A 144179-nucleotide genomic window follows, 5' to 3' on the forward strand; every position below is an offset into this window, starting at 1 on the left:
CCTTTTCACAATTGTCATCTTCATTTCCATCTTGGTCGTCATGTTCGGGCACCGATTGTAAATGCTGCTTTCTTACGGGACTCTCCATGTTTAGTACCGAGGGAGCTGCTCGAAGGAAGCAATGTCGCCGCTTTAACTCATCTTCCGATCCGCGAGATTGCACTTGTTGTCCGGAAAGTGGCAGCAGCGTTGGGAGGGATCGCGAACGGAGGGTGCAGCGACCTGGCTCACACACGGGGCTGAACTGCAGGGGGCGCCATTAACGTGTGTGCGGACCTCGCCTCTTAAGGATTAGCAAGGACAAACGTGTCCAAGAGCCGCGTCCTAAAGGCAGCAGCAGCAGCAGCAGCAGCAGCAGCAGCAGCAGCAGCAGCAGCAGCAGCAGCAGCAGCAGCAGCAGCAGCAGCAGCAACAACAGCAGCAACAACAACAACAACAACAACAACAACAACAACAACAACAACAACAACAACAACAACAACAACAACAACAACAACAACAACAACAACAACAACAACAACAACAACAACAACAACAACAACAACAACTTCCGATATTTCGTCACGTGCCTTGATGGAGCCAATAGCGAGACCCGTCATGGAGGCTCCTCGTTCATGACGAGAAAATCGTGTATTTACGAAATTACAAGACATTAAATGGAATAATCTTTAAATAGTAACGTGAACTTTTCGAAACTGTAAAGCAAATGTCCGAATATATTTAAAAGTTCATGATAGACGCTCTCAAAAGGCACCCTCAATGCGAGGATGTGTACAAGTGTTTAGTATTTAAGGAAATCCGGATCCTGTATACAAGAGCTGAGTCCTAAAGTTTTTGTCAGGAGGAGGAGGAGGAGGAGGAGGAGGAGGAGGAGGAGGAGGAGGAGGAGGAGGAGGAGGAGGAGGAGCAGCAGCAGCAGGAGCAGCAGCAGGAGCAGCAGGAGCAGCAGGAGCAGCAGCTCGGCTCTTGGCTCTCTTTGAGCCAGCATTTGCTATACCTGTACTTTTGGGATTTCAATATATTGTTGCGAATTCGCGCCCGCTGGCGTGCGAGCGGCCACGTAACTCGAATCGCGGCACGTCGCCCACCGGACGGACAATTCCGTCGTGACCCTCTCGGACTAACGCCGGGAACTAGTCACGGGTGGGCCTTTCGGCCTCACCACGATCGTGCCAATCACCCCCCCCCCCCCCCGCGTGGGATAGGGTTGCTCGCCAAATTCGACCTACCTAAGTACCCACACGGAGGGTAGACCGGGCGATCGCACCTCGCCGCAGGTCGACTTTGGACACGGGCCACTTTAAGCGACCCGTTCCGTACTATCGGGATAACCGAGTGGTGTTATCGTCAACCTCGACGGTTCCGATTAATTATTGGGCGTATTTAGCCCACGACCAACCCTTTACGTGAAGTAAGATGGAGATTCAATTAAAGAAAAGACGAAGCGAAACGGGAAAACAGTTCAACATAAAGCACATTTATTCCCCGGCAAACGGAAAGCACACATATACAATTACAACAATTATGCACCAAAAGCAAATGTAAAAGAGAAACACAATGCAGATCTACTACCGACTACGCGAGCACACGGCAACACTTACACAGTTTTACTTCACAGACGGCGCCGACAACACATATACTCCAAAGCAAAAGAAAAAGGGGCCACCCTCAATGACAAGGGGGCAGACGGGCCTGGGGCCGAGACCGCGTCGAGCCTACCCGTCTGGTGATGAGCCGCAAAATGGCGGCGGCGCCCCGACTCCGCGGGCCTCGCTGGCACTGCCTGGAATGGGGTGGGAACGGGGCCCCCTTCTCACACTATCTCAGCACGGGGGGAAACAGCACGGGGAGGGGGGGGGTTGTTGATGCTCGGGGGAAAGAGGATATCTGGCTTGCTTGGGTCCCGCGACGAGCGACTCCACTGCGACCTCGACCGCGTTCCCGGCCTCCCCTCTCCGCAGCTCCCCGACAGACTCCGAACCCCGTCTTGGCTGCTGCGCTGCTGCTGCCACGCTTCGCCGCCGCCACAACGCGCCCGAGCCCGAAACAGAAACTCTTCTCTCTGTCGCTGCCACACCTCTCCAACTCTCTGGACTCCAACACTCTGGAACTCAACTCTCCGGACCTCAACTCTCCGGACTCCAACACTTAACTCAACTGGACTCCAGGCTCCAAACTCAACTGGACTCCAGGCTCCAAACTCAACTCGCTTCTCGGCGTTTCAGCACGGCCTTTTATCGGGTTCGTGTGGGGGGGGAGTGCTTCCTCTTTCACCTTCGACCCTTCACCCCCGGCTGGCTCCGCCCCTCTCGCCGTTTTGATCTGTTTTGCAAGTCATTCTTGCACGCGGACGTGGTAGAAATCACCGGCCTCAAGCGGACGTGGTGGAGATCACCGGCTTCACGAGGACGTCGTGGAGATCACTGTAAAACGCGGCCGTGGGTTGTCGTTGTTGATTGTCGTGAAGCAGCGTTGCGGTTGGTGGTTGGTGGTTGTTGTGTGATGGCGGTTGAGACGTGGTTGGTTCAAAATAAAGATAGAACAGAAAAACGGCTATCTTGAAGGGTCGCAACCCGAATGAATGACATTTATTCCCTCTAAACAACGGGTTTGGGCTAACTACACATATACTTACAGAGATATCTCACCTATGGGACCTGGATGGTGGTTTGCGAATTTCCTCAACCACAACAATATATATATATATATATATATATATATATATATATATATATATATATATATATATATATATATATATATATATATATATATATATATATATATATATATACAGAAAGACCCATCCACAAGTTCCGAAACAAAGGTTGTGCACGTTCGGCTCCATCGGAAGGAGGAGTAGATTGGGACCAGACTCTGTGCAGAGCGTTGGTGCTGCCGAAGCAGTTTCCTTGACTCTTGGACACAATCCTGGGACCTGGACAGGTCGCCACTCCGACACAGTATACCAGCGTGCTGGCACTCATTTTTTCAACCTCGGAAGGATGACAGGCCGAGTTAACCCCACCTGGTATTAATTCAACAGCTGAGCAAGATTTCAACTCAGGACCCGAGGATCCAAAGCCCACCACCCTAACCCATTTTGCCAACACCAGGCATGCATCGCGAGGGTATTTGTTAATTGGTGGAAATCCTGTGAGACTCCAGAAATTCGGAATGATATCCTGGTCTTCCAGACATATGTGAAAAAGTAGGTCAAGCGTCTCTGAAAATATGTTTACAAAGTATCTAAAATCAGTTCTATCAGGTTGTTTTTTTTTAAATCTAAACATCAATTTTTCATCAGAATGGATACCGAAGGTACCAGTGGCCACAATTTCAGGGTGAAGACAAGGAGAGTTAGGACAGTATTTTTAAGGCAAAGGGTCTTACACTTTTGTCTAAGGCTTAGAGAGTAGATAATGCATGGGATGGTCTCCCTGGAAAGGTTGTGGTGGTAGAAAGGTTTAAGTTGGAATTGGATAGGTATCTGGATACATTAGAGGTCAAGAGGTATGGCGATGGCAGGACTTGTCAGAGCTAGCTTGTGTGGAGATGGGTGATTGGCACTGCGTTTGGTGCAGCAAAGGCAAATTGGGCCGAATGGCCTCTTCATGTGCCAATGTGTCTGTACAGTTTTTTTTTTTTTTAACTGACTGAAAACGCGAGCACAAGATGATTGGCCAACTGAAACCAATGACGACAATACTTTGAGAGAAAGAGAGATAGATGCAACAACCTGCCCCAAAGAGGGTTGGGTTGTGGGATGGGTTGATGAGGGTAGAAAGATCACATGTAGAAATGGGGTTTTACCGCTTGCTTTGAAGCCTTGGAAGGAAGAATGTGATTGAAGTAGATGAGGATGGCAGTTCCACACACGGCAAAGAATAGGTACAAAAGAGGTAAGGTGTGCACTCAGCCTGGATCTTGGAAGGTTAAATGAGTGAGTTATTGGAAGAATGTGGGCATCCTGGGGGAGCAGGGAAAGATTGGATTCTGAGAGAGCAGAGTTTGCTAGACTGGACTCGATTAGAAGAGAGGTTGTAAACACCAGAAAGGCCACTGACCTGTCTGCGAGGTGAGAGCAACAGAGCAATCTCATTGGGGAGATGCTAATAATGTTGAGGTCTTTGGATGCCACAGATTTTAGGAGAGACATATGAGAAGCAGGAGTGCCAGTCCATAGTGGAGAGCTACTGGATAAGGCTTTAAAACATTAACACAATATAAGGCTCGTTGTCGAGCCGTCATACACACATCTCACACACATGAACATACTGGAGACACAACACAGGACTGTTAGACGAGACAAACACAGCCACTGAGCTTGGTGAAAGAGTCGTCATTTTCCCGGGCACTCTGGGTTCTAGTGACATTGCAACAATGGTTCCGCCTTCCTCACAGATCTCATTGGGGAATTTCCTATGCAGAGGTCTCCTCTCCCCCATGGGATGCGAACAATTGGGGATTGTCCATGCTCTTATCCTTTGAAATGCTGAACGTAAAGCAAGGAAGCAGCATGTACCATTTCAAAAAGTCTTTGGTATGACTCGACTGGGGTTTGAACCACCGATCTCCTCGACCTGTTGCTATTTGTGTAATTGTAATCCTTCACCACAGTGGTGACTTCACATTGCTCACAACCTGTGCCATTGTTGTTGAGAACATGAGTTTTGATGTTGATAATCATTTTATTAAAAACAAAACTTGGCAGAAGAAACAGAGATAAAGCAAAAGGGCACTCGGTAGAGCGCATACCTCCGCCACGTAATGCCTGATCCTGGAGAACATATTTGGTCCAATACATTTTTGAAATATCATGCAATATATCGTTTTTGGCCCCAATCTCTCAATGGTGAATAATCATTTTAAAATTAAATAATTCTCGTATCCAGATCCGGATTTGTTTCTTCACCAACAATCGAATCGATTCTTCGTGGTCATACACCCAACCGGTTCATCAAGGTTCATCCAAATCCATCCACAACTTTTTGAGATATCATGCCATATATTGGTTTAGCCGATCTCTCAATGGTGAAGAATCATTTAAAAACTTATCAGATCCGGATCCGGATCCGGATCTTCACCAAAATTGAATCAAGTCTTCCTTGTCACACACCAAACATGTCCACCAAGTTTCATCTGAATCTGTCTGCAACTTTTTGAGATGTCGTACACACAAACAAACAGACAGAGAGGGGGTGAAAACATGACCTCTTCCACTTTCGGTGGTGGAGGTAAAGATGAAAATGTGAGACAAAAAGGTGGAAAATATTGATGAATTTTATATATTTATTTATTTAAAGGCATGTCATTCGTACTTGATTAGCTGGATGGAATGAGCAGATCGTTCAGAGGCGTCTACTTTGAGTTTGATTCCTGACCCAACCTTAAACCGCCACCCTGGTGATTTGCATGTCAATGGAAATTCAATCCTAGTTGTCCTATCTCAGAGCACTGGTGACTATCAAAGATCTGACGATGCCTTTTTGGAAACAATCGGTCATCGTGTGCTGGTACCCTTGCAAATATACAAGTTTTCTGCTTGGACTTCTGTTGTAAATTCAGGCGCACACCACCAAGCATTCTCGGCCGAATCCTCACCCACAAAACGTACTAGTAGCACAAACTCTCCTCTCCTCTGACAGAATTGCACTGAACACAGCAAACAAAAGGTTGTGATAGTTTTTAATACAAAGCTCTGCATAACAAAGTGTTTACAAAATCATTTAATAGCTTTTTCCATCCCAAGAAAAATACTAAAAACAAAACAAAAAAAGGCACCCATAATAACATTTAAAAAAATGAAGAAGGATCAAATTTACAGCACTGTTCACAAAATATATACATTCATCATTTGCAGCTTTGTATGTACATTGGATCATCATAACGCCCATACAGTATCGGGAAGTGTGCAGTTTGCGTTCCACTACCATTAGATGCTCACACCAAGGGTCGGTTGCCTTTGAGACATCATCGGTGAACAGACTTGCAGTGAAGCACAACCGAGTGAAATCAATGGGTGGGGGTTGAGGCACTAAAGTGGTGGTGAAATGGTCTTACTATGTCAGAGGTGCAGTGGGAATTTTGAGAGAAAATCCCCGATGGAAATGCACATACACGAATCGTTGTTGATTCATAATGCCAGCTGTTGCACAATAAGGGAATTGATAATGTACAAAAGTTTGATTTTTCTCAGTTCTGGTTTTCAACCACTGTTCAGTCAAATCTCCCAAACTTCCGAGATAGCACAATGACATTAGGATAATGTTGGCAATACATCGGCAAACGTCAGAACGGTCGCAAGCAAATTTCTAACATCGGTCCAACGTTGGCAATATGGTGTAAAATTACCTTGAGCCAACGTCGGTGTGCTGTCGATGTTGTGCAGGTTGTGGACCTTAATTTTGAAGCCATTCCTATGAGTGGTGATATGTCATGAGTCGTGATATATACAGCGGTGAAAGCTGTACTGTACTAACATCATCACAACGATGTATAGGCATTTCAGATATCTGATTTTAAAAATAATCCCTTTTTAAGAAAACCTTAAAAAAAAAAAGATGTGTCTGTAAAGTGAACAAAGTAACTGAAGAACTCAGGCTAAGAATCACATTCATATCTCACATCATCAACACCAACAACAATTGGAACCTTGTGCTCACCACCAAGCCACCTTAAGGAATGCAGTTATAAACATAACTGAAAGTGTGTCTGGCATTTCAATTTATGTCTTCCAGGCCGATTGTTCTGTTGGTTGCTTCATCTTTCCATCTCAGTGATCTGGTGATCTGTTGGATTTGACTTCCTTGTCCTGACAGCCAGCCTTGTCTGCTGTTGCTGCGATGTGGTTGACATTGATATAAAAAATACAAAATGGAATGTGTTGCAGAATTTTCAGGCCCAAAACTAGAGCTTCACCCAGTAGGGTACAGTATAGGGCAGTGTGCTTTGATTAGGCACAGGTGTAACAAAGTGCATTTTAACAAAGTACAATCCAGATATGGTTCAGCCAAGGAACGACAATGTAATTTGACAAGGCACAATGGGCTATAACCGATAAGTTGTTCAGCAGGGTAACGAAAATGTCACGGTGTTACCGTTACTGCATTTCTCAGCACGGTTGGGTGGGGAACAAAGCATTGGGTACACAGAAAGGCTTAATTGTGAATGATAGGCCTCTAGGTCTGGTGTCTCTTCATGTGCAGTGCAAGATGGTCAGAGCGAGAGAAGGCGCGGTTGCACACAGGACACTGGAATGGTTTGGCACCGGTATGTTTGCGATAATGGCGAGTGAGCTCATCAGATCGAGCAAAACGCCAGTCACAGCCCTCCCACAAACAATGATATGGCTTCTCTCCTGTAAGCACATGGATAAGAACAGGTTATTAAAGGTGGTTCTCTTTTTGTAATCCCACAACAAGGTTGTTCCTTCAGGAAAAAGCAGATAATTGAGACCAATTGACACTCAGCCTGGTGTTGGCTTAGTGGTTAAGGTAGGTGGCTTGGGACCTTAGGGTCCTGAGTTTGAGCCCTTGTTGACTGTTGAATTAACACCAGGTGGGGTTGACTCAGCCTGTCATCCTTCTGAGGTTGGTGAAATGAGTACCAGTGGACTGGGGTAATAACCATTTGGGGTAACCTGTGTTGGGGTGGTGATCTGTCAAGGACTGTACTCCTTGCCAATGAAACTGCTTTGGCAGCCCAATGTTCCTTTAAGGCATGAAAGGAATGGGATTATTATTATGATTAATTGACATTCAGGCTTTTGTTTGTGAAGAAAATATGAACGAATTTTTCAAAAAGCTGATGGTCAGGGCATCCTGAAGGAGAGCATATCCACAAATGCTCCAATTTGATAAATTGTGTTATGATGCACCAAAAGACCATCACTGATGGAATGGAGTTTCATAGTTGTAGATCTGTCAAAACAAAACTATTTAAGTGCAACTCAGGATTTGGCACAACAACAAAGAGCGTATTACTTTAATAGGGCTATTGAGACTCTTGTACAACAACCAGACAACTTTGATATATATATATATATATATATATATATATATATATATATATATATATATATATATATATATATATATATATATATATATATATATATATATATATATATATATGTTGTGTCGACTGACCCAAGTCTTTCATGAACTAGCTGACCAAGCACAATGTTCGACATGAGCTTGATGGGGTTGAAATGTGTAATTCGTTTTGTGGTGCTGGCATACTCGCCTACTTTTCACAAAAGACACCGTGGGATCTTTAAAGTCCACTCGGAAGGTGGTGGTCGGTGGTGTTGGGATTACTCTGAATGGCAGTTTTAGTGAATAATTTTGATCTATAAAAGAACCCAGGAGCATACAATTTAAGAGACAATGAATCTCAAAAAGTGATAATAAATCGGGTTTGGTCGTTTAACTTGGTGGATATAAACAACCCTTTGCAGGAAAAGCAGGAGCTGGCATATGGAAGCAAACCACAAAATAAAGGACAATTGCCTCGACTGTGTTGTCCTCTCGTCCAATCATTCAAGACCGCAGCCCACCACAATCTCAAGCGGTCTCCCTTGCCTGTTGGCAATCTCTTCCATCCTTGCTGATTTGTTTGTGCCATGTCATCCTTTACCACTCTGCTCTGTGTTTACTAAGTTTTCCCACCACATATTGATGTCCAGCTCTCACATGAGCCTTGGCATCTGTTCAAATTTATTTTGACCAAATGAGTTGAGAGAAAGAGGTTGAAGAAAAAAAAAGTAGCTTGTGATGTGAACAATAGGTTATGTAAACAATAGGTATCTTTCAGTCTTGCTTTTGCTTGAAAACCTTGTTTCTGAAAGCCACCAGGTGTCTTCCTTTACATCCACATTAGTCATGGTGCTGACTGAAAGTCTTGTGTCTAAAAGATAGTAAATTATAATCCACCTGTGACCCTGCAGACACAAAAGAAGATGCCTGGTATATTTCAGAGAATGTATTGTGTATTATTGCAGTGTGTTAATTTGTTTCATTCTAATTTATATTTTCTATTTGTATATGTTTTATTTTTTTCTTGTTTATTATGAGCTATCACTGGCACTCTGGCAATATTCCAAATTCTTGCCCTGACTTGCTATGTCGGGGTAGCGACCCATCCATGATTGTAACCCGTCCCAAGAAACTGCTTTGGCAGAACCGACGCTCTGTATCGGGAATGGTACATGATGCTATGGTAAATTTTATCATCTTTTGTATGAGGTTTGTGTATGAGGGAGAGGTGGTGGGTTTGTAGGGTATACTTTTTTTGTCTCTTGTATATTCTCGCTGGCTGGGGCACCTTTTGTGTGTGCTGGTGTGTCTCATTGGAGCAGTATTGTGATTAATGGGCTGACACGCTGGTGATGACATCCACGACCGATGATTCAGTCGGCAAGGTTTGCTTGGTATGAAATGTTTTTTTTTCTGTGTGGCAATGACTTTGAGCAAAACAATATCTATATTAAAACTTTTGCGAGATCTGGAAGTCCTCACTATCTTCTTTTTCTTCTTCTTCTTCTTCTTAAACGGCCACAATTATTCCGTTCTTGTGGGGTTGACTGGGGGATCTTTTTGGCCCAACTCCTTCACGAACCGGCTGGTTAGGCCGGACAATTGACAAAGTAGTTCGGGCAGGAACTTGTAATTTGATCAGGGTGCTAGCGAGAGCTCGTCTACTCTTTGCAAAGGACACTGTGGGGTCTTTAACATCCACCAACTAATGCAGGCAGACAGGAGCCTGTTTAATGTCCATCCGAGGGATGGAACACACATTGATGAATTACCTCGTCTGTGAAACACTGCGATAACAGTTTATAGCTGGGTCATGATTCAAACCCAGCCGAGATGGCTTAGAGGGAAGTGTGCATACCTCTAGGACATCCTGCCAGCCCTGCCGTCCTCATTCTATATGATGTAAAAATGACAAACTTTGCACGACACACTTGTATTCCATTACATGATACCTTCATATAGTAAGTATGCACATGCAGAGTTTTTTTTTCTTCCATAAAACTCTTCTTCACGACAATTATAATCACTAGTGGGCACTCCTGCCCAGGTGGGAGTACTTTTCCCAACCTACCTTCCTGTGGAAGTGCTGTGGTTCAGTCTTGGAAATGCACTTTATAATTTTTGTCATTTTCAAAAGAAATTTTATTAATCACAACATGTCTTCCAGAACATAAAATAAAGGAAGATTATTTGTAATACCGGCTACCACCAAATGTGGCGCCATTTCCACCACACGTCAATTTTTGAATTTTGGGTGACATCCATGTTTGCTCCATTCAGCCATGAGGGTAAAGATTTAATGAACAGGAACGGCTAATATAGTTGTACTTCTAAATTAAGAGCTTTAGTAGCTTGTTAGTGATTGACCAATTCTCTGACTGCCTGGCTCATCATCTGTGCCCCATTTTTCATCGAGGTTTTGACTTCCAGTCCAACACCTCTCCAAAGGGTGGGTCGTCAACAAACTCATTTGTGTCTCAACAACCAGTCAATCCAGCAATGTGTTGTTGTTATTATTTTTCCTCTCTACATATAGCTTACAGTTATACTTGTTGAAGTTTATTCTAATTTCTGAAGGCTTTCATTAATTGTCGTGCAGTACATATTATTTTTTATCATGTTATATTACAAAGCAACATATGTTACTGAACATTACAATTTGCACTCTACCCTCACATTACCAAGCACATACAATTTGGCTTACCACTGAGTGATACTCTTACTAACTGTATAATAACTAATTTATATGAACATTCCTGGTGCTATAAAGCACTTCTACAAACCAGTGGAATGTTTAAAAATGCTTTTTGAACAATTCATCAACTATATCGTATTTAGAAAATACTTACTCCACGGAAGGACTTGGTGCGAGCAGGGGTGCCAAAAAGGGACGGGGGGGGGGGCGTGGGCAGGCGGCGTAACTCCCCCGGTGCCCAGACCAAATAGGGGTCCGTAATTATTCCTACAATTTTTTGTTCATAAAATGATTGTTTGTGATGATTAACCAGCGGGGGCAGCTTTATTTTTATCTCCCTCGAAGCCACTCAGGGTGATTCCCCAGCATGCCATTGCATGAATTATATGAATTATTATTGTTGGCCAATTATTGATGCAAGACATTTCAGCATTTCATTTTTAATTAATTTGTAAAAATTTGTAAAAACACATTTTCAGTTTGTCATTGTGGGGCATTTTGTATAGATCGGTGACAACTTTGTTTTTATTTAATCCATTTTAAATTCAGGCTGTAACACAACAAAATGTGACAAAAGTGGAGGGGTGTGAATACTTTCTGAAGGCACTGTTTAATGTACGTGACCGATTGCTTAACCCCGCTTTTCGCTTCTGGAGCATGGGATGATTATGAGCACACACTTTCATCACCAACAGACCAAGACAAGTCATGATATATGATACAACATGAGTGTAGTATATGAATTATGCTTCAGGTATCTTGGACCATGCAGGTAAAATTTTACCTCCAGGTTTCAAAAAGATATATTGTTGCCATAAGTTAGGTGCACCATTTATGGCATCTGTGCCCATGTTTCCTTGTATATTTTATAACCTGTGCCAAATGAGAGGGTATTGCATTGGGGTCCGTTTGTTTGTTTGTCTGTCTGTTTATTTTGTTTGTCTGTTTGTTCACACAGAACTTTCATGTTTTTCTCTGTAACCGCTTGTCAGATTGAGACAACATTTTCACCATTGGTGCGACTACTCATGTAGAATGTTACAATGATAATTATGATGTCATAGGTCACGTGGTGTCGCAGCCATATTGGATTTACCCTAAAACATATAAAAAAAAATCTTCTTCTGCAGAACAGCGAGATAAACTTCACATAAATGGTTGTGCCTGGACAGGTTTGAGGAAAGAGGAATAGCAGCTGAAATGGGAATCCTATCCAGGTTCCTCCTCATAAGTTCATCTTTGCTTTTTGCTTGTTCAGGTTCCTTCTGATGACTCCAATGCAGGACTGTACCTATTTCGTCTTCCATTTGATCTGAATTGAACTTGTTTTAATCACATTCTGAATTCAATTGAATAATAATTTTAAACAAGCTCAAATGAGCTAAGATCCTCGTCCTCTTGATGACGTCATCAAAACGAATATGACATCATTGTGATGTATCAGGTTTGCGATAAATTATCTGTGCTAATGCCCGGCTTGATTCCCACAAACAAAATTCAAACAGTTTCGGAGATAATGGTATAGGCGATTTCCATTAGTGGTGATATTATGACGTCAACTTTTTTTCTAGGAAGAATTTCCAAAATCGGAGATGGTTACTGCCTGCGCATGGGCTTTCTGCATATACATGACAAGTTTCACGAAGATCCGCTGAAAACTCTGGGTTGTGAAACAAAAAATGTCTAAAAATTGATGATGTCATAGTGATGTATCATATGTGTGGTAATTCATCTCTGCTAATGCCCTGTTCGATTCCCGCAAACAGAATTCAAAAGGCTTGCCCAGTTTCGGAGATAATTTTTTAGGCGATTCCCATTAGCGGAGATATTTTGACGTCATAACTTTTTTTCTTGGAGGAATTTTCAAAATCGGAGATAGTTACTGTCTGCGCAGGGAATTTTTACATATATATGCCAAGTTTCAGGAAGTTTCGATGAAAACTGTAGGCTGTGAAACAAAAAAGTCCACAAGAAGAAGCAGAAGAACAACAACGCGAGTAAGACTTAGAGATCCTCCACGAGGATCTACAAACATCATGGATCAGGATCATGCGTCCGATGAAAGTGGAGTTGCATCAAAGCGGGACGTCTTGGTACCAGGTCATCACTGCCAACAGTTATAAAGTGGCAGTTCTAATTTTGTCTCTTATTAATTATGTAACACACCAGTAAATAAATGCCACACAAGATTGGAGGAGGAGGAGATTGGGACCATTCTCTGTGCCGAGCATTGGTGCTACTTAAGCAGTCTCCTTGGCTATTGGACACAATCCTGGATGGGTCGCTATTCCGACACAGTATACCAGCAAGCTGGCACTCATTTTGCCGACCTCGAAAGGATAACAGGCCAAGTTAACCCCACCTGGTATTAATTCAACAGCTGAGCAGGATTTGAACTGAGGACCCTAGGATCCAAAGCCCGCTACCCTAACCATAAAGCTTACACCAAGCATACACAAGATACACCACACAAAACTACACAAAACAAGTACTGGCGAGGGTCTGCAATCTCCAATTGCTCTTTTTCTTGTTCTGGTTTGGTTTGGGTAGAGATGTGAGAAACACTTATATAAAACCAATTGCCAAAATAAACGTAGCAATTACTATTTCACAAAACAAACATTTCAACATACTGCATATTGTTCTGTGATTAATGGAACAAATGTCCAGAGCTTTCAAAAGTTATTTCAGTTTTCAGGAGCATGGAATTGAATTGAGAAGGATTGATGACAGGAATTTTAAAAAAGTTTGCAAGAATATTGACAAAATGGCAGTATTTCTTACTTTTAGACATTTGTTCATCTTTGAAGTTTGAATGTCAAGTCATAAATCTTACATGTCACCTTGAATACTTTTATGATACCTCATGCAAGAAAAAAGGAAATGGTGCAATGCCTTCAGGGTGAAAGATTATAATTAAATAAAAATCGTAACCCAACATAAAATGCACAAACAGTTTTGGATTCATGCCTCATAATGCAAAGGCAATGGCTTTTAATTCCTCACTATCCTATAATTCACATAATACATGTACAAGACACTCCATTAATCAGAGTTAGGTGAAGTGGATTTTAAATCTGTTTCTGGTAACATGCATCTTGAGAATATAGGGTAGGAAGGTCAGGAAGTTTTTAATGGTATAGAATATATAAAGTACAATACCAGGGTGGTCCAAAATGATGTGCAACTTTTCAAACAGCTGTAATAATTTTATGAATGTGACCCTCTTTTTAAAAAAATTCGGGTCACCTAAAGAACAAGGTGTGGTATTGGGAGTTACGTGATTACAAATGAATGCATGATGAACCGGAAATGATGGTGGTGAACCAGTAGTGATGTGGAGAGAAGGGTTGGAGAAGAGATGTCATTAAACTGTTGAACTGAACTGCCTGCAATTGCTGCCCAATTATAAAACACAAGGTTTAAAGTTTTTTTTCCAGAGAAGTTTCAACCATGCCGAACAATTTATCTGTGCCACAGCAGAGGCTCATTTAGAAACTTTTTGCAATGAAGTCATATGTTTCTCCACAAAGTCAGTTTCATAGGGTCTATCCAAATGCAAGCATTCCACAATACAAACCATCAAATTGTTGAAAAGTTTATAGATACTGGAAGTGTGAAAGACCAAATTAAAGGACACAGTGGTCGAAAACCTTCAGAGAGAACACCCAACAAGATAGAGGCTGTAAGAGATGCTTTGCAGGTTTCTCCAAAAAGGTCGATATGCCGACTTGCACAGCTGATGGGAACCTCTCACACGACTGTTGGCAGAATCATACATGGTGATCTGAAACTATACAAGATTCAGTTAACTGCAGCACCAGACTGAAAGAAACAAGGACAAATGTGTCCAAGAGCCACGTCAAAGGTTTTGTCTTCACCAGAAGAAGAAGAAGAAGAAGAAGAACAAGAAGAAGAAGAACAACGCGGAGCTCTCTTAGAGCCAGCGTTCGCAATATGACACGGCTAATAAGAGGGAAAGGTTCAAATTCTGCACCACCATTGCCCAGTGGATTGAAGAAAAAACAGGATTTTCTTGACATCTTCTTCAGGGATGAAGCCCACTTCCATCTCAGCGGCCATGTGATCAAACAGAACATGAGATTTTGGGCAGAACACCAACCGCACAAACATATGGAACAACCAGTTTCTGTCGAAAAATTCAGTTTGGTGTGCTCTCAGATGTAGTGGTATAATGGCACATTTCTTCTTTGAGAATGAAGCCGGACAAATAGTGACAAACAACACAGATAGATATGTGGACAAGCTGCAGAGAAGATTCCTTCTGGCATTGAGAAGGAAGCAAGACATTACTATGAATTAGTCATCTTCCAGCAAGATCCGCGAACCCCCCCCCCCCTCCCGCGATAAGTGAAAATCCGCGATGAATGGATGCCTCCCCCAAAAATTGACTCGTCCGGTCTGGTCGGCTTGGCAGTGATCGGGTTCGAGGTCCCGGAGATCGACTCGTCTGGTCTGGTCGGCTTGGCAGTGATCGGGTTCGAGGTCCCGGAGATCGACTCGTCTGGTCTGGTCGGTTTGGCAGTGATCGTCCAACCGCAGCAAACCTTTTTCCTTCCCGAAGCATATCTAGCATCTTAACCTTCTCCTGGAGCATCAGGACCTTCCTTTGGCGCTTCGGTTCCTTGCCAGAAGCCTTAGAAGGTGCAGGGCGTTTGGGCAGCATCGTAGGGCTTGGAGAAAAAACGTAGAAAATATTCGAAGTTCACAAGCAAAACTTTGTCTCATGCGTTGTGTGACTGGTCGAGCGCCACGCGTTATAATTTATTGCTTAAATAATTTATATTTTATATATCATTACCGCGATATATCTAGGGGGAATCCTCATAAATAAATGGTTAGGTTCCAAGGGAAAACCCACGATGAACCGGGGGCGCGATAGGTGAACCGCGATATAGCGAGGGATGACTGCATACCTTTAAGAGGAACTGCCACAGTAAAACTATTATCTGCTTTTGTATCATCATATACATTCCTTTCCTTTGACTATATCCAGGGTCTGTGTTTGTCCCTGTTGACATATCAGGAATAAAACCTTCGACAGCCCCTTTCCCATTCTATCACTAAATGAATATAGTGTAAATTTCTTCATTTCAGATGTAGAAGAGACATAATCAACCGCTTCAACTTCTTATGTTCCAATATACAAACGAACACTATCAACCATTTTCCAGAAGAAATCATTTACGAGTGTAGCGTTTGTGTAAGTCGCAGCCTTAGTGAATGTAAATTTACACAACAAGAAGATTTCGGCTAGATTCAAATAAGTTTGTTGATTATTTATTTCAAAACTTTTTATTCCAGTCTGTTCCCTTTATTGCATTAACCTTGAAGTAGTCTTGTGTTTTAGTAGAGTTTGAGATGACAATGGTATCATCCAAATCATAGATACTATCAATTGCTTCCATACTTGTATTTATTTAGGAAAAAAAGATGTTAAAACTTTTGAAACCCTGACCCAAGTATTTGAATTATTTTCTGTCGTTCTTGGGGAGACAACTGAGTTTTGCCTTTCTTAATTGCTTTTATTGCTTGTAATTTATGAGATTCCTTTTGGGCATCTTTTATACTCTTTATAGCACCCGCTACATTTCCCACAGCACAAGCAGTTGAACCAATTAGGTCTTTATGTTTAAGAATAGTTGAACCTATACCCATTAGAATATCAATTATCCCATCTCCTTTTTTTCTAAATTGATGTCGGACACCCCTTTGTCTCTTAGGTTTATAGTATCCCCGACCAAGATACATACAGTACCTTCACCCTTGTAGTATGAGGAAAGGAACATCCCATCCCCTGTAATTATTTTATATTTTCCCCACTCGTGTTTCCTCACAATAGCCATCATATTTATTTATTGGAAAACTTCACGTAGGTGAATTCTGATGGATATAATTTCTCTATTTAAAGAAATCATGCGATTATCTTGGTCGGTTATCCTAAAATTTACTCTGTATATGGTTTTTCGTGACACCGGTAGATAAACCATATTTTTGGGTTACATATTGAATTTATAACCAATTGGGGTTGAGTATGCGCTGAATGAAAATATTGTATTTGTTGTTATTCCATCATTATAAGCACCATCAATGAAATCACAGTGAATAAATACCGAATTTATGCCTGAGGATATTTGAATGACATTATCACTGTAAAACGTCCCATTCGTTTCAATCTTTTTTGAGGAGAAACCCAATAACTCTCTAAATGAATTATCAATTGTGAAATCAACCCCATAGTTATTTTTAAGTTTAATCGTTGATTTTGAAATATGTTTTTGAATATCTATAACAATATTTTTTGGTTCATCACCCTGTTCTTTCATAAGACGAACAATTTCGGAAGATATTTGAGAAATCTCATATGCTCCGGGTGAAACTGTTATCGTTTTGTATCCACGACCCGGATTATAACTAAACTTGTCATTTTTCTCGGTGATATTAAATAAGGTATCATAAGTTTCCATAGACAATAAAGACGCCTCATATTCTTTTGTTGCGTCAAGTTGTAGTGGGTATGGGAATGCAGATGTGTGGTTGCTTGTTGTGAAATTAAAACTAAGGAGTGTGCTTCTCATCTTATTTAATACGAGATAAAATGTCTTTGTATTGACATTTATTAATTATTTTCATGTTCATCAACTGGTCTAAAATGGCTGATGCTTCATTAAAACAATTGTTATTTCCAGCCTTCTTGCTACCGAACAGCAATAACAATCTATTAACTAATTATGATGGGTCATTTGGAAGAAAACTAACACCTGAACCAAGCCTACTTAAAGCCTCAATAATGTTTTTCCTTTTAATTCTTCCTTCCTTTACCGGCAACAAACTCCCCATAATCAAGCGAGTTTAATAAATCAATATATACTATATCATCATTATTTTTCATATCCAATGGTTGATCAAAATACTGTTGCGGTTTTCGCGCCCGCCGGCGTGCGACGGCCACGTAACTCGAATCGCGGCACGTCGCCCACCGGACGGACAATCCAGTCGTGACCCTCTCGGACTAACGCCGGGAACCAGTCACGGGTGGACCTTTCGGTCTCACCGCGATCGAGCCAATCAGCCCCCCCGCGTGGGATAGGGTTGCTCGCCAAATTCGAACTACCTAAGTACCCACGCGGAGGGTAGACCGGGCGATCGCACCTCGCCGCAGGTCGACTTCGGACACGGGCCACTTAAGCGACCCGTTCCGTACTATCAGAATAACCGAGCGGTGTTATCGTCGACCTCGACGGTTCGATTAATTATCGGGCGTATTCAGCCCACTACCAACCCTTTACGTGAAGCAAGATGGGGATTCAATGGGGGAAAAGACGAAGCGAAGCGGGAGAACAGTTCAACAATAAAGCACATTTATTCTCGGCGAACGGAAAGCACACAAATACAATTCCACCAAATGCACACAAAAAAAAGAAAACACAATTCCATTTACACAAAAAGCAAACATAAAAGTGAAAACACAGTGCAGAGCTAATACCGACTACCGAGCACACGGCAACACTTATACAATTCTACTTCACAGACGGCGCCGACAACACATACCCAAAACCAAGGAAAAGAAATCCCCCAAGAATGGGGTAGGCCTGAGGCCGAGACCGGGTCGGGCCTACCCGTCTGGTGATGAGACGCGGAGCGGCGATGGCCCCGCAACCCGCGGGCCTCGTGGACAGTGCCTGGCTGGGGGTGGGAACGGGGCCCCCTTGGTCGCACTATCTCAGCGCGGGGGGAAACAGGAGGGGGTTGCTGATGCTCGGGGTATAGAGGATCTTTATTATGTGCGACGAGCGTCTCCACCTCGGCCAGGTCGCGCTGTCGGCCTCCCTCGGGTGCAGCTTCCTGCACGACGCGAGCACCCCCTCGTCTGGTGTCGCCGCCTTTCCACAGCTCCGTCCCCTCCGTTCCGACTCCAACGCACACGACGAGCAGCTCCACCGCCCGCGAAGTCTTGACCCTCTGCTTCCGACTCTCCTCTTCTTGACTCTCCGACCTCGTTCTGCTGACTCTCTCGTTCCGACTTTTTGGTGACTGACGAACACCGTCCTTTTATCCCCCCCGTAACTTCGCCTTTGACCCCCTCCCTTTGACCTTTCACCTCGCTCCCCATTGGCCCGAGAAAAAGTGGGCGTGAAGGCTTTTTGATCCACAAATTTGCATATATCGATCGTTCTGGAGGCGGGGCCAAATCGCCCCTCGCTCACCGATTGGACGGCAAAAAGTGGGCGTGTGTCGTTTTTGATCCGTTTTTGAAGCAGAAAATCCGTGATTTTGTACACGCTGTTCGACGCGCATTCTGCATGAGTCCAACACCGGTACCCACAGCGGGGCAAGAACGGTGGCGATGCTACGGTTGTGGTGAAGCGGTGGTTGTGGTCGGTGGTTGATGTTGTGGTTGTGATCATGGCGGTTGGTCCAAAATAAAGATAGTAAAAGAAAAACGGCTATCCTGAAGAGTCGCAGCACGTATAAATGACATGTATTCCCACTAGACAACGGGTTTGGGCCTAACTACACATGCACTTACCGAGATACCTCACCTAAGGGACCTGAATGGTGGTTTTGCGAATCTGGTAAACCACACTACCCCCTTCCCCTTTTTACAGACTCGTCCCGAGTCGTCAAATTTTCGTGTGCCATCATGTGTAGTTTTCCCCTAGTACACTTTACCTACGGATCCCTGAGTGCGACATTCATGGTATTCGTGTCCCAAAATAAATAACCTGAGGGCTGCGTAACTATCTAAACAAACTCACTCATACGGACGACTTCAATAAAATTGCCGGCGCTAAGACATACATGCCGGGGGCGCACTCATATTTACAGTACATCTTACCTTAACTTACAAATTTTACACTAAACCATGGCCCAGGATCATTGACTCTGCAAAGAAAGCAGTTAGCAGGGAGCCAGGCTGCCCGCATGCAGTCTCTGGCTCAAACAATGCAGGTGACAGGGAACGTGGCTGGCTGCTCACACGCAGTCCAAGGCCTTCCCTTTTGAACTGAACGCAGTGAACCACAACGGTGCTTGGGCTGCACAACGCAGTCTCCGTGCCAGCTCAAGTGGCACACGCAATGAACACAACGAATGGATGCATGAACGGTTTGAACTGAATGCAGTGAACCACAACGGTGCATGGGCTGCACAACGCAGTCTCCGTGCCAGCTCAAGTGGCACACGCAATGAGCACAACGAATGGATGGATGAATGGATGGACCGAATGCAGTGAACCACAACGGTGCATGGGCTGCACAAACGCAGTCTCCGTGCCAGCTCAAGTGGCACACACAATGAGCACAACGAATGGATGCATGGACACAAACACGGTGCACGGGCTGCCACTGCAGGCCCGTGTTGTAGCTGCCAACAGGGCAGTTCTCGCAGCTTGCAAACTGTTGCCTTGATCCTGGCGCACATGGAAATGAACAGGGGGGGGCAAAGCAAGAATTGAACGGGGCTGGTGAACGTGGGCAGTGGGCATGGCATGGCAAAGGTGAGCAGGCAAACACAGCCCGCAGAAGAAGGCCGCTGCAGGCAAACACAGCCCGCAGAAGAAGACCGTTGCAGGCAAACACAGCCGGCAGATGAACTGGCCGGCACAGGCCTCGAAGAAAAACAGCCAGCAGATGAACTGGCCGGCACAGGCCTTGCAGCACACAGCTGCCGATGAACTTGGCGGCCTCCGCCTTGAAGCAAAACACGGCCAGCCGATGAAGTGGCCAGCCTTTGCCGTTCAGTGGAGGTTGGTGGAGGGAGTGCGGTGGTGCTGGCCACTTGGAAGGCGGGCTCGGACCTACCTACCTGTCTCCCTCCCAACCTATCGCCTTTGCCTGTCACTGTACATACCCACTCCCTTAATTTGTCAAACCCCAATTTAGCCCCAACTTATTTTTTTGTTGTTGTTTTTTTATTTTTATTTTTACTTCCCCACTATAAATCGTCCCCTAACCCCCTTTATCGTCCTTGTTCGGCTAACCTATTCTGTCACCTAGCCTACTCCCAACCCCTACGTTCCCTTCCCGGAGGGGAACAAGGGAGAGCTAACGTCCTGTGTCGAGGCCCAACTCAAGCCTCAGAATGGCCTCCCCAGAGTTCGGCGATCTTAACACCAAGTGGGTCCAGCGGCCCACAACGACAGCGAGGGGATGGATGGTGCGGAGGGGTACATCTCCTAATCTACCCTAACCATTTAACTGTTAAACTACCCCGGGGCTTTCAACAAGCGCCTCTCGCTTAAACTATTGGTTCTAACAACCCACATTCCCCTCGCGTCTCTTGGTGTCCTTACAATTTCGGGCCCCGCCCCCAATTTTCTCTCCGTGCCCTCACACGGTCTCCTGGCTGGGACACGTGGCTCCCTTTGGCAGGCACGACCCTCTGCCGAATCTCCCGCTATGGCACCCCGGGCACTACACTGCCTCCGAGCCTACCAGCTCCCTAACACCAGGGAGTGCCCCCTATGGCACCTCCCCTGAAACGCACACGTGGCAGGCCGGCCTCCCGGGCCCCTTTCCGAGGGTCACCCGTGCCCACAACACTGCCCACGCGGCTAATGGCGCCCCGGGCCCCCGCACCAAGCAGGCGCACCCGTGCCCACTACGCTATCCCGGCCCCCATGGGCCGCCATGGCCTACCGCGGCCGACTAGCCTGGTGCCCGGGGTACCCACTCAGCGATACTCACCTTTCGCAGCCACGCTCCCAAGCCCGTCAACAGGGCTCCTGCACCCCTCCAAATGGGTCTCGAGCCTACTTTCCCACTAACAACAAAACGACCTCCATTTTTCAATTTGACTAACCCAGCTAACTCACTCTACACTGACCCCGGGGTCCCTTGGGCGGGAGTCACTCCTCCCCCCAATCACTCATCGCACCATGCATTCCCCATTCACTCCACTCACACAGACCCGCTGGCCTGACTCACTCAACAAGTACTCACCTCACAACTCACCAACTCTTCAACACACACACCGCTGAACTCTGCCATCCTTCTATCTACCTCCCCTAACTAACTCGTGCTCCCACGTCGTCCCTTACACTAGTAGCACGTTCCTTTTAACACTACGTAGCTAAGCTACGTCCCCTCTACACATCCACAAGTCTGTCACTGTCCTCCAAATAAATCATTTTATTTCCCAACCTAAATCTGGCTACAATCCCTCTAACTAATCCATTCCACGGACTCCATGAGGACTTACCCCTGCCCCATGAAGTCGGTCTAACTAAGCTAACCCTTCCCCCTAACTAGTTTCCCATCCTGTGCCCAGGTAAGGGGGTCTTCCACCCCTTTCCCAGGAATCCTTTGCACCCGAAAGTGAGGCTTGCTGTCTTCTTTTTTTTCATGCGCAGCACCTGCGCGGCAACTCAGAGCTCGCGCACTTTGCACCTGCCCGTGACGTCATGCAGCTGCACGTGTTCCTCGTCCCTCCTTGGACGGGACCATCCGGCAGAGATACCCCTCCTGCCGGATTCCAACCACACGTGCAGCCATGACGTCACCGTGCGCAAAAAAAAAACAAGCCCCACGTCTCGAGGGGTTTCCCACGCGAACACATGTGCTTTGCCCGTTGGAGCTTAACACACACGATCGCGTGGAGAACCCGTCCGGTCCAAATCCATTTACCTGCCTAAACTTTGTCCGTCCGCGGGATCGGCAAATCCACCGCGTGCGTTTCCGGACCGGGACTTCACTCTCGCAAGCGAGCACGTGGTGGTCTCGTGCGTTGCACAGCACGAACCGCGTGCTCACTGCTGGGCGAACCCGGCACGGTCCTCGAAACAACTACAGCCGCTACTCGGCTTTCTCTCCTCTGTCGCCGTCGTCGTCTCCATTCAACCCACGCACACCTGCGTGTTACGACGCACACAGTCCACTCCATCACATTCACACGGGGAGACGCGGCTGCGTGCTCCCGCATGCCGACCGACATCTCCCTCACATACCGCTCCCTCACACACACGGTCTCCCTGGCACACAGCGACCTTGTACACGGCCGTTCACTCACGCGTGCCTCACTACTCTCACACCGTGCCTCATCCACACACGCGGGGGCACTCACCCGCGGTACCTCATCCACACACCGTGCCTCACTCATACACGCGGGGGCACTAACCCGCGGTGCCTCACTCGCACTCCGTGCCTCATCCACACACGGTGTGCTGGGAAGCACGTACTCCGGCAACATCGCCACCACACCACTCACACGTGGTGCCTCATTCATACTGGCCGTTTCATCCACACACACGGCCTCTCTCACACACGGTGCCTCATCCACACACGGCGTGCTGGGAAGCACGTACTCTGGCACCATCGCCACCACACCACTCACACACGGGGTCGCTTCCACACACGGGGACGCACTCACACCTTGCACCACACACACAGGGACAACCACACTGGGGATTCGTGTCCCCACAAGGGTCTCCGGGGCCTCTATACCCCCCAAGCTCTCCGTGCACCCGTCCACAGCACTCGTCCCCTCAACCTCGCAAAACACGACCGAACTCACCTGGTCGTGACTCGCCTCAAGGGGGAATACTCCCTCCCCTCGTTCCTGGAGGAGGCCATCCCGCTGCTCGCACCGGGTCCCTACACGCTCCGCGAGCTCACCCCCATTGTCCTCCACTACCTCCGTGTGTGCGTGCGCGTCACTTACCCCGTCTTCATCGTGTAGTCTTCCCTCTATCGTTCCCATCTCCCGTGTCTCTGCCAACTCTTCACCCTTTACCTCCCTTGTCTCAACTATTATTTCTGTTGTCGTCGCCTCGTGTCTCGTCTCACACGTTTTGGTCTCCCCATTTAATTTTTCCCTTTCGGTCATCGTCACGACCCTCGCCCAACACGTTCCACGAATTATTTTTTCCTTACCCGCCTCCACCGCGGGCCTGTCAGCCGTTGCACCCCCACCCAGCTCGTTTGCTCCCACACGTGGAGTCGCCATTCCCAGCTCCCTGGTCACGGCCTTCATGCCCGCCTGCAGGCATCGGCCCATGTTCTGCGTCTCACCCCGGAACTTTTTCGTTTCTTCCTTCATGTTTGTTACCATTTTAGTTTTCATGCGTTTTATTTCGTTTGTGAATGTATCCATCTTTTCGTTCATGCCTTTCATTTCGTTTTTCATTTCATTTGCGTTTGCATCCATTTTTTCGATCATTTTCGCATTCATCTTTTCGTTCATTGCCGCCAGCATGGCGCATAGCTGGGCCATGTTGGATGCACTCAGCTGAGCCGTTTCGGCAAGGGTTGGGGAAGGGTCTTGGTGGAGAGGGGGGGGGGAGGTGTCATACACTGCGGCCGCTGCCGCACCCACCTCGGGCCCTGGGTTCAGTTGGGCGAGTCCGTGTTCCTGCACAATCAACATTTCCTGCTCAGGGATTCCATCCTGGACCATGGATCCTACACATTCTACATCCATTTCTAATACCCCCGGCTCCCGCTCGCCTTGAGACGCCATCTTGCTTCTCGTGAAGGGTTAATTTGCTCGCTCGTAATTTGGAGGGAATCGGGGGTCGCTTCTCTCACCCCTGGACCGATTCCCGTGAATTTCGCTGGAGACAGGAGAGCCTGTTGTCCCGCTCTCCAATACCAGTGCCGCGAGGAGGGCGATGAATTTGTATCGCACGACCTGACACCAGTGTTGCGGTTTTCGCGCCCGCCGGCGTGCGACGGCCACGTAACTCGAATCGCGGCACGTCGCCCACCGGACGGACAATCCAGTCGTGACCCTCTCGGACTAACGCCGGGAACCAGTCACGGGTGGACCTTCCGATCTCACCGCGATCGAGCCAATCAGCCCCCGCGTGGGATAGGGTTGCTCGCCAAATTCGAACTACCTAAGTACCCACGCGGAGGGTAGACCGGGCGATCGCACCTCGCCGCAGGTCGATTTCGGACACGGGCCCCGCAGCGACCCGTTCCGTACTATCAGAATAACCGAGCGGTGTTATCGTCGACCTCGACGGTTCGATTAATTATCGGGCGTATTCAGCCCACTACCAACCCTTTACGTGAAGCAAGATGGGGATTCAATGGGGGAAAAGACGAAGCGAAGCGGGAGAACAGTTCAACAATAAAGCACATTTATTCGCGGCACACGGGAAGCACACAAATACAATTCCACCAAATGCACACAAAAAAAGAAAACACAATTCCATTTACACAAAAAGCAAACATAAAAGTGAAAACACAGTGCAGAGCTAATACCGACTACCGAGCACACGGCAACACTTATACAATTCTACTTCACAGACGGCGCCGACAACACATACCCAAAACCAAGGAAAAGAAATCCCCCAAGAATGGGGTAGGCCTGAGGCCGAGACCGGGTCGGGCCTACCCGTCTGGTGATGAGACGCGGAGCGGCGATGGCCCCGCAACCCGCGGGCCTCGTGGACAGTGCCTGGCAGGGGGTGGGAACGGGGCCCCCTTGGTGGCACTATCTCAGCGCGGGGGGAAACAGGAGGGGGGGTTGCTGATGCTCGGGGTATAGAGGATCTTTATTATGTGCGCCGAGCGTCTCCACCTCGGCCAGGTCGCGCTGTCGGCCTCCCTCGGGTGCAGCTTCCTGCACGACGCGAGCACCCCCTCGTCTGGTGTCGCCGCCTTTCCACAGCTCCGTCCCCTCCGTTCCGACTCCAACGCACACGACGAGCAGCTCCACCGCCCGCGAAGTCTTGACCCTCTGCTTCCGACTCTCCTCTTCTTGACTCTCCGACCTCGTTCTGCTGACTCTCTCGTTCCGACTTTTTGGTGACTGACGAACACCGTCCTTTTATCCCCCCGTAACTTCGCCTTTGACCCCCTCCCTTTGACCTTTCACCTCGCTCCCCATTGGCCCGAGAAAAAGTGGGCGTGAAGGCTTTTTGATCCACAAATTTGCATATATCGATCGTTCTGGAGGCGGGGCCAAATCGCCCCTCGCTCACCGATTGGACGGCAAAAAGTGGGCGTGTGTCGTTTTTGATCCGTTTTTGAAGCAGAAAATCCGTGATTTTGTACACGCTGTTCGACGCGCATTCTGCATGAGTCCAACACCGGTAGCCACAGCGGGGCAAGAACGGTGGCGATGCTACGGTTGTGGTGAAGCGGTGGTTGTGGTCGGTGGTTGATGTTGTGGTTGTGATCATGGCGGTTGGTCCAAAATAAAGATAGTAAAAGAAAAACGGCTATCCTGAAGAGTCGCAGCACGTATAAATGACATGTATTCCCACTAGACAACGGGTTTGGGCCTAACTACACATGCACTTACCGAGATACCTCACCTAAGGGACCTGAATGGTGGTTTGCGAATCTGGTAACCACAACAATACTTTGATTCATCCCCCACAGTTGAACCTTGTCTTCCATCTTTTGTGAGAAGAAACATTAATCTCGGAGTGAGTTTAACAGGGGGTTGAGCAGAACTCAAGAACCTTAATTCATCATTAAATATCAATACCTTTTCTTGAACAAGATTGAATATTGCTGGTTGTTCCGTTGGAATGAGTCCTGCTTTGGTTTTTGAATCCGCTGAATATTCATTGTTTTGAAGAGCCTTCACAATATAATCAGGGGGTTGATTAATCTCTCCCAGTTGTTGAAATAATTATTTATCATCATATTCTAATTCTCCTATGTGCCCTAATTCTTCCTCCGTCATTTGACTGAAATCTTTTAACATTCGAAGTTTTTTTGGAGTATATTCTATTGTGGAAATTATGGAAGCATCTATAATTTTTCTTTGGAAAGTTTTTAAAAGTGGTTAAATTTTTTTATCTTGTTTGCTTTCAAATGCTTCTTCACCCGTTAGTTTCTATCTGCATTTCTTCTTTATGTCTTCCTGCTGTTTTACAACTTTTGAAACCAACTCTTGATGCTCCTTAAATCTTCTTGCTCTTTCTTTCGCATCCATTGATTTATTGGAAAATATTATTCACTGAATTATAAAGACCAACAGCGAATTTTGCCTTTTCTTCATCATTAAAGTAGATGTGTTCAAATAAATCTTTTTCTTTAAATATTTCATCAAATTCTTTATTAACATGAATACGAGTTCTAATTTCTTCTTCACTAATACTTGTACCTCTGCTTTTCATACGTTTGCGCTGAGTTTCTTTGTCAACATCAAAACCGAATGATAAAATCTTAACCCGATTACCACTCAGATGTTTTATAATTTGTCTCATTCCTTCTGGATTAGTTTCTAATATCCCAAGACCACCAGATTTTAGTTTCTTTAACTCACTCTTACAATGTGAATATTTTGTTGTACCAAGAGAAAAATCCTCAAATATTTGGCCTTCATTCCTCAATCGCATATGTTCCTCTACTGAAATATAGTAATAATGCACAGATTCACCTATTGATTAAACAAAATTTTCATCAAGAAATTTTTTATTTCAAGCAAAGTTTTGTTACATAAATATGGTGAATACAACGTACTGCGATGTTTGTAATCATGAATATAAATGTTCTAAAAAAAACACCTTCAAACCAACAAACACACATTCAATCTTTTCAGACAAATATCTCCACTTGACCAAGAAACAAAACATTGTGATAGATGTGATAATGATATTCTTAAATTTTTTTTTATAATAAACACCTTCAATCACGCAAACACAAGAACAATGAAGAAAGGGAAGTGCCACTAAATTCTCCATTGAAAACACTGATGGGGCATTTAAAGGACACTAGTGCATGCCCGTACATGCGTGGCCGTACGTGCAAAAAAAAAACAAAAAAAAACTTTCAAATCGCATGCCAGAAACAACAACCACACAGGCCGTTCCTTCGCTCTCGCATGCACGTATGTGCGTGGCCATATGTGCGTGGTCATACGTGCAAAAAAAACATATATAACTTTCAAACCGCGTGCCAGAAACAACAACCACACAGGCCATCCTTCGCTCTCGCATGCCAGTACATGTGTGGCCATACGTGCATGGCCGTACGTGCAAAAAAAAAAAAATTTCAAACCACGTGCCAGAAACAACAACCACACAGGCCATCCTTCGCTCTCGCATGCCAGTACGTGTGTGGCCGTACGTGCGTGGCCATACGTGCGTGGCCGTACGTGCAAAAAAAACTTTCAAACAACCACACAGGCCGTTCCTTTGCTCTCGTAAACGACAACTGGATTGGGGCATTGTGTTTATCTATAAATGCGCATAAGAAATCGAGAAATTATTACAATGCAGTAAGTCATCACTCTCCGGAAGTCCGTACGTTGTAATCCGTAATGGTGAACGCGGCTGAGGATCTCTTCCCCAACGGCCACGCCTACGCAGCAACGTGTCCTGTCATTGGTTTGGTAAATAAATGGCCATAACTTGGGAACCACTTGTCTGATTAATATCAAACCTTGAAAAGGCACATACTCAGGTCCTCCGCAATATACCTGGCAAGTTTCAATTAGATCGGACCAGTGGTTGTCGAGAAACAGCGGTCACAGACACACACACACAGAGATTGCTGGAATTATAGATAGATAGATATACAAATAAGATTGTTTCACTTTCAAGACCCTGGACCATCTTCAATCATTGAAGCTGTTGATATGGTTTAACAAAGTATTGAAATGATAATTAAAAACACATTAAGTGAAATAAAAACTTTAAAGTTTTATATGGAGTAAAATTGAATATGGTAAGAGAAGGTGATGAAACTACTCCCTACATGAGGACAAACCCTCACTTTATCTCATCATTTCAAGATTTTGTAAGATGTGATGTTTACGATGAACTCCAGAGACAAGAACAAGATGTTGATAACACTGTAGTCTGTAGTGGATTTGTTATTACAAAAATAATCTTTTTAGATATACACATCTTAAAATCAGATCCTCTTCAAGCTTCTTCTTATATTGATTTACCAAAAGAGATAAAACTTAAGAAAGCCATTGTTAATATTCAAAACAAAGACAATAAATGTTTTCTATGGTCTGTTCTTGCTCACTTACATCCTCCACAATGGAATCCTGAAAGGGTTGAACATTATAAGAAATATGAGAATACATTAAATGTTAAACATGTAAAGTTTCCAATGTCATTGAGAGATATTCCTAAATTTGAGAAAATGAATATAATCTATCTGTTAATGTGTATGGATTAACAGATACAAAGTTCAGATATTAAAAATTTCAAACAACTATAAAAATGACGAAACACACATTGACCTTCTCTACTTTACTTCAAAGGAAAAATCACATTATGCTTTCATCAAAAATTTATCAACATTAACCAAATCACAACTATATAAGAGAAAATGTAAAACGTATCCTTGAAAGAGATGTCTCAACTCTTTTCACACAAAAGAACGATTAAATCAACATTTGAAATATTGTTATCATAAATCAACCGTAATCAATTTACCAAAAGCAGGTTCAAACATATCATTCAAAGATTTTAACAAATCTATAAAACATCCGTTTGTGATATATGCTGATTTTGAAAGTATCCTTGAAAAGATAGAAACTGTTTCTCCAAATCCAAATAAATAATACACCAATAAATATCAAAAACATACTCCTTGTGGTTTCTGTTTATTATATCAAATCATCTGTTGGTGATGAATACAAGTTAGAACTTTATAGAGGAGAAGATGCCTCAGAGGAGTTTGTAAGATGATTGGAAAAAGACTGCATAAGACGAAGAGAAATAATGGTTAAAACCGATAAACCAATGTCATTAACAAAGGGAGAGAAAAAGGAATTTAGAAAGAACAGTATCTGTCATATTTGTGAGGAGAAAATTGAGGGAGAAGTCAAGGTTAGGGATCACTCTCATCTTATTGGTAAATATAGAGGTCCCGCTCATTCCCGTTGTAATCTTAATTACAAGCCGCCAAACTTTATTCCTGTCTTTCTTCACAACAACGCTCACTATGACACGCATCTATTTATAAATGAACTTTCAAAGACATCTGGAGATATTTCTGTCATTCCTAACACAGATCAAAAATATATCCCATTCACAAAAACAATTCATACATCCCCCATAACCCATATAATATTTCTTGACACATACAAGGTCATGGCAAGTGCATTATCAAACTTAGCATCAAATATTAAAAACTTACTGAATGTTAATTCATATTTCTCAAATCACAAAGACATTGATCTCTTATCACAAAAGGGAATATATCCGTATGACTATATGGATTCATTTTTTGAAGTTTAAAGAAACACAACTTCCTTCAAGGGAAAGTTTCTATGGCAAGTTGAATGAAACTCATATTTCCGATAGAGATTATAGACAAGCTAAAAAGGTTTGGGAGAAGTTTAATTGAAAGAATTTTGGAGAATATCATGATTTGTATCTTAAAACTGATGTATTGTTATTGGTTGATGTGTTTGAAACTTTTAGAACAGTCTGTCATAAGAACAATTCTTATGGATTAGACCCCGTTCACTATTACACAGCCCCGGGTTTGGCTTGGAGTGCTATGTCAAAAATGACAAAACAAAATTTGGAATTAATCGGTGATATAAATATGCTTTTAATGATAGAGAAGGCTAAACGAGGAGGAATATCTCAAGTATGTTCCGAGATATGCTAAAGCAAATAACAAATATCTTCCTGATTATAATAAGAATGAGAACAACTCTTTCCTGATGTATTATGATGCTAACAATTTGTATGGGTGGACTTTGTCTCAATCTTTACCTTATGGAAAACTTAAATGGGTTAAAGAAAAACATTATGAAAAAGTTTTACAAGACATTGTTGTCTCCTCTCAAAAATAATTGGATGAAGCTGAAGTTGGATATTATTTTGAGGTTGATTTAAAATATCCAGAAGAACTTCATCACAAACATAAAGACCTTCCTTATGCCCCTGATAAAGAAAGTCCAAGAAAAGAATGGTTAAGTGATTACCAACAGTCATTCAATATAAAAGTTAAATCTCCAGAAAAACTACTTTCTACATTAAATGATAAGAAAGTTGTGTTTTGCATCAAAGGAACTTGAGACATTATTTATCTGCTGGGTTGAGAGTGAGGAAAATTCATCGGATTTTGAAATTTAAACAGTCATTGGTTAAAGAAGTATATTGCCTTTAATATAAAAAGGAGAACAGAAGCAAAAACAGATTTTGAGAAGGACTTTTATAAATTAATGAATAATGCTGTATTTGGAAAGACTATGGAAAATGTTAGGAATCGACAAAACATAAGACTTGCTACATCTTGGAAACAGGCTTCAAAGTTAATTAATAGACCAAGTTTTGAATGAGCGGAGGTGATTTCAGAGAACTTTTGTGCTATTCATTTGAAAAAAGAGAGTATTGAAATGGATAAACCTATTTATATAGGATAATCAATTCTTGACTTGTCAAAGTCGTTAATGTATGACTATTACTATAATAATTTAAAATCAAAGTATAAGGATAATGTGTCATTGTTATATATGGATACAGATAGTTTTATATTAGAGATTAAGGCAAGTGATGTATATGAGGATATGATTGATAATATTGATATATATGATACAAGTAATTATAAGTCAGGTGATGTGTTGTTTTCATCAAAGAATAAAAAGGTTATCGGTAAGTTTAAAGATGAATTGGGTGGGAAGGTCATGAGTGAATTTATAGGATTGAGATCAAAGTCTTATGCTTTTATGTATATTGATAATAGTAATAATAACATTGAAAGGTGTGATAAGAAGCTAAAGGGAATAAAGAAATATATAATCAAGGAAACAATAAACTTTAAACATCATTACAACCGTTTTACCTTAAAGAAGGAAGAGTACAGAAAAATGAATACAATAAGAAGTTATAAACATCAATTATATGCAGAAGAGATAAATAAGAAAGCATTAGGAGTTTTTGATGATAAAAGATATATTTTTGAGAATGGAATCAATAGTCTCCCTTATTGTTATAAGTCTAAGTGTCAAGATATTGGGTTGGGAATTTTAACAGGCTACCGCCATCTTTTTACTGATTTATAAATGATAGAATCAAGCAATAACCAAACCAAAGAGTGGAGATGTAATCAGCCTTGGTATTTAAATGGAAAACATAAAGAATGTGAGAAATATCAAATAAGTCTTATTGAAGAAATAACCGGGGTAAAAGTAGATAAAACAAATAAGCGGATAAATTTAATTACAAATTAGTTGGAGGATGTAAAGAAAAAAATTAATATCCTTGAATGGACTGAAAACTTTGATGGTTATCAATTGAACAATGGAAAAACAATTTACTACAATCTCAAAATGATATGTGGCTCAGGAGGTGGTCAAATAAGAGCATTGAGAGAAGTTTATCATTTCATTTCTGCTCAACAAAGACATTTAAACCAAGAACTAAGTTCCAAAGTAATCTTTGTGAATATACTTGATAGTGATGAATGTAATAGGAAAATTAAGTTATTCCCCGAAGTAGAACATGGACAAATATTCATTGGTTCGCTCTTTGAGTGGAATGAAAATATGAAGGAAAAGAAGTGCTTTAATCAGTATGTCTAAATTTTACATTTGCTTGTATGGGAGAGGGAGGAAATCAGTCTCCTATTTTGGGCTTTTGGGGCTTGAGTCAGTCTCAATTTTACATTTGCTTGTATGGGAGGGAAGGGAATCAGTCTCAATTTTACATTTGCTGGTATGGGAGGGGGAGAAAATCAGTCTCCTATTTTGGGCTTTTGGGGCTTAAGTTAGAAAGTTTTTCCCTTTCCCCCCATTCATTTGAATGGCTGCCTCAGAAGCCCCATTTATCCTCTACTACTGTGAATAGTGACTGAAATAAATTGCAGAACATGGAAATGTATATATATATATATATATATATATATATATATATATATATATATATATATATATATATATATATATATATATATATATATATATAAATCACAAGGTTTGGATCGATCAATACTTACAAAAATGGCAAACAGTTCAAATGAATCATAATCAACTGGCCTGGATGACCAGGTCGCAAGCTGATTGAATTATTCAGGCATTTTGATCCTCTGTACAATTATTGTTATTGATTGGAGATTAGGTTCTGTTGAAGCAGTCTCACGGCATAGCATACACTTGGTGGTTTGCCATTGCATTTCCAGTGGCAGGAATTTGTAATTTAGCCAGAGGTATTTGCCCACATTGCTCAACTATTTTCGGAAGGATCCTATTCCATCAGCAATTGATACCAAGCCATCAACTTCTGAGCTACCTTGTCATCCTTTGCATTTATTACCATCTGTTGCAACAATGACCTGCAACAAAAGTGCTTTACAGATGTAAATTTTTACAATCACTCTCCATGACGCAGTTATTATTTTGTTAAACCCTCCTTAATGTACGGGGTAACAAAATAATAATTGCATCATGAAGAGGGATTGTAATTATATTTGAGCATTTTAGAAAGTGGGGCAACTGACTGCAAAATTAAACCTTTTCATTGTGGTGAAATAATGTTTTGCTTGATCTATCATAACTTCAGGGGTGGGAATCGCTTGTATTGTGTTCTCATGTCTTTTTGAAATTACGTAAGCACGGTTTCTGAAATGGTATAAATAACCTTAATTACAGGGTTCTCATTCACCCATAATGTGCCTTCAACATAATCACCTGAGAGCTGTTTCATGACAGAGTGGAATTAAATATTTTGGTCCCTTTCCCCATCAGATTAACAATGAATTCTGCACAGTATGGTTACTCCAGCTGAGGCCATTTGTTGCAGACGTTTGTGGCATGGTGTTTTTATAACTTGGAGTCACGTGCTTCTTGTGAATTGTCTGATTACACGTAAAAAATCACCACAAAAGATGTATAATCAAAGTTTATCAATGCAATGGGGCTTACAATTTACGGCATGGGTTTGCTCTCCATTTATATTGTGTGTTTAGTCACCAAATGGGTACATCAGTGGCCTAATGGTGAGGACACTGGTTTGTGTCTTCACTATTAGGCCACTGATGGAGTTATATTCATCATTCGGCCACTGATGGCATGCTGGAGGTATATTCAAATTCTGATGAAGATGACTGTATTAATGATTGGAATTCTCAGTGTATGAAAACTGAGCTCACATCAGGAGAATTTCTATGACACTGTTGCATTGTTGGTAAAAGCAAACAAACCCCAGCTGTCTTGTTGTTTGAACTTCAGAGAGGGGATAGTCTGCCTCCCATGCTGGATGTGGTTTGCATGTGGTTCCAGTCCACCTTTGTGATTCACTCTTAATGTTTTCAAGGTAACAACTTGGGATGGGCAATGAAACGCCTCTTGTGAAAATTATTAGAAGACAAAACTGCCAAGAAATCCCTTCAACTGAAAATAAAAAAAAGTTAATTTAAAAGTATATCATGAATTATAATTAACTTGGAAGAATACCCGTCCCCATTGACTGGAAAAGTTTAAGTTTATTCATCAATTTAAATTATTTCATTGACTTTAAAAAGGTTAATTGTGTTGTACTCTTTCACCCAGAGGTGAAATATGTTGGTGAAATTCACCCAGAGGCAAAGATTTGAGTCACGTATATCGCCAACCTGAAATGGCAGAGGTTCAATTTGTTGTAAAAGAGGGCAAAATATCCTGGTTGTGAAATAAAATTTGGCATTAACATAACTCGTGCCTGTTCTCCCGTTATTTCAAAAGTGAATGTTGAACTTTTCAAACGCAGTGTGGGAAGCTGCTGCGGTAAATGGGAACTGGAGACAGACGAACGCACTAACACACACCACGGTTGACAATATGTAATAGACGACTTCCCTTCCAAGGAACTTCAAAACAGAAAGAGACCATTCGGCCCATCAAGCCTGCACAATGGTTGCCAACCTATAACAATTTTTTTGATAGTCGAGGCTTGTTGAAGATATAGAACACTGAATGGATCATGTCACAACAGGACAAAAGGAACAGCAATGACGGGGGGGGGGGGGAGGACCCCAACAGTGGAGTTGAAGGACAATATACAGGGAGACTTGGACAAATAATGGGGTGGGGAGGAATGAGGTAGACAGAATGGATACAGAAGGAAACTTCTTCCCCCCACCTCCTCCCTGCCTCTTGCCTCTTCTCTCTTTTCTTCTTCTCTCTTCTCCTCTCTTCTCTTCTCTCCCCCCCCCTCTCTTCTCTCTCCCCCCTCCTCTCCTTGTATGTCCGTGCTCTACCCTTTTAGAACAGTGATTGTCAGGCAAGGAAGTAATACGCACCAAATTTTAAGTCTTTCGCAGAACTCATAACTTGGCCGGGGTTTGAAATGCCAAACTCATCGACTCTTAAATTATGTCATCGAGTTCGCTGAGAATTAAATTTCAGCTTATTTTAGGTCACAACGCTAAATGGAGGGAGTTTTTTTTCTTTAATTGAAAAACCGTATTGTACTGCAACCATTGTTCAAAGACTTTCAGTACAGGCTAATGTTATTAACAATGCCGATGACATGGTTTAACAATGACATTAATGGTTTGTTTAACAACAATGAGTCATTAACAATGACATGGTTTGTTCAACTTTGCAGTAATTTTCATCCTCTGTCACAGACGTTGGTGCTGCCGAAGCATTTTCTTGGCAAGGGTTATACTGGGTGGTTTGCCATTGCCTTCCCAGCAGTAGTTCAGGCAGGAACTTGTAATTTGTTCTCACCCATTCTTCGCAAAGGACACCATGGGGATCTCTAACATCCACCAATTAATGTCGGGAGAGGGGACGCCCAGTTTAATGTCCATCAGAGGGATGGCACACACATTGATGATTTACCCAGTCTGTGAGTCACCGGGATGACAGTTTATATCTTTGTCGGGATTCAAACCCATGCTAGACAGCTTCGAGGCGAGTGTGCCTCCTGGTCATGCACTGTTAATAAACAAACTGAGATTCAATGTTGCATTTATATGTTTAAAATGTATCTCATTTGGTAACATGCATTTCTTCTGGTTCAGTGTTGAGCTTTGCCTGCATGCGGAGCTTTATACAGCGCAGGAAGCAGGCACCAGAAACGGGAGACAGCCGAATGGGAAAACATACAAACACACGGAGAGACACCATGCTTTGCATTATATTAATAATAGATCCTAAAATGAAAAAAAAAACACTTTAAAGCAAGCCCATCTCATTAAATTATTCGTTTCTGAAACTATTTTTAAAAATTTATTTTACACAATGCACGTATAGTGGGTTTAATTCCACAATATATGACTTTAAAAGTCAGTATATATCCCCAACATATGGGTTTACATATGAGTTTATGTCCCCAACATATGGATTTACAGATGAGTTAATATCCCCAACATATTGATTTACAGATGGGTTTATGTCCCCAACATATGGATTTACAGATGAGTTTATGTCCCCAACATATGGATTTACAGATGAGTTAATATCCCCAACATATTGATTTACAGATGGGTTTATATCCCCAACATGTGGATTTACAGTTGAGTTTACCTCCCCAACATAGATTTACAGATGGGTTTATGTCCCCAACATGGATTTACAGATGGGTTTATGTCCCCAACATATGGATTTATGGATGGGTTTATGTCCCTAACATGGATTTACAGATGGGTTTATGTCCCCAACATATGGATTTACGGATGGGTTTATGTCCCCAACATGTGGATTCATGGATGGGTTTATGTCCCCAATGATTTACAGATGGGTTTATGTCCTAAACACATGGATTTATGGATGGGTTTATGTCCCCAACATATGGATTTACGGATGGGTTTATGTCCCCAACATATGGACTGAAGGGTGGATTTAACACCTCAATGATTTAGGGTAAGTTGAGGTCCCCAATGTATGAATTTTAAGGGTGTGTTGAAGTGTCTTTTTCATAATTATAGAGCATAATACTTGGAAATAAATGTTCATGGAACAAAGTGATGGAGTAGGATTGGACCAGGTTAAGGTCATGTGGAGTCCGTTCATGAATCCTTACTATAATTCATGGATCAGTGTTTATTATTTGGCAAAAACATTTTTTTCGAAGTATGTTGGTCTGGAGCATTTGTCTGTGTTTGTTTGTCTGTTTGTCACACGATGTTTGGCTACAGTTTTAAAGCAATTGTTCTGAATTTATTTTTGTGTGTAGGTCACCAGACAAGGAAGTAATGCTAAATTTTGGTGAAGGTCTGAATCCAGATCTGGATCTGAGAATTTTTTAAGTGATTCTTCACCGTTGAGAAATAGGGCCAAAAACGATACATAGCACAATCTCTCAAAAGCTTATGGATGGATTCACACAAAACTTGGTGGACAAGTTGGGAGTGCCACGAGGAAGAACTGATTCAATTTTAGTGAAGATCCAAATCCAGATCTGGAAATGAGAATTATTTATGTTTTAACTGATTCTTCACCATTGAGAAATCGGGCCAAAAACGATATATAGCACAATATCTCAAAAGGTTATGGATGGATTCCGCATAAACTTTGTGGACAGGTTGGGTGTGTGAAAAAGAATAATTGATTCAATTTTGGTGAAGATTCGAATCCGCATCCGGATACGAGTTTTTAAAGTGATTGTTCTCCTTTGAGAGATGGGGCCAAAAACTATGGATGGCATGATATCTCGAAAAGTTGTGGACAACTTGTGACAAAACGAGGTGGAAGAGTTGGCTAGATGATAAGAACAAGCCGATTCGATTTTCATTAAGGTCTGGATTCAGATCCGACCTATCAGTGGGATACAAAATTTAAACTGTTCAGCCTGATGGAGGTATGCGCTCTACCAAGTGCGTTCCGTTTCGCCGTGTCACTCTATGAGTGATTTTTATTTGTTTATTTGTGTGTTTGTTTGTTGCGCTACTCCTGCAGTTCTGGGCCGATTACATCCAGATTTGCTATATAGGATCAGCATGACCCCAAGTCATGTATAGGGGTGTCTTTTTCTTTGCTGGTGGTCTTAGGAGGGGTGGGTGAGGAGGATGGATGCAAATTCTCTTTGTAAATGTGTATGGTGTAGCACTGCTCAATGTGGGGGAGGGTATCACAAGTCTCCACCATTTTCAGTGCAGTATTCCTGTCCTCACGTTTTCCAGTGCAGTGAGGTGTTTTGAATTATAAGCAGTGGGGTGCAGTATATTTTTGCTTCATGCATGTAACCCGAGTTTTTATTTTATTTTCCAGAGCGATTTAGGCAGCTGTCAGTTGCCTATACACTGCCCAAATAAAGGTTTGCATCAGAAGAACGTGATGCATGCTCGGAACAAGATCGCCCGTAGGGTGAGTACTCTGCTTAGTTATATTAAAAGCAAGAGAGAAAAAGTTTTTAAAATTATCAATTTCCACATTATAACACAATTTGCGAGTGGGTAAAGATATGATGGATGTGTTTCTACTTATGGACTTGTGTGACCAATTTCTGAGCAGACATCATTCTGTACCACTTGCAAGTTAACAGAGGTTTTCGAGGAAAACTAACAAGAACAATTACAATCTAGAAGGGCACTCGGTAGAGGGCATACCTCTGCCAGGCGGAACAGTTTACGTTTTGTATCCGACTGATAGGCTCGATCTGCATGTGGATCTTAACCAAAATCGAATTGGCTTGTTCTTGTCACCTACCCAACTCATCCACAAACTTTTGTCATAACTCATCCATAACTTTTTTAAATATTGTGCTGTGTCATTTTTTGTGTCATTTTTGGCCCCATCTCTCAATGGTGAAGAATCACTTGAGGATTTTTTTAAATCCTCGTATCCGGATATGGATCTTCACCAAAATCGAATCAATTTGCCCTTGTCACATACCCAACTTGTCCACCAAGTTTTGTCCGAATCCATCCATAACTTTTTGAGATATCCTGCTCACAAACAAACAGACAGACAGTCCAGCAAACAGGGATGAAAACACAACCTCCATCCACCTTCGGTCGGTGGTAGAGGTGAAAATCACCAATGACTGAAGTTTTGTGCTTTGTGGACAGGACGGGTTAGGCGTGAGATGTGCTTTGATGAGTAATTATGAAAAGTTATTGTATTTCCAAGAGCAATCCACCCACCCGATAAATTAAGGCACTCTTTGTTAATTTTTCATCGTGGTGTACGTTAGTGTTATTTCAATCACACCGGATATTTAAGTTCTATTTCGACGTTGCCGAATCTCCGACTGTTTTTTTATGCAGTAAATTTTGACTTGACAGCCACTTTGAATTTGTATTGCAAAAGTGAAATATAAACACTGTGAATAAGTTCTTAAGTTAAGGTTTATGGTGAACCTCTGCGCACGACAAGCTATCATCGTACCCACCAATAAGCATGAGCCTGCCATAAAGTGTGGCAATAAATGTGTTTTCATTGCTGTAAAATCAGAGTAAAGAACATGGAGATGTGGGACTTCAATGGTGAAGAATCACTTTAACAGGTATAGGTGTTCTGAGATCAGTCACTGAATTGTTATTCATAGGGCCTAATTACTGCAGAATATAATGTATTAAGGGTTGGCAGCATAGCTCAGACGTAGTGCATTCACCTTGGAGCTATTGTCTAGATCAGTGATCTTAATGATTGGTTTAGAGGGGGGCCACTTTTGCCGATAAGACACTGCCTGCAGGACTCCATAATGACTGCTATTAGGCCCCCACCTCCACATACTCTTCTTCGTTGTGGTTAACTGGGCTGCAAGCGTAATTGTTCGTATACTGGAACCATATCTTGTTGTCGTTATGTTACTTTTATGCTTCGTGTTGGAACACTCATTTGAAACCATTGGGTCAATTTGATAGCATTTATGGTGGATTATGATGGGGTGTTTTCACATTTGTGTATTATCGGCCACATTTCAGGAGCTGCACTTTAGGCCAACTTGGGCCGCCAGTGGCTCGCAGGCCGTGCAATGAAGAACACGGGTCCACATTATATTCCTGACCCAACTATAAACTGTCAAATCGGTACTTTACAAGCAGTGCATTCCATCGCAAAGTGTATGGTGGTAGCTCTTTTATTTTATAAAAATGAAAATCTTCCAACTCAACAAGTGTAAGTACAGTAATGAAAACTGGGAGAAAGCTCACCTGTGTGTGTCCGTTGGTGAGCCTTCAGGTGGGAGCTCTTGGTGTAAACCTTTGAGCAGTCTGCAGAAGAAGATATGAAGATTTATGTTATTTTTTTTTTTTTACATTGATGATCTAAGGCTCACATTTATTCAAGGCTCACATCACATTAATTTATTCAAGCTAATAAATAAATCACATGCAGCAAAGCATCATAAATACATTGCAGTCGAAGTCAGTGTACCTTTACATTAATTACAAGGACATTAGTAGAGAATTATCAAACACACAGACATATGCGATATGGAATTTGAACCTGGACTGTCAACATCAGAAACCAAGGGTTCAGATGGAAATGCAAAACCAGATGACCCAATTTAGATGGGAATGCTCAACAGTCACAAAATTGAGGTATCTGCAACCCTGATTAGTGATATCCTCTGAACTAGCTGTGTCCTTTGCAACTTTCTTTCAACGATATCCTCATAACCACTGTAAGAAGGCGAAGCAGCCACAATGGCGACCGCTTGCCTCAGACAAAGAGTCAGTCTCTAAAGGCCAATGCATTTTTCAGATAACTAGGCACATGAACAGCCTTTGCAGTATCTTCACAACTGACCTCAATGTCTTCATGATTTGCACAACCTTCACAAGGTGCAATTAAATCCAGCAGGCTCCATAATGTCGGCAGCATTTGGCAATTTCAAATTTGTGAGTTTATTTCTCCAAATAATTTGGTTCACGCAAACAGACAAACTGTAAGAGAGAATTCAAAATCCGACAACATATCCCTGGACAAAATGCTTTCAAGGAAATAACAAACAAAGAAATCAACATGTATGGATTGTTATTACAATAGAAGGATCTTGGACAAAAAAACACAATGTCTTCAATCCCACTCTTCCCTCCAGGTCTTCAAAACAGCTGTTCACCCCCAACTCTAATCTTCCCCAATCTAAAACCATGATTTTTTTCCGACCCCCGTTAATCCACCCCCATACACACCTCCTTCAAATTCCCAGCTTTTCCTTCTTGAAAGTTCCTGTAGTGTCCATCTTGTTTACCCCATGTACCCCGCCCCATCCCTCTCCCTTCCACAGATCTCCTCTCTCTGTTCCCTACTGTTTTGTGCTTCCCTCTCCCACCCTTCTTGTACCCTGCTCCCTTTGTTATACATTCTGTTAGCTTTAAAATGAGCCTCGACAATGTATACAAAAAAAGAGACATTCATTGCTGTTATTATCAGTTTGAATGATAGTCTGTGTTAGTATGTTGAAAGAACCACAAATCAAAAGTTTGCCAACAATAAGTGAACATTGCCTGGATCTCTAACTCATGAGCAAATAAAGCTGTTATAGTTTTGCAGTGTTAATGATTACAGGCATTAGACGAGAAGAAGGAAGCTATTGAAGTAAAAAAATGCTCTCAAAATTTGCAGTGTGTGTTTCACAGATTACACGATATCCACAGATGTGTCAACAAGACCGCTGATAAAACAGAGTGGAAAACTAGTTTTATTCGTAAAGGCCCATGTCGTTCCGAACAACGAGGGTCTTTGGACTCTCAAACACTTCTTTGATTGCCTTACTAGTAAGGAATGAGGCACATAAACTCTACTCCGCCCCACTGAATTGGTCCTCGCTCTCAACTGCTTTTTGTTTGACAGTTAATTTTACAAGTACAGCAACGGTGCAGCCATGGGTAACAATATGGATCCCACTTATGCAAATCTTTTTGTTAGTTATATTGAGCAACGAATTGCCGACCACTTCAACAGTCCCAAGTCAGAATTATTTGGCAGCTACATAGACGACTCCATTGGTGACGCATCCTGGAGCAGAGACGATTCTGAACGATTTATGAACTTTGTCAATTCCTTCCATCCTGCCCCTTGCTTTCACATGGGAGATTTTAAGTACCTCTGCCACCTTTCTCGACATTCCATCAGGCTCTCTCATGAAGGTAGCCAACCACCTCGATCACAGGACCCAAAAGTAGTGTTAAAGTCAAAGACCACTTCAGTTGCACCTCAACCAATATCATCTTTAGAATCCTGGGCATTCTCTGCAAGATGATTTACTATATATACAGAAGGTGAGACTGGCCAATGACTACGATCATTTCCATGAACACTTGCCCCATGTACAAACCAACAGGACATATCTCTCAAAGCCAGTTGGTCAATACTTCAATTTTCCAGACATTCGTTTGGTCACATGGTGGTTCCCAATATTTTCGCCATGTTGGGCACCCTGGACATTCAAGAGTATAAAATGACAAACAGCCTAATTTTCTGGATCGGCACATCAGCTCCTCATCGGATTAACAAGCACTTTTCATTCACAGACCTCTCGTTTATTAAAAACGAGCAAATACAACATGTCGCTTCACTGATGGTGGTGTTGGGGGGAGGGGGTGGGGAGAGAAGAGGCAAGGAGGGGAGAGAGGAGAGGCAGGGAGGGGAGAGAGAGGAGTTGGGGGGGGAGGGCAGAGCCGTATATTAGAAAGAGTACGATCAACCCGGTTTCAGCGCATCTGCTTTATAATTGGTCAAAAGCCCTCATGTGACTACAGGGTACCATGTTGTGGACCAACCTGTGTACCTAGCAGATGATACTCACTTTGCTACAATGCTACAAACATATCTTCTTGCATCGAATGCTTCCTCATAAAACGTCACTTTGATGAAATATTTAGAGTTACAACGTTAATAAACATGCCCTGCTGTGTAGCATTGGGTTGCTCAAATCGAAATAACCGTGGGAAACAGATGCATCGCTTCCCCCGCAACCCAGAAAGGAGGAAAATCTGGGAAGTAAAGGTTCGTCGGGATGGCTGGAAAGCCAACGACAACTGTCTCTTGTGCGAGGTAAGGTGAACTTAACACGTCGAAGTAAAGACTAAATGAATCACTCATGGAGTGAGGAAGTTGTCGAAGTTGTTTGAAAATTTATTATAACTTCATTGCAGTCACGCGGATACAGCACAAGAAACAGCATTTACAGTTCAGTCAGTTGCCATCATGAACAACATTCGAATGTGGAATGTGATGTCAATGGTTTAAGTCAAAAACTCCATCATCACCTCCACCTCCTCCGCATAAAAACAAGCAAAATTCTTACTGAAAACGGAAAATTGACACACCTGCGTGATGGTAACGTCATAATGGATTGGTACGATGTGGAGGGCCTTTCATTGATAATAAAACTGGCCTGCACTGCAAAATAATACATCACGTTTGCAGAATAGTGCCATTGGCTCCTGAGCGCGATAGACGAATTTTCGGTGTCAGGCGAACTATTGAACCGGAACAGTCACAACGAAGGCCTGGATATCTCATGAAAGAGTAATTTCTGAACTACATTCTCACCGAGTTTGAGCCACATATCACAAAAATTGATGGAGATACGCGCTTTCAAAAATGGCCAAATTATGACACATTTTTGCTGATGGGATCCAGAATACAAACCGGAAGTTGATCAAATTACGTCAGCTAATGGCCAATCGTTGTTTTACATTCCCTAAAAGTTTGAGCGAAAAATATAAAACTTTCGAATTTTAAGAATTTTTTTGTCATGTAAATGGGCTTTTCAATGCAAATTTCAAACATTTTGTGACGTCACAATCTGGATCCGATCCGGTTGAAACATGGCAGGGTGAAAGATATTATGACCCTACATAAGCACATTAAATATCTAAGCAATTGAACAAGAAATGGCGGAGAAATTATTTTTTGAAATTTCGTCCCATGTAAATGATTGGGATTTTTTGAAACTTTGTGAATTTTTCGTGACGTCATCATTTGATCCAGGTTCACCCAAATTTATAGGTACAGTCCTTGGGTGATTATCTTTCATGTCAAAATGTTTGGTGGACATATACACAAGGACCGCTGAGAAAATCGATGCACAGGCAGACAAATACACACACACACACACACACACACACACACACACACACACACACACACACACACACACACACACACACACACACACACACACACACACACTCTTAACTGTACAAAGTGACAGAAGTTGTCTTCAACAACTTAATAAGACCCAAGTATTATTTCACCAGCGAAATAAATATTGATGAATATTGTATTACTGATGTCTTGTAATAATATTACTGATATTATTACAAGATAAAAGATGGATAAGTACAAAAGAAAAAAAGTGTGGAGAGGAAAATGCAGAAGTAAGAATATGTAAAGGGATGGATGATTTCAAGAGGAGGAATGAAATGGATGAGGGAAGAATGGTGGGAGAAAGAGTGGGGAAGAAGAGATTTGGAGAGATGAAAAAAATAGATTTCTAAGGGAATAAACTTGAAAGTGGATTTTGGTTTTGAAGAGAGAGAAAGAGAAAGAGAAAGAGAAAGAGAAAGAGAAAGAGAAAGAGAAAGAGAAAGAGAAAGAGAAAGAGAAAGAGAAAGAGAAAGAGAAAGAGAAAGAGAAAGAGAAAGAGAAAGAGAAAGAGAAAGAGAAAGAGAAAGAGAAAGAGAAAGAGAAAGAGAAAGAGAAAGAGAAAGAGAAAGAGAAAGAGAAAGAGAAAGAGAAAGAGAGAGAGAGAGAGAGAGAGAGAGAGAGAGAGAGAGAGAGAGAGAGATATATTTGGATTTAGGGAAGGAAGAAGAGAGTAAGGTGAGGGCAAACTTCAGTAGGGCAAACCCTAAAACATACAGTCCGCACTTGCGATGCAAGCTTGAGTGCACACGCCCTTGGTCCACAACATGGTGCCTATTGTTAAGTTGGCCAAACTCTTCTAATATACGGCTCTGGGAGAGGGGATGGAGGAAAGTGAGGGGAGGGGAGAGGATGAAAGGAAGGGAGGGGATAGGAGGGAGGGAGGGAGAGGAGAGGACAGAGGGAGGAGAAGCTAGGAAGGGGGGAAGAGTGAGGAAAGAGGTGGCAGAGGTGGGGAGAGCGACACCTCACCAAATATTGTTATACACTGCAGGAGGAAGGGGTTGAGAGAGAGAGAGAAAGAGAGAGAGAGTGAGGGTTGGGGGGGGGGAGGTGGGGAGGAGGAAAAAAAAGAGAGAAAGGTGAGGGGTGGAGGTGGCATTCGCAAACAGAATGATGTGTGATGCTTAAAGACTGAAAACACACACACACACACACACACACACACACACACACACACACACACACACACACAATGACACAACAGCGTTTGTAAAGTAATCCACTGGCACATCTGTAAAAACTTTGAAATCCCAGTTCCAGAAAACTCGTGGGAACATGAACCAAAAGGAAACACTGAAAATATGGAAGTACCCACCACTCACGTACGACCTAATGATCCCATCAAGTGTGAACATCGAAAATAAAGCATTGCAACCATATGTCATACTTAGGTACAAAAAAGAGAAGAAAGCATTGCTAATTGAGGTGTTAATACCAGTGATTTTGGACTCAACAATGCAGAAATCAAGAAAATGACAAAATACCAAGACCTCAAGAATTAAGATCCTGGAAGCCGAAGAATGCCAAAGTTGTACCAGTGATCGTTAGAGTGATAGGAATGATGATAAAGAACCTCACAGAGGTATTAAAAACCATCCCTGGGAATATTACTACAAACGAACTACAGTTGGAAGCTGTACAGGGCTTTTTTTGTATGCAATGTTGAGGCTCGTATGAGAGCTCTGACTCGGTGACAATCCTCAAAAGATCCCTTGGAACAAAACTTTGAGAACTGAAAACTTCACAGCCTGGTCCATGAGTCGTCACCCCTTACGGAAATGAAGGTGGATACTTTGAGCCTGCCCTGGGAGGACTCCATTGCAAATTCTGAAACCTGCATATGTCGATACCAATAAACAACACACACATTGAGATAGATACTTTGAGACCTGGTAGGTCTCCCGTTTCACTTCCTGAAACCCACCCACCACATGTGGAGATAGCAGGCAACAACAGCAACTTACACACACATACACACACACGCACACAGAAACACTTTGAGACCTGGGGCAGGAACATTTAAAATCCACGCTATCTTCTTGGCACAGGTCTGTCTGTGTGCATGCATGCTTGTACATGCAGTGATCTTTGCACCCCACCGGTCAGCTCACTTCAAATCTGATTTGTACATGCTAGTCCTCTCAACAGGGGGAGGGGGTGGGGGACCAAGGGAGGGTTGGGAGAGAGAGAGATAGAGGGTGGAGAGAGAGAGAGGGAGGGTTCGGGGAGAGAGAGAGAGAGAGAGAGAGAGAGAGAGAGAGAGAGAGAGAGAGAGAGAGAGAGAGAGAGAGAGAGAGAGAGAGAGAGAGAGAGAGAGAGAGAGAGAGGTGTCAGGGAGAGGGGAGGGAGAGAGGGGGTAGGGGAGGGAGAGAGGGGGTAGGGGTGGGAGGGAAAAGAATGAGGGATTCTGACAGATGTGACGCCCAGTTTATCGTCCATCCAAGAGATGACACAAACATTGATGAATCAGTCTGCGGTTGGGATTCAAATCTAGGCTACACAGAATGAGCATGCGTACATCTCCGCTTTTCCGCCATGGTATGGTGATTCATTATTTCATGACTGAAAAGATTTTTTCACATTGTGATCATATAACATATGTTGCCTTCCTCCCTCCGGAATAGAATGGTGTCACCATTGAAAGCTGAAGAACATGTGCCGAGTGGCTTCACAAAGCACTCCATGAAACCGTTGAAGAAACTCTTAAAAGCGAAACGTTTAATTTTTATTTGTAGTTATCAATGCCAAAGTGACGGGTCATATAATGGAAGAACAAAAAGGGGAAATGTCATGGAAAATAAAATTTCACATTTTAAAAAGGGGAAATGTGGAAAATAAAATTTCACATTTTAAAAAGGGGAAACGTCGTGGAAAATAAAATTTCACATTTTAAAAAGGGGAAACGTCGCGGAAAATAAAATTTCACATTTTAAAAAGGGGAAATGTCATGGAAAATAAAATTTCACATTTTAAAAAGGGGAAATGTCATGGAAAATAAAATTTCACATTTTAAAAAGGGGAAATGTGGAAAATAAAATTTCACATTTTAAAAAGGGGAAATGTCGTGGAAAATAAAATTTCAGATTTTAAAAAGGGGAAATGTCGTGGAAAATAAAATTTCACATTTTAAAAAGGGGAAACGTCGCGGAAAATAAAATTTCACATTTTAAAAAGGGGGAATGTCGTGGAAAATAAAATTTCACATTTTAAAAAGGGGAAACGTCGTGGAAAATAAAATTTCACATTTTAAAAAGGGGAAATGTCATGGAAAATAAAATTTCACATTTTCAGCGAGCCAGCCACCGCCTGGGCATTCTCTTAAGAACCCTAAGACAGCAGAACAACACATGGCCAACGCAGGCGAGTGACCCTTGAAGTTTATTCAAGTCGATCAATATACGGTATTCAGTGACAGTGCGAATATTGTAGCACACTAGCCAAGTGGCTTAAGCAATCCAATGAAACGGTTGATAAGAAACGGCTCACTTGGCACGAAATTAGCAATCACCGAACCGTCATATTAAACATACACCTCCCAGAGACTCCCAAAATGTCAAATGTCTGAATTGGGCAAATGAACACTTTTCTTGGAGTTGGCACTGCTCGTAAGTTCCATTCTGGATCTTAAATTTCGAAACTCTGCTAAGTTTAAGAGCTAAAGAACGCTGCCGTCTCTGTGTGTTTATAAGCATTGCAATGTACCCAGCAATTCATAGCTATGATGAACAGGCATTTGATGATAATATGAGTGAGAAAAGTAAAAAACAAAAAGAAAATTATCGTGAATAAATTATTGTGGCCTGTTCCAAGTCAAGGCATGGTTGAGGAAGCCCAAAAACATGGCGGCTTCAGACCCCGGCGGGGTTACTTCGGATACGCCTTTAGACCCCATAGAGAGCGGTGAACGAGGATGCGCCTAATGAAGGATATAATTAAATAAGGCCGTTCGTTGTCTTTAAAAGGGGTGTTTTTATTAACCCAAACACCCAATTTTCAGCCATGCACTTCCGTGGAGTGTTCTTCGTATGCATGCAAAGTCTCAGGCTGCTAGGTTTCATAGCTTTGGAGTTATGGACGAGACACACAGACACACTGACACACGCGCGCGCGTGCACACACACACACACACACACACACACACACACACACACACACACACACACACACACACACACACACACACACACACACACACACACACTGACATTTATTAATATGGATTTGAAACATTTAACCGTTGTTTTTTTCCCTATTATTTTATTTTATTTTATTACCCTTGCCAGAGGAGAGGTTTTTGCATTTGGGTCCGCTTGGTTGTTTGTCTGTCTGTCTGTTTGTCCACACATAATGTGAGTATGTGTATTAATTACATTAGACCCTTTAGAACCTTAAGATCCTTCAAGACCCTTAAGATCCCAAACACCCTCATGACCCTTTACAACCCGAATACCCATTAAGACCCCTTAAACTCCAAAAACTCGAAAAACCCCTAAAAATGTTAAGAGCCTTAAGAACCTTCAAGACCCCTAAAATGTTAAGATCCTTTGGAATCCCAAGACTCTTTGAGACCCCGAAGACTCCTTTAGACCATTTATAACTGTAAGATGGTTTAAACACCTAAGACCATTTAGACCCCTAAGACCCCATAGAAAGATAACACCCTTTAAGACCCTTTAACACTCCTAAGACACCTAAGACCCTTTAGACCTCTAAAACCCTTAAATACCCCTCAAACCCTCAAGACCCCTGAGACTACTGAGACCTTTAAGACCCTTTAGATATCTAAGACCATTAAGACCCCGAAGACCATTTCGACTCTGAATACCCCTTAGACACTCAAGACCCTTTAGACCCCAAACACCCTTTAAGTCTCCTCACACCCTTTAGATCCTGAAAAACCCTAAGGCCATTTAAGACCTCTAATACCACTTGGAACCTTAAGAGCTTTTGGTACCCTAAACCCCTTAGACCGTATCGTAGACTTTGGTGTAGACCCCTTAGACCGTATCGATCCCATTGCACCCTTTTGCATCCTTAGACCTCTAAGACCCTTTTGATCCTTTCTACCTTTCGACCTTCACACCTTTCAGACCTTTCAGACCTTTTAATACCCTGTAGACCCCATTTGATCTTTAGACGCTTTTTAGATTTTTAAAGATCAATTGCACCTTAATTTACATCCTTTAAACCCATCTGACCTTTTAAGACCCTTTCGACCCATTTAGACATTTTCAGACCTTTCGACTTTTAGACCTTCAGACCATTTGATATTTAAACCTTTTCAGACCTTTGACCTTTGTACATTTACAACGAGATCATTTAGACCTTTCATTTGCAGTCAACACCCTTTAATTTAGTAAATCTTTCCATTTATTTGCCACACGAAATACACCACATAAAACAAGTCCAGGCAAGGGTCTGCAATCTCTCATTCCTCTTTCTCGTTTCATTTTGTCCAAACTACCTCTCCTCCTTTCCCTCTTCTTTCTCCTCTTTCCCCTTTTCTCTCTTTTTCATTTTTTGTCCCTTCCCTTTTTAAAGTTATTTGAGTAATCTATTAATTTATCATTTTTTTCTCTCCCCTTCCACTTTTTTTTGAGTTTCTTGCTCGTTTCCCTATTATTCCCCCTTTACCCCCAGTTGCAGTTCCCTCGACTTTTAATTCTTCAATCCCAACCCTCCCTTTTGTGAGTTGTTTGGAAAATGAGTAAATTCCACAACACATGTACCCCGATCCCTGATGTATTTCTGATGCACTCCCACACTATCAACCTTCCCCCCAATTCTGTGTCCTTCTTTTGCGAGGTTAATGCACGAAAAGTCATCTTCTTGCTTTTCACCATGGTTAGCATACTTTGAACAATGTTCTGTTTATTTTGCAACCATTATACTGATAAAACATCCTGTTACAAATTACTGATTGCATTAGTTCATGGATAATCAATGAATAATCCAGATGAACAAAGTAACAATTTAGATTACGGGTTTTTTTTTTCTCCTGTTTATTTTTAATTGCATTTTGATACAATCAACAATAATTCTTCAAAGACCATGAAACATCTTCAAGTGATACTAAACCTTGCATATTGGCAGATCTGAGTTTTGCCGTTATCTAAACTGCTATTACAAGTTCCTAAATAACTGAGTGACAACAGTCTGGAGAACTCCGTATCTTCGTTTTGTTGTCCTGTATATTGTCTGGATAAAATTGAAACAAACCCTATTGTTTCAATTTTCAATTGAGGTTCCTCAATCTTGTTCGGTCTTGAGCAATCCTCTCGGTACACTTCAGTGCAATTCCCTTTCTAATTGAAGTTTATTTTCAGCAATTATCCTCCATCCTTCCGGTTCCGGTTTTTGAGCAATGGTTGGTTCTTTCCAGGGATCTCTGCCGACTTTCTCAAAGATAAGTTTCCGGTCATTGTTTGTCGCATTTTGACTGTTTATTTTGTTGCCTCCATGTTTACTGTGTGTTCCTAGTTCAGTTTTGTTTTAAAACTTGTGCTAATTTGATGTGTATTCATCAGTTTGTCGTATCGGGTTTCCCTGAGGCTATGTACATCTTCCGTGTCTATGTGCACGATCATGTTTATTTGTATTTTCTCCTTATTATCATCAGTTTTTATTTTCTGTTTTTCCCTCCACCCTCCTTCTATCCCTCCCAATGATACCTTCTGTTTCATGTCTTAAAATATAAAGAAAAATACCAAAAAAACAAACAAAAAAAAACTTTTGCCTCTTCAACTTATACCCCACATAACCACATGACTCTCCTTCCTCCTTCTGCCGATCTACCATCTTCCTTCTACTTTTGCTGACCCACATTCACCATACACCTTCACTATTTTTTCTTCAACCTTTCCTTTTCCTAATCTTTAAAATAAAAAAAAACTTTATTCTTTTCACTTCTCACCGAACACCTTCCATAACCATGTGATTTCTTTATCCCTTCATCTTCGTCTTCCTGTAACTTTTGCCAACCGACCATCTTCCTCCTACTTTAGCTGTTCCAAATTCACCATACACCTTCAACCTTTCCTTTACCTATCTTATCTAATCTTTATCAAAAAAAAACAGTCTCTTAAAATGTTTCAACTTCCTCTTTCACACATGTGGTTCTCTATATTGTATCACAATTCACTACTTTTCCTCCTCTTCTTCAAAAGACTGTTTTCAATTCGACCTTTCCTTCATCCCGTGTCTAAAAAGTCCAACTGTTTACGTTTCTTTTCTCCATTCTCTTAATGCTCCCTTATTGCATCTACTCTGACTTAAAAAAAATTAAATCCCAATTTCTAATGCATGTTCATGTTTCATCAATCGTCCCGTTTTTCCAACTTCAGTGCCAATTCACCCCACCTCCTGAAATCATCCTCCTTCTTACTCCTCACCTGTTATACCCTCTTTGTACCCCTCCTATCTTGCCCTTACCTCCACTCTAAGCACCTCTTCACAGTGTTCTGCTTTACTATCAGCTCTTTGTCTGTTGTTCAAAACTGTGTGGTGTTCTAACATATGTGGGCTCCATTCTAACCCAACAGATCTCACTCTTTCAATCAGTACACTCCTCAACATTTCAAACATGTTTTTTCTTTCTTCTCACACCTTTTCTCACACTCTTCCCAACCCCTCAAATATTGTACCTTCCCCTGCCTGCTCCATTCTTCACCATACCACTACCAAGTCTCGTCCTTCCCCTCTCCTCAACTCTCCCATCGCCACCCTGCCCCTTGGCCGTGCCTGCTCTCATCATCCCCCCTCCCTCTCAAAGCTTCACTCTCAACCCACCCTCTCAAAGCAACCTTCACACTCTTCCCCCTCCAAGCTACCCTCTCACCATTCTCAAACCCCCTCACCCTTTTCCATCAACTCTCCCCTCTCACCTTTCTCCCTCCAATCTCCCCCTCAATTCCCCTTCTCAAAGTTGCCCCCCCCTCGAATCCACAAAGCTGCCTCCTCCTCCTGCCCTTTCTCTTCCATATCATGCCTCTACCTCCTCCAACCTTCAACTTCCCTCTGTCCCCTCTCTTATTACTCCCCACTGTGTCTCATCCCATCACCACCAAGCCTTTTCTCCTCCTCATCTGGCCCTCTCCCCTATACTAGCTCTTCTGCAATCCCCCCACACTCTGTCAATAACTTTCCCTACCTCCGCACCTCCTCCCTCATCCTACCCTCCCCCTCCCCTGCATCCAAAGCCTCCTCCCCTCCCTCTTCATTAACAGTGTGGACCTCAAACATCTGGGGCCTTTGCTCAAACCTGACAGATCTTTCCATACAGGTTGCCACTGACAAACCAGACATAATCTGTTCAACAGAATATTTCCTCCTTCAAGACATCTCTGACTCCCTAGTATCTCTCCCTGGTTACTCCCTCCTCCGGTATGATAGACCTGAGCTTCATCCTGGTGGCAGAGTTGCTCTCTTCATCAGAAACTCTACTGCTCACCCTCCATGCACTACCCTCACTCCTCCATACCCCCAGGAAAACCTCTGGCTACGGCTTCTCCTCCACTCCCATCTCAGCTTTATATGTATGTTGTACCATCCACCAAATAGTGATGACTACATTTACATCTTGCTCGCCGAAAACATGGACCAACTTCTATCCTCTCATCCCAAATCTCTCTTCCTCATATGTGGTGACTTCAGTTGTCATCATGCCAGTTGGCTGGGTGTGGGTACCTCCCTCACCTGCCATGGATCTTCAGCAAGACTTCTGTGACTCATAGGTACTGACACAATCTGTCAACTTCCCGACCCGGATCTCCACCAATGGTACTCTATCTCTTCTGGATCTGATTTTGACCAATTCCCCTGAAAATATCTGCTGTTCTTCGTCTGCTCCAATCAGTTCATTTGACCTTGTGCTTGTCAAAGTAGACGTCTCTCTGGCTGTCATTAGAGAACCACCTCAGCACCGTCGAGTCTGGAATTTCACTCAGGCCGACTGGCAAGGACTTCAAGCAACCATCAAACTTATAGACTGGTCTTCCATCTCTACTTTCTCCAAAATCAACTCATCCTGGGAATTCATTCAGAGAAACTTGCTCTCCCTCATGCACAGATTTATCCCCTCTCATCTTCAGTTGTCATACCTTTCCTCCTGTCCATGGTACACTGAAGCTTCTGGTGAGGCTGTTGTCCTGAAACAAATTGCCTTCACCTCATGGAAAGCAAACCCAACTGAGGGTAATTTCAGATCCTTCCACAAAGCTCGGAACAAGATTGTGTCTCCCATCAGGAGAGCTAGAAAACATCGTTCTAATCTCTAGTCTGAACTCTCAAGCTGTTCCTTGGTGGCGTCGAGTTAAGTCTGTTTCTGGTGTATGTGTTCCCCCTCCATCCCCTCCGTTACCTCGAATAGCCGCACAGCTGATACCGCACGTGAAAAGGCTGAATGCCTAAACTCGGTGTTTGCATCGAAATATTGTGTCCCAAACTCATGGCTTTCTGTACCCATGTTACCCAGTCACACCCAGCTGTTCTTGGACTCTGTATCCTTTTCTCCTGACAAGGTGGAGCTTTTGCTGTCAAACCTCGACTCTGCTTCTGCAACCGGTCCAGATGGCATCAGACCACGTGTCCAAAAAACCTGCTCTGCTGCTCTTGCTCACCCTCTCTGTTCTATTCACCCTCTCATTTGCTCAAGGACATCTGCCACCTACTTGGAAATCAGCAAACATAACAGCTCTGCATAAAAAAGGTGCAAAAACAGATCCCTGCATATACAGACCAATCAGCCTTCTCCCAATCATCAGCAAGGTTATGGAATCTTTCATCGCTTCTGACATTAAATTCTTCCGCTTCTCCAATGGCTTGATTTATGATCATCAATTTGGTTTCAGACCAGGTCACTCTACCCTGGACTTGCTGCTCCTGCTCTCCCAACAACGGATGGATATTCTCAATGCCAGACATGAGATCAGAGCCATCTCTCGAGACATGTTCTGTGCTTTAGATATGGTGTAGTACCCCGCCCTGCTCACCAAACTCTCTTCCTATGGTATCCAAGTCCATCTCCACTCGTGGCTCGCAGACTTCCTCTCCTGTCATAATTTTTTCAATTTTTCAATTTCTGTCAATTTTTCTCTCTCCTGTCAATTTTTCAGTCATAATTTTTTAATCCATAACATTTCAGCATATATTATTCCATCACCCACCTCACCTTCACTCATGTCTTCTGAACATCTTTCTCCCTTTCCTACTCTATCCTTTTCCTCTACTTTCTTCACATTCTTGAAAAGACAACATTTTATTGACTGCATGCACTGAAACAGGAAATATGACTGTGTCACAGGTTTAATTGTCTGGCTCAAATCCCGGGTCCAGTCGAGGGTTTCAACCTCCGGAAGTCTCAACTTGTGAGGCTGAGAAATGATCACTCGAATCAGAATCTCAAAATTGAGTCCCTATACGACAAGCCTGGTAAGCATTTACTTACATCAGACTGCAGAGCATGTCGATGAGCTCGCTGTTACATTCAAAGTGAAGACTGCCTGCATCCTTTAGCTGTTTTCAACCACACGCCTCTTTTTAAGATTTTTAATCCAAGGATGAAAACGTTGTCGGATGAAAACCATCGTTCTTGAGCCCTGGTTTCAGGACGAGTAGTCTCGGGTCACGAAGAGTTCAGCCAATGTGCCAAAAAGGAATGTACTACAAAGCTGGCGTTTCGATGGGCTCGCAGGCCTTCCATTTTTATGCGGGAAATACACAAGTGCCCTCTTTTTATTGTCAGTTGAAAACCTTCACCATTATTATAGCCCAATGTACAACAATAGAGGAGGAGGAGAGGAGATTGGGACCATACTCTGTGCAGAGCGTTGGTGCTGCCTAAGCAGTCTCCTTGGCTATTGGGCACAATCCTGGACGGGTCACCACTCCGACACAGTATAGCAGCATGCTGGCACTCATTTTTCCGACCTCAGAAGGATGACAGGCAGAGTTAACCCCACCTAGTATTAATTTAACAGCTGAGCGGGATTTGAATTCAGGACCCTAGGATCCAAAGCCTGCCACCCAAACCATTAAGCCAACACCAGGCATAATGTACAACACTAGAGGATAAGGAAAAACGAATCAGAAATGTCAGACACCAATGGTGAAATGAGCGTTTCATACATTCGGCCTTACATGCTGAGTGTGAACCGAGATTGCCAATCGGGAAGTTTTATAAAAGACTACTCTGAACAATGAGTCCATTCTGACGGATTTGTTAAAAATACAAATCACATTGCAATTTATGAGAAACACCATATTTTGGGGGCTAGCAGTATAATGTACAGGTATGCACGCGCGCGCGCACACACACACACACACACACACACACACACACACACACACACACACACACACACACACACACACACACACACACACACACACACACACACACACACACGTTTGAATCTCTACCCAGCTATAAACTGCCATCCCGGTGCTTCACAGGCAGGGTGAGGCATCAATGTGTGTGCCGCCCCTCGGGTGGACGTTAAACTGAGCGTTCTGTTTGCCACCATTAATTTGCGGATGTTAAAGATCCCGCGGTGTCCTTTGTTAAGAGTAGTTGAGCTACTACCAGCATCCTGAACAAATTCCTGCCCTGACTGACTGCTGTGAAGGGAAGGGCAAACCACCCAGCATAACCCATGCCAAGAAACTGCTTCGGCAGCACCGATGCTCTCCAAAGAGTATGATATGCCTCATCTCATCTCATATCACCTTTTGAGACATTATTTCAATCTGCTGTTGGAAAAAAAGCCATTGTTTATGACCTTTAAACAAGTGTGCACCAAAAGCATAATGACAATGAAACAATGCTACAATTTGCACGTGCACAAGTTGCCTTCCTTTCCATTTCCATCCTGATGATGCTATCTGTGCTCTTTGGTGCTGTATTCGTGTTTGCACGGTGCTTATTTCACCCATACCAAAAGTAATCCAAAAAGGTAATCCCTGTAAAAATAGGAGTAATCATAATGAGATTTCAGGTCTGAACACAAGTAATCACAACAGATTACAATTACTCATTTTCAGCAATTTGATTACAGTGACACATAACAAGTAATGGAAAACTCCTCAACATTATTTCTATGACATTGCCTTAAAGACAAAGGAGAATCAAAACAATCAGGTGATGAAGATAAATTTGTGGATGCCAACATTTTTTTCCCAAGTGGTGCTGTTCTATGTGAGGGGTTTTACCTGGAAAGCCACAAAAATGAATCCTTCGCTTCTCCAATTCCGGATTGTTTCTGCGGTTGTACTTTTGAAGATTCAGCAATCCTGGCACAACCTGCACCAGCGTCTTGTTTGCCACTGCCACAGAGTATGGTGGTGGAAGAGCTGCAGCGTTGGTAGGAAGAGTCACGAGTTCATCGGGGCTGCCAGGTTGTGAGCTTGGTGGTGATGGTGGAAGGTAGGATAATGATTGTGTGCGGAGGAAACTACAGTGATAGAGCATCGGTTGATAGTTTGTATGGACCGTCTCGTCGGTCAAAGACACTGTGGCATTACCGGGGCTGTTTGGGCTTTCTGCTAGTGTGAGAAAGCTCACTCCATATCCCGTGGATGTAGATGTGGAAACTGGGTTCATTAGTGTAAGATGACGTGGTGGCTGTGGCTGTGAGGGTGAAGTTAAGGTGGGGGTCAAAGACTTAGGACTGCTGGAGGCTGATGTAGGTAGCAAGAGGCACTGTGTGGATGATGGCAGCAAAGGCATTTGGGAAGAAATCACAGGGAGCAAAGGAGTGTGGGGTGATGTCAAAGGACTACAGGATGAAACTGAAGAAAGCAAAGAGCTTGAAGATGAAATTGAAGGGAGCAAAGAAGTGTGTGTAGAAATTGTGGGCATTAAAAGACTTTGGGAAGAAATAGTTTGGAGAAAAGGACCAGAAGAAGGAATCAAAGGAAGAAAAGAGCTGTCAGGTGATGTTTCAGAAAGCAAAGCTTTTTCAGGAACTGCAACTGGGGCAAAACTACACTGAGAAACTTTTGAAGGCAACCCAGAAGAGCTTTGAGGCAAAAGAAGCTCAAGTGATGTTGAAGTGGGTGAGACTGTTGGTTCCTCTGGTTCTTCCTTGATGAGTGAGTGCATAGTGTTCCTTACAACAGCAGCTTGTGGTGCACTGAACACCTGACTGAACTGAGGAAGTCTTTGCCCAGTGTGACATTCATTTGAGGGGCTGCTGGGTATTTGTGATACTTCTTGAACATCTAGTTCAACAACAGCCCGAGAACGTGGTGCGGGACTCTGTGATGAAATCCGACAAAGGCCTGTGGGGAGGTGCAGCAGTTCTTGCTGCAGTTTAGGACTTGGAATGCCGTGACCTCCATTGTGACCAGTCATCGCTTTCTCTGAGATCCCCTGTGGTAATGGGCTTTTCTGCTCCTCAAAGAATTCGTGCACGACTGAAGCACTTTCACGCCGATACTTTTTCTCAGGAGGGGGCAGGCAGAGTCCTGGTTGAGGGGTAAGGTAACGATCCATTTCACTCCAGGTCTGCAGAAGGAAAGAGTATAATTGGGAATCAAATGGTTTACCAGATATTAGCAAAGGAATATAAGGGTGTCAAGATAGTCATAAGTTAATCATTATTATTTGATTTACTATGAGCATGATTAAGACAATTTTAAATCAACCAAACTTCCCTCCCTTTCCCTTTTTTGTTTTTCCACAAACAAGGTTGAAGATCATGGACGAGTAAGAAGTTCCTACTTGTTCCAAATCTCCTTCCATTTTCATCCTCATTCTTTGCACACACTCCTATTTCCCCTTCTCTTTAATATATGATCTGCTTTCCTTCTTTTTCACAATTTTTATTTTCTCTGTACTTAATTAGTCAACCCCCATCCCTGCCATCCCCTCCCTGCTACCCATAACAGCTTTACTTCCAATCATGATACATAATAAGCATATGGCACCTCAACAATCTTTTTCAAACGGTTTATGTTGGTTTATAAAGATGACAACCTAAAGTTAACCCTCATTTGAAGACTTTACCTTATTATTACACATTGATTTTATGGAAATTGATCTCGAAGATTAAAAATATACATATTATTCACATGCAATGTGTAGAACTACAATCGTGATTATGATGATGACCACAAACAATCCTTACAGGGAGATTTGGACATTTCACAATAACATCTAAATAATGTACAGTGCTTTAGACACTCTAATAAATGGAACCGATTCATTCTCTTTTGTGATTGATATTACTCGTGATTTTGAAATTTTTACTCGTAGTGTGCTAAGTTTTGAAGTCTTCAAGTATTGTCTAAAAATAAATAAAACAGGTGACATGTTCACGGATAATAGAACACTTCTTCATCAACTGCACACACAAGTTTAAAGAAACTTTTTTTTTTTAAAGATCCAGCACAATCTCGTTTTTAAAACTATTCATCTGCTTCACATGACAACACAATGATTTATTCATGTTACATCTGGCCATAAAAAAATAAACAGGGATAGACCAATCCAATTTAACGACAAAATATATTCAACGTGATAAATCTGACCACCGGTCAACAACAAAATGTCCGTCAGAAGATGGTTATTGATACTTCCATCACAAGGAACGTTAATGCAAGATGAGGCCATTAGGCCCATCAAAGACTGTTCAATGGCCTTCTGTCCATGCTCTATCTTTTTTAAAACGGTGATCATCAAGAAAGAAAGCAGCACGTACTATTTTTAAAATATTTGGTATGGCTCTGCCAGGGTTCAAACCAATGACCTCCCAAACTCAGAGCAGACAATATAATCATTTCATTACCGATTATTGTTGGTAATCATGGTAAAAAAAAAAAAAAAATATATATATATATATATATATATATATATATATATATACATACACACGGGGCTGCAAAAGTAGGTATACAGTAAGGATTACACCAATATTATAATAGTGGTGTTAATAATATTATAACAGTATTATAATTCATTTAATCTATCTATAATTCCAGCAATGTGTGTGTGTGTGTGTGTGTGTGTGTGTGTGTGTGTGTGTGTGTGTGTGTGTGTGTGTGTGTGTGTGTGTGTGTGTGTGTGTGTGTGTGTGTGTGTGTGTGTGTGTGTGTGTGTGTGACCGCTGTTTCTCGACAACCACTGGTCCGATCTAATTGAAACTTGCCAGGTATATTGCTGGGGACCTGAGGATGTGCCTTTTCAAGGTTTGATATTAATCGGACAAGTGCTTCCCAAGTTATGGCCATTTATTTACCAACCAATGGCAGGACACGTTGTTGCGTGGGCGTGGCCGATGTGGAAGGGAAGCACAGCCATGTTCCCCATTACGGGTTACAACATACGGGCTTCCGGAGAGTGATGACTTAGTGTATTCCAATAATTTCTCGATTTCTTATGCGCATTTATAGATAAACACAATGGCCCAAGTTATGATCGTTTTCATATTAGACGGTGTATAAATTTCGGGAACATCAGAGTGCTGGTATGCTCCGAACCAGGAAGTAATTTTTTTCTGTCTCCTCTTCTCTTTTTGTTTTTCCTTGCCACGACATTGTGAAAAGGTAAAATACGTTGGCGCTAATTGAATAATTGGGTATTAAAAATAAATTGCGAATAATCGTAATTGCGAATAATATCGAACTTCCGGGTCACGCACGTACGGGCACGTGAGAGCGAAGAAACGGCCTTTGTGGTTTATTTATTTATTATTATTTTTTTTTTACGGGCACATACTAATTCATTAAAATGATTATTACCATTTTTAATATTTTTATTTTCATAATTTTTTCTATAATTCATCTTTTATTTGCAGGCAAAGTGGAAATTCAATGTTTTGTTTTTCATTACTGTATACCTTCTTTTGCAGCCCCCTGTATTATATATATATATATATATATATATATATATATATATATATATATATATATATATATATATATATATATATATATATATATATATATATATATATATATATATATATATATATATATATATATATATATATATATATATATACACACACACACATATATTGAAGTAATCTGGGAAAGCCAGCAGGTGTGATCAACTGTACTCTAATTTTAATATTCACCTTCACATATTTCTACTAAGTCTACAGAATTTCATAATCTCTAATGTGAGATCTGCTGTTGCTTTATTTGAGTTTCAAAAATGAAAGATCTCATTTAAATTGAGTGATCAATGATGTACATACTAGAATCTGAATCGTCTTGAATTTTTTTTACAGCACTTACAGGGTGTTCGGACTCAGCCTATACCTTGGGCTCAGACTCAAGATGTAAAGCACAGACTCTCTTGCGACTTGTGATATTAATCATAAATCGTTGCTTTTGATATTACATTATTGGTTCACGAAAAAATATTTTCATGAAAAAAATAAGTGACCACTATACTATATTCGTTATTGTTGTGTGTCTGTCTGTCTGTATGTCTGTCCCGAGCAGAGCTCCGTGGGTTTTGATCCGATCCTGATAAAATTTTGGTGGGAGGTTTATATCATGATGTAGTTGTTTTCCTGAAAATGGGCGTGGTGCGCCCATTATGGGTGGAGCCACGCCCAAAAAACATGTGTTTTTAGGGGGTAGCCGATTTCAATTTGCATTTTCTCCTAGGGGACCTAGGGGGTTTGGCGAATCTGACAGGGGTTTTGGTATTTGGTTAGCCCAATGGCACGTGCATAGCCCCATGGAGCTCGATTTTTCATTTTCGTCCCAAGGTCAAGGTCACAAGGTCACAAACTTAGAAAATTGCGAATTTTGACATAAAAAAATTTCTTCTCCGAGGGGTTTGTCGAATCTGGCAGTGGTTTCGGTATTTGGTTAGCCCAATGGCACCTGCATAGCCCCACGGAGCTTGATTTTTCATTTTTGTCCCAAGGTCAAGGCCACAAGGTCACGAACTTAGAAAATTGCGAATTGTGTTTTTAGGGGGTAGCCGATTTCAATTTGCATCTTCTCCGAGGGGTTTGTCGAATCTGGCAGGGGTTTCGGTGTTTGATTAGCCCAATGGCACCAAAGTTTTGCACCAAAGGCCATAATCCTTGACCTTTGACCATTGACGTTCACAAAGGTCAAATTTTCAAAGTTGTGGGAATCGAACCGGGTTTTCGACCTTCTTCGACGAACTAACTCCATTAAGCTATAGCACGTATCCTGTTTCCTTATTTTAATGTTCACAACATTGTTTTGTGACCTTTAAAGGTTATGCAAAGGTCAAATTTTGAAAGTTGTTGAACGAAACCGAGTTTTCAACATTTTGCAGCTAATAACCTGTCACTCCTACCACATTATGTTGATCATTTTTATAACTTGGTCAAACATTATCACATTCTCTCATCCTTGACTTCTGAAACAATCTACATCATCAAATACCGCTCGTGAACCATCGTCGTCTTCAGACTTGTTCCTATTTAAAACATTTCAACTTCCGCCAAGTTGACCTCCTTACGTGATAGATACAACGTGTGTCTTGTTTCATATGCAGCACATGGCTGGGGGCAGCATCATTTGCTGGGGGCACGTCTGTGCTTCTGATGCAATGCCCCCTTGTAGTTTCGAGCCAAAATTTGGAATTTGTTCTGGATGCTGGTGATTACTTGCCTACTCTTTGCAATGAACACCAGGGGATCATTAACATCCATCAAAAAATTCTGGTAGATGGGGCACCCAGTTTAACGTCTATCTAGAAGCAGAACATAATGGATGTAAGAGGATACTACAGAACAATATATTACCTACCACTAAATAAGGCCATACTCGAAAAGTGTAAAATGAGAAGAACCAAATTTTCCACAGCCTGGATGGATTACAACAAGGTGCTGATACTCTCGGCTCTTCGCCTTTTGGGTGGTATGAGAAATAGATCTGTGTAATATATGAAAGCTAAATCTTGACCGTTTTCTGAAATATCACGTACACAAGTCTAGTTACCAAGATAGTTGGCATGGCAACAGAATTCATCCTATCACAACGATTATTTAAATAGGTTGAGAAAATGTCATGAGGAATAGATATCTGCAATATGAAAGTGAAATATTCCACGCTTTTGAAATATTGCGTCCACAAAAGTATATGGACAAATGATTGGGCGGTCAGTTGGTCAGTCGGTTGGAACTCATTTTTATGTCTCCCCGTTTCCGACCTTGTCAGAGGGGAGGGGGACAAAAAACTTTTGATAGTGACCCACATTTATGGATGAAAAATGCATGCACGTATACAAGATCAACCCCAAAATAACGAAACTGAATGAGAAAGTAATGGAACTCTGTAACACCACATTGATTTTGCATCACTCAGAAGGAAACGTTGAAAAACCAGGGGTACGTCACCAGATATTCCAGGGAGACAGCCTTTCCCTGCTCCTGTATTGCCTGGCCCTGGACCCACTGAGCAACCTTATTAATGAGCAAGTCCACGAATACACCCTCATATCCAAGAGAAGAACGTCTAAAGACACAGGAAAGGTGACACATCTACTGTACATGGATGATTTAAAGCTCTTCACACAAAACAACGAGGAATTGGCAGAACAACAGAAATTAGTGAAGCGATACTCCGACGACATTCAAATGTAATTTGGCCTAGATAAGGGTGCCAAGTGCACATTTGTACAAGATAAACCAACAAACATGGACAAAATAAAAATTGACCTCAATACAACAATAAAGGAGACAGAAAACGAAGCATCATGCATGTACCTCTGAGTAAAAGAGGGCCACCAAATATGTCACAAACAAATGCGCAAAACAATTACCAAAGAAGAACTATGTATAGTAGAACGAGGATGAATCTGAAAACATACCTCTCCTCAAGACACAAAATCAAGCCAAAAAAACCAACTAGCAGTATCATTATAATAAACTAACCACAAGCAGAAATCAATAAACTAGATATCAAAACAAGAAAACTCACTATCCGCAAAATGTACAAAAATGAATTGATGCATTCCAAGAATGTACCTGCCAAGACAAGAAGGAGGTAGTGGCCTGATGGAGCTCAAGCAAGTGCACAGTCACAACTGTAGGAGACTACCATTCAGGAGATTACCGAATCCATCTCTGTATGCAAACATGAAAAGAGCAAGCCAGAAAAGGTATCCTTAACCCACCTCGCAAAAACTTTCCAAACACAGGTGCAACTTGGGGATGTCACATACGAAACCAAAACAGCAAGATTATAGCCCCAATGATTGCAAAAAAGACAAAAGAAAAATATAAAATGAAATAGCAACAGATATACACCACCAACTGGGAGAATAATAAAAGAGCAGGAGATTAAAAAAAAAAAGAAAAAAAAAGAGTTGGACAAATTGGGCACACACAAAGGATCAATGGAATGGCTCAGAAGAGGTGAGCTCAACGTGGATGGAGAACAAATCATAATAAATGCTCAAGACCAAGGACACTACACCAATGGCTTCAAGAAAATGGGAGGACTGAGTTAATTGGGCAAGTGTAAGTTTTGCAAGGTAGAAACAGAAAACATGAGCCACCTCCTAGTGAGATGTAAAAAAACAAACTCCTGTCAGAACAGTTGTACACATAAGGGCAATTCAGAATTCAGCCAATCACAACCATGATCTAAATAGGTTGAGATAATCTCATGAGGAATGGATATCTGCAATATCAAAGCGAAATGTTCCATGGTAATTTTGAAATATCGCGTCCACAAAAGTACATGGACAAATGATCGGTCAGTCAATCGGTCGGTTTGACGGAGCTCATTTTGAGTCAAAGTATGTGGAGTAATCCACTGGCACATCAGATCATCAGTCAACACGGTCCATCTGCACCGAGGGTATAATACTACCCAAGGTAACACCCACTGCCTCCTTAGTACATGTTTTACAATACGACTTACTCTGACATTTTCCCTGTGGCAAGAGTAATCTGAGTTCGTGGTCACATGGAACATGCTATTCTTACCGCAATATAACTATGGATCCCCCCCCCCCCACTCCTGCTCACCTTCTATGTAACAGTATGTGGAGTAATCCAATGGTACATCAGCAAAAATTTCAATATCCCAGTTCCAGAAAACTCATGGAAATACAAACTAAAAGTGATTATTGAAAACAAGGACATAATGCTCACATACGACCTGATGATCCTATCGAGCGTAAACGTACAAAACAAAGCATTGCAACTGGAACTAGTACTTAGGTACAAAAACAAGCTCAAATGAGATAAGATCCTTGTCCTCTTAATGATGACGTCATAAAACGAATATGACGTCATTGTGATGTATCAGGTTTGCGATAAATTATCTGTGCTAATGCCCGGCTTGATTCCCGCAAACAAAATTCAAACAGCTTGCCTAGTTTCGGAGATAATGGTTTAGGCGATTTCCATTAGCGGCGATATTATGACGTCAACTTTTTTTCGAGGAAGAATTTCCAAAATCGGAGATGGTTACTGCCTGTGCGTGGGCTTTCTGCATATACATGGCAAGTTTCACGAAGATCTGATGAAAACTCTGGGTTGTGAAACAAAAAATGTCAAAAAATAGGAATGACGTCATAAAAATTGATATGACGTCATCGTGACGTATCACATGTGCGGTAATTCATCTCTGTTAATGCCCTGTTCGATTCCCGCAAATAGAATTCAAAAAGCTTGCCTAGTTTCGGAGATAATTTTTTAGGCGATTTCCATTAGCGGAGATATTTTGACGTCATAACTTTTTTTTCTCGGAGGAATTTTCAAAATCGGAGATGGTTACTGTCTGCGCAGGGTATTTTTACATATATATGCCAAGTTTCAGGAAGTTTCAATGAAAACTGTAGGCTGTGAAACAAAAAAGTCCACAAGAACAACATCGTGTGTAAGACTTAGAAGATCCTCCACTTATAGTTTCAGGGTGTTTTGTCAATTTTTCAGTTCTGCCCTTTTTGGACTTAGAAAACAACACATTGGCAGGGGACATGTATTACAAAGCAATTCTCGCTCTTGTTTCGTGTTACTCAGTGTTGTGAGCTAAACATGATTGCATTGTCAGCTGCCTAATGAACAGTTGGTTTTTAATTAATTGTCTGGCTGGTTTTAATTGCCATTTGCTGTCTGATGAATGACTGCTCATTTGGTGAATTTAAGTAAATGGAAGATGAGCTGGCCAAAAGGCTGCCTGGCAAGCATGATCACCTAAGTTGCTGGTGTCAATGAAGCTTAAAGGCTGTCTGATCAAAAACAACATTAACACCCTAAGGTGCTGCAGCAGCATTGAGCGAAACCTGTATCCATCCTTTGGGACCATACGCTGTGTAGAGTATTGTTGCTGCCCCAGCAGTCTCCTGGCCGATTGAGCACAATCTTGGACAGATCACCACTCTGATAGAGTTTCATCAAATGGCTCAATCATTTCCAGCAAGCTGGTACTCATTTTGCCAACCTCAGAAGAATGACAGGCTGAATCAACCCCACCTGGTATTAATTAAACATCCAAGTGGGATTTGAACTCAGGACCTTGGGACCCCAGTCTGCCACCCTAACCATTATGCCAACACCAGGATTGGAAGCTTGTAGAATGCAAAACTATTAAAATACTAGTTAACTTTACATAAAATACATCCACCTAAATTGATATAAATAATACACTTAGGCGGTTTGTTTCTCTGACAGTTTCCTTTCCGACAATTTTCTCTTCGAAGGAAACCCGAATGCAAAACAAAAAAATTCTGAAAAGCATTGAGGATCATCAATCACGGTCTAATTTGAAAGGATTAAAAAAAAATTGCCAAACACAAAGGGCTGGAAAAAAATCCCGAGTCGATTTTTTATTTCGCCAGTGACGTCACAATTGGAAACCATATTGATCTGAACGGCAGTTTTACGTAGAGAAACAATGCATATCGAGCTCGGATGTTGATATTGATTCCACCATCATTATCAACTCTAAAGAATCTCAGTATGTTGAAAGTGATCATTGGGATTTTGAAGAAACTATTGGAGACAAAATTAGTGATGGAAGCACTTTTGGAGGAATTGTGGAGCCATATCATTTTGAGTCTTGTGCGAGTGATTCAGAGAAAGAAGGGGGAAGTGTTTGTGAAGAAGAAAACGTCAGTCACATGATCACTTCAGCTCGGTAGGGTATGATTTTCCATTCAATTAATGGTTTGTAAAGTCCCTGTCACACCTTGACGTTTTAGCCAGCGTATTACGACGTATGAAAAATTTGGCGAATACGCTGGCACACGTCGAATATGTTATGGGTAAGTTTTGTATACGTTAAGAGCACGCTGAAGCAAGCTGAAGCACGCTGGCATACGTCGTAGTACGCCGAGCTCGCCGACAAATTTTGAGCATGCTCAAAATTTTTCGACGTATGCCAGCGTATGACTCGCACGTTCCGCATACGCTGGCCATAAATTGTTGGCACGTTATGCGATCGTTGACACACGTCGACACAAGTTCCTTGTAAGTTACTCATAAGTTGAAATATGTTGAGGTAATGTTTTGCGTACCCAAAACTTATTTCTAACCTATGAGTAACGTGCTTTGAACCTATGTGTAACGTATCTCCAACGCATATTGACGTATTTGACGTCTTCCGGACGACCACAGAACTTACTGAACGTGTTTCTAACTTACAGCTATAATGGTGTATTGGCAGCGTTTAAGGGAATTGGTATATAAAAATGGACTTCACAGGAGGAACCCGTCAGTGTTTCAGACTCCATGGTGAGTAGACACTTCGATGTCTAGCGCGGTTATGATTTGAATCGTCGAGCGGCAGCCTTTTAATAGGCTACGCCACGTGATCGTCGGCGATACGCTGCCGTGCACTATGCATAAGTTAGACTATCGTTGGGCATAAGTTGTGAACGCCGACAACACGCTAAGCATTCGTTGGTATAAGTTATCGAAATGTTCTGTGTGCGTTACTAATACGTTATGCATACGTCCAACTCGTTATGATACGCCCAAAACTGAAAAAAACATCAATAGTTCAGCGTACGCCAGCGTTTTAGATAAATTTTGATACGTTGCCATACGCTGGCTAACTCATCAAGGTGTGACAGGGCCTTAAGGAAGGGATTTTGTATCAATTGATAAATCAGTTTATATATTACTTGAGCAGAAATACCAGTCATTGCCTGATAGCATGGGCACCATGGACAAAATGGGCGATGAATACTTTGTCCCACTGTCGCAGGCTGACCAGGTGTCTTGTATGTTACGGGATCATCTTGTTTCATACTTTTCCAGGACGCCATTTGTGCCCATGCTGTGTCCCACCGTCATGTCCGTGAGGTGTCGATGTCCCTCCCCAGTGGATGGGGGAGGAGGGTGGAAGGGAAGGGTGGTGGGATGGTGGTTAATATTGTGAGGGTGATGATTGATAGTGGAGGAGGGGGAGTGGGATGGTGGTGGGTATTGTGGGGGTGATGATTGATGGTGGATTGTGGAGGGGGAGTAAGGGGAACTCTGAAAGTCTCAGCGACCATCGTCAAATCCTCTTGGAGGAGTAGATGATGATACATAAATACTTTCGCTCCACCATAAATCGACGGTGGTTCATTTGACTTGCAGAAATTTGTTGATAATAATAGATAATTAATTTCAGATGCTCTTGTGGTAACTGCTGGGCAATGGCAACTTGCATACAGAGACATAATAGATGTAGAGAGGTACCCACACCGAGCATACAGGAGACAGGAGGGAGAATATTAACCACGCAGGAGTCATCTTTTGATTCACTGCTCAAGTTGTCTGTTGAGATGGTGTTGTGTTGATGTGCTGGTAACTGGGTGGAGATGGTGTTACAGTTTCGAGCGACACCTGTTTCTTCTGCTTAATCGTGGGTATGGCATCCTCTCTCAATCGTGGTGGATAACCACAAGATCTAGCCCATCTCTGTTGTTTCATTTTAGTGCTTTGTAACATGTTTTGAGCACAAAAGCGAACATTTTCTTGGCCCGATCTACACTCGAGTATTTTGGACAAACCTCGTCCAATTTCTGGCAAACTAAGGGTCATTCGGCCATTGGTGTAGCATGAAACCATCTCGGTTTGTATTACTATACAAGCACCAAGGACGCATCGACTCAGAATATTTGTGTAAAATCGAAAATTATTCACCGTTTGAGTCAAATTGTACCGCGATGTAACCCGTACACAGTACGGATCAGGTGGTCTACTTCCAGGTGTGATGTCACGGCTAATCTCAAGAAGAAGATTTAGACTTTTAATCGCAAATTTAACCACTTTATCATTCAGAAATCTGAAACAAGACACATCATCTCTATTTTGGAGGGTATCAAGGGATATATTAGCTTCAAGGTTCCCCTTTAAACTAATCAATCAGGAACTATAAAACCCACATCACAATCAAGGTCTTTGTCCAAGGAGTTCCGGTTGTATACTATTTCTTCCATTACGAATGACCTTGTATTTTTTGTCATCTTGCTTACTTAACCTCTATTTTTACTGAAGAATCGCAAAATTTTGTCATCTCGAGAGATTGTGAATTAAACGTTTTTTTTATTTACTTTTAACATTGTTTTTAACAAACGGAAACAGAAACGTTGTCAAGAAGAGGAAGAAAGGGGGAGGGGAGGACAGAGAGTTGGGGTTGGGGAGGGCACAGGGAGTTGAGAGAGGGAGGTTGAGGCATTGGGAGGAGGGGATTGAGGACTTGGGGTTTGGGGAAGAGGAGGAGTTCAGGACTTTAAAAAGAAAGAGGGAGGGGAGGACAGAGGAGACAGAGAGATGGGAGAGGGGGTTGAAGTTTGGGGGGGTTGAGAGAGGGGAAATTGAGGACTTGAAGAAGAAAGAGGGAAGGGGGACAGAGTTTTGGGGGAGGGGAAGGGGACAGGGAGTTAGGAGAGGATTTGTGGCTTCAGGGGATGGGGGGAAGAGGAGACAGAGAGTTGGGAGAGGGGATTGAGGCTTCAGGGGGGTTGTGGACTTGGGGTGGGGAGATTGAAAACTTGTGGTGGGGGGTTGAGGAATTTGGGTGGGGAGTTGGATTGAACACTAGTAGTGAGGAGGGCATTTGAAGACAAGGAGGGGAGGGGTTGGAAGATGGGACGGGGTGGGGGGGGGGAGCGGGACTTGCATACTTGGGGTTGGGAGGGGGGTTGAGGACTTGGAGTTTTGTATGTTTCAGACAGAGTTTGAACCACTGACCTCCCAGACTCAAAGCAGATGTTCCAACGGTCTAACCATTATACCACTGAATCTGGTATACAGTATATGTGTCCATATACTGTACGCATCTGTATATATCTATACTAATAAATGTCCGTGTGTGTGTGTGTGTGTGTGTGTGTGTGTGTGTGTGTGTGTTTCTCCTCCATAACTCCAAAAACATAAAACCTAGCAGCCTGAAACTTTGCATGCGTACTAAGAAAACTCCAAGGAAGTGCAGGAGTGAAAATTGGGTGTTCAGGTTAATTAAAACACCCCTTCTGAAGATAATTGAAAATAATTTTGAATATTTAATTACATCTTTCATCAGGCGATCCTCGGCCACCTCGCTCTCTGGGGTCTTAAGGCGTTTCCTGGGTAACCTTGCTGGGGTCTGAAGCCGCCATGTTTTTTTGGCCTGCTCAACCATACCTTGACTTGGAACAGGCCGCAATGATTTCTTAACAATAAAGTTTTTTTTTCCACTTTCCTCTCTCATATTATCGAATGCCTGTTCATCATAGGTACGAATCACTGTATATCACTTTTGTAAGTACTCTAGTTTTCAAATTATGAGCTTGGAGCGATTACATACATTGCATGATACGATTTTCCACGATCCACTATCACGGACTAAAGTATATCATCAAAATATTATTTCCTCAACAAAGTATATCATCGACTAAAGTATATCAGCCTGGCCAAACGTTACTTATCAACCCTTGAATTGGAGTGCTTGCATGAGTGCTTAAACCACTTGCCAAGCACCCATTGTCGATAGCAATACCGCACTCCGTCATTCTGAGCGAATTGTTCCCTCACTGCAGACGCTTTTGCCGCGCCACGTCATTCAGAGTGAGTGGTTCGTCATCCATCACCCTGAGCAAGTGGTTCATTCTCCATCACCCTGAGCGAGTGCTTTGTGCTCCGTCACCCTGAGCGAGTACTTTGTGCTCCATCACCCTGAGTGAGTTGTTAACACCTGATTTCCGAGCCATGTGCCGTATTAATGTGTTTTCTAAATTACTGAGCTAATTTTTTTCCATCCGTCACACACAGCTGTTTATAAAAAAATAATGTTTGTGAACATATCCCTGAAATGTCTATATACAGTAAATGAATCGTTGTTTTTCAGTGAAAGCTACTCAAGGTTTTTGAGTTGTATACAATAAGTACTGCAGTTGATAAACACACCAACTCCAACCTGCCGATTCCTGAAAAATTGCCGATATCGGCCAAACGTGTGTGTGTGTGTGTGTGTGTGTGTGTGTGTGTGTGTGTGTGTGTGTGTGTGTGTGTGTGTGTGTGTGTGTGTGTTTATTTTGTTCATAAAGCATAACGTTACGGCTGTGGAAATTTGCAGAGCACCATATAGGTCCTCAGATCAGTTCTGTCGATAAGTCTGTGTTCAGATAGATTTCCCCACCGATGTTTAACGGGAAATTATTCGTGTGCTGGGCTGTGATCTTTGCGTAAGCCGTTTTTCTTTTGCTATCGTTATTTTGGACCAACTGGTTCACAACAACCACCTCCACCACCAACATCGCTCTCATCCACCGCTTCACAACAACCACCTCCTCCACAACAGCCCTCACACAACCACCTTCTCCACAACGCCAACCACAGCCACCATCTCCTAAACTGCACCACCCACAATACCCAACAACGGAACAACATCGCTTCACCTTCAACTCCGCAGGCGCCGCCATCTTTGCGCCGGCCACGGCAAAGTCGCTGCAAACAAACGCGACGGTGATTTCTACCACGTCCGCTCTCCCTTCAGCGTCGATGATCCCTACCACGTCCGCTCGCCCCAAACCTCGCCTCGGAATTCGGATCAGGAGAGCGAGAGGGGCGAAGCCAGTGGGGGTCAGAGGTGAAAGTTCGGAGATCAGATCTCGCCTCACGAACCCTATAAAAAAGCGCGCAGAGTGCCGGTCGAGTCGAGTCGGTCAGGGTTTGGAGCGGTGTGAGGAGCAGAGTTCGAGTCCATTGGCAGTCCAGGTTCGCCGAGTAGACGGAGCGGGGAGCACAGCAGGCCGGCCGTGCCACGCAGAACTGCGCGTTCGTGTGGGATGTGGGGAGACCCGGAGAGAGGTTGCCAGCCAGCATCGAACGGTCCGAGGTGTTCGGGCTTCGGGACAGTCCGAGCAGTGCTGAGGGATTCGGGCAATTACTAAATGTGGGCGAGGCGACCGCTATTGACTAGAATCGGTCGTCCGCACGCCGGCGGGCGAGAATCTACAACACGAGTGTCAGGAGTTATCTAACCCGTGGCTGGTTAGCCCGAAAAGAGACGGGCTCTTAAAGAGAGCATCAACTCTGAAAGAGCATAAGACCCGTTTGTTCCTCTGAGGCGTTGCCGGCTGGGCCCGAATCACCAGGCCGTCAGACGGGGCCTGGGCTGGACTGCGGTCACGACAGCTGCTGTGGGGATGGGACGTTGCGGGTCGCCCCAGCGAGGCACCTCGACGGTGAAGGTAACCAGCGCGGCCTCGCGGAGCCTCTGCGGTCATCACAGCTCCGTGAAATAAAGACCCAAGAGGTCCAGTCTCCCCCTCGTCTGTCCTGGGGTTTTTCCTTGCTTTTGAATGAACGTTGTGGCGCCATATCTTCAAGTAGAACTGTTAAGTGTGTACATAATAGATAGACGGTAGTAGCTCTTTTGCATTGCTTTTGTCGGTTGTATACTTGCGTGCGTGTTCGGCCTTGCATAATTGCCATTGCTGCATTGATTGACGTGCATGCCTGCATATGTGCTTATTCAATAAATGTGCTTGTTTGAATGTTAACCCGTTCGTTGTGTCCTTTTCCCTGCATTGAACTGCCGTATTCAGTTCGGAATAATAGCTGGCTTTTTAATAGCCAATAAAGTGATCGGGTCCAACCGGGCTGCGCAATAAATACCCCGCTCGGTTATCCCAAAACGAAGCGAGCTGCCTAAGCGGCTCGTTTCGGTACAGTCTTTCAGTGGTCTGCCCGCGCGATTAATTAGATATATCAACAATTCGGCGATTGATCCTGTCGCGCATGGGTAGAATATTGACTTGGCTGTGGTGTGCTTAAAAACACACCCGTGGCTGGTTTCCTGCGTTGATCCGGAAAGCCGCGACTGGATTGTCCGTTCGGTGGGCGAGGCGGCCGCTATTGGCTAGAAACGGTCGTCCGCACGCCGGCGGGCGAGAATCTACAACAATATTCTCTCTACTAACTCCCCTACCCCAACCTCTATTTCTCCCTGTCCCTGTCCCATCCTTGCTCTACCCCCTCCCAATACTGTGCAGCACCCTCCTCCCACATCTACCCTCTCTCTCTCACTCTCTCACTCTCTCACTCTCTTGCTCTCTCGCTCTCTTTGTGTCTCTGGGAAAATCCGGATGGTGGTTATGTCTGGACAGTGTTTGTCTCCTAATATGTCCAGTCAGGGTTTGTCTCCGAATGAGTCCAAGCGGTGTTTGTCTCCAGACACCTTGGCTCTGGACGTGTCTGGGCGGTATTTATGTCTGGATGGGAGTTTGTCTCTGGATGCGTCTGGACAGTATTTGCCTCCAGATGCATCCAAGCGGTGTTTGTCTCCAGACAGCTTGGCTCTGGATGTGTCGGGCTAGTAATTATGTCTGGACGGGAGTTTGACTCCGGACCGTGTTTATAGTATGATTTGTAGAAAATGGATTTTGGACATTGTTTCCATCTTCACTGTTATTCTATGCAGAATCGTTTTGATGAAACAGTATAAATTATAATTAATGTTCCACCGCACGTCTGCCTTCCATTCCTCTCACCTCACACTGTTTTCCCTTCCCCCACTCCTCCTCGCCCCCCTCCCTCCTCTCCCCTTTCCCCTCCACCTCTTCACTCTCCTCACTTTCTCTCCCCCACCCCTCTCTCCCTCTTCCTCACTCTTTTTCTCCCTCCCCCCTTTAGTTTTACCATCAGTGAAGCGACAGGTGGTAGTTGCTCATGTATATATATTTATTTATAGTGACTCACTCATTTTCTCAGTAATTCATTAATTTTTCTTCATTGTGCGAATATTTGTAATAAAGCAAACACGTGAACTCTAGTAGCCAATCAGTTGCATCTTTTCAGAGAGCCAATAAATGCATGGGATGCGAAAAAGGCTGAGGACTCACGGGAGCTAGGCTAGACGACATGTTGGAAGCTTGCGCGCCTTTACGTACAAGCCTTTCTCATCCCTATTCACAAGCCACTCAACAAGTCTATTTAATAGTGACTTTTGGTTCGACTTTATCAAGACTATTGGGCGATGTGGACTTCGTTTGTTTGGTTAAACAACCACGACGACAACGAACGAGTTTTCCTTTTCTGTCTGCCATTTTCGATGCCATTTTAAAGCTGCAGCAGCTGAGCGCCATTAAGTCTTTCCTACTTCACCAATGGCTGGAAAAAGAGTGCAGTAATCATCAGCCGGATTCCATTTACAACACGTCATTGCATTGTTAATATGAGTGAGATTTCTCTTGTTCTGGTTTGAGCATAATCATCCTAACCAGCATACTGAAAGGATGTATGTATGTATATATGTATGTATGTATGTATGTATGTATGTATGTATGTATGTATATATGTATATATATATATATATATATATATATATATATATATATATATACATACATACATAAGAGGAAGAAAGCACTTCCAACGAAAAGTAAACTACATCTACTCCGCTAATTTGAGCAATAAGCAAGAGCAGACACGGTCTCAGGCGACGTCTCATCTGCTTCACAGTAGGCTTCCTCAGACCAATAGAGGAAGCCTGCTGTGAAGCGGGTGAAATGTCACCTGGGATTGGATCTGCTCTTCTTGCTTGTTGCTTAAATTAACAGACGAGATCTAGTTTACTTTTCATTGGAAGTGCCTTCTTCTCATATAAAAATGTATAATCCCAATCGCCCCAATCTTATACGATATATATATATATATATATATATATATATATATATATATATATATATATATATATATATATATATATATACAGTAGACTAGGCGTAAATCGGCAGCGTGTAACTCGTCACTTCGCCGAAGACGGCAGCGTCAAAAAGTCCCGAATTTATCCAATGTTAAATCGACTTGCAGACTTTGAATAAAGTCTGTAAGTCGTCATCTCTAAGTCGTCACTTCGTCTCAGTCGTCAGATGTTGTCCGTTCCCGCTTAATGGAAACTGAAGTAAATTACCACGCCTAACGCGTCACACGGAAATGCTGCCTCGTGAGAAGCCCGATTTCATGGAATCGTGATGCACGGGCTATTTATAACTGCACTGCGTTCAGCTCAGTCAGCGTGCCGTCCGACATGCATCTGAAGAGGCAGACAGGCTGCGCAATGCAGTCTCTGGCGAAGGAGTAAAGGATCGATCGAGCTTCGTGTTGAAGTCCCATCATCGTTTTATATTGGCTTGTTTTGTACATCACCACACTCACTTTCACATCGGTATTGAGTGGTAGTCATCACGATGACTGTGTGTCATGTAATTTGTCGATGGTATACGAGTTTTCATTCCATATGAAAACTCATTCTACATTCATTCCAATGAATGAATTCTAACAGCCATTCATTCCACATTTGTCGATGGAATATGAGTTTTCATTCCATATGAAAACTCATTCTACATTCATTCCAATGAATGAATTATAACAGCCATTCATTCCAAATTTGTCGGTGGTCATATACCATCACCAATGGTACACGAGTTGTCTTACAGTTGTTCATTATCTTTACTTTTGATAAAGTGATTCATGAATTCCATCTTTGCTTGATCACTTTCCAACCCACCAATGAACCCCCACCTATGTCCCGAGGATTGTGTTTCCCTTTTGGTACAATAGCCAGCTTAGAGATTGTTGCGCCCTCTCACACGTACGTGTCCAGGCCACGCGCGACTTCATCCTTCACCCCACAGTCATCATGAATGTTCACATACGTGTAAGTCGTCACATTTCTAAGTCGTCACTTTTTTCTCGGTCCCGATGGTGACGACTTGCGCCGAGTCTCCTGTATGTATGTATATATATATATATATATATATATATATATATATATATATATATATATATATATATATATATATATATATATATATATCCGAGCTGAAGTACCTGGTAATACCTGGGAAATTTGCCCTATTTTCCTCATGCTATTTAGACAGGTATTAGTTGTATGGAGAAAATTAGGAAGGCTTCTTTTATTCCTCAGATTTATGGAAGGAAGGCTTTATGCTGCCGTAATCCTCAGAGAGGTCATAGTTGAAGGCGGCCTTGAGCCACTCAATGTGTCTAGCAGCAGTGGCAACTGTCCTTGATGTCCTGCCAAAACCCGGACCTAGAAAGCTGGAACGTGAGTTTTGTGCTTCTCTCGCCCATCGGTGTGACGCTCTATTTGCAGTTAGGCGACTCTCTGACTCTCTGACTCTCTGACTCTCTGACTCTCTGACTCTCTGACTCTCTGACTCTCTGACTCTCTGACTCTCTGACTCTCTGACTCTCTGACTCTCTGACTCTCTGACTCTCTGTCTCTCTGTCTCTCTCTCTCTCTCTCTCTCTCTCTCTCTCTCTCTCTCTCTCTCTCTCTCTCTCTCTCTCTCTCTCTCTCTCTCTCTCTCTCTCTCTCTCTCTCTCTCTCTCTCCAGCCGACTCTGCTTGCCTGGCTCTTTCATGAGCAGATCGATCAGCAGTTAGCTGTTGCCGTGCGCGTGCAGTTCGAGAATTCAAATATCAGGAGAATGTGTATGTTTAAAAAGTCAGCGAATATGAACATTTTGTTTCAAAAAACCCTAGCGTTTTTAACCATGAAGCCTTTTGTTACGATTAATACGCCGGCGCACTATTCGAAAGCCTTTTTTTAAATGGAATTTTTTTTTTTAAATATATGTATTTTTTTCATTTTTATGGAAAGCCACTTAGCGCATCCTGGAGCCGAATGTTAGGTCTATATGTGTGTAAAGTTTCATCAGGATCAGTTCACTGGTCTTGGAGCTTATTGGTTACAAACAGACAGACAGACAGACAAACAGACAGAAGGACGCCAATTATATAGTATATATATATATATATATATATATATATATATATATATATATATATATATATATATATATATATATAAATATATATTAATATTTCGGCATGCCCCTTTCTTTGTTCCACCATCAGATTTTTGTACTGCATGAAATGAAACAAGATTTGGCACATATACTAATGATATTATTGTCTTCCTTAAGAGGCCCCTCAAAATTCGTTTTGATGCATTTTCACAAACTCCAACGGATTCCATTCAAATTCGGTATGATTATGGCTTTTGGTCCAACTTAGGTCATTGGCTATAAGTTTTTTCCATAACACTTCCGATATTCGAAAAAAAATCAATTAATCGATATCCCTTATGGGATTTTCCATTCAAATCCACTCAAGTTTAAGGCCTTCGGGGGACGCAAATTTCCACTTTGCCCGGGGCGCTGTTTACCTCCGCTATGCCAAGCTGTTAGGGTTAGGGCTAGGGTTTGGGTTAGTGTTAGGGTTTGGGTTAGGGTTAGCTACCCTAACACTAACCCTAACCCTAACCCTAACCGCTATTCAGGAAATTTGCAAGAAAGCCCGGGCAACCCCGGGCTTTATTGCTAGCCCGAGCAATGCCGGGCATTACTACTAGTATATATATATATATATATATATATATATATATATATATATATATATATATATATATATATATATATATATATATATATATATATATATATATATGTACAGTGGGGAGAACAAGTATTTGATACACTGTCGATTTTGCAGGTTTTCCCACTGACAAAGCACGTGGAGGTTTGAAATTTTTATCATAGGTACACTTCAACTGTGAAAGACAGTTTCTAAAAATAAAAATCTAGAAAATCACATTGTATGATTTTTAAATAATTAATTTGCATTTTATTGCATGAAATAAGTATTTGATACATCAGACAAACAGAATTTAATATTTGGTACAGAAACCTTTGTTTGCAATTCCAGAGATCAGACGTTTCCTATAGTTCTTAACCAGGTTTGCACAGACTGCAGCAGGGATTTTCTCCCACTCCTCCATACAGATCTTCTCCAGATCCTTCAGGTTTCGGGGCTGTCGCTGGGAAACAGACTTTCAGCTCCCTCCAAAGATTTTCTATTGGGTTCAGGTCTGGAAACTGGCGAGGTCACTCCAGGACCTTGAGATGCTTCTTACGGATCCACTCCTTAGTTGCCCTGGCTGTGTTTCGGGTCGTTGTCATGCTGGAAGACCCAGCCATGCCCCATCTTGAATGCTCTTGTTGAGGGAAGGAGGTTGTTGGCCAAGATCTCGTGATACATGGCCCCATCCATCCTCCCCTCAATACGGTGCAGTCGTCCTGTCCCCTTTGCAGAAAAGCATCCCCAAATTATGATGTTTCCACCTCCATGCTTCACGGTTGGGATGGTGTTCTTGGGGTTGTACTCATCCTTCTTCTTCCTCCAAACATGGCGAGTGGAGTTTAAACCAAAAAGCTCTATTTTGGTCTCATCAGACCACATGACCTTCTCCCATTCCTGTCTGGATCATCCAGATGGTCATTGGCAAATTTCAGACAGGTCTGGACATGCGCTGGCTTGAGCAGAGGGACCTTGCGTGCGCTGCAGGATTTTAATCCATGACGGCGTAGTGTGTTACTGATGGTTTATTTTGATACTGTGGTCCCAGCTCTCTTCAGGTCATTGACCAGGTCCTGCTGTGTCGTGCTGGGCTGATCCCTCACCTTTCTCATGATCATTGATGCTCCACAAGGTGAGATCTTGCATGGAGCCCCAGACTGAGGGAGATTGACTGTTCTCTTGAACTTCTTTCATTTTCTAATAATTGCGCCAACAGTTGTTGTCTTCTCACCAAGCTGCTTGCCTATTGTCCTGTAGCCCATCCCAGCCTTGTGCAAGTCTACAATTTTGTCCCTGATGTCCTTGGAAAGCTCTCTGGTCTTGCCCATTGTGGAGAGGTTGGAGTCTGATTGATTGAGTGTGGACAGCTGTCTTTTATGCAGATAACGAGTTCAAACAGGTGCAGTTAATACAGTTAATGAGTGGAGAATGGGAGGGCTTCTTAAAGACAAAACTAACAGGTCTGTGAGAGCCGGAATTCTTACTGGTTGGTAGGTGATCAAATACTTATTTCATGCAATAAAATGCAAATTAATTATTTTAAAATCATACAATGTGATTTTCAGGATTTTTGTTTTAGATTCCGTCTTTCACAGTTGAAGTGTACCGATGATAAAAATTACAGACCTCTACTTGCTTTGGAAGTGGGAAAACCTGCAAAATCGGCAGTGTATCAAATACTTGTTCTCCCCACTGTATGTATGTATGTATATATATATATATATATATATATATATATATATATATATATATATATATATATATATATATATATATATATATATATATTCCCCTTAAGTTGGCATTTGTACAGGATTGATCAAAATTGGGTACATTAAAACAGAATGTTCAATTGGTCATACGAAACAACACCCAGACACCACCCAGAGACATCCATGGGGGGGGGGGGTCCAGAGTCTTTGGGAGGAGGTAAGCGTGAGGGAAAGGGAAGGGAATGAAGGGCATTCTCCTTAATTCGTCGAAAAAGCTACACCATTGCTTGTGCGTTTATTTCATTTCCACACATACAATAAGCTCTGGAATCTGACTTGAGAGGGGGGAGAACTTGCCTTGATTGACTAACATCGAACACACTTCACTTCACAAATTAAAAATTCCTTAAAACTAAATGTTCTAAATATATCTTGGATTTCATCATTAATTCACACATTCAATTTATTACATACAAAGTTTTTTGAAGTATTGTTTCATTATATATTTGGAAAAGAGTTATCACTCACCTGAAATAAACTCTTTATATATACCCCGGGAACATGACAAAACACAATTAAATGACGATTCAAACCCTAACTTCAGTTTTCCTTTGCAGAGAACCATCCCCTCACACTTTTCTACTCTACCTCCTTCCTCACTACTACGACTACCATTGCTCTTCTACTTCTCCTCCCTCCTTTCTCTCTCTCAGTCCTCTCCCTACCCTCACTCTTCTACTCTCCCCTCCCTCCTCTCACTACTCCCCCTCCCTCCTCTTTACCCTCACTCTTCTGCATCCCCTTTCTCCTCTCCCTCTGTCCTCTCACTACCCCATACCCTCATTATTCTACTCCCCTCCCTCCTTTCATTACTCCCCTTCCTCCTCTCACTACCCCATACCCTCATTATTCTACTCCCCCTCCCTCCTTTCATTAGTCCCCCTTCCTCCTCTCACTACCCCATACCCTCATTATTCTACTCCCCCTCCCTCCTTTCATTACTCCCCCTTCCTCCTCTCACTACCCCCTTCCCTCATTAATCTACTTCCCCCTCGCTCTCTCCCTCCTCCACTCCCCCTCCCTCCTCTCACTACTCCCCATCCCTTCCCCTTGTCATCCTCTTCTCTCTTATCCCCCTACCCACATTGTGTCGGACCAGATACATTGAAAACCGCTATTAGAATGAATTGTTATGAAAAACACCAATATTGGTACAATTTTCTCACCTCTTGTTGAAACTGAAACTCAAACCATCTTAATGACTACAAGAAATAAAATGAGATGGTAAATTAGAGTTAAGATGTAGCCGTGAGGGAGTCTGAATGGACTTTATATTACAGGCCTTAATTTCACTTGGAATTCATTTTTGTCTAAAAACACAAATTTTCTTCCTGTTTCTTTGCATCTGAAACTTACACCATCTTAGCGACTACAAAAAAATGAAATCAGATCTCGAATTAGAGTTAAGATAAAAAGCTGTGAGAGTGTAAGAAAGTGTGAACCTTACAAAAGAGACTCCACAGAGGAAACCAAATGGCGGCGATTTGATTTTGAAGCCCCTCCCTGAATGGGGAAGTTTCTCCCCAAACAGACGGACAAACAGACTGGTATATATATATATATATATATATATATATATATATATATATATATATATATATATATATATATATATACATATATATACATATATATACACACACACACATACAGTATATAATTATGTTCGGTTCCATACACTTACCAGTCACCAAAACCGTAATCTAAAAATGGTTGTTCATAATTAGGTCACCTATAAAGTAAGAAGCATTTATATCAGTGAGTCAGTGGATAGAAAGAGCTTGAAATATTTGATGTAGTAGATTGCGCCTGCAGACTGCAATCAAGTAAATCAAGAATGAGTGACCAAAATAAGCACTTTATTTAACAGTTGTGGGTCATGTAACATGCTATTTTCTTTGGTCATGTGCCGCTCTGGGAGAGGCACGATGCTCAAGTCATTTTTGTTTATGGATATTTTCGTTTACAGATATTTACAAACAGTTTAGTGATTTTTCTGGAATCCTGTCTTCGAGTTGCATCAGTAGGCAAATTTTAACTTTCGAGCGCACCTAAAAAGTACGAAACATTGATATGAGAGAGTAAGTTAGTAAGTCACAAAACTGTCCGCAAATGTCAGTGAACAAAAAATATCCGTAAACAAGAGGCAACCTATGAAGCATCGTTCCGACCCATGGAAGGTCATGTGACCAAAGAAAAAGACACATCACATGATCTTGCATGAGCACAATCACTCCCCAAGGGAGCTGGTGTTTCTCAGCTCTATGGCAGTTTGATTGGAGAAGTGTCTGTGGGTTTTTGTTATTTACGGATGTTATGCGGTGATCAAAAGTCCTAAACATTTTCTTTGGTAGCAAGTTCAACAGGTTGAATGTAAATGCAAGGCCCGACATTATAAAACTGTTGAAATATCGATGAGATTGCCAAAATGATCAAAACACACACATTCATTATTTTCCCTGCATGCAAAACATCAGGATGACAGCTTATAGCTGGGTCAAGATTCAAACTCAGGCTCGACAGGTAAGAGGTAAGTTGACTTCAGTTTAGAAGTTCCAGATCCACTCCTTAACATTTGTTGACTTGGAATCATAAACTCCACCTCTTGACATTGTCAAGAAAGTCATGAGAATGTAAACAACAGTTTTACTTTGCAACTTCTCACCTTTAAATATATCAGATCAGATCATGAGCTGTGCTCTATACAGAGTGTCCATCAGTGCTGCTGAAGCAGTTTCTATAGCTGGGTAACAATACTTGGTGGGTCACTCCCTCAGATACAGTTTAAACATACAATGCTTATATTTATTATGTCTGCGCATAGGATGCACCCCAGTATCTGATTGCAGTCTGTAAGCATGTCCACTCGTAAAGATAACAATGTTAGGGTATTGGAGGGAGATCAGGACAGATCTGTATGGCAAATGTTAATATCTGTGGTGATGTCACCTCATTGATATTCCCATTAAGTAGTAGTAGTAGTACTACTACTACTACCACATTTTGCACAATTAGCCATTTCTCTCTTAAATTATGAACATGACACTATTATACCTTACTTTAAAAAAACATCCATAGAAACATGCATACAACCATCTTCTGAACCAAATTTGCAATAACTGAGTGCTCGTAGATCTACGAGGCAGAAAACTGCTTCATAGATTGGGTGACGATTAAACAAAACCTTGTTTCACGACATTCTTCTGAATTTTACAAGTCATGCAACTTGAGACACAGGTCAATAATTTACCTGCCCATCTACTGGGACCTTAAGGAAAGAAAAGAAAAAAAAAGACTAAACAATTGCATATTTCTATCGCTCTGAATCATAATTCTAATTAATCTTGCAATAGTCCTTGAATTGTTGTTGTAAATGCAATTCACGATTGAAGTTGACAGCAGCCTCCCTCAATGACATTTTTTTTAAGTCAAGCACATTGCACAATATAACTGCAGCGACAACATCAAATCTTTTCAAATATAAAGCCGGCTTGCATCACACTGGGATTAGATTGCGGGTTGGAAAAGATGCCAGCACAACTGATCACTGGACATCGCAACATATCCACTCAGATCATCTTAGACCACAGCATGCATTTAAGGGGCAAATGGCTGTGCGTACATGTGCATGGAGAGAAAATGTGGCATGCTTAAAAAATATATTTTTTAACGTGTATCAATATCAAGTGTAAAATTTGGTTTATATTGCTCCTGTCAACTGGTGAGAAGTGAATAATTGTTGTTATACTCAGTGGTACCTCATAATATGTTGTCCTCATGAACTAAAGCACAATCAGGCCTACAGATGACATACTTGATACAATGATTAATGCCTCCGAATTGAACGCACAGTTAGATTTTTTTTTAACGTTGACAGTGTTGTCAAAAACAAATTCAAGTGGAAATGTTTGGAAGAGGGAAATCCATGTACCTTTCCAAATTCTCTCTCAGCAGTATTATTTTGTCAACACCCCCCCCATAAATAACTAAATCTAGCAGAGGGTGGGGGAAACACCCCCACCCTGCCTGGATCTCGACTTGTGCACCCTTCTTCCTCGGTCGCTACGCTCGCTCATAATGTGCCCAAATTAATGTAATCTCAAGGCCTGACAATGGAACAATTAATTCCATAGCAACCAACACTGCTTTTAGTTTATAATTTGTTCCTGGAAACCAGGCTGATAAATGTCAAATTGTGGCTGAGGTCAGCACAACATTAGGACAACCGAGTCAGATATTTTGGAAACATAAACGAGACTGCAGAGAGCACCCAACCGGCATGCCCAGACAAGCAGATTGCATCACACTGGAATGGCACTTACAAGCGTCTTACCCAAAAGTGAAAAAGTGTTGAGGCTAAAGTCAAGCTATTACACAAGGAAATACGGTATTGTTGATTTAAAATACAGGAAAAAGTAAATAGTCTAATTATGCTTGTAATTGCATCCTTCCTTTAGCTTCTTCCCAGGTAAAACAGGAAATCAGGTGACAGAGGGCAGCCTATCCAAAGATGACCAAAACAGAGCGGGAAAGGAGGAACCATACACAAAATTACCAAAAGCAGAGGATAAAACTTAGTTTTCTTCATAATAATTAAAACTCACAGGGTAATACAAAATGAGGTGCACTGAATAACAGAATGGCAAGAGATGACAACAGGACACAATCCTGTCTGCTTAATCAAGTTAAAATATCTACAAAATGTATCTATATATTTCTGGGTCAGAGAGACAATCAGATCAAAAATAATATTTTTGTTTTCAGAGGTATCCGTACAACTTTTATTTTTAGTTTGTAGATTCTAATCATAGCCTCGAGGTATGCACACTCTCCTCAGCTGTCTAGCCTGAGTTTGAATTCCGACCCACCTATAAACTGTCACCATAGTGTTTCACATGCAGGGTGATCCATAAATGTGTGCACCGTTCATCGTCAGAAAATTGAGCAGGAGGACCGGTCTGCCTGTACGAAAAGTGAATGTTTAAGATCACACGGTGTTTTTTGCAAAATGTACATGAGTTATCACCCACACCCTGGTTAAATTGCAAATTTCTGCTCAAACTCTATCGCTAACCCACACTCGGCACACTCAGCAAGCGTGGCGAGTCCGCCAATAACCAAACTGTGAGTTGAGCGAGGTCTTCATCGATGATCATGATAACCAAGCTTTGAACTCTCATTAAAGTTACATAAAGGACTTTACATCCATTATTTTCAGTCTTCAATCACTCCTTATACTATTCCATTTTTGTTTCCATTTGTCCACTTTCCTTGGATCTGCTAACATTTCACACATACAAGGATATGGAATGGATAAAACGTCCTGATTAGAATTGTATTGCTGCCCTCGTGTTCTCGAACAACACACTGTCTCTTGGTTCTGTCACAATTTAAGTGTGAAAACCTTTAAACAAGCCATCCTCCTGATTTTATTAATGATCCTTGACATTTTTACAGGGTTACCACATAGTTTCCTCTTTCCAAATGTAAATAAGCTAAGCCCAAACCCAGTCCAACAAAACCTGAAGCTATCCTGCTTTGAAGCATCATAATTCTTGAACAAATAATTTGTGTGAAGAAAACAGAATATCTTTCCTATATTATAGTGACCCACACTGGATGCCTTGTAGATAAAGGCTACATGAAGACCATTATATGCTGACAACTGTACACCGGTATTGTTAGAGGAGGAGGAGGAGATTGGGACCATACTCTGTGCAGAGCGTTGGTGCTGCTGAAGCAGTCTTCTTGGCTATTGGGCACAATCCTGGACGGGTTGCCACTCCGACACAGTATACCAGCGTGCTGGCACTCATTTTGCCGACCTCGGAAGGATGACAGGCCAAGTTAACCTCACCTGGTATTAAATCAACAGCTGAGCGGGATTTGAACTGAGGACCCTGGGATCCCAAGCCCACCACCCGAGCTATTAAGCCAACACCAGGCATATAAATGTTAGTGACATGACAGATACCTCCATTTATGCAGGTATGATTAATTATTTTACATATAATTAATGTTGCTGATATGGATACCCACCAAATTTCCATTCATTCAATTGTATTGAACAATGTGTCATTTTGCTGTATATCAATCGTGCTTTGTATCGAAAGCATGACAAAGCATTGTTACATTCAGTCATGTAATTTAATTGTACTTGATATGTATAGTGGGCTTTTAAAGCAACCCTTTTTCTGATGTTTGCAACACTGTTCTGTGGCTGACAGGATATCCTAGAGGTATGCACACTCACATTTAAACTGTCTTCTCTGGGTTTAAATCCAAACCCAGCTATAAATTGCCAACTTGGTGTTTCACTGGGCAGGATGATTGATTCATACCATAAGTACTTTATTTCAGCTCATAAAACCATGTTTTGTGATAGTTGCATTGTTTAATTAGTTTTCAAATTAAATTATTTTGTGTGCACATATACTGTACCTTTACAATTGAACTCTCGCTTAAGTTTCCCAAACAGTCATGTACTCATTTTAATTTATGAAATATGCAATACCTGGAGTTTCGGCTCCATAAAAGATCCGACAATAAAGTTCCAGGATTAAAGCAAGAATTTTTTTCATTGTAAATGTACCATTTATGTTTAGTGGTCACCTTCAAAGTAATTTCCCTGGGATGTCTATACACACTTGCCAACGTCATTGCCATGCTTCAAAGCACCCATGGAAGTCATTGTCTGAAAGGCCATTAGCTCATTGCTCACGGCTCTCTGGATCTCTTCTATTGATGCAAAATGAGTTCCTTTCATTGGAGTTTTTGAGATCAGTTATATCAGACCAACATTCTCACACTTTTGACATTTTTATCCGTGTTGGCATTCACATTCAGTAGAGCGCATTTGTCTCGCCTCACATGCTCATTCAGAACAAAAATTCCATTTTCAACTGAACCCGCTACTATTATGGCCTATATACCCATATCATCCATGCACCCTATTATGTCACATACATTGCCATTATCCATAGCTTTATCGATTATTGAGTGATTAATTATTAGGGTACTTAATGACCACTTTTGTGCAAATTCAGGCTAAATGGCGTCAATGTAGATGAAGATGTGAATATGAAAAAAATTTCAAACTATATTCCTCATGACTAGTTGAGATATATATATATATATATATATATATATATATATATATATATATATATATATATATATATATATATATATATATATATATATATATATATACATACTGTATATATAGGATAGAGCCTGGTGTTGGCGTAGTGGTTAGGGCAGCGGCTTGGGATCCAAAAGGTCCTGAGTTCAAGCCCCGTTGGGCCACTGAATTAATACACCAGGGGGTTGACTCAGCCTGTCATCCTTCCGAGGTCGGCGAAATGAGTACCAGTATACTGGGCCGGTGTATGCCCCGGTTAGAATAGGTGTACCATATCCCTGTGTCGTAAGAGGCGACCAGGGTTGCGTCAGGAAGGGCATCCGGCGTAAAACATGTGCCAAATCACTATGCGGATCTTACGGATGATCCGCTGTGGCGACCCCTAACGGGAGCAGCCGAAAGAAGAAGAAGAAGAAGACTGTATATATATATAGGATAAATGAACAGGCAAACATACATAACATGTACATGTGGGAAAACTATGCACCCAAACTGGTAATCAAAACCAGGTCCTCTGGTGAACCATTCCAGTACTCTGTCATTTGAATTATCTGAGCAACCCACTGACTGAGCACACAAGTTGTGGGTTTGTGGATTAAACCCCCTTGTGTTGTCCTAGTGCAGTGCTCCTGTGCCGTAATCCTCATTCTGTCCGCCATTCCGAGTACTCCTTCGCCATCTGCTATTGCCCTCTGCCATACCCTTCGAGTACGTGTTGAAATCTATGTCGATCAACGTGTCGGCCACCTCGTAATAAGGAACCGCTCGGCCATCCCAGGAGGTTTTCGGTGTTAACTGCCTGGCTTCAACAAATTTGCGTCGGGGAGGTTAACTTGGGCTGGCCACCCCCGTGACAACATGTAAAGATGGTCCTGCTTTGCCCACCCCAATCTTTGTGTATTTAGGGGGATGTTTTGAAAATTTTCATTACTCTTGAGAAAGGTCAGCAGATGCGAGTGGCTTGTCACATGTTGTTAATTAAAACGTTCAGTCATTGTTCAATTAAAGGTTGAAGAATTTACCATAGATTCCTTTGACACATATATATATATATATATATATATATATATATATATATATATATATATATATATATATATATATATATATATATATATATATGAAACACAAAGACCCAGTCACATCTTTCACCTGTGACGTGGGCTAGGATTATATAAATAAATCGACTCCTCCCATGCTTTTAGAGTCGAAGAAAGCTGCATAAAGCAACCATGAAATGATACACAAGGTAGCAAGTAAACCCTTTGCAGTTTCAACCCCTTCCCAGAGTTCCTCCACAGCTGCAAAGATGTGGTACATGCTTGGGAGCCTCATTGGTATGCACTTCTGGCTGCACTGTCGCTAATGATTCGCCAACAAATTATGAAACCGGTCCAGCAGCTGAGGGGGGTATGTAGCATTGGGATTCTCATGCATGCACTATTTGTGAATGTCTTTGAGGTTGTGGAGGAACTCTGGGAGGTGTTTGAAACAGTAAAGGGCTTACTACCTTGTGTTGCCTTTCATGGTTGCTTCATCCAGCTTTCTTCAGCGAGAAGAGCATGGGAGGAGTGTGTATATATATATATATATATATATATATATATATATATATATATATATATATATATATATATATATTATATATATTTTTATCTTCTTCTTCTTTCAGCTGCTCCCTTTTAGGGGTCGCCACAGCGGATCATCCGCATGATCCGCATAGTGATTTGGCACATGTTTTACGCCGGATGCCCTTCCTGACGCAACCCTGGTCGCCTCTTACGACACAGGGATATATATATATATATATATATATATATATATATATATATATATATATATATATATATATATATATTTGAAACATGGAGTGTGACGAGCACTCCGCCAATCCCCATTAGACACAGTCCACGCCAAAGCATCACCTCCAACACAGAGGCCTGGGCCCGGTGACTATCAAAGAGACAAAGATTATATGGCAAGAGAGGGGAGGAAAACATCAAACATCAAATGGAGCCACTGATCCGGATTTCGGGCTTATTTGCCCTCATCGGGATGGCACACCGACAAATAGCTAACCAATGATAACCACATTCATCGTTTATACATGAGACGCACCTCCTGACTTGTGGTGAGAATTGCTGCTGTGCTGCAATTACAGCTGTGAGTCTGTTGGGATAGGTCTCTCCCAACGTTGCACACCTTGATTGAGCAATATTTGCTCATTCTTCTACACAAAACTGTTCAAGCTCAGTACAGTTGCATGGGAAGCATTGATGGACAGTAATCTTCAAGTCATGCCACAGATTTTCAATTGGATTTCGGTCAGGGCTCTGACTGGGCCACTCAATGACATTTCTCTTTTTGTTCTTTAGCCACTCCAGTGGAGCTTTGGCTGTGTGCTTTGGGTGGTTGTCAAGCTGAAAGGTGAACTTCCATCCCAATTTTAGCTTTCTTGCAGAGAGCAGCAGGTTTTCCTCATGGATTTTTCTGTATTTTGCTCCATCAATTTCTGTTCTATCCTGCCAAGTGCCCCAGTCCCTGCTGATGAGAAACATCCCCATAACATGATGCTGCCACCACCATGCTTTGGGATGGTGTTCTTTGGGAGATATGCTGTGTTGGGTTTGTGCCAAACATAACATTTTGCATTTAGGCCAAAAAGTTCCTTCTTGGTTTTGTCAGACCACCAAATGTTTTGCCACATGGCTTCAGAATCTCTGGAGTGTTTTTTTTGCATACCTCAAATGGTACTCAGGATGAGCTTTTTTGAGTAATGGCTTCCTTCTTGTTACCCTACCATACAGGCCAGACTTGTGGAATGCTTGGAATATTGTTGTCACATGCACACAGTGACCAGTCTTTGCCATAAAGGCATGTATCTCTTTCAACATTGCCATTGGCCTCTTGGTGGCCAATCTGATCAGTCTCCTCCTTGCTTGGTCATCCAGTTTGGAGGGACGGCCTGATCTTGGCAGGGTCTTGGTGGTACTATACGCCTTCCACTTCTTAATGATTGTCTTGGACTCTGCTCCAAGGGATATTCAAGGCCTTTGAAATATTTCTATTCCCATCCCCTGATCTGTGCCTTTCCACAACTTTATCTTTTTGAGGTCTTTTGAAACCTCCTTGGTGCTCATGATTGAGTCTTTGCTCTGAAATGTATTACTCAGCAGAGGAAACCTATAGGAACAGTTTATTTTCTTCTGAAACAATCGGAATCACTACAATTTAACACAGGTGGAGGCCAATTAACTCGGTGTGTGATCTTTAAGTTGATTGGTTACACCTGAGCTAATTTACCATTGCTTTTACAAGAGGGGTGGACACTTATCCAACCAAGATATTCTAGTTTTGTATTTTTAATTAAATTTCTGAAATTTGCAAAATTTGTTTTTCAGTTGTGGAAGTTGTGAGTTACGGTATAAATAAAGGTGGAAAAAGTCTTATTTCATGTCATTTAATTCCAGGCTATAAGGCACCAGAAGGTGAACATTTTGAAAGGGGGTGGAGACTTTCTACAGGCACTGTATGTACTTCTACCTTGTTGCAACTGCCGACTGTACATCCCGATCGGGACACGAACTGTACTACCATCAACCGTCGGGCACTCAACAAGCGGCTTAAGCTCTCAAGCAAGCACTCAAATTAAATGGTAGATCAGGATGGCTGGCTTGGCAAGCGATAGCTCTGTTCGAGTTAGACAAATGAACACTTTTAAGCAGTGGGAACCACTGCTAAGTTCAATTCTGGAGCTTAAATTTTGAAATTTGGCTTAGTTTAGGAAATTCTAGAGCTTATGGCATGTACAAAATTTTTTTAAAAAGCCGTGAACACTGGCATCTCTGGGTGTTTATGAGCATTCCAATGTATCCAGCGATTCATCAGTATGATGATCAGGCAATCGATGACATAAGTGAGGAAAGTGAAAAAAAAACTTTATCATTAAGAAATCGTTGCAGCCTGACCCAAGCCAAGGCATTGTTGAGGACGCCAAAAACATGGCAGTTTAAGACTCTTGTGAGCTGACAGAGGGCTGATCAATATGGCATGCCGCCATCTTGGGAAGGCTTATTTTGGGGTTTTTTGTGATGAGCACCCCCTACATTATCTTCAAAATGGTATTTAAATTAACTCAAACACCCAATTTTCATTCATGCACCACCTTGGAGTTCTCTTAGTATGTGTGCAAAGTTTGGGGTTGCTAGGTTTCATGGTTTTGGAGTTATGAAGGAGACGACCGGATGGATTGAAGGACACACACTGACATTTATTATTATAGATATATATGGTGTCCATAAAAACTTTGTGCAAATTTGAACTTTTATAACTTTTGATGTAGACATAATAGAAACACACTATAAATGGTACACAAACGCATAATTCATAAAGTTTTTTACTCAATTTGGGTCACATTTTTAGACTTCAAAATAATCACCATATTTCACAATACATCATTCAATCTGATTTTCCAACTTTTTCAAAACATTTTCTTGTTGCTGCTGAGTAATTTCATTAAATACCCTCACCAGAGGAAAGGATATTGTATTTGGGTTCGTTTGTTTGTCTGTTTGTCCGCACAGAACTTTCGTGTTTTTCTCCATAGGCGCTTGTCGGATTGAGACAAAATTGTCACTATCGGAGTGACTACTTATGCAGAATGTTTTAATCATAATTATGACGTCATAGGTCACGTGGTGTGGCAGCCATGTTGGAAAAATTGAAAAACGTTGGACCTCTATCTCTGAAACCACACCAAGGAAAAAAATTAAACTTTGGACATGGCAAGTACTCCTCATGGAATAAATGTGATGTTTTAATGACGTCATAGGTGCCTTCGTTATGACGTCATAATTGCAGATGTAGAACGCCACATCCGATGACCATGAAATTTTTGAGCGTCATGTGGAGATAAATTGGTTCCCAGAAATATTTTTTTGATGACATCAATCACGTGATTTGGCAGCCATATTCTTTATGTATATAAAAAAAAGCTTCAAAAATCCTCTCTGAAATGGCTGAACAGATCGAGGCAAAACTTTACTTGGATGACCGCCTATCCATGAGGAACAAAACGTTCACACATGACATAGGTCACATGGCTTAGCAGCCATATTGGATTTACCCTAAAACCTATTAAAAAAATCTTCTACTCCAGAACGGCTGGACAGATCGAGGGAAAACTTCACACAAATGTTCCCTAGTCTTGGGGATACCATGATGTTCATGAATAGGTTACATGGTCTGAGCTATATTGGATTGAACGAAAATATTTTTTAAAAAAATGTATTTCTCTTGAACTGCTTCATCAATCAACGTGAAACCACAATTATGATCAAGTAGTGATGTGGAATATATGTTTTAAATTTCAACCCGATCAGATGCATGGTCTGGCAGCTAGAATTATTTGATTCGGGTTCTTTTTGATTTTTTTTTTATGGCTCAATTGGCTGTGCCTGGCTGGATTGGTTTGAGAGTAGTGGAGTAGCAGCTGAAACCCAAATCCTATCCAGGTTCCTCCTGATGACTTCATCTTTGCTTTTTGCTTGTTTGGGTTCCTTCTGATGACTCCAATGCAGGACTGTAGCTATTTGGTCTTCCATTTGAGTTTATTTTGAATTTATTTTAATCTCATTCTGCATGCAATTGAATAATAATGAACATCATGGGTCAGGGTCAGGTGTCTGATCAAAGCGGGTTTGCATCAAAGCAGGACGTCTTGGTACTCGGTCATCACTGCTAGTAGTTATAGAGTGGCAGTTCTAGTTATGACTATTATTACCCTGTGCTCTTGATGCGAAAAGCAGGGTTAAGTGATCGAAAAGCAGGGTTAAGTGATCGGTAGCATACATATGTATGTCATGGGTACGTATGTCCTACGTCATACGTGTCTGCATTTTGTTAAAGCATATATCGAAAACCATTCAGTGGAGGAAATTGAAACTTTACCACATGTTATATGACCATGTAGTATGGTGGTCACTCTTTTGAGGTCAACATCGGCCAATTTTCTAAAATCCTCAATTTTCATCCGATTGACTCGAAATTTGAAGAGGATTTGCATATCAAGTCACTGAATTCAACCAGCCAACTATTTTTGAGATTAACGTCGACCACAAGGTCAACATTGACTGGAATTTCTAAAATTGTCGATTTTCATCCGATTGATTTGAAATTTGAAGAGAGTTTGCATTTCAGGTCACTGAATTCAACCACCAACTATTTCTGAGGTCAACATAAACCAAAAAGTCAACATCGGCCACAATTTCTAAAATTATCAATTTTCATCCAGTTGACTTTAAATTTTAAGAGGATTTGTACGTTTGGTCATTGAATTCAACTACCAATTATTTTTGAGGTCAACACAGGCGAAAAAGTCAACAGAGGCTGGAATTTCTAAAATTGTCAATTTTCATCCCATTGACTTGAAATTTGAACAGGACTTTCATATCACCTCAATTAATTCCACCACCAATTATTTTTGAGGTCAACATGGGCCAAATTTCTGAAATCCTCAATTTTCATCTGATTGACTTTTAATTTGAACAGGATTTTCATAAAAATGGCCATCATGTGTCACGTGTTCTGTCAGCCAAATTGGATTGGAGAAGATCTTTGAAAATCTTCATAGGAGAAACCGCTTAACCGATAAATAAAGATTTAAGTAATTAATCAACTGCTCTTGGGAAATATGGTTTTATGAAGATGACGTCTTCGGTCACAGGGTCTGGCACCTATATTGGATCAAAGAAAAAAAAAAACCTTTAAAAACAAGAGTTGGTTCGTACCAAGTCCTTCTCAAGACTGCATGGGGTATGTATTCCATGAATACCATCTACTTAATTATGTAACACACCAGTAAACAAACACCACATTCCACAAAACTACACAACCACCACACAAAACAAGTCCTGGTGAGGGTCTGCAATCTCTGATGGCTCTTTTTCTTGTTATATTAGTGATCATAGCCCTAAGTTTATCCAAAGAATGTGGTTTTGATGAGTCAACAACATATTTAAATAAACCCATAAGGGCAATTCCGCAGTTAGTAACGTTACAAAAAAAGGACGTTACTAACCGGCATTAAAAGCAGTTCTTTCTTCTAGAATGTTTCATGAAATGATTTCATTCTTTGCTCTGTTCTACGTCTAGACTAGGTTGATCTCTGGTGACATTAATGAGACTTTACATCCACAGATAGAGAAAGGACTCTTATCTAAATAATGAGAATGTCCCTAAAATGTAACGTTACTAACTGCGGAATTGCCCATAAAATGTAGTGAAATGGGGACAGATCAGGCGAATGACGTAGCCAGCAATTGGTCCACATCGACCGATCCACTCATTTCGGAAGACATCGTTCAAGGACCATCGCACGTTTGAAGCATCGTGGCAGGGGGCTTGGTCTTGCTGGTATGGTACAAGGTGATATGTGACAGATTTAATCGTCGTAGTTCAGGAACGAAGCAATTCTACAACACTGCAAAGTGCCGTTCATCATTGACTGTTGCTTCTTCCAAAAAAAGAAAGGACCAATGACGTGCAACTCCCTGAGATCACCAGACATTGGTTTTTGGTGATTCTCTTTCATGTTGCCAGACTTCCTGAGGCTTTTCTGTCCCACAATTGTTGTAATTGTGGCGGTTGACCTTACCACTTTTGTCGAAGTTACCTCAACAAATGTCAACTTGTCGACAAACCCCGGGATTGTGGATTTCCAACAGTAATACAGTGACAAGACAATGAGCCTGGTGTGGCTCAGTGGTTAAAGCGGTGGCTTGGGGTCCTGAGTTCGATCCCCGCTGGCTGCCGAGTTAACATCTGGGGGGTTGACTCAGCTTGTCGTCCTTCCGAAGGTTGGCAAAATGAGCAGCAGTATACTGGTAATTATCCCTTCAGGGTCGAAGGCGACTAAAGGGTTGGCGTCAGAAAGGGCATCCGGCCGTAAAAAACATTGCCACAAGAAAGGGTGCCATGATTGGAGCCCGCAAAAAGCTGACCCCTGCTCAGGGATAAAGGCTTTCAAATGGTGTGATGATGAATACAGTGACAAGACATTCATAAAAACATTAAGATTAACAAAACCTGATGCATTGTGCTTTTATGCACCATCTACAGTTTGTTTCTATCATGTGTACATCAAAAGTCATAAAAAAAAAAAAAAAAAAATATATATATATATACAGTGGGGAGAACAAGTATTTGATACACTGCCGATTTTGCAGGTTGTTCCACTTACAAAGCACATGGAGGTCTGTAATTTTTTTTATCATCAGTACACTTCAACTGTGAAAGACGGAATCTAAAACAAAAATCCTGAAAATCACATTGTATGATTTTTAAATAATTAATTTGCATTTTATTGCATGAAATAAGTATTTGATCACCTACCAACCAGTAAGAATTCCGGCTCTCACAGACCTGTTAGTTTTGTCTTTAAGAAGCCGTCCCATTCTCCACTCATTACCTGTATTAACTGCACCTGTTTGAACTCGTTATCTGCATAAAAGACAGCTGTCCACACTCAAGTAATCAGACTCCAACCTCTCCACAATGGGCAAGACCAGAGAGCTGTCTAAGGACATCAGGGACAAAATTGTAGACTTGCACAAGTCTGGGATGGGCTACAGATCAATAGACAAGCAGCTTGGTGAGAAGGCAACAACTGTTGGCACAATTATTAGAAAATGGAAGAAGTTCAAGATAACAGTCAATCTCCCTCGGTCTGGGGCTCCATGCAAGATGTAACCTCGTGGAGCCTCAATGATCATGAGAAAGGTGAGGGATCAGCCCAGAACTACATGGCAGGACCTGGTCAATGACCTGAAGAGAGCTGGGACCACAGTATCAAAGAAAACCATAAGCAACGCACTACGCCGTCATGGATTAAAATCCTGCAGCGCACGCAAAGTCCCTCTGCTCAAGCCAGCGCATGTCCAGGCCCATCTGAAGTTTGCCAATGACCATTTGGATGATCCAGAGGAGGAATGGGAGAAGGTCATGTGGTCTGATGAGACCAAAATAGAGCTTTTTGGTTTAAACTCCACTTGCCGTGTTTGGAGGAAGAAGAAGAATGAGTACAACCCCAAGAACACCATCCCAACCGTGAAGCATGGAGGTGGAAACATCATTCTTTGGGGATGCTTTTCTGCAAAGGGGACAGGACGACTGCACCGTATTGAGGGGAGGATGGATGGGGCCATGTATCGCGAGATCTTGGCCAACTACCTCCTTCCCTCAACAAGAGCATTGAAGATGGGGCGTGGCTGGGTCTTCCAGCATGACAACGACCCAAAACAACCAGCCAGGGCAACTAAGAAGTGGCTCCGTAAGAAGCATCTCAAGGTCCTGGAGTGGCCTCGCCAGTCTCCAGACCTGAACCCAATAGAAAATCTTTGGAGGGAGCTGAAAGTCAGTGTTGCCCAGCGACAGCCTCGAAACCTGAAGGATCTGGAGAAGATCTGTATGGAGGAGTGGGCCAAAATCCCTGCTGCAGTCTGTGCAAACCTGGTTAAGAACTACAGGAAACGTCTGATCTCTGTAATTGCAAACAAAGGTTTCTGTACCAAATATTAAGTTCTGTTTTTCTGATGTATCAAATACTTATTTCATGCAATAAAATGCAAATTAATTACTTAAAAATCATACAATGTGATTTTCAGCATTTTTGTTTTAGATCCCGTCTTTCACAGTTGAAGTGTACCTATGATAAAAACTACAGACCTCTACGTGCTTTGTAAGTGGGAAAACCTGCAAAATCGGCAGTGTATCAAATACTTGTTCTCCCCACTGTATATATATATATATATATATATATATATATATATATATATATATATATATATATATATATATATATATATATATATATATATATATATATATATATATATATATATATATATATATACATACATATCACGATAGAACTAGCAGGATACTTACGAGACCACCTTCTACAGCCACAGCTGTCCAACTTGGATTCCAATCTCAACCCAGCTATAAACTGTCACCCTGGTATTTTGCATGCAGGACCATTCATAACTGTGTGCACCATCCATTGGAAGGAGGTTCAGCCAAAGTACCAGCCTGCAAGCACTTCTCATCTATGGACATTAAGGACCTCACATTGTCTTTCGTGACATGTCCATGAGATATTGTCAGCATCCTGAAGAAATTGCAAATTCTTGCCACCTTCAAATGTCAGGCCTGGCTGGCCAGGCGGTTCGTGAGAGCCCGGGCAAACACTTGAGTCGACTCCACAATCACTTGGGAATACTTGTGGCTACTAGTTGTACGAGTAATGCTCTAAAATTTTCAATCAATAAGTTAACGCTCAGTGGTTAGTTGGTGTGATAACTTTGAACGATAACAAAGTTAAAACAGACATGCAACTCGCACTCAAGAAAAACACAGCAACAGGTGCTCGACTTTTATTTTGTTGTTATTTTCTTCGAAACTTGCATTTGAGGATCTACAGATTTGGTACCGGGCTAAACATTTACACTCAAAAGAAGGTGGTTTCGGTGCAAGTTCGTAAGAGTGACTTGCACGACTTGCGCCGGACGTGGATGGAATCCTTATGGGATGCATTTGAGCTGCTTTTTAGCGCCGAGTCGAAGGTGATACCTGGGCACGGCCACGGAGGGTCACCTGGACTGAACACGGAGGGCCACCTGCACAGACTCACCAACCGTTTCCATGGAAAGGAAGAATCGGAAAGCGAAGCCTTGCCGTCGTTCAGTCACTCGGTGTGCGTCCGGGGAATAATTACATATTAACACCTGCGTTTGTTTTACCTTGCCCTTCATTGTGGTGTGAAACGGTTTATTGAATCAACAGACCACGGAATGGAAGAGGCCACATGATCGTGTCGACCACGACAGACCGTTACACAATTCAATGGAATCAAGATCCCCGTAGTCCGTACCTGCGCCGAGTCGTCGGCGTGTGACTGCTCGCTTCGCACCCTCCGTCCGTCTCCTGTGGACTCGAGAAACACCGAGTCTGGGCGGCCTGAGATCCGCCCGCCCATTCCCCTTCCCCGGCCCGAGGCGCCCTCCCCGCATGCCTTCAACTCGCGCGCAAGCATCGCGCGACGCCACGATCCCACCAGGTGTTTACGCATGAACTCCGAAGCCCGCTCATTCGAACACGTCTACCTGTAAGATGTGGACGTGGTCCCGCCCAACCAGGTACCCCCCCCCCCCACTCATCGTGCACTCTGACCAGACCACAAAGGAAGCTCGGTTATTGATTCATGTCGTGCGGCTCGTCGTGGGACCACCATGAGGGTTCGGGGGGGGGAGGGGGAGTTTGACAGGTACAGACGGTTGGTCACGGTAGAACGGAAGGAAGAGTTTGACTTTGGGTGACAAAGCGAGATCACAGGTGTGTGGAAGAGAGTGTGTGGAAGAGAGATCACAGGTGCGTGGAAGAGAGTGTGTGGAAGAGAGTGCGTGGAAGAGAGTGCGTGGAAGGGAGTGCGTGGAAGGGAGTGCGTGGAAGGGAGTGCGTGGAAGGGAGTGCGTGGAAGGGAGTGCGTGGAAGGGAGTGCGTGGAAGGGAGTGCGTGGAAGGGAGTGCGTTGAAGGGAGTGCGTGGAAGGGAGTGCGTGGAAGGAAGTGCGTTGAAGGGAGTGCGTGGAAGGGAGTGCGTGGAAGGGAGTGCGTGGAAGGGAGTGCGTGGAAGGGAGTGCGTGGAAGGGAGTGCGTGGAAGGGAGTGCGTGGAAGGGAGTGCGTGGATGACCAGTTCAATGTGATTAAAACAATTAATTTTAATAATAAATTCCATTACGATCGATGCACCTTTTCACCCAACTCGCATTCACGTGTGTGTGTGTGTGTGTGTGTGTGTGTGTGTGTGTGTGTGTGTGTGTGTGTGTTTATGTGTGTGTGTGTGTGTGTGTGTGTGTGTGTGTGTGTGTGTGTGTGTGTGTTTGTGTGTGTGTGTGTGTGTGTGTGTGTGTGTTTGTGTGTGTGTGTGTGTGTGTGTGTGTGTGTGTGTGTGTGTGTGTGTTTGTGTGTGTGTGTGTGTGTGTGTGCGTGTGCGTGTGTGTGCATGCACTGTACACCTGCCGATACCTTTCATGGCTTTGTTTAAGGTCGGCCTACATTGAAGGAGAGAGAGAGTCAACACGTAACCGACCTGCGCACAAAGGAAGTTCCCGCTCGTTTTCAAACCTGTTCTTTCCGTGAGTCAGTTTGTGCGTTTCCGTCGGTATTAACATTGCTGTCACGTCCACCAACATCGCCCCTCCCCCCACTTACCTGGCAACGAACCGACAACCGGAAGCCACGAATGGGAGTATCATCATGATGAGCAAAGGTCGGCTCGTTTTCCTCCGACACACCTGCGGGGTTCCCTTACAGTGTCGCCCAGGTACAACGTGTGTCCGTCACTTCCACCCGGCACGTCGAGGGTGCGAATTGGATCAAGTGGACCGCATGGTGGCTCAGATTGTATGGGTCGTGTGCACCTGTGCCAATTCTTTCGGTTCTCCATTAATTTCTTCACCTGCATATCAGGTCGTCGAGGGTGCTGTCCTTGTTTATCATCATTTAGATATTCCTGAGTCTTTTGGAACATCAGGATTTGTTCCTCTTGAAATGTCTTCAGCACCCTTCATGCACCGTCTAGCCTGGGGTCTAATGTCGACCCAGCTACAAACCACCATCCTGGTATCTCACAGGCAGGGAGAAGCATCAGTGTGTGTGTGTGTGTGTGTGTGTGTGTGTGTGTGTGTGTGTGTGTGTGTGTGTGTGTGTGTGTGTGTGTGTGTGTGTGTGAGATGCATATCGGATGGATGTTCAAACGGGTGTCCTGTCTGCCAGAATTCATTGGTGGACATTAAAAATCCCACGGTGACCTTCGCGAAGAGTGGACGATCTATCGCCGGCATCCTGAACAAATTACAAATTTTCTGCCCTCACCTTTCTGCATGAGCAGCAGAGCCACGCCCTCAGCCAATGATGCCACCTCACAGCCATGTGGTGCACATTGGAGGAGGAGAAGTTGCTCATGACCCTTTGATGATGATGATATATATATATATATATATATATATATATATATATATATATATATATATATATATATATATATATATATATATATATATATATATATATATATATATATAAAATCGATGATCATGGAATGGAATAAGTTTCCGAGTACCGGACTGTATAAGTATCTGGGTAAAGCACAAAGACCCAAGAAGATTTCCCAATGAGTACTTCGGACAAACATTCCCTCAATTTATATATTTGGGACGATGTGAGACCCACATCACACCCACTCCGTTATTGTTTGGGTTCTAATCGGTCAGACATCTGCCCTTGTGTTCCACATACCCCATGGTGTCCTTTCAGACAATCTGTTGTACCAGATGCGATTCATATTAAGCCGGGTGCTCTGTCTGCTTGGAGGAGTCGGAAGTTTGTCACAATATCCCACGGTGTCTGTCACAATGAGCAGGTAAGTCAACCTTGACAACCTTTCCCAATATATTGCTCACTACCATTGGGTAGGTGAAGGCAAAACCAACCAGTGAACCTGCTTTCAGGTGGGGAGAACACCCCCAAGGTGTCAAATCAGTCGATAAGACTGCTGTCCTCGCTCAGCATCTGTGGACATCAGAATGGGATGATGATGCTGCACCTGAGAGCACCACTGTCCTTGGGACGGGGGTGTTAAAGCAAGCTGTCCCGTCTCGTGTGAACGTTAATGATTCACGAGATCGTTCGAAAATAGTAGGCCATTAAGTGCCAAGTAATTTCCCTGCCTGTCTCTGGCTTGTTGATTCTAAAAAGGGAAGTGGAGGTTAAATTAAACTCGAGCGAGGTCGATGGTTCGTCATCATCACAAGTCCCCATGCTTCTCACCCAAAGCAAAGTTGAAAGAGGGTGAAACGTTCCACCAGGAATGACCAAAGATCACATTTTGAGTTTTAAAAACAAAATTCCGTTTGGACTGCTGTGATGCTCAGTCTTGTGGGGGGGGGCGGGGGGGGCATAAACCCCCAAACAAGTCTGGGGATAATTGATGGTAAGAATGAAGTTAGTCCATAAAAGACAAGTAAATGATCGATGAAGTTAAAAACCCCGTGTTGGCTTTTAACGTCTCGGGTTCGAGATCTTAGAGACTTAGACCTTAGGGTCTTGAGTTTGAGCTCCTGTCGATCCACCTTGAAACACCAGCCTGTCATCCTTCTGAGGTCGACCAAATGAGAACCAGTTTACTGGTAACGGGGCCACTGCAAGAGCGGCACAGCTATGCCCCCAGAAAATGATGCAACCAGCAGCCTCAGGCTGCTTACGAAACAAGGGACCCACGGATATTCTGCATAATGTAAAATGTCACTTAAAGTCCTGAACTCCCCCCCCCCACTCCCCCAAACTCAGAGTCCTAAACCCCCCTCACCCACCCCTCAAAGCCTGAATCACGTCGATTTCCTGTTTATCAAACACTAAATATTGACATGAACAAACAACGTGATGCTTATCTTTTCATTTCCCATTTCACACCGGTGTAAATGATGCACAGGAACGTTTTTCCCGTTAGTTTATATAGTATATCCCCCATCCCTCCTTTCCTATTGAGAGAGAACAAAGGGCAGGTGAGAAGAGAATTTGCAAAGAATTAAGGAAACACACCAGTGAAACTGAGAAGGCGTGCTGAAAATATTTGCCAGGTATGGGAACTGGAGAGTTCGTTGTCGACGTCAAAGCACAGTTCCAACCAGCCTCCACCAACCCTCCCCCTCCATTCCATACTGGCTTTCACCCAAAGATGTTGAGACTGGCAGAAGGTAGAGTCTATCTGGGAAGCCATTAAGCTGATAAAAATGCACTCGCAGATGTCACCGAACCCACAGAACGTTCAAACTGTGCCCACCAGAGCCCACCACCATTGCGTGCACAAAAAGCCAGAAGAATCCACCCCGACATGGCATGGAAGCAAACAATGACGACATGACATCACCGTTTTCAGCCAGAACACGCAAACCTCCAAGTGTATACATTGACGAAGCATACCCAAGTTATCAATGCATTTGTGGGTACCTCCCTTGTAAGTTTTTCCAAGTGGAATGCACACTTGGTAAATTTGCACTCCCAGCATCTCAGGTTCCCAGGGTAACATCAGATTAGAGGACCGCCGTGTCGAGGAAGAACACATCAGGTGTTGCGTTGAACTGTGTCTGGCCAAAGGTTTTGTGGCTTTTGTTTCAAAGCTTGTGTGTGGGTTGTCGGTCTTTAAGACAAAGATTGGATTCGCGGAATATAGAATAACAAGAAAACAAGTCATCATTGAGGATACTGCACCTTCTGAAATGAGATGTGGAGATTTTTTACATTCAAATAACGAAATAAACAAAACAGGTAAAACTGAAAAAGGTAAAGTGTATATAAGTAAATGAATACTTCAGAGTTGTATGTTTGTAGTGGTGATGATAAAGTATATATAAATATGATAAATATTTTTAAGTGTTTGCGTGTTTGTTTGTGCATTATTCTTTCACGGCCATCAGCCGTAGCACCTAGAGAGGTCCCAATTTTTGCGTGCACGTAGGTCTGAATCTGTGCAAGGTTTGAAGCTGCCACACAATGGCCTCGACGTCTATTTTGAATCCACCAAAGGACGCCCTAGTGCATATTGGGATGTGGGGCCAGGCAGTGCTGGCCACCGGCTCGCAGGCAAAAGGTAACCACCATGAGGCCATTAACTCCATAGCTTTTCAATGTCCAACATGTCCTGAAACCACCGCCGGGAAAAGATCATCCGGCCAGACAACGCCAGGTATTCCCAACCCCATGTCCCAGGAAACGCCAAGAAGCCCCTGCTAGTTTCTTACCTCCTCCACCGAAGGTGAATGCGGTTATGTTTTCACCCCCTTTCTGTCTGTCTGTTTGTCTGTGTGCAGGATATCTCAAAAAATTATGGACGGATCCAGATGAAACTTGGTGGACAGGTTGGGTATGTAACAAGGACAAACTGATTCGATTTTGTTGAAGATCGGAATCCGGATGTGGATCTGATAATTCTAAAGTGATTCTTCACCATTGAGAGATTGGGCCAAAAACGATGCCTGATATATCAAAAAGTTATTGAGCTCGATATGTTCCACTGGTATGCGCTCTACCTAGTGCCATTCTAGTTATATATATATAAAATTTGTATATATTACTATCACGGTTACTGACATACTACTACATTACATTATTGATTTATATCCACTTCACCATATCCACGACAAAAAAAACTTTAAAATTTTATTTATTTATATACACCTGACCATCTCCATGTGCATAAACTTTCTTCTTATTTATTTATTTATTTATTTATTTATCAATACTTTACCATCTCCACTACCAACACACAACTTTGATTTGTTTATTCATATAGACTTCAACGTCATCGCTAAATAAGAACAGAGTTCAATTTGTTCGACCACTTTATTAGCGTGGAACGACAATAATCAAACAAGTATTGAACAGGTTGAAACACCCACAACATCCCTGGCTCCGGGTCAGGCTGCGCATGCGCACTGGCCCAGGGGACCGTCGATATGTAGAATTACCGTAAAGTACAATGTTCTCTATCTCCCTCCGAGTCTTTATTATGTTAATAGATAAAGGCTGAGAAAATATTAAGTTTAATGAATGAACAAAAGTTTATATCGCCCATCGTGTGACTATTCCATGGAGTAGTCCTTGTGCCAGGCAGGCACGCTGGTCGCTCTGGTGGATCGGCGTTGACCTATCGCTGGTGCTGGTGGTGTCACATCGGGCCCCAGTGGGGATGGGGCTCTCGGGGTTTCAGGGGCCGATGGTGGCGTCTGAAGGATCGCGCGCCTCGGTGTGCCTCGTCCTGGTGCTGCTGGCGTGTCTAAAACGGGTGTCGTCTTGCGCCGGGGTGTGCATACTGACGTCAGTGCCGGCGTGGGCCCCGTTGGCGTCGCAGATGTCACGGGTTCGCTGTCGAGGTCAGGCAGTTGCGGTGTTACAACGGGTGCAGGTACAGTGATTCGGGTTGCTAGATCATCATAGATAGACCGGGGTGGCAGCTGGTCATTGCGAACTGGGCTAAACTTGCGCAGGAATTTCCTGTTCCGAAGTGTGACTCTGCCCGAGCCATCGATCTTGATCACGTATTGGTCGTGTTGGCGTACCTCCACGATACTGCCTGTCTTGTCCCATTTTTTTGGGTGGAATCCTGTCTGGTTCTGTACGCGGACTTGGTCCCCTACAGCAAGTGGCGGAAGGCGTTTGGTGTGTTCTGCCCAGGTGTCGGCTGTGCGGATATGACGTTTGCGGAGGGCCTCCTCCCTCGCTTTCAGGGTCTCATGCCAAGTGTCGTGCGGTCTGTACTTCCCGGGGATAATTGGGATGAAATCGCGTATCGGGCGGCCGAAGACACACATTGCCGGGGGAGATCTTCGTGTCAGGGTCAGGCGTGTTACGATATTGTAGTATCGCTCTCTGCACAGCGTCAGTGTCAAGTTCTCCCTGCGGGCTGGTGTTGTCCGTGATAAGTCGTTTCATTGTCTTAACTCCAATCTCCGCGCGACAGTTGCTGTGAGGGAAGGCCACCGATGACAAGCGGTGGTGTACGCCCCATCTGTGCAGGAATGACCTGGTCTCGGTGGAGGTGAACTCCGGTCCCCCATCCGACGCGAGCTCTTCTGGTGTCCCGTACGTCACGAAGGCGCGACGTAAGTGGTTTATGAGTCCGGCGGCGCCACCCGTCGACTTTGAGATGATCGGCCAGTTCGAGTATCTGTCCACTGTCACAAGGTAGTGTGCACCCCTGTGTACAAAGAAGTCCGAGCACACTGCCTGAAAGGGGTAAACGACCGGAATAGGTGGAGTTGGTGGCGCTCCAGGCTGTGATGGTGCCATCCGGTGGCAGTGTTCGCAGTTTTTCCGAGTGGCGCTGATGTCGGCCGACATGCCTGGCCAGAATACAGAGGATTCTGCGCGGGCGGTCATCATTGATACGCCCTGGTGGGCAGCGTGTAGGGCGCTCAGCACATCGCCGCGGAGTGAGGGTGGTATGACTACTCGGTCCTTGTATAGGATCACTCCATCTGTCGATGTAATGTTCTCGCGGTACTGGTGATAGTCGCGAATTGTCTCTGGCATCTCGATTTTTGAGTCGGGGATGCCGTTCATTGTCATTCCCTCCAATATGTGCATATCGCCATCGCTGCTGGTGGCTTCCCTGACGCGATCCCATGTTACTGATCGCAATGATTCGAGGCCCGCGGCACACCATGCCAGGTTGTCCTCGACGTCGTCGTCATACTCCGGCTCAGTTTGGCGTAGGAGGGACAGGACGTCGGTGTGCGTGCTTGGTTGGAGGTGGGTCGCTATGGTGGCATTGTCATCTGGAAGGTTCATGAGTGGAGGTCGCGTGGTGCCAACTGGCCTGCACGACATGGCATCTGCCGCCTTGTTCTTCATTCCCGGGATATGTATGATGCGGAAGCGATAACGCAGGGTCTTCTCCTTGAGGTTCCTGAGGCGGGGGTTGGGTATGTCGTCAAGTGCTCTGTCCGAAAGGAGTTTCAGCAGTGGTTTGTGGTCTACCGCAACGATCAGGTTCTCGCAGCCCAGTACGAAGTAGCGCGCTTTGTCCAAGGCGTCCGCGACTGCGAGAGCCTCGCCCTCTATGGGCGCGTATCTGGATTCTGCCGCGTGTGTAAATCTGCTGCCGACCAGGGTTATTTTCCATCCATCAGTGCAGCAGAATGGTCTAACTGGCACGCATCGGCAGTGCTTTTGAAGCAACCAGAATCCGATTCCCTCCTTCGACCAGTCCGTGGCGATGCATGTTGGCTTAGTTTTGTCAAATATGCGGACACCGTGTTCGATTTCTTGTACGATCACGTCTTTCGACTCGCGGAATATGTCCTCTAACTCCATGGACCACTGGAAACGTTCTCCACTTTTCAGGAGCTTCCGGAATGGCTGCATTCGTTCGGCCATACTAAAGGCGTATGCCACCTGGTTGACAAGCCCGAACCACGATCTGACGTCGGTGATGTTACGCGGTTGTGGGAAATCGTGGATTGCTTCCAGGTAGCGGCTGCACGGTCGCACGTCGGTCATGGTGATGGTGAAGCCCGCGAAGTCCACCGTGGGTGCGCTGAAGACAAACTTCTCCGGGTTGAGGATGATTCCATTCCGGCCGCATATATCCAGCCATTGGACCGCCTGGAAGTAGCTCCCCTCAATCGTGTCCGACCATAGGAGCGTGTCATCTACGCACTTGGTCTTGTTACCAATGTCCGCGACGATCTCATCGTATCGTCGTGAGTAACCGTCCCCCGATGCCATATACCCTTGTGGGGCAGATAGGTACCGGTAGCGCCCCCATGGAGTGATGAAGGTCGTCTTGTGGCGGTCGTCCTCGTGTAGGCGGACGCTATGGTAACCGTTCCATGCGTCGAATACTGTCTTGCGCTTCCCGTTAGGTACGCGTCTCGCCTGGTGGAACGGGGATTGGGTGTGGTGGGTCTCGCGGAACGCATGCTTGTTCAAGGCCTGAAAGTCGACGGTGCGTCGCGGCTTGCCATTCTTTTTCGCGCAAATTACCATGCGGTGACACCATGTCACCGGCGTGCCGACGGGTACTTCCTCCAACACGCCGAGCCGAACGTCCTGGTCGAGGCCTGCTTTTACCTCATCTTGCCAATGTATGGCCACGGAGATGGGAGTGTGATGGGCAACCGGTGTCGCGTTCTCACTGAGCATAAGACGTAGTGGCGGGCCGGTCATTCTCGGTAGTGGCTGGTGTGGGCACGTGTTGAATGTGCTCTGAGCATACATCCTGAGTAAATGTGACTGTAGTGCCTCTCTGTTGGCCTCGGTCGCTGGCATGGGGAGTGCGGTCAGCTTGGTCGGCGGCTCCGCGCGTCGCGGGCAGTCGCACAATTCCGAGGTCGTCAGATTCACCTCTCCGAGTGTCGGGAATCTGTCCGAGATCATTCCCAGGTCCATGCAGGCCGCGCGGGAGAGGAATATGCGGTCTGAAGAGTCCGTCACATACGCGATTTGGCGAGTCTCCAATCTCCGAGCGTCGTCACTGTTACCGGCGAATCTGACTACCACGGCTCCGAGGATACGAATTCCTCTGTTGTTTGCGGCCTTCATGGTCATGGATACAGGTATGAGGTCCTCGGTACTCAGGCCCATTTGTTGGACGACTTTAATGCCGATCAGGCAGCTCTGGCACCCCGTGTCTGCCATAGCGGGTAGGGTTACCGCGCGGGTGTGTTTCAGGAGGTTAAAACCCAGCGCTTTGTAATCCTCGCGCTTGTTGGTGAGAGTGAGGTTGACGTATGGCTGCGGGTCGGATATGCGTTTCATCCACTTATCGCACATATCATCGTACAGGTGGTGAGCGAGGGGAAGCGTGCGCATTTCGTCCTCTGTGCTGGCCATGGTGACCGTGCATAGCTCGACGAAGGCTGCCGTCTGCTCGTCGTACATCCCGTCGGTCTCCTTAGATGGGGGTCTTGCCGATCGGCCGCTCAGGCACGCCTTGTCGAGGTGATTCTGGCGGTCACACTTCCGGCACTTTTTACCGTATCCGGGGCACTCGGCGCGCCTGGCGCGCCATTGAGGCGTTTTGCCGTGGCCCACCTCGCCGCAGTAGATGCATACTCCTTCGGGCTTGGCCTTCCGTTTTTCCGGCCTGGCTCCTACTTTGGCGCGGACGTCCTGTCGCTTTCCCCGCCGATACGAACTACTGATCGCGTCCGTGCTCTGAGTGTCAAGCAGGCGCGATGCCGAGCGTTTTCCAGACTCTTTGGCCTCGATATACTCTATCATGTCCTTGAATGGCATGTCCTGGTTCTTCTCACCGAGTAGGTCAAGTTGTATTGCTTGGTCCGCGATGCCACGGGCAACCACGTTGCGCAATATCTCTTCGGTGAAGTCGTTGACCTGATCGCACCCCGCCTTGGTGCACTTCATTTCATACTTGCACGTGTCCGCCTGCCCCTTGATGCGGGCGTGGAACGACCGGACGGGCTCCTCGTGTCCCTGCCGCATGTTAGACAGGGCCACTCGAGCTACCATCGTGTTCTCCGTCCGGACGGCGAGCGCCTTCATGGCGGCGAGGACGTCTTCTTCATCGCTGCCCACGAGGCTCCGACCCGCCGCGCGAGTGAGGTCCTTTCTCAGCTCCTCTTCACAGCACTCCAGTAGCTGCGCGACTATGTCAGGTCCGACAAGCTTAGTACCTGTTTTGTATTCGCCCCAGCGGGTTATGAAGTACGACCAGGCCTCGCCCGTTCCGGCCAGTGCTATGGAGGGACGCTTGAGTTTCTCCATCTTGGCATTCGAGCTCGCCGCCCTGGGGGCGGCGACGTGCACAGTGGCGTGTATACTCAACATGGCGGCCACCACTGCCGCCTCTGCGTGTGTTGCCATATAGTCACAACCCTCGATCGGGCACTCTGCTTCCACCGGCGCCATAGGAACAGTTATTCTGGAGTAAACGTTCTATTTTCGGTGATGCACACGTGTGTACAGTGTCCTGGGGGCGAAGATTGGGTACAGTACCCGAGAAACCCAAACTCACTGTCGACGTTCTCGTGGTCCGTTTTCACCCAGTCGCGTCCTCCTCAGCACCGACGATCTTTACTCGACTGCATCAAGTTGTTTGATTATAAATAAGAACAGAGTTCAATTTGTTCGACCACTTTATTAGCGTGGAACGACAATAATCAAACAAGTATTGAACAGGTTGAAACACCCACAACATCCCTGGCTCCGGGTCAGGCTGCGCATGCGCACTGGCCCAGGGGACCGTCGATATGTAGAATTACCGTAAAGTACAATGTTCTCTAATCGCTACCTCCATAAACTTTGAATTAGGGGGCACGTTGTGAGGGGTGGGGCGGGATTCCTGGTGCTGTCTGGTTAGTTTCGGGACATGTTGGACATTGAAAAGCTACGGAGTTATGGCCTGATGGCGGTTACCTTTTGGCTGCGGGCTGGCAACAGCACTGCCTAACCACACATCCCAATTTCCACTTTATAGCAGCCTTTGGTAGCCTCAAAATGGACGTCGAGGCCAACGTGTGGAAGATTAAAACCTTGTGCAGGTTCTGAATTACCTACTCTCGAAATTTGGGTCCTCTAGGTGCTACGGTTCGTCCATGAAAGAATAACATACAAACGCACATACAAACACACAAACACTTGAAAATATTTATAAGATTAAGAAATAATTAAAGTTGTGTGTTGGAATTGGTGATGGTAAAGTTTATATAAATAAATAAATAACTCATTGTGGTCTGTCGGTAGTGTTGATGGTAAAGTGGATATAAATATATAAAGGTGGAATATAGGTAGTGGAGATGGTAAAGTGTCTATAAATAAATAAGTACTTCAAGGTTGTATGTAGGTAGTGACAGAATGGCCTTGGCCCTCGAGGTATGCAAACGTATCTCCGAGCTGTCTAGCCTGAGTTTGAATCATGACCCAGTTTCTGTATAAACTGTCATCCCGGTGTTTCACAGGCAAATAGAAACATCAATATGTGTGCTGTTGGGCATTAAACTTGGCATTCCATCTGCTGGCATGAGTTGGTGTCGACGTTAAAGATACCGTGGTGTCCTCTGCGACGAGTCGGTGAGCTATCTCCTGCATCAGGGCCAAATTACAAATTCCTGCCCGAACAACTGCTGAGAAAGCGATGACAAAACACCCAGTATAACACTTGCCAAGAGACTTCTTCGGTAATACTGAACCTATTTTCAGGCTGAACATCAGAATGCAAATGTAGCCAATGGAGATGGTAAAGTGTTGATAAATCTATCCATGTATATGTAAGTGCAAATTGCATGATTGTGTCTGAACGGGGTAAACGTCATAACCACAGCAGGTATGATGCCGGATAATACGCCATTTAAGAGCTCTTGGGTTCGGACAGTGCATGCAGAGGTCCAGAAATATTGATATTCACCTAATTTTGAGCTATATGCATTTTTGTTTTGCAAACTGGTGGTGTATAGGCTCATAGTAGTTGGTTCACACACCAACTGGAAGTAAAAAAAATTATATGACTACAAACTATTCAGTCAATTCTGTCAATGTATAAATACTGTTACGGCTGTGGAAATTCGCATTACACCATGAAGGGCCCGTAGGTGAGATATCTCTAAGTACATGTGTAGTTAGCCCCAAACCTGTTGTTTAGAGGGAATTTATGTGATCCATTCGGGCTGCGACGCTTTGAGATAGCCGTTTTTCTGTTCTATCTTTATTTTGAACCAACCACGTCTCAACCGCCATCACACAACAACCACCAACCACAACGCCGCTTCACAACAACCGCAACCACACCTGCCTCTCAACAACCACGCCATCCTCACCACTCCGCCAGCAACCGTCAACATCTCCACGAAAACAAAAGGGGAACAACAACAACTCCCACCCCGATTTCTCTGGTAAACAAGAATGACGGTTGAAACTCAACTCCCGCCCCGATTTCTCTGGTGGAATGTCCCCCCCCCCGCGTGCCGCGAAGGGAGGGGCGGGGTGCCGGGGAAATAAAAGGGCGCACGGAGGCGCCGCTAAGAGGAAGTGACACCAGAGAAAGTCACACCAGAGGAAGTCACACCAGAGGAAGTCAGGTCAGAGGAGGTCAGGTCAGGGCGGTCGGTGAGTGTCAGTATCAGTCGGCGGTTCATGGTCTTCTGCCCGTCTGGGTCTTGGAGAAGCGGTCCGTAGAGCGAACCGCTCGTTGGAGCTTGCAGTCGGTGGGGAGTCCGGACGTCGCGGAGGGACGCGGACTGGAGGTGCCGCTCTGCCAGCTGTGTCGCGCGGACCTGCGCGTTCGTACAAGGAGCGCCGGAGAGAGCTCGCCCACCATCGCACCGCGAGGGTGCAGGTAACCTGCAACGGTCTCGTGGGACTCGTTCGGTCTGCCAAGTCCCACACCATAAAGGCCCACGGGCCCCGTCTGCCCCCTTGGCTTTGAGGGTGGCCTTTTATTTTGTTTTTTGTATGGATCTTGTGGCGCCGTGTCTTGTAAAGTAAAACTGTATAAGTGTTGCCGTGTGTTCGCGTATTCGGTCGTAGCTCTGCATTGTTTTTGTTTTAAATTGATATATGTGTGCTCTTCGTGTGTGGTGTAAATAAAGTGCATTATGTTGAATTGTTCCCCGTTTCGCTGCGTCCTTTCCTTCGTTTGAATCTCCATCTTGCTTCACGTAAAGGGTTTGTAGTGGGCTTAATACGCCCGATAATTAATCGGAACCGTCAAGGCCGACGATAACACCGCTCGGTTATCCCAATAGCACGGAACGGTCCGCTTATGCGGCCCGTGTCCGGAGTCGACCTGCGGCGAGGTGCGATCACCCGGTCTACCATCCGCGTGGGTACTTAGGTAGGTCGAGTTTGGCGAACAACCCTATCGCACGCGGGTGGCCGATTGGCACGATCGTGGTGAGGCCGAAAGGCCCACCCGTGACTAGCTCCCGGCGTTAGTCCGAGAGGGTCACGACAGAATTGTCCGTCCGATGGGTGACGTGCCGCAATTCGAGTCACGTGGCCGATCGCACGCCGGCGGGTGCGAATTCGCAACAATACCTTTCCATGGATTTACTCACCGATAAACCTCAGCAGTCTTCTCAGTTAGTGACTATTATTCCATCAAAGGATATTCTTCGCAATCTCCATAAATATTTCACACTCCGTGAAGAACTAATTCCTTTACAAACGTAACCTGGGATTCCTTTACTGATACTTCCACTTTATTTTCATGCACATGTGAGCTGGATGGAGGCTTCAGGGTGCCTGGGCCACTTAAGATTGGGGGGCTTTTGTGTATTCTTCTGTATAAAATCATTATAAACGATTATATAGTATAGTATACTTTTGCCACATATCATGGAGTATGGTGGTACTCCATGGAGAGTGATGATATGGGAAAAATAAATATAAATGATTGGTTATACAGCACAGTATTTTTCTGTATCGTCATAAATTGCAATGACATCACAGGTAAGTGTTATGTCATATATATTGTTGTGGTTACCAAATTCGCAAACCACCATTCAGGTCCCTTAGGTGAGGTATCTCGGTAAGTACATGTGTAGTTAGGCCCGAACCCGTTGTCTAGTGGGAATACATGTCATTTATGCGTGCTGCGACTCTTCAGGATAGCCGTTTTTCTTTTACTATCTTTAATTTGGACCAACCGCCATTGTTACCACCACCAGTCACAACATCAACCACCAACCACAACGCCGCTTCACCACAACCTCCACGACCTTCACGTCACACCTCGCAACCATAGCATCGCCACCGTTCTTGCCCCGCTGTGGGTACCGGTGTTGGACTCGTGCAGGGCGCGCGTCGAACAGCGTGTACAAAATCACGGATTTTGTGCTTCAAAAACGGATCAAAAACGACACACGCCCACTTTTTGCCGTCCAATCGGTGAGCGAGGGGCGATTTGGCCCCGCCTCCAGGGCGATCGATATATGCAAATTTATGGATCAAAAAGCCTTCACGCCCACTTTTTCTCGGGCCAATGGGGAGCGAGGTGAAAGGTCAAAGGGAGCGGGTCAAAGGCGAAGCTACGGGGGGGATAAAAGGACCGTGTTCGTGAGTCAGGAGAGTCCAGAGGAGGAGGAGGAGGAGGAGGAGAAGAAGAGACGAGGAGAGTCCAGAGGCGGAGAGTAGGAGAGTCGGAAACAGAGAGTCAAGACTTCGCGGGCGGTGGAGCTGCTCGTCGTGTGCGTTGGAGTCGGAACGGAGGGGACGGAGCTGTGGAAAGGCGGCGACACCAGACGAGGGGGTGCTCGCGTCGTGCAGGAAGCTGCACCCGAGGGAGGCCGACAGCGCGACCTGGCCGAGGTGGAGACGCTCGTCGCGGGACAATAAAAATCCTCTATACCCCGAGCATCAGCAACCCCCTCCTGTTTCCCCCCCGCGCTGAGATAGTGCGACCAAGGGGGCCCCTTTCCCACCCCCTACCAGACACTGCCCGCGAGGCCCGCGGAGTTGAGGCACCATCGCCGCTCCGCGTCTCATCACCAGACGGGTAGGCCCGACCCGGTCTCGGCCTCAGGCCCGCCTCATCTTTGAGGGTGTTCTTTTTCTTGGTTTTGGGTATGTGTTGTCGGCGCCGTCTGTGAAGTAAAATTGTATAAGTGTTGCCGTGTGCTCGCGTAATCGGTATTAGCTCTGCATTGTGTCTTCGCTTTTACATTTGCTTTTTGTGTAAATTGCATTGTGTTTTTTCTATGTGCTTTTGGTGGAATTGAATATGTGTGCTTTCCGTTCGTCGCGAATAAATGTGCTTTGTGTCGAACTGTTTCCCGCTTCGCTTCGTCATTTCCTTCATTGAATCCTCATCTTGCTTCACGTAAAGGGTTGGTAGTGGGCTGAATACGCCCGATAATTAATCGAACCGTCGAGGTCGACGATAACACCGCTCGGTTATCCCGATAGTACGGAACGGGTCGCTTAAGTGGCCCGTGTCCGAAGTCGACCTGCGGCGAGGTGCGATCGCCCGGTCTACCCTCCGCGTGGGTACTTAGGTAGGTCGAATTTGGCGAGCAACCCTATCCCACGCGGGGGCTGATTGGCTCGATCGCGGTGAGACCGAAAGGTCCACCCGTGACTGGTTCCCGGCGTTAGTCCGAGAGGTTCACAACTGGATTGTCCGTCCGGTGGGCGACGTGCTGCGATTCGAGTTACGTGGCCGTCAGCACGCCGGCGGGCGCGAATCCGCAACACTGGTGTCAGGAGTGGGATACAAATTCATCGCCCTCCTCGCGGCACTGGTATCGGAGAACAGGAAAACGGGCTCTCCTGTCTCCGGCTAAATTCACGGGAATCAGTCCAGGGGTGAGAGAAGCGACCCCCGATTCCCTCCAAATTACGAGCGAGCGAAATTAACCCTTCACGAGAAGCAAGATGGCGTCTCAAGGCGAGCGGGAGCCGGGGGTATTAGAAATGGATGTAGAATGTGTAGAATCCATGGTCCAGGATGGAATCCCCGAGCAGGAAATGTTGATTGTGCAGGAACACGGACTCGCCCAACTGAACCCAGAGCCCGAAATGGGTGCGGCAGCGGCCGCGGTGTATGACACCTCCCCCCCCTCTCCACCAAAACCCTTCCCCGATCCCTGCCGAAACGGCTCACCCAAGCGCACCCGACATGGCCCAGCTATTCACCATGCTGGCAAAGATGAATGCGGAAATGATCGAAAAGATGGAAGCGAATATGAAAAACGAAATGAAAGGCATGAACAAACAAATGAACGAAAAGATGGATACAAATACAAATGAAGTGAAAACGACGATGGATGCGAATACACAGCAAATAAAAAAAGAAATGAAAGAACTACGGGGTGAGACGCAGAACATGGGCCGATGCCTGCAGGCGGGCATGAAGGCTGTGACCAGGGAGCTGGGAATGGCGACTCCACGTGTGGGAGCAAACGAGCTGGAAGGGGGTGCAACGGCTGACAGGCCCGCGGTGGAGGCGGGTAAAAAAATAATTCGGGGGGCGTGTTGGACGAGGGTCGTGACAGAGGAATCGACGGTGACCAAGAGGGAAAAATTAAATGGGGAGACCAAAACGTGTGAGACGAGACACGAGGTGACGACGACAGAAACTTATAAATGTATAGAGACACGGGAGACAGAAAAAATAGAGGGAAGACGACACGATGAAGACGGGGTAAGTGACTCGCACACACACACGGAGGTAGTGGAGGACAATGGGGGTGAGCTGGCGGACTGTGTAGGGACCCAGTGCGAGCACCTGGATGGCCTCCTCCAGGAACGAGGGGAGGGAGTATGCCCCCTTGAGGTGAGTCACGACCAGGTGAGTTCGGTCGTGCTTTGCGAGGTTGAGAGGAGGAGTGCTGTGGACGGGTGCACGGAGAGCTTGGGGGGTATAGAGGCCCCGGAGACCCTTGTGGGGACACGAATCCCCAGTGTGGTTGTCCCTGTGTGTGTGGTGCAAGGTGTGAGTGCGTCCCCGTGTGTGGAAGCGACCCCGTGTGTGAGTGGTGTGGTGGCGATGGTGCCGGAGTGCGTGCTTCCCAGCACGCCGTGTGTGGATGAGGCACCGTGTGTGAGAGAGGCCGTGTGTGTGGATGAAACGGCCAGTATGAGTGAGGCACCGCGGTTGAGTGCCCCCGCGTGTATGAGTGAGGCACGGAGTATGGATGAGACACCGCGGTTGAGTGCCCCCGCGTGTGTGGATGAGGCACCGCGGTTGAGTGCCCCCGCGTGTATGAGTGGGGCACGGTGTGTGAATGAGGCACCGCGGGTGAGTGCCCCCGCATGCGTGAGTGAACGGCCGTGGGCAAGGTCGCTGTGTGCAAGGGAGACCGTGTGTGTGAGAGAGCGGTATGTAAGGGAGATGTCGGTTGGCATGCGGGAGCACGCAGCCGCGTCTCCCCGTGTGAATGTGATGGTGTGGAGTGTGAGCGTCGTTACACGCGGGAGTGCGTGTGTGGAATGGAGGCGACGACGGAGACATGTGAAGAAAGAAAGCCGAGTAGCGGCTGTAGCTATTTCGGGGACCGTGCCGGGTTCACCCAGCAGTGAGCACGCGGTTCGTGCTGTGCAACGCACGAGACCGCCACGTGCTCGCTTGCGAGAGTGAAGTCCCGGTCCGGAAACGCACGCGGTGGATTTGCCGATCCCGCGGACGGACAAAGTTTAGGCAGGGAAACGGATTTGGACCGGACGGGTTCTCCACGCGATCGTGTGTGTTAAGCTCCAACGGGCAAAGCACATGTGTTCGCGTGGGGAACCCCTCGAGACGTGGGGCTTGTGTTTTTTTTTTTGCGCACGGTGACGTCATGGCTGCACGTGTGGTTGGAATCCGGCAGGAGGGGTATCTCTGCCGGATGGTACCGTCCAAGGAGGGACGGGGAACACGTGCAGCTGCATGACGTCACGGGCAGGTGTAAAGTGCGCGAGCTCTGAGTTGCCGCGCTGGTGCTGCGCATGTAAAAAAAGAAAAGAAAAAAAGCAAGCCTCACTTTCGGGTGCACAGGATTCCTGGGCAAGGGGTGGAAGACCCCCCTTGACCTGGGCACAGGATGGAAACTAGTTAGGGGGAAGGGTTAGCTTAGTTAGACCGACTCCATGGGGCAGGGGTAAGTCCTCATGGAGTCCGTGGAATGGATTAGTTAGAGGGATTGTAGCCAGATTTAGGTTGGGAAATAAAATGAATTTTTGAGTTAGGAGACAGAGACAGACTGGTGAATGTGTAGTGGGGACGTAGCTTAGCTACGTAGTGTTAAAAGGAACGTGCTGTAGTTTAAGGGACGACGTGGGAGCACGAGTTAGTTAGGGGAGGTAGATAGAAGGATGGCAGAGTTCAGCGGTGTGTGTGTTGAAGAGTTGTGGGTTGTGAGGTGAGTACGTGTACATGTTGAGTGAGTGAGGCCAGCGGGTCTGTGTGTATGGAGCGAATGGGGAATGCATGGTGCGATGAGTGATTGGGGGGAGGAGTGACTCCCGCCCAAGGGACCCCGGGGTCAGTATAAAGTGAGTTAGGGGGTTAGTCAAATTGAAAAATGGAGGTCGTTTTGTTGTTGGTGGGAAAGTAGGCTCGAGACCCATTTGGAGGGGTGCAGGAGCCCTGTTGACGGGCTTGGGAGCGTGGCTGCGAAAGGTGAGTATCGCTGAGTGGGTACCCCGGGCACCAGGCTAGTCGGCCGCGGTAGGCCATGGGCCCATAGGGGGCCGGGATAGAGTAGTGGGCACGGGTGCGCCTGCTTGGTGCGGGGGCCCGGGCGCCATTAGCCGCGTGGGCAGTGTTGTGGGCACGGGTGACCCTCGGAAAGGGGCCCGGGAGGCCGGCCTGCCACGTGTGCGTTTCAGGGGAGGTGCCATGGGGGCACTCCCGGTGTTAGGGAGCTGGTAGGCTCGGAGGCAGTGTAGTGCCCGGGGGTGCCATAGCGGGAGAATCGGCAGAGGGTCGTGCCTGCCAAAGGGAGCCACGTGTCCCAGCCAGGAGACCGTGTGAGGGCACGGAGAGAAAATTGGGGGGCGAGGCCCGAAATTGTGAGGACACCAACATAGGCGACGGGAATCTGGGTTGTTAGAACCAATAGTTTAAGCGAGAGGCGCTTGTTGAAAGTCCCGGGGTAGTTTAGCAGTTAAATGGTTAGGGTAGATTAGGAGATGTACCCCTCCGCACCATCCATCCCCTCGCTGTCGTTGTGGGCCGCTGGACCCACTTTGGTTATAGATCGCCGAACTCTGGGGAGGCCATTCTGAGGCTTCGTTGGGCCTCGACACAGAACGTTAGCTCTCCCTTGTTCCCCTCCGGGAAGGGAACGTAGGGGTTGGGAGTAGGCTAGGTGACAGGATAGGTTAGCCGAACAAGGACGATAAAGGGGGTTAGGGGACGATTTATAGTGGGGAAGTAAAAATAAAAACAACAAAAAAATAAGTTGGGGCTAAATTGGGGTTTGACAAATTAAGGGAGTGGGTATGTACAGTGACAGGCAAAGGCGATAGGTTGGGAGGGAGACAGGTAGGTAGGTCCGAGCCCGCCTTCCAAGTGGCCAGCACCACCGCACTCCCTCCACCAACCTCCACTGAACGGCAAAAGCTGGCCAACTTCATCGGCTGGCCGTGTTTTTCTTCAAGGCGGAGGCCGGCCAACTTCATCGGCAGCTGTTGTTTTGCTGCAAGGCCTGTGCCATCGGCTGGCCGTGTTTTGCTTCAAGGCCTGTGCCGGCCACTTCGTCTGCAGCTGCTGTGCTGCAAGGCCTGTGCCGGCCAGTTCATCTGCTGGCTGTTTTTCTTCGAGGCCTGTGCCGGCCAGTTCGTCTGCCGGCTGTGTTTGCCTGCAGCGGCCTTGTTCTGCGGGCTGTGTTTGCCTGCTGCCTTTGCCATGTCATGCCCACTGCCCACGTTCACCAGCCCCGTTCAATTTTTGCTTTGCCCCCCCCCCCCTGTTCATTTCCATGTGCGTCAGGATCAAGGCAACAGTTTGCAAGCTGCAAGAACTGCCCTGTTGGCAGCTACAACACGGGCCTGCAGTGGCGGCCCGTGCACCGTGTTTGTGTTCATGCATCCATTCGTTGTGCTCATTGCGTGTGCCACTTGAGCTGGCACGGAGACTGCGTTTGTGCAGCCCATGCACCGTTGTGGTTCACTGCGTTCAGTTCAAAAGGGAAGGCCTTGGACTGCGTGTGAGCAGCCAGCCACGTTCCCTGTCACCTGCATTGTTTGAGCCAGAGACTGCATGCGGGCAGCGTGGCTCCCTGCTAACTGCTTTCTTTTTGCAGAGTTCAATGATCCTGGGCCATGGTTTAGTGTAAAATTTGTAAGTTAAGGTTAAGATGTACTGTAAATATGAGTGTGCCCCCGGCATGTATGTCTTAGCGCCGGCAATTTTATTTAAGTCGTCCGTGTGAGTGAGTTTGTTTAGGTAGTTACGCAGCCCTCAGGTTATTTATTTTGGGGACACGAATACCATGAATGTTGCACTCAGGGATCCGTAGGTAAAATGTACTAGGGGAAAACTACACATGATGGCACACGAAAATTTGACGACTCGGGACGAGTCTGTAAAAAGGGGAGGGGGTAGTGTTGTGGTTACCAAACTCGCAAACCACCATTCAGGTCCCTTAGGTGAGGTATCTCGGTAAGTACATGTGTAGTTAGGCCCGAACCCGTTGTCTAGTGGGAATACATGTCATTTATGCGTGCTGCGACTCTTCAGGATAGCCGTTTTTCTTTTACTATCTTTAATTTGGACCAACCGCCATTGTTACCACCACCAGTCACAACATCAACCACCAACCACAACGCCGCTTCACCACAACCGCCACGACCTTCACGTCACACCTCGCAACCGTAGCATCGCCACCGTTCTTGCCCCGCTGTGGGTACCGGTGTTGGACTCGTGCAGGGCGCGCGTCGAACAGCGTGTACAAAATCACGGATTTTGTGCTTCAAAAACGGATCAAAAACGACACACGCCCACTTTTTGCCGTCCAATCGGTGAGCGAGGGGCGATTTGGCCCCGCCTCCAGGGCGATCGATATATGCAAATTTATGGATCAAAAAGCCTTCACGCCCACTTTTTCTCGGGCCAATGGGGAGCGAGGTGAAAGGTCAAAGGGAGGGGGTCAAAGGCGAAGCTACGGGGGGATAAAAGGACCGTGTTCGTGAGTCAGGAGAGTCCAGAGGAGGAGAAGAAGAGACGAGGAGAGTCCAGAGGCGGAGAGTAGGAGAGTCGGAAACAGAGAGTCAAGACTTCGCGGGCGGTGGAGCTGCTCGTCGTGTGCGTTGGAGTCGGAACGGAGGGGACGGAGCTGTGGAAAGGCGGCGACACCAGACGAGGGGGTGCTAGCGTCGTGCAGGAAGCTGCACCCGAGGGAGGCCGACAGCGCGACCTGGCCGAGGTGGAGACGCTCGTCGCGGGAAAATAAAAATCCTCTATACCCCGAGCATCAGCAACCCCCTCCTGTTTTCCCCCGCGCTGAGATAGTGCGACCAAGGGGGCCCCTTTCCCACCCCCTACCAGACACTGCCCGCGAGGCCCGCGGAGTTGAGGCACCATCGCCGCTCCGCGTCTCATCACCAGACGGGTAGGCCCGACCCGGTCTCGGCCTCAGGCCCGCCTCATCTTTGAGGGTGTTCTTTTTCTTGGTTTTGGGTATGTGTTGTCGGCGCCGTCTGTGAAGTAAAATTGTATAAGTGTTGCCGTGTGCTCGCGTAATCGGTATTAGCTCTGCATTGTGTCTTCGCTTTTACATTTGCTTTTTGTGTAAATTGCATTGTGTTTTTTCTATGTGCTTTTGGTGGAATTGAATATGTGTGCTTTCCGTTCGTCGCGAATAAATGTGCTTTGTGTCGAACTGTTTCCCGCTTCGCTTCGTCATTTCCTTCATTGAATCCTCATCTTGCTTCACGTAAAGGGTTGGTAGTGGGCTGAATACGCCCGATAATTAATCGAACCCTCGAGGTCGACGATAACACCGCTCGGTTATCCCGATAGTACGGAACGGGTCGCTTAAGTGGCCCGTGTCCGAAGTCGACCTGCGGCGAGGTGCGATCACCCGGTCTACCCTCCGCGTGGGTACTTAGGTAGGTCGAATTTGGCGAGCAACCCTATCCCACGCGGGGGCTGATTGGCTCGATCGCGGTGAGACCGAAAAGGTCCACCCGTGACTGGTTCCCGGCGTTAGTCCGAGAGGGTCACGACTGGATTGTCCGTCCGGTGGGCGACGTGCTGCGATTCGAGTTACGTGGCCGTCAGCACGCCGGCGGGCGCGAATCCGCAACAATATATATATATATATATATATATATATATATATATATATATATATATATATATATATATATATATATATACACATATATATATATATACATATATATATATATACATATATATATACATATATACACATATATATATATATATATACACACATACATACGAGCGATACCCGTGCACATGCACGGGATAGCAGTACAACATAGCTGGGAGCAGACGACAGACCGTACACGGAGAATGACAAAAATACGCATTGTGCAAAATGCAAGTGGTACTATGGAACGCCAAGACTTCCCAAACATTGTCGGCATGTCCGCTAAGTGCCACAGCAATTTCATAGGGATCGTGTGATGGCGAGCCGAGTTTTTAGTGTGCAAGCTTGGTATTATAATTGAGATATATATATATATATATATATATATATATATATATATATATATATATATATATATATATATATATATACATATATACATATATATATATATACATATATACATATATATATATATATATATATATATATATATATTGTTACGGATTCGCGCCCGCCGGCGTGCGAACGGCCACGTAACTCGAATCGCGGCACGTCGCCCACCGGACGGACAATCCAGTCGTGACCCTCTCGGACTAACGCCGGGAACCAGTCACGGGTGGACCTTTCGGTCTCACCGCGATCGAGCCAATCGGCCCCCGCGTGGGATAGGGTTGCTCGCCAAATTCGACCTACCTAAGTACCCACACGGAGGGTAGACCGGGCGATCGCACCTCGCCGCAGGTCGACTTCGGACACGGGACACTTAAGCGACCCGTTCCGTACTATCGGGATAACCGAGCGGTGTTATTCGTCGGCCTCGACGGTTCGATTAATTATCGGGCGTCTTTGCCCACGACCAACCCTTTACGTGAAGCAAGATGGGGATTCAATGAAAGAAATGACGAAGCGAAGCGGGGAAACAGTTCAACAATAAGCACATTTATTTCGCGATGAACGGAAAGCACACATATACAATTCCACCAAAAGCACATGGAAAAGAAGAAGACAAAAAGCAAATGCGACAATGCAGATCTATCCGACTACCGGGCACACGGCAACACTTATACAATTTTACTTCACAGACGGCGCCGACAACACACATTCCCAAAGCAAAAGAAAAGAGAACCACCCTCCAGGATGAGGGGGTAGGCGGGCCTGGGGCCGAGACCGTGTCGGGCATACCCGTCTGATGATGAGACGCGGAGCGGCAGTGGTGCCTCAACTCCGCGGGCCTCGCGGACAGTGTCTGGTAGGGGGTGGGAAGGGGGCCCCCTTTTGTCGCACTATCTCAGCGCGGGGGGGAAACAGGAGGGGGTTGCTGATGCTCGGGGAAAGGAGGATTTCACAAAATCGCGGGTCCTGCGACGAGCGTCTCCACCACGACCTCGGTCGCGCCGCCGGCCTTTCTCTCCGCAGTTCCCCGAATCCGACACGAGCACCCCCTCGTCCGCCTTCGCCTTCGCCGCCTCTCCACAGCTCCGTCCTCTTCACTCCGACTCCGCGAACTCCCAACTGCGAACTGCCACTTCAACTCAACTCTTCCTCTGCTTCCAACTCAACTCTTCCTCCTGCGAACTGAACTGCGAACTGCTTCTCCGCTTCCAACTCAACTCTTCCTCCTGCGAACTGAACTGCCTCGACTGACGAACGCGGCCCCTTATATCCCCCGTGGCCTCGCTCCTTCATCTTTGACCCTCTGCCTCCGACCTTTCACCTCTCTTGCTGGCTCCCCATTGGCCCGAGGAAAAGTGGGCGTGAATGCTTTTGGATCCATGAATTTGCATATTGCGACCGCCCTCCAACGCCCTGGAGGCGGGGCCAAATCGCCCCTCACTCACCGATTGGACGGAACAAAAGTGGGCGTGAGTCGTTTTTGATCCGTTTTTCTGCGGAAAGTCCGCGATGCTTTTGAACACGCTGCTTGGTGCGCGCTCTACACGAGTCCAGCATCAGTGCCCACGAGTGGCGCGAGATGACGGTGATGCGATGGTGGCGAGTTGTGACGGTAAAGGTCGTGGCGGTTGTGGTGAAGCGGCGTTGTGGTTGGTGGTTGTTGTTGCGATGGCTGTTGAGACGTGGTTGGTGGTGGTAATAATGGCGGTTGGTCCAAAATAAAGATAGTAAAAGAAAAACGGCTATCCTGAAGAGTCGCAGCCCTCATGAATGACATTTATTCCCTCTAGATAACGGGTTTGGGCCTAACTACACATATACTTACCGAGATATCTCACCTAAGGGACCTGAATGGTGGTTTGCGAATTTGGTCAACCACAACACTACCCCCTCCCCTTTTTACAGACTCGTCCCGAGTCGTCGAATTTTCGTGTGCCATCATGTGTAGTTTTCCCCTCGTACATTTTACCTACGGATCCCTGAGTGCGACATTCATGGTATTCGTGTCCCCAAAATAAATAACCTAAGGGCTGAGTAACTACCTAAACAAACTCACTCACACGGACGACTTAAATAAAATTGCCGGCGCTAAGACAAACATGCCGGGGGCGCACTCATATTTACAGTACATCTTAACCTTAACTTACAAATTTTACACTAAACCATGGCCCAGGATCACTGAACTCTGCATAAAGAAAAGCAGTTAGCAGGGAGCCAGGCTGCTCGCATGCAGTCTCTGGCTCAAAACAATGCAGGTGACAGGGAACGTGGCTGGCTGCTCACACGCAGTCCAAGGCCTTCCTTTTTGAACTGAACGCAGTGAACCACAACGGTGCATGGGCTGCACAAATGCAGTCTCCGTGCCAGCTCAAGTGGCACACGCAATGAACACAACGAATGGATGGATGAATGGTTTGAATTGAACTCAGTGAACCACAACGGTGCATGGGCTGCACAAATGCAGTCTCCGTGCCAGCTCAAGTGGCACACGCATTGAACACAACGAATGGATGGATGACTGGATGGACGCAAACACGGTGCACGGGCCGCCACTGCAGGCCCGTGTTGTAGCTGCCAACAGGGCAGTTCTTGCAGCTTGCAAACTGTTGCCTTGATCCTGGCGCACATGGCAATGAACAGGGGGGGGGGGCAAAGCAAAAATTGAACGGGGCTGGTGAACCTGGGCAGTGGGCATGGCATGGCAAAGGCAGCAGGCAAACACAGCCCGCAGAAGAAGGCTGCTGCAGGCAAACACAGCCGGCAGATGAACTGGCCGGCACAGGCCTTGAAGTACCACAGCTGCAGACGATCCAGCCGGCACAGGCCTTGCAGCACACAACAGCTGCCGATGAAGTGGGCCGGCACAGGCCTTGAAAAAAAACAGCCAGCCGGCAGATGAAGTGGGCCGGCACAGGCCTTGCAGCAACACAGCCAGCAGATGAAGCTGGCCAGCTTTTGCCGTTCAGAGGAGGTTGGTGGAGGGAGTGCGGTGGTGCTGGCCACTTGGAAGGCGGGCTCGGACCTACCTACCTGTCCCCCTCCCAACCTATCGCCTTTGCCTGTCACTGTACATACCCACTCCCTTAATTTGTGAAAAACCAATTTAACCCCAACTTATTTTTTTTGTTGTTTTTTATTTTTACTTCCCCACTATAAATCGTCCCCTAACCCCCTTTATCGTCCTTGTTCGGCTAACCTATCCTGTCACCTAGCCTACTCCCAACCCCTACGTTCCCTTCCCGGAGGGGAACAAGGGAGAGCTAACGTCCTGTGTCGAGGCCCAACAAAGCCTCAGAATGGCCTCCCCAGAGTTCGGCGATCTATAACCAAAGTGGGTCCAGCGGCCCACAACGAGAGCGAGGGGATGGATGGTGCGGAGGGGTACACTTCCTAATCTACCCCAACCATTTAACTGTTAAACTACCCCGGGGCTTTCAACAAGCGCCTCTCGCTTAAACTATTGGTTCTAACAACCCAGATTCCCGTCGCCTGTGTTGGTGTCCTCACTATTTCGGGCCTCGCCCCCCAATTTTCTGTCCGTGCCCTCACACGGTCTCATGGCTGGGACACGTGGCTCCCTTTGGCAGGCACGACCCTCTGCCGATTCTCCGACGATGGCACCCCCGGGCACTACACTGCCTCCGAGCCTACCAGCTCCCTAACACCGGGGAGTGCCCCCCATGGCACCTCCCCTGAAACGCACACGTGGCAGGCTGGCTTCCCGGGCCCCTTTCCGAGGGTCACCCATGCCCACAACACTGCCCACGCGTCCACGGCGCCCCGGGCCCCCGCACCAAGCAGGCGCACCCGTGCCCACTACTCTATCCCGGCCCCCCATGGGCCCATGGCCTACCGCGGCCGACTAGCCTGGTGCCAGGGGTACCCACTCAGCGATACTCACCTTTCGCAGCCACGCTCCCAAGCCCGTCAACAGGGCTCCTGCACCCCTCCAAATGGGTCTCGAGCCTACTTTCCCACCAACACCAAAACGACCTCCATTTTTCAATTTGACTAACCCAGCTAACTCACTCTACACTGACCCCGGGGTCCCTTGGGCGGGAGTCACTCCTCCCCCCAATCACTCATCGCACCATGCATTCCCCATTCGCTCCATTCACACAGACCCGCTGGCCTCACTCACTCATCATGTACTCACCTCACAACTCTTCAACACACACACCGCTGAACTCTGCCATCCTTCTGACTACATCCCCTAACTAACTCGTGCTCCCACGTCGTCCCTTAAACTACAGCACGTTCCTTTTAACACGACGTAGCTAAACTACGTCCCCTCTACACATCCACAAGTCTGTCACTGTCTCAAATGTCCCAAAAATCAATTTCCCAACCTAAATCTCGCTACAATCCCTCTAACTAATCCATTCCACGGACTCCATGAGGACTTACCCCTGCCCCATGAAGTCGGTCTAACTAAGCTAACCCTTCCCCCTAACTAGTTTCCATCCTGTGCCCTGTTCAAGGGGGTCTTCCACCCCTTGCCCAGGAATCCTGTGCACCCGAAAGTGAGGCTTGCTTTTTTTTTTTTTCCATGCGCAGCACCAGCGCGGCAACTCGCGCACTTTGCACCTGCCCGTGACGTCATGCAGCTGCACGTGTTCCTCGTCCCTCCTTGGACGGTACCATCCGGCAGGGATAACCCTCCTGCCGGATTCCAACCCCACGCGCAGCCATGACGTCACCGTGCTCATAAAAAAAACACAAGCCCCACGTCTCGAGGGGTTCCCCACGCGAACACATGTGCTTTGCCCGTTGGAGCTTAACACACACGATCGCGTGGAGAACCCGTCCGGTCCAAATCCGTAATCCTGCCTAAACTTTGTCCGTCCGCGGGATCGGCAAATCCACCGCGTGCGTTTCCGGACCGGGACTTCACTCTCGCAAGCGAGCACGTGGGGGTCTCGTGCGTTGCACAGCACGGACCTCGTGCTCACTGCTGGGTGAACCCGGCACGGTCCCCGAAACAACGACAGCCGCTACTCGGCTTTCTTTCTTCTGTCGCCGTCGTCGCCATTCGACCCACGCACACCTGCGTGTTACGACGCTCACACTCCATTCCATCACATTTTCCATTAAACTCACACCGGGAGACGCGGCTGCGTGCTCCCGCATGCCAACCGACATCTCCCTCACATACCGCTCTCTCACACACACGGTCTCCCTCGCATAAACCATACCACTCACACGTGGTGCTCCATTCACTCGCCGTGCCTCACTCATACACCGTGCCTCACTCACACACGCGGGGGCACTCACCCGCGGTGCCTCATCCACACTGGCCGTTTCATCCACACACACGGCCTCACTCACACACGGTGCCTCACCCACACACGCGGGGGCACTCACCCGCGGTGCCTCACTCACACTGGCTGTTTCATCCACACACACGGCCTCTTCCACACACGGTGCCTCATCCACACACGGCGTGCTGGAAAGCACGTACTCCGGCACCATCGCCACCACATCACTCACACACGGGGTCGCTTCCACACACGGGGACGCACTCACGCCTTGCACCACACACACAGGGACAACCACACTGGGGATTCGTGTCCCCACAAGGGTCTCCGGGGCCTCTATACCCCCCAAGCTCTCCAAGCACCCGTCCACAGCACTCGTCCCCTCAACCTCGCAAAGCACGACCGAACTCACCTGGTCGTGACTCGCCTCAAGGGGCAATACTCCCTCCCCTCGTTCCTGGAGGAGGCCATCCAGGTGCTCGCACTGGGTCCCCACACGCTCCGCGAGCTCACCCCCATTATCCTCCACTACCTCCGTGTGTGTGTGTGTGCGTCACTTACCCCGTCTTCATCGTGCAGTCTTCCCTCTATCGTTCCTATCTCCCGTGTCTCTGCCAACTCTTCACCCTTTACCTCCCTTGTCTCAACTATTATTTCCGTTGTCGTCACCTCGTGTCTCGTCTCACACGTTTTGGTCTCCCCATTTAATTTTTCCCTTTCGGTCACCGTCGATTCTTCTGTCACGACCCTCGCCCAACACGCCCCCCAAATTATTTTTTTACCCGCCTCCACCGCGGGCCTGTCAGCCGCTGCACCCCCTTCCAGCTCGTTCGCTCCTACACGTGGAGTCGCCATTTTGAGTTCCCTGCTGACGGCCTTCATGCCCGCCTGCAGGCATCGGCCCATGTTCTGCGTCTCACCCCGTAGCTCTTTCATTTCTTTTTTCATTTCGTTTTTCATTTCATTTGTATTTGTATCCATCTTTTCGTTCATGCCTTTCATTTAATTTGTATTTGTATCCATCTTTTCGTTCATGCCTTTCATTCCGTTTTTCATTTCATTTGTGCATGTATCCATTTTTGCTGTCATTTCCGCCAGCATGGTGCATAGCTGGGCTATGTCGGATGCACTCAGCTGAGCCGTTTCGGCAAGGGTTGGGGAAGGGTTTTGGTGGAAAGGGGGAGGGGAGGTGTCATACACCGCGGCCGCTGCCGCACCCATTTCGGGCTCTGGGTTCAGTTGGGCGAGTTCGTTTTCCTGCACAACCAACATTTCCTGCACGGGGATTTCATCCTGGACCATGGATTCTACATTACTACACATATACATTTCTAATACCCCCGGCTCCCGCTCGCCTTGAGACGCCATCTTATTTCTCGTGAAGGGTTAATTTTGCTCGCTCGTAATTTGGAGGGAATCGGGGGTCGCTCCTCTCACCCCTGGACCGATTCCCGTGAATTTAATTGGAGACAGGACAGCCCGTTTTCCCGTTCTCCGATACCAGTGCCGCGAGGAGGGCGATGGGTTTGTATCGCACGACCTGACACCAATGTTACGGATTCGCGCCCGCCGGCGTGCGAACAGCCACGTAACTCGAATCGCGGCACGTCGCCCACCGGACGGACAATCCAGTCGTGACCCTCTCGGACTAACGCCGGGAACCAGTCACGGGTGGACCTTTCGGTCTCACCGCGATCGAGCCAATCGGCCCCCGCGTGGGATAGGGTTGCTCGCCAAATTCGACCTACCTAAGTACCCACACGGAGGGTAGACCGGGCGATCGCACCTCGCCGCAGGTCGACTTCGGACACGGGCCACTTAAGCGACCCGTTCCGTACTATCGGGATAACCGAGCGGTGTTATTCGTCGGCCTCGACGGTTCGATTAATTATCGGGCGTCTTTGCCCACGACCAACCCTTTACGTGAAGCAAGATGGGGATTCAATGAAAGAAATGACGAAGCGAAGCGGGGAAACAGTTCAACAATAAGCACATTTATTTCGCGATGAACGGAAAGCACACATATACAATTCCACCAAAAGCACATGGAAAAGAAGAAGGCAAAAAGCAAATGCGACAATGCAGATCTATCCGACTACCGGGCACACGGCAACACTTATACAATTTTACTTCACAGACGGCGCCGACAACAGACATTCCCAAAGCAAAAGAAAAGAGAACCACCCTCCAGGATGAGGGGGTAGGCGGGCCTGGGGCCGAGACCGTGTCGGGCCTACCCGTCTGATGATGAGACGCGGAGCGGCGGTGGTGCCTCAACTCCGCGTCCCTCGCGGACAGTGTCTGGTAGGGGGTGGGAAGGGGGCCCCCTTTTGTCGCACTATCTCAGCGCGGGGGGGAAACAGGAGGGGGTTGCTGATGCTCGGGGAAAGGAGGATTTCACAAAATCGCGGGTCCCGCGACGAGCGTCTCCACCACGACCTCGGTCGCGCCGCCGGCCTTTCTCTCCGCAGTTCCCCGAATCCGACACGAGCACCCCCTCGTCCGCCTTCGCCCTCGCCGCCTCTCCACAGCTCCGTCCTCTTCACTCCGACTCCGCGAACTCCCAACTGCGAACTGCCACTTCAACTCAACTCTTCCTCCGCTTCCAACTCAACTCTTCCTCCTGCGAACTGAACTGCGAACTGCTTCTCCGCTTCCAACTCAACTCTTCCTCCTGCGAACTGAACTGCCTCGACTGACGAACGCGGCCCCTTATATCCCCCGTGGCCTCGCTCCTTCATCTTTGACCCTCTGCCTCTGACCTTTCACCTCTCTTGCTGGCTCCCCATTGGCCCGAGGAAAAGTGGGCGTGAATGCTTTTTGATCCATGAATTTGCATATAGCGACCGCCCTCCAACGCCCTGGAGGCGGGGCCAAATCGCCCCTCGCTCACCGATTGGACGGAACAAAAGTGGGCGTGAGTCGTTTTTGATCCGTTTTTCTGCGGAAAGTCCGCGATGCTTTTGAACACGCTGCTCGGTGCGCGCCCTACACGAGTCCAGCATCGGTGCCCACGAGTGACGCGAGATGACGATGATGCGATGGTGGCGAGTTGTGACGGTAAAGGTCGTGGCGGTTGTGGTGAAGCGGCGTTGTGGTTGGTGGTTGTTGTTGTGATGGCTGTTGAGACGTGGTTGGTGGTGGTAATAATGGCGGTTGGTCCAAAATAAAGATAGTAAAAGAAAAACGGCTATCCTGAAGAGTCGCAGCCCTCATGAATGACATTTATTCCCTCTAGACAACGGGTTTGGGCCTAACTACACATATACTTACCGAGATATCTCACCTAAGGGACCTGAATGGTGGTTTGCGAATTTGGTCAACCACAACAATATATATATATATATATATATATATATATATATATATATATATATATATATATATATATATATTGTTAAGGATTCGCGCCCGCCGGCGTGCTGACGGCCACGTAACTCGAATCGCGGCACGTCGCCCACCGGACGGACAATCCAGTCGTGACCCTCTCGGACTAACGCCGGGAACCAGTCACGGGTGGACCTTTCGGTCTCACCGCGATCGAGCCAATCAGCCCCCGCGTGGGATAGGGTTGCTCGCCAAATTCGACCTACCTAAGTACCCACACGGAGGGTAGACCGGGCGATCGCACCTCGCCGCAGGTCGACTTCGGACACGGGCCACTTAAGCGACCCGTTCCGTACTATCGGGATAACCGAGCGGTGTTATTCGTCGACCTCGACGGTTCGATTAATTATCGGGCGTATTCAGCCCACTACCAACCCTTTACGTGAAGCAAGATGAGGATTCAATGAAAGAAATGACGAAGCGAAGCGGGAAACAGTTCAACACAAAGCACATTTATTCGCGGCACACGGGAAGCACACATATTCAATTCCACCAAAAGCACATAGAAAAGAAAAACACAATGCAATTTACACAAAAAGCAAATGCGACAATGCAGATCTAATACCGATTACGCGAGCACACAGCAACACTTATACAATTTTACTTCATAGACGGCGCCGACAACACATACCCAAAACCAAGAAAAAGAATACTCTCAAGGATGAGGCGGGCCTGAGGCCGAGACCGGGTCGGGCCTACCCGTCTGGTGATGAGACGCGGAGCGGCGATGGTGCCTCAACTCCGCGGGCCTCGCGGGCAGTATCTGGTAGGGGGTGGGAAAGGGGCCCCCTTGGTCGCACTATCTCAGCGCGGGGGAAACAGGAGGGGGTTGCTGATGCTCGGGGTATAGAGGATTCCTACTCGGCCTCGAGTCCTGCGACGAGCGTCTCCACCTCGGCCAGGTCGCGCTGTCGGCCTCCCTGGGGTGCAGCTCCCTGCACGACGCGAGCACCCCCTCGTCTGCCCTCGCCGCCTCTCCACAGCTCCGTCCCCTCCGCTCCGACTCCAACGCACACGACGGCGACCAGCTCCTTTTTGCTCCTTCTTCCCAACTCCACCGCCCGCGAAGTCTTAACTCTCTGTTCCGACTTGACTGACGAACGCGGTCGCTTTTATAAGCCCCGTGGCCTCGCTCTCTCAGCTTTGACCCCCTCCCTTCGACCTTTCACCTCGCTCCCCATTGGCCCGAGAAAAAGTGGGCGTGAATGCTTTTTGATCCATAAATTTGCATATATCGATCGCCCTCCAACGCCCAGGAGGCGGGGCCAAATCGCCCCTCGCTCACCGATTGGACGGCACAAAAGTGGGCGTGTGTCGTTTTTGATCCGTTTTTGAAGCAGAAAATCCGTGGTTTTGTACACGCTGTTCGGCGCGCGCCCTGCACGAGTCCAACACCGGTACCCACAAGCGGCGCAAGAACGGTGGCGATGCGACAGTTGCGAGGTGTGACGTGAAGCGGCGCCGTGGTGGGTGGTTGATGTGGTGGTTGGTGGTGGTAACAATGGCGGTTGGTCCAAATTAAAGATAGTAAAAGAAAAACGGCTATCCTGAAGAGTCGCAGCACGCATAAATGACATGTATTCCCACTAGACAACGGGTTTGGGCCTAACTACACATGTACTTACCGAGATACCTCACCTAAGGGACCTGAATGGTGGTTTGCGAATTTGGTAACCACAACAATATATATATACATTCTAATAAAAGGCAATGTGTGTGTCAATGTGTGTGTGTGTGTGTGTGTGTGTGTCTCCTCCATAACTCCAAAACCATAAAACTGAGCACTCTGAAACTTTGCAGCATACTAAGAAAACTCCAAGGAAGTGCAAGAGTGAAAATTGGGTGTTGGGGTTAATTAAAACGCCCCTTTTTAAGATAATTAATGGCCTTGTTTAATTATATCCTTCATCAGGTGATCCTCGGCCACCTCGCTGTCTGGGGTCTTAAGGCATTTCCTGGGTAACCTTGCTGAGGTCTGAAGCTGCCGTGCTTTAAGTTGGAACAGGTCGCAAAGATTTCTTAACAAATGATGTATTTTTTTTCACGATCTTCACTCATATTATCGAATGCCTGTTCATCATAGCTAAGAATCACTGGGTATATTGCAATGCTTATAAATGTTTGGAGACACCAGCATTCGTGGCTTTATTTCATTTGCGCATATGAATAACCAAGAGAATTTCTTAAACTAAGCAGAATTACAAAATGTACGCTCCAGATTTGAAAGCATCAGCAGTTCCGACTCCTAAAAAAAGGTGTTCATTTGTCCAAGTCGGACATTGCCTGGGCGTTTCCGGGTGCATAGTTGTATCGACAGCAATTGGTAATCACTTGCCAAGCCAGGCGTTCTGTTGGAGTGCTTGCTTGAGTTCTTAAGCCACTTACCGAGCTGCACAGTGCAGTTCTTGCCAGTTGATAGCGGTACAATTTTTCGAACAGTCGACAGTTACTACAAGGGAGAGGTACGTATACATCACACATGGACATGGTACGTATGGGTAGATTTAGATCTGCATGGACATGCCATGCCGATTAAGGGTGCCGTGGTGGCAAAGTTCATCCCGTATCTTATGGAGGTTCTTTCAGATTTTCCTTTGTCCTCGTGCCTGTTTCTAAAGCATTTGGCTATTATCCCCCGCCAACCACGAAGTTGGCAGAGATATAGAAATGGGTTCCGTCCGTCCGTCCGTCACATTTCGTTTCCGGAGATTAACTACAAATCCCCTCAATATATATTTACGAAATTTGGTACACATTTCAAGCAAGTGGTGAACTGGTGCCTTTTGATATTTTCTAATTGATCGGTCAAATGGTTTGGCAGCCATGTGGGATTAAAGAAAAATATTAAATAATGTTTTCTCTGGAATCACATAACCCAACGAAGTGAAAATTTGCAACTATCATCTTCCATCATGTCTGCATACATAGTAAAAATTATGACATCACAAGTCACATGGTTTGGCAGCCATCTTGGATAGAAAAACACACCTCATCCGATTAACAGGAAACTTCACACACGTACGTATTCCACTGGTGGATTGGAGGCAGAATGTAAATTTATGATGTCATAGGTCACATGGTTCGTCAGCCATCTTGGATTGAAAATTAATAAATTTCAAAAATCTTCTTCTCCAGAACGGCTGGACAGATTGAGGCAAAATTTCCCATACACTTTCCCCAACACATCCTTTCAGAAGTTTGTTAATGTTTAATTGATAGGTCACATGGTTTTTGGATTTGCTTTCCAAAGGTTATAGGTTTCCCTTTGTGAGTTTCAAAGCAAAATATATTTGATAACACCCGATTTCTGAGCCATTTGCCACATTAACTTTTTTTCTAAATTACCGAGCCAATTTTTTTTCCACCCGTCACATGCAGTTGTTTATAAAGACGAATGTTTGTGAACATCTCCCTGAAACGTCTTGAAAAAAATGTTACATTGTTTTTTGGTGAAAGCTACTCAAGGTTTTTGGGTTGTATACAATACGTACTGAAGTCGGTAATCACACCAACTCCAACCTGCCTATTCCCGAAAAAATTGCCGTGTGTGTGTGCGTGTGTGTGTGTGTTGTTCACAAAGCATCACACATTCTCTTCTCTCTGATAACTCCCTTCCCCCACCTCTCTCTCTCTCTCTCTCTCTCTCTCTCTCTCTCTCTCTCTCTCTCTCTCTCTCTCTCTCTCTCTCTCTCTCTCTGTCTCTGTCTCTGTCTCTGTCTCTGTCTCTGTCTCTGTCTCTGTCTCTGTCTCTGTGTCTCTGTCCGTATCTGGACGGTCGTTATGTCTGGATGGTGGTTATCTCCATATGTGTCTGGACAGTGGTTATGCCTGGGTAGGGTTTGTCTCCAGATATGTCTGGAAGGTATTTATCTCCAGACATGTCTGGATGGGAGTTTGTCTTTGGATGTGTCCGGATGGGAGTTTGTCTTTGGATGTGTCCGGATGGGAGTTTGTCTCCAGATGTGTCCGGGTGGTGTTTATGTCCGGATGGGAGTTTGTCTCCAGATGTGTCCGGGTGGTGTTTATGTCCGGATGGGAGTTTGTCTCCGAACGTCTCCAGGCAGTGTTTATGTCTGGACAGGAGTTTACCTCCGGATGCGTCCGGGTGGTATTTGTCTCTGGACAGCTTGGCTCTGGATGCATCCGGGTGGGGTTTGTCTCCGACTGTATCTGGGCGGTGTTTATGTCTGGATGGGAGTTTGTTTCAAGACTCGCATCTCCATATGTGTCTGGATGGTGGTTATGTCCAGGCGGGATTTGTCTCCAGATGTGTCCGGTGGTATTTATCTCCGGATGTGTCCAGATGGTATTTATCTCCGGATGTGTCCAGATGGGAGTTTGTCTCCAGACGTGTCTCGGCAGTGTTTATGTCTGGACAGGAGTTTGTGTCCAGGTGGTGTTTATGTCCGGACGGGAGTTTGTCTCCAGACGTGTCCGAGCGGTGTTTGACTCCAGACAGCTTGGTTCTGGTCGCATCCGGGCAGTGTTTGTCTCTGGACTGTGTTTATCTCCAGACATGTCCGGGCACTGGCTGGTATTTTCATATGACAGGTAGAAAATGGATTTCAGACATTATTTTGTTTCCATCTTCACTGTTATTCAATGCAGAATCATTTTGACGAGACAGTATGAATCAGTTTCATACTCGGAGTTTCGGAGATAATTCAGCCCAAGACCTGAAGACCTTAAGCCAACCACCATAACCGTAAAGCCAACACCAGGTTTATCTTGCAGGTGAAGGTGAGAGTGTAGATCTTTACCCCTCTATGTCCTCACTCTCCCCCACCCCCCTCTCTCTCCCTCCCCTAGTTTTCCCCCATCTCAGTGTTCCCATCAGCAAAGCAATGGATGGTAATTGCTAGTATCTAATATATAAAGCTCATTATAACCACTGATTCACTGACTGACTGATAAAGATTGGTCCCTTCCGGGTGATGTAGAAAGCTGAAATTTTGCATACTGATGCACATCGAAGCCAGTACACCTGAAAAAAAATCACAGAATCGTCAGACAACATCCATAAATGAAAATATAAATAAATGGAAAAAAAGAGAAAAAAAATGCAGGTGAGCGTCCCGAATCAACGGGGAAGCATGGTTTGTATGCTTCCACAAATGTGTAAGCGGGGTATGCTTACACAATGTGTAAGGACTATGTTGACCTCAAAAATAATTAGCTGCTTCAATTCATTGGCGATAAACAGACAGACAGACAGACAAACAGACAATAACAAAATCGACTAACCAATATACTTGAAAAATCTTAGATTTTTCGATTTTTTCTTCGATTTTTCAAGTAACAAACAAACAGAAAGGGGTGAAAAGATAACCTCCTTCCACTTTTGGTGGCAGAGGTAATATCATCCATTGACTTCGTGTTCGGAGTTCCGCCATGTTGGTTCGAGCTGTGAAAAGCATAGACTGACATTATATGTTCACTGTGGCTTGATATTTTTACCTCCACCACCGAAGGTGGAAGGAGGTTATGTTTTCACCCCTCTCTGTTTGTTTGTGTGCAGGATATCTCAAAAAGTTATGCATGGATTCAGATGAAATTTGGTGGAGAGGTTGGGTGTGTGACAAGGACGAACTGATTAGATTTTGGTGAAGATCCGGATCTGAGAATTTTTTAAGTGATTCTTCATCATTGAGAGATGGGACCAAAAACGATATATAGCATGATATCTCAAAAAGTTGAGGACGGATTCGGATGAAACTTGGTGGACAAGTTGGGTGTGTGACAAGGACGAACTGATTTAAGTTTTGGTGAAGATCCGGATCTGGATCCAGCTTGTAGAATTTTAAAAGTGATTCTTCACCATTGAGAGATGGGGCCAAAAACAATATCTCAAAATGTATTGGGCCCGACATGTTCCACTGGATCAGGCGTTGCGTGGCGGATGTACGCACTCTACCGCGTGCTTTTCTAGTTTTGAATTGAATTTTGCTAATCTCCAAACTTGAATTCCTCTTTCAAAGAACTCTGTTTAAAGGTAAATCTTTGTGTTTGTAGTTTTAAAGTATTTTATACGTGTGTATATTTGCACGCATGTATGTGTATGTACATATTACCACAATGGAACTTGGAACATGTCATGGTGTCTCGGTCACAACGGTCCTCTTACATTCATATGGGATATATGTGTATATATATATACACATACTCTGGTGTGTGTGTGTGTGTGTGTGTGTGTGTGTGTGTGTGTGTGTGTTCATAAAGCATAACACCTCTCTCTCTCTCTCTCTCTCTCTCTCTCTCTCTCTCTCTCTCTCTCTCTCTCTCTCTCTCTCTCTCTCTCTCTCTCTCTCTCTCTCTCTCTCTCTCCGTCAGCAAAGCGACGGGTTGTATTTGCTCGTACAGTTATAAATAAAGGTGGTATGTGTAGCTCGTGGAGATGGTAAAGTGTGTATAAATAAATAAACGACAAAATAGAAATTTAAGCGAATGCGTCGATGGATACACCTTCTGACCTTCGCCCATGTTTGACATCAATCCGTTGCGACGTTTTATCTCAAATATCACGAGAGGGAACAGAGAGATAGGTCGGAGAGAGAAATCAGGTGCTTATACCTCGAGTTACGGTGTGCAAAGTTTTTTTTTCAAAGGGCACTTTCCAAAAATTTCCGATGTTCCTCACATAGTGCAGTCTGAGCGAGGTCTACACGCTATACCTCCACAGGTCCACGGTCTCGTCCCGGTTCTGAACCAAACAGGACGTCGAGATGTAAATCTATGTATATACTACATATGCCCCACATGTTTCACTCATTTCATGAACTTGGTCTGAAGACTTTCAAAACATACTTCATGCCATTATTGTAAGACCTTGAGAGGCTTTTGGTGAGTGGAAGACCTCAACAAAACTCTGAGCTTTCACTGAGCTAGCCGGAAGGATGACCATGTCGCATAATCACTGTCGGTTCCATCATCACAATGCTTGACTAGTCTTTTGGGTGAAATGGACAGAACTTGCAAATACAGTAAGTCCTCGCTTAACATCGTCCCGGTTAACATTGTTTTGTTATTAAGTCGCTGATGTATTGAGAATGTACTTGTTTAAAGTCGTTCACAGTTCCATTACAAAGTCGTTTTACCTCTAATTATTACCAAACTAATGGTTTTCCTTGTTTTAGTAAAGATTTTGATGAGGTGGAAGAAGTTGATGTCACACAACCTCTGCAATCACACGGAGAAGATCTGAACCAATGAAGATTTGAAGCAACGAGAGATGAGAAAAAAGCAACTGGAAATTATGATATTCAATTGTTTGTTTAAAATTATTTAAAACTTATTACTCTATATTTAAATAATGTCTTTTGTCTGATGACAAAAACTTTTCTCTCTTACCTAACCTGCCCTATTCACATTAATTGTTATGGGGAAATTGGATTCGCTTTAAGTCGTTTCAGTTAAAGTCACACTTTTTCAACAACATAACTACAACGTTAAACGAGGACTCGGTAGAGCGCCTACACCTTCGCCACTCACCAAGCTGAACAGTTCACTTTTGGTATCCTCCTGATAGGCCGGATCTGAATCTTCATGAAAATCGAATCGGCTTGTTCTTGTCACCTACCCAATTCATCCGCCAAGTTTTGTCATAATCGGTCCACAACTTTTTGAGATATCCTGCTCACAGACAAACAAACAGTTCGGGATTGAAACCATGACATCCGTCTACCTTTTGTGGGGGAGGTGATAATAATAATGGTGCAAGTTCAAAGAAACATTTTTAAACTTAGCATTTTTCGTGTGAAAAACAAGTGTTTCGGTCGTACCTGTCTGTGTGTGCGCGAGTATTATTAGAGAATCACGAGGCAATGAAAAAGGACTCGACGTGAGATGCCCGGAGGGTTGTGTAAGTGTAACCCATGGTTTCCCAGCCACAACGTAAACATTTTTTGGGTTCATGAAGGAAATTAAATAAAACTTGGAATTTATTATTTATTTATTTCTCTACCGCTGGCGCCCTGGAGGAGGTCGAACAACACATGCATAGCTGAGATCGGAATTTTTTTTTTTACCAAAATACCGATTGTACCTATCAGGAGTACAGCACAAAGATGTGAACATGATGAACAGTTCAAAGGGACAGCCCACGCCTCACAAACTCGGAAAGGCAGAAGGGTGTTGTTTTTCTTTCGCATCCTGCACCACTCGATGCTCATGAGTGTTCGGAGCACGGACGGGACATTTTATGTGGATCAGTAGGTGGATAGAACACTGAAGGTAGAGGGGCCGAGGTGGACATTCACGTGCCTTGAACATACCTTGAAGTTGGCCTTCAAACATACCTGGCTGACCTGACCCAGTGTGTGCATCCTCTTTTGTACTGGATGTCAATGTTATACAATGCGATGAGGAATAATCATACAAGTGGCCAAGATGCAACTTCAGTGTGTGTCATACTGATGTTCATGTGTCGTCCTGATGTTCATGTGTCATACTGATGTTCATGTGTCGTCCTGATGTTCATGTGTCATACTGATGTTCATGTGTCATACTGATGTTCATGTGTCGTCCTGATGTTCATGTGTCATACTGATGTTCATGTGTCGTCGTGGTGTTCATGTGTCATACTGATGTTCATGTGTCGTCCTGATGTTCATGTGTCATACTGATGTTCATGTGTCGTCCTGATGTTCATGTGTCATACTGATGTTCATGTGTCATACTGATGTTCATGTGTCATACTGATGTTCATGCGTTGTGCTGATGTTCATGTGTTGTGCTGATGTTCATGTGTCCTGCTGATTGTCATGCGTCATGCAGATTGTCATGCGTCATGCTGATGTTCATGCGTCATGCTGATGTTCATGTGTCATACTGATGTTCATGTGTCATACTGATGTTCATGTGTCATACTGATGTTCATGTGTCATACTGATGTTCATGTGTCATACTGATTGTCATGCGTCATGCTGATGTTCATGTGTCATAATTACAAACCATTGTCCATTTTTGCCTTTGTTGTTGACAAGTGGTATTTCTGGTGCTCTGACACTACCCAGACTCGGTCCTTCTCCGAGTCTGGGAGGTTGGGGGTTTGAACCCTGGTTGAGATCACACAAAAGACTTTAAAATGATTCGTGCTGCTTCGTTGCTTGACCCTGTATTTAAAAAGGATAGAGTACAGACAACCATAGGTTGGCAACCACAGCTCATGCTTTGATGTGCCGCCTGGTCTCCTCCTGTGTTGAAGTTTTTTTCCTCCTTTTCCACCCTTTCTCCACATTTTTAACCTCTCCCTACCATCCGCCATCTCCCCCCCTTTTCTTCCTATTCCTTTTCTCAACTTCTCCCCTCAAAACCCCACCTCCTGTTCTTTCAGCAGATGTCATATGTAGATGGATCATCAGAATGGAGCACAGGCTATGGATGGGAGGAGTGAATAAATGATCTTGCGCCCGTGGTTGTTTGGCTGCATCATTTCGTTTGTGGGGCAGGGGGCTGTGCCGCTAATTCAGTGCCCCTGTTACAGTTCAGCTGGTACTTATTTCGCCGACCTCGGAAGGATGATAGGCCGAGTCATCCCGCCTGGTGTGAATTCGGCGGCCCGACATGGCCTTGAACTCGAAACTCGAAGATCTTCAGCCCAAGACCTGAAGACCTTAAGCCAACCACCATAACCGTAAAGCCAACACCAGGTTTATCTTGCAGGTGAAGGTGAGAGTGTCGATATCTGCCGAACCAACCACCACGTTGCTCTAGTGATATTCCCAGCACCATTTTTATGATGCTGTACCTCGCCCTTTGAACACCACATTATGCGGTTTGGCCGAAGCTTGCTATGGCAACCATTCGGCGTGAAATGGAAGTGACATTTGATGTTTTGGTGTAAAATTTGGAAATCACGTCGATTTCAACTCGGAGAGAAACATACATTTTGCAGATCACCGAGCATGGCCTGGAGTGTGTGTGTGTGTGTGTGTGTGTGTGTGTGTGTGTGTGTGTGTGTGTGTGTGTGTGTGTGTGTGTGTGTGTGTGTGTGTGTGTGTGTGTGTGTGTGTGTGTGTGTGTCCAGCACTAACTAGACCCATCATGGGATCCTTCTCATAAGAGCATGACATTGTAAATTCCATTGCACAAACATTAAAAAAAAAAAAATTAAATACAATAACAATGATACTCTGACATTGAAAAAGTGACAGTTTGTGTTGGGACTTGTTCGAGTGCATTATAAATCGCAGTGTAACAACCAGGAATCCGTCCCGACTGGCTTTGTGGCTGAAACCACAAGGCTGTTTCAGGTGGGAGGGCAGCACGGGAAGGAGGAGAATGAATTGGAGCACGTTTGAGGTGTAAAAAGGAAGGAATGAATGAAAAAGAAAGGAGTCGGTGGAGGGAAATAATCCCTAGGGATTCTTGTCACTGTCACCTGCGTGGTTTCATGGAGACGTGGCGTGAGAGGGCAGCACCTTGAGGCAAGTAATTGTAAAAAAAAAAAAACAGAAAGAAAGAAAGACCGCAGGTAAGTATTACTCGTCGGTGAGACAAAGCCGATCTTCCCATCCGACTAGTTAGTGCAGGTTCTTTAAAGTTCACAATGAAGATAAGCATTATCACCCAACATTCATCTTGGAATTGGACTTTGAACCAAACACCTATAAAACAGGGACAGGTTAATCACAGAAAGAACGAGAATGGCACTCTGTGGAGCACATACCTCCGCCAGGCTGAACTGTTGATGTTTTCTATCCCCCGATAGACCGGATATGGATTCGGACCTGAACCAAAATCGAATTAGATTGCTGTTGTCACCTAACGAACTCTGTCCACAAGGTTTTGTCATAATCCGTCCATAACTTTTTGAGATAGATGTATCGTTTTGGCCCCTATCTCTCAATGGTAAAGAATAACTTACAAAATAAATAAAAAACAAGCTCAAATGAGCAAAGATCCTCGTCCTCTTAATGATGACGTCATAAAAACGAATATGACGTCATTGTGATGTATCAGGTTTGCGATAAATTATCTGTGTTAATGCCCGGCTTGATCCCCACAAACAAAATTCAAACAGCTTGCCTAGTTTCGGATATAATGGTATAGGCGATTTCCATTAGCGGCGATATTATGACGTCAACTTATTTTTCTAGGAAGAATTTCCAAAATCGGAGATGGTTACTGCCTGAGCGTGGGCTTTCTGCATATACATGGCAAGTTTCACGAAGATCCGATGAAAACTCTGGGTTGTGAAACAAAAAATGTCAAAAAATAGGAATGACGTCATAGTGATGTATCATATGTGCGGTAATTCATCTCTGCTAATGCCCTGTTCGATTCCCGCAAACAGAGTTCAAAAAGCTTGCCTAGTTTCGGAGATAATTTTTTAGGCAATTCCCATTAGCGGAGATATTTTGACGTCATAACTTTTTTTTCTCGGAGGAATTTTCAAAATCTGAGATGGTTACTGTCTGCGCAGAGTATTTTTACAGATATCTGCCAAGTTTCAGGAAGTTTCGATGAAAACTGTAGGCTGTGAAACAAAAAAGTCTGCAAGAAGAAGATGAAGAACAACAACGTGAGTAAGACTTAGAGATCCTCCACGAGGATCGAGAAATCTCATGTCTGGATCAGGATCCAGATCTTCACCAAAATCGAATCCATTCATCCGCATCACACACACACACACACACACACACACACACACACACACACACACACACACACACACACACACACACACACACACACACACACACACACACACACACACACACACACACAACGTGTCCAACAAATTTCATCCGAATACCTCCACAACTTTTTGAGAAACCCTGCTGACAAACAGACAAACACACGGACGGAGACACAGGGGTCAAAACATGACCCCCATCTCCACTTTCGCTGGTGGACGTAAAATTTATTAAAAACCCAAAATTGGCAAACGGAAGAGAAAGGACGTGGGAATGTAAGAAAGAGAAGGGAAGGTGGAGGAGTGTGAGTGAAGCATTGGGAGAAAAGGAAAAGAGAGAGGTTGGGTGTGCAGCTGTGCATTTTAGTTCATGGAGTGAAGGAAACTGGGGATTACGAGGGAAAGAAGGTGAAAAATTCCACTTGGATCGAGATGGCAATATGTGGATGACTCAATGTGTGCAGCTGACAATGATGGGTACAATTCCTGCAACGATATTTGACAGCAATTGATCAAGTGCGAGAGCTTTGAGGATTGAGTGTGCTCAGGTAAAGAAGGAAGTGATTTTGGCAAACCGTCGGATATTGCATAATGACTGAGCATCTGAATGGAACTTCATTGCAGAATACGGATGTCCAACCTCCAGCCTCTGCGTGGGCTGTAAACTCAACGAACCTGACTCAACCTGCCCCTTGGCATCCCCAATCCCTCAAGTGAATCACACTTACACACAGGTGTGCATCACCATGGTAACACCGGAAGCCTTTCATCACCCCAGCAATCATGCGTGAAAAGACTTTCCTAATCTTATTTCTCACTTGGTCGACGGAGAAGAGGGTACCATTAAGTTTACCGATTCACCCTCGTATCGAGCCACCAGTGTGGCGTTGGTGACCAGAGACGCTGAAGTCCCTTGGCTCAATTTGTTAATTGTGAGACTGCTGGCCTACTGCCAGGCCCGAGCCTCAGGAATCTGCACGGCTCGGCAAAGGGGTGAGAAAACTGGGTGGTGATGAACAAGTAGGGATTACAAAACAGAGATCCCGGTTGCGATAGGCCCAGGGCAGGTTTGATGTGCGACTTTTACCGGAACCAGGCACTGCAGTGGTGTCTTTCAAACTCCACAATGATTGTGTCTTCTTATTAATTCTTCAATAATAATTATTGAACTGGAATGGGCAGCAGAAAAAAGTATATAGTTTTAAATTGCAATTACATCGGTACCTGGATGCCTTCGAGATAGAGGTGTACAGGAGTACTACTAGCAGGACTTGTAGGAGGTAGCTTGTGTATGGATGGCTGAAGACTTCTGGGGTTGGGGCGATGCATACGTGATGGGTTGAATGGCCTCCTCATGCACCAAAGTTCCTTGTTATGTTAAATTTGAGATTTTGAATCATTGATAAATCTGGAAATCTTCGAGCAATATTGCAGGGGCAAGCTCGGAAGTGGGTTCCACAGGAAGAATAAAAGGATAATGAAGTTCATCCCTCAGGAAAGAGTTTGATTTTATATTTTTGTGTACATAGTGAAAACTCGTGGAAGAGCAAGTGCAATGAATGACTCAGGACGGAACAGGACAAAGTAAGAGGAAAGAGAGAGGGGGAGGGGGGTGGCACACCAACAGAGGAGTTGAAGGACAAGATAGAGGGAGACTTGGAAAACAATGTGTGGGGAGGAATAGTGGGGGTGGGGGGGTGCAGGAAAGGATGCCTGGGGTGGGCAAGATGGATACAGAGGAAATTCTCAGGAAGGAATAACTGGACATTTGGAAGGAGTTTGACTTGGGGTGGTGATTAGCGAAAGTAGAAAAGTTCATGCTTTTGGGTGGGGTATGATCTGAGATGGTGATAAACAACTGTCTTTCAGACCTGGAGGGAAGAATGAGATTGAAGAGAATGTGGAAGTTGGTTCCACAAGTGGGTAAAAAAAAAAGAGACAAATGAGTGGAGGTGAGCAGTGATGCTGGATTTAGGTAGTTTCACCAAAAGTGGATTGCTGATGGACCATGTGTGCCATGCAGAAACTTGGGGGGGGGGGGTGGGGGAAGGGATGATAAAGCATGGAGAGAGCAGAGGATGCAAGATCAGAAAGGAGGTGCTAAAAGACAGAAACTAACGAGCTGTCTGCAATGCGAAAGTGATAGGCCCATCAACTCAGCTTCAGCGCAAAAGATGCAAATGATCTTGAAGACGTTTTCCATGGCATCAAGCTGAGCAAGATGTGATTGGCAGGGGAGCCAGCCCAGAGGGGAGAGCAGTACTCGATCAAGCTGTGGATGAAAGTCTTGTAGGTGGATAAGAGTTCAGGTGTGCCAACGATTGAACGACGGAAAATGCCCAGTTGGCTGCTGGATTTGGAGGCCAACTTTGAAATGTGGCTTACTCAAAAAAGATCATGGCTGATCGTGAGGCCCAGGAGAGAACAAGGAGTTTGAATGAATTGACTTCCTCAAGAGTATTTTAAAGAAAGTAGACCGTTCTGGTTTGCCAGATGGTCCTCTCAGAGAAAGTGATCGAGAGTGTGAGATTTGTCAGGATTGAAAGACATATTCCAAGTGTTTGACCAGTTTATGCCTGGTGTTGGCTTAATGGTTAGGGTGGTGGGCTTTGGATCCCTGGATCCTGAGTTCAAATCCCACCCAGCTGTTGAATTAATACCAGGTGGGGTTAACTCGACCTGTCATCCTTCTGAGGTCGGCAAAATGGGTGGCAGCATGCTGGTATCCTGTGTCGGAGTGGCGACCCATCCAGGATTGTGCCCAATAGCCAAGGAGACTACTTAAGCAGCACCAACACTCTGCACAGAGTATGGTCCCAATCTCCTCCTCTTCTTTGACCAGTTTGTGATTTTTTTCAAGGTCTGAAGAGAGGGAAGAGTCTGCAGCCTCCTCCTCTCCTTTGACCAGTTTGTGATTTTTTTCAAGGTCTGAAGAGAGGGAAGAGTCTGCAGCCTGCAGCCTCATCTGAAGGATGAGGGATGTCACAGCAGAGGGTAGAGATTTGTTGGGGTCCCTCATCAAGATTAACACTCGACCCAAACAAAGCCAATGGAAATCTGATGCAACAAATCCGGGCAGTGTGTCATCAGCAGAGGCCTACAGGCCTGTGTTCGGCCCAGCAGTAAACCAAGATGGTGGCCATATAATTTTGTCTGCCGTCCATGGTGGGTGGAGACAAGCGACCAATGTGGATGTGGTCCGTCAGCTGTCCAACTAATGGGGGCACATTTCAAAAATCAACCCCCAACAAGAACTACAACAACAACAACAACAACAACCCTAACAGCAACACGAAGCTCTTGACATGTCACAGGTAAAAACGAGGTGATCTTATCATCCACCGAGTGCGTGAGAATCATAACACTCCCCAACACATATTGATTCAAACGTATCAATCTTAGCGTGAACATGATACTCATTTACATGTTTTCCTTGATATCCAGGGAAAATGTCGGATCGTTGGTTGTGGTTCTCACCCACTCAGTTGTGTGGTTCTGTTTCAAACCCACTCAGTTTTAGGCATTACTGCGACCTTCACCCTTTACCCAGAGAGTGGTTTTTGAACCACAGTTATTGCTTGTTCCATTCCCTGGGAAGACAACTATGTTGAGACATTAAAACTGGCCCGTTGTGCTTGTGACTAATTTTTAGTTCGTTGTACCTTCACACAACATTCACACGGTATATTATTTAATCAAAGGTCATCCACATAATTACATCACCAGCCTCAGTGGCGTAATGGTTCGAGCTTCCGCTTTGTGTTTTGGAGATCTTTCACGAACCGGCTTGCCAGGCCTGACATTTGACTGAAAAAAATTTGGACAGGGATTTGTAATTTGTTTCAGATATCGGCCATAACTCGCCTACTCTTCGCAAATGACATCGTGGGATCTTTAATGCCCATTATAATGTCCATTGCTGGCAATGGATCCTCTGGCTTGTGCCACAAATTAAAAGGTGGGTTCCTCTGGCTCCAAATGATGTACGGCACATACACTGATGAATCACCCTGCAATAAAACACCAGGATGACAGTTTATAGTTGGGCAGAGACAGCTCAGAGATGAATGTACATTCTGTACCTCTAAGTTATCCTGTAAGCCATCTCTTGTGTAATTCAAGATTATGGAAAAGTTCAAAATTGACAGGTCGTGCCAATGCTATCCTTTCGAGTGGTATGGCAATAAATACAAAATAGAATAAAACTTTTGTGTAATTTTATTGTTTGCATACTTCATAGGGGCACAGGCCTTGATTACTATCATTGTAAAACATACTTTTAAAGCACCAGATTTGGTGGTGTCAGAACAAGTGTCTCCTCTGAGTGTGGGAGTTTGGTGGTTTGAGCCTTAGCCAAGTCGAACCAAAGCCTTTTTAAATTATTAACCCCACATCTTTCCAACATGTTGCAAGATGGTACAGAAAATAACTGTTCTGTACATATATATATATATATATATATATATATATATATATATATATATATATATATATATATATATATATATATATATACATACACACAACGACAGAGTTGACAATGTAATGCGCTGGCACATCTGCAAAAGCTTTGATGTCCCAGTTCCAGAAAATTTGTGAGACCATGAACCAAAAGTAATCACTGAAAACATGGAAGTACCTAGAGCTCACGTACGAACTTAGGATCCAATCGAATGTGAACATTGAAAACAAAGCGTTGCGACCAGATATCATACTTAGGTTCACAGAGAAGAGAAGAAAGCATTGCTTATTGATGTGTTAATAGCAGCTATTTTGGACTA

At 44.7% G+C, this 144179-nt stretch overlaps 2 protein-coding genes across 5 annotated transcripts in view; both read right to left on the reverse strand.

Moving 5' to 3' along the window:
• LOC147018681 (LIM domain only protein 7-like) overlaps positions 1-234 on the reverse strand; it is a 158282-nt gene extending 158048 nt beyond the window's left edge. The window contains exon 1 of one of the 3 annotated variants that reach the window (XM_085898602.1): positions 1-227. This exon is cut by the window's left edge and continues 158 nt beyond it. In XM_085898602.1, coding sequence (XP_085754728.1) covers positions 1-88 — 88 coding nt within the window. In that variant the 5' untranslated portion in view covers positions 89-227. The other 2 variants (XM_085898604.1, XM_085898603.1) reach the window with 2 other exon arrangements.
• A 5437-nt stretch (positions 235-5671) lies between these two features.
• KLF5 (KLF transcription factor 5) lies at positions 5672-96533 on the reverse strand. Of its 2 annotated transcripts, XM_085898614.1 has the most exons (5): positions 96316-96533; positions 62622-62720; positions 55867-57163; positions 39711-39770; positions 5672-7360 (listed from the first exon to the last, which is right to left on the reverse strand). In XM_085898614.1, the coding sequence occupies exons 3-5, from the start codon at positions 57149-57151 to the stop codon at positions 7182-7184; spliced, it is 1524 nt and encodes a 507-aa protein (XP_085754740.1). In that variant the 5' UTR covers positions 57152-57163; positions 62622-62720; positions 96316-96533; the 3' UTR covers positions 5672-7181. The 2 variants fall into 2 exon arrangements, with proteins under 2 accessions (XP_085754740.1, XP_085754739.1); XM_085898613.1 differs by lacking the exon at positions 62622-62720 and having other exon boundaries at positions 96316-96532.
• Between the last annotated feature and the right edge of the window lie 47646 nt (positions 96534-144179).

Source organism: Eptatretus burgeri, chromosome 10 (assembly GCF_056783735.1).
Source record: "Eptatretus burgeri isolate ZD-2024b chromosome 10, Ebu_testis_v1, whole genome shotgun sequence".
NCBI lineage: Eukaryota > Metazoa > Chordata > Myxini > Myxiniformes > Myxinidae > Eptatretus > Eptatretus burgeri.

Bases quoted from the DNA above. Each gene is read 5' to 3' on its own strand.
- KLF5 (XM_085898613.1), bottom strand. From the start codon at position 96,513: ATGCGTAAACACCTGGTGGGATCGTGGCGTCGCGCGATGCTTGCGCGC. The intron at 57,164-96,315 runs GTACGGACTACG...TTCCTTCTGCAG, and splicing joins ACGCCGACGACTCGGCGCAG to ACCTGGAGTGAAATGGATCG. The intron at 7,361-39,710 runs GTGAGCTTTCTC...ATGTGCTTACAG, and splicing joins TCACCAACGGACACACACAG to GAGAGAAGCCATATCATTGT.